This window comes from Taudactylus pleione, unplaced genomic scaffold, assembly GCF_031769625.1.
Source record: "Taudactylus pleione unplaced genomic scaffold, aTauple2 ptg000253l, whole genome shotgun sequence".
NCBI classification, from domain to species: Eukaryota; Metazoa; Chordata; class Amphibia; order Anura; family Myobatrachidae; genus Taudactylus; species Taudactylus pleione.
The window spans coordinates 5,885,672-6,010,509 of record NW_028284655.1 but is presented as its reverse complement, the minus strand read 5'-3'; the positions used below and the strand labels follow the sequence as shown (position 1 = coordinate 6,010,509).

At 45.9% G+C, this 124,838-nt stretch overlaps 14 protein-coding genes and 1 pseudogene across 14 annotated transcripts; 6 read left to right on the top strand and 9 right to left on the bottom strand.

The window, feature by feature from the left end:
- Positions 1–5,313: 5,313 nt before the first annotated feature.
- LOC148515153 (histone H2B 1.1-like) lies at positions 5,314–5,694 on the top strand. The gene has a single exon (XM_088480469.1). The coding sequence runs from the start codon at positions 5,314–5,316 to the stop codon at positions 5,692–5,694; it is 381 nt and encodes a 126-aa protein (XP_088336595.1).
- A 17,105-nt stretch (positions 5,695–22,799) lies between these two features.
- Positions 22,800–23,177, bottom strand: LOC148515152 (histone H2B 1.1-like). The gene is made up of 2 exons (XM_088480408.1): positions 23,034–23,177; positions 22,800–22,898 (listed from the first exon to the last, which is right to left on the bottom strand). The coding sequence occupies exons 1-2, from the start codon at positions 23,175–23,177 to the stop codon at positions 22,800–22,802; spliced, it is 243 nt and encodes an 80-aa protein (XP_088336534.1).
- Positions 23,178–23,465: 288 nt separating this feature from the next.
- Positions 23,466–23,986, top strand: LOC148515151 (histone H2A type 1-like). The gene has a single exon (XM_088480468.1). The coding sequence runs from the start codon at positions 23,523–23,525 to the stop codon at positions 23,913–23,915; it is 393 nt and encodes a 130-aa protein (XP_088336594.1). The 5' UTR covers positions 23,466–23,522; the 3' UTR covers positions 23,916–23,986.
- A 760-nt stretch (positions 23,987–24,746) lies between these two features.
- Positions 24,747–25,270, bottom strand: LOC148515150 (histone H3). The gene has a single exon (XM_088480467.1). It carries the CDS (start codon positions 25,211–25,213, stop codon positions 24,803–24,805), a length of 411 nt encoding a protein of 136 aa, XP_088336593.1. The 5' UTR covers positions 25,214–25,270; the 3' UTR covers positions 24,747–24,802.
- Positions 25,271–26,666: 1,396 nt separating this feature from the next.
- On the bottom strand, positions 26,667–26,978 carry LOC148515149 (histone H4). Its single transcript, XM_088480407.1, has one exon. It carries the CDS (start codon positions 26,976–26,978, stop codon positions 26,667–26,669), a length of 312 nt encoding a protein of 103 aa, XP_088336533.1.
- Positions 26,979–28,517: 1,539 nt separating this feature from the next.
- LOC148515148 (uncharacterized) lies at positions 28,518–29,225 on the bottom strand. Its single transcript, XM_088480466.1, has one exon. The coding sequence runs from the start codon at positions 29,218–29,220 to the stop codon at positions 28,582–28,584; it is 639 nt and encodes a 212-aa protein (XP_088336592.1). The 5' UTR covers positions 29,221–29,225; the 3' UTR covers positions 28,518–28,581.
- A 7,342-nt stretch (positions 29,226–36,567) lies between these two features.
- On the top strand, positions 36,568–36,948 carry LOC148515147 (histone H2B 1.1-like). Its single transcript, XM_088480465.1, has one exon. It carries the CDS (start codon positions 36,568–36,570, stop codon positions 36,946–36,948), a length of 381 nt encoding a protein of 126 aa, XP_088336591.1.
- A 17,133-nt stretch (positions 36,949–54,081) lies between these two features.
- On the bottom strand, positions 54,082–54,459 carry LOC148515146 (histone H2B 1.1-like). Its single transcript, XM_088480406.1, has 2 exons — positions 54,316–54,459; positions 54,082–54,180 (listed from the first exon to the last, which is right to left on the bottom strand). The coding sequence occupies exons 1-2, from the start codon at positions 54,457–54,459 to the stop codon at positions 54,082–54,084; spliced, it is 243 nt and encodes an 80-aa protein (XP_088336532.1).
- A 288-nt stretch (positions 54,460–54,747) lies between these two features.
- Positions 54,748–55,268, top strand: LOC148515145 (histone H2A type 1-like). Its single transcript, XM_088480464.1, has one exon. The coding sequence runs from the start codon at positions 54,805–54,807 to the stop codon at positions 55,195–55,197; it is 393 nt and encodes a 130-aa protein (XP_088336590.1). The 5' UTR covers positions 54,748–54,804; the 3' UTR covers positions 55,198–55,268.
- Positions 55,269–56,028: 760 nt separating this feature from the next.
- LOC148515144 (histone H3) lies at positions 56,029–56,538 on the bottom strand. Its single transcript, XM_088480463.1, has one exon. The coding sequence runs from the start codon at positions 56,493–56,495 to the stop codon at positions 56,085–56,087; it is 411 nt and encodes a 136-aa protein (XP_088336589.1). The 5' UTR covers positions 56,496–56,538; the 3' UTR covers positions 56,029–56,084.
- A 1,364-nt stretch (positions 56,539–57,902) lies between these two features.
- Positions 57,903–58,214, bottom strand: LOC148515143 (histone H4). Its single transcript, XM_088480405.1, has one exon. The coding sequence runs from the start codon at positions 58,212–58,214 to the stop codon at positions 57,903–57,905; it is 312 nt and encodes a 103-aa protein (XP_088336531.1).
- Positions 58,215–59,014: 800 nt separating this feature from the next.
- LOC148515142 (uncharacterized) lies at positions 59,015–60,463 on the bottom strand. The gene has a single exon (XM_088480462.1). The coding sequence runs from the start codon at positions 60,454–60,456 to the stop codon at positions 59,830–59,832; it is 627 nt and encodes a 208-aa protein (XP_088336588.1). The 5' UTR covers positions 60,457–60,463; the 3' UTR covers positions 59,015–59,829.
- Positions 60,464–67,211: 6,748 nt separating this feature from the next.
- On the top strand, positions 67,212–67,676 carry LOC148515141 (histone H3-like). Its single transcript, XM_088480461.1, has one exon. It carries the CDS (start codon positions 67,245–67,247, stop codon positions 67,653–67,655), a length of 411 nt encoding a protein of 136 aa, XP_088336587.1. The 5' UTR covers positions 67,212–67,244; the 3' UTR covers positions 67,656–67,676.
- A 754-nt stretch (positions 67,677–68,430) lies between these two features.
- On the bottom strand, positions 68,431–68,871 carry LOC148515140 (histone H2A type 1-like). The gene has a single exon (XM_088480460.1). The coding sequence runs from the start codon at positions 68,863–68,865 to the stop codon at positions 68,473–68,475; it is 393 nt and encodes a 130-aa protein (XP_088336586.1). The 5' UTR covers positions 68,866–68,871; the 3' UTR covers positions 68,431–68,472.
- A 294-nt stretch (positions 68,872–69,165) lies between these two features.
- Positions 69,166–69,612, top strand: LOC148515139 (histone H2B type 1-J-like; annotated as a pseudogene).
- The last annotated feature ends 55,226 nt before the right edge of the window (positions 69,613–124,838 follow it).

Sequence of the window (124,838 nt, the reverse complement as noted above, 5' to 3'; positions counted from 1 at the left end):
TCCAGAACCTGTGCTCTCTTGTGAGTATGCGTCATCTTTACCAATATCACCAGGAAGATGGCTTTTTACAAGAGAAGGGATCCACTTTGTTTGTCGGAGCAAGTTAAGATGAGGGGCTAGGGAACCCGCTGCACAGAGGGTGCCCGCTGCACACTGCCCTCTCGGGTGTTGATACATCCCTGGGACATCAAGTAGAGAGGGAAGCACAAACTGGACAACACCAGATGCCAACTGACACGAGGGCACGACTAGCAAAAAACATCTTGAGGACAAGACCTGAATCAGTTCCCCAACCCATGATGGCATGGTTGAATTGGGGTCCAGAGTGCAGGGAGTCTGCAGAGAAACTGCAGAGCAGGTAATGGGGAAAGGATAAAGGGATCACGAACTGGGATACGCCAAAGAAGTTTGGGGGCACCAATGCTGGTAAATAACAAACCTGCTCGGCAGTAAAGGTCACATCTGGATGCCTTTTCAAATGGAATTCATGTTTCAATTACATGCATTTGAAGATACAAGAATTACCAACATGTTGAATAGAACCAGGTTGACATTTTGCCCAAACATGTTGACTTGGCGACTACATATCCTTTGGAACAGTGTGACTAGGAATTACAGCTCCTCTTTAAAGTCTTGCAATGTGAAATTCTAAGGAGGTCAACGCCAACTCTGTCTGAGTGGCACTAGCCAGCTTGAGATTCAAGTCAGGAAATGGTATCTTATCACAGGGGAAAATGCTACAGAATACAGACTTGCCCAATTAATCCTCATGGCTCTCTGCATCTTTGCTGCTGTTGTAGAAATATGAGAAGTGACTGCATATAATTCTGAATGAAAGACGACCACGAACAATGGTGAATTGTATAGTCTGTGTGCAAAGGTTGCTAGACAGGTATACAGGAATAAGGTGACACACAGACCCTATGTAGCAATTATACAGCTAGCAGTGCAGAAAGACACTCTCAGGCCCATCGGTCTTATCCGCAGCACTGGGCCGCTCACCTCTGGCCCGAGTCAGTTATTTCAAGGGTTGTAATTGAGGTTAAGACAAACTCACTGTACCTTGTCTGTGTTGATCTCATCCGCGGGAACAAACTACATATGCATGACAGTCAGCAATCCCTTGTGTCCTTGACAGGGCCGTAACTAGGGTGGTGCTACCTGTGCCCATGGCATAGGCCACTGCAGGACAGGTAGCACTGTTTGGAACTGTCAATTTCTGTTTATTATCATTCTTACTTGTTGCTTCATCTTATTTTATCTCAGCATCTCCTGGCCCCCCCTATCTCTTCCCTGGCCCTTCCCCATGAGGCCATGCCCCTTTTTTTGGATACGTTATATCTCTATTTGAAAAATAGGGGGGACATCAATGATCTTTCTGGCACAGGGCACCAAACAGTCTAGTTACAGCTCTGGTCCTTGACCCCTGCCCTCTTGCTACAATAATGATGGCCAGACCTAGAAAATCATGCTAGGTGATTGTTCAAGTTAGCCTGTGACTAGTTGCTGAGCTTTGTGAACAGCTTTAATGGCTATATAAAGGATGAATCAGCCCACATGACTCTGCTTCCAATGCCTCAAACAGTTTATGGGCTGCTACATCGCTATAGAATCTCGTCTTACAGAATGCCAGAAACGAAGTGCAAGACACAGCATTCCGCTTCCTCCCCAACTTGTCCTGCCTTGTTTAAACCTTTTGCACCTTACCTTGAAGTTTAGAATTCTGAGCCCATACAAAATGGCAGAGTACACAGTCACATAACATCTTAGGAAAGACGATTTCATAGAGAACTTCATTTACACCTTTACTGTGCCAAAACTGTGCAATTCTTGTCTGAATGTCCTTTACAAAGAAGAAAGTCCCTTATTTAGCGTGGCAGATGGGTGGGGTGTTGGTCCTGACATTATTTTTGCTAAGTATTGTTTATATGGTTACTAGTGTTTCACTTTCTGTATTGAGTATTATTTATTTCACTTTGTGTATTATGTATTTCCCCCAATATGCATCACATCTCCACCTAGGAGCCATGCCTAACCCTTTCTCCTCTGACAATAAAGCAACCCAGCTCACTTTTGATGGCTTGCTTGTAACTGCAACTTTAAGCATTCTGGAAATCACTTATACCTCTTTTCCACCAAAAACCCAGGTCCGACCTGGGTTTTTGGACATGGTTCCAACCCTGGTCAGACCCAGGTCAGACCCATTTACACTGCACCTTTGATCTGGGTTACTCCCAGGTCAGCCCTGTTCACACTGAACTCAGGTCTGCCCTGCTAAACCTGTGAGGTCATAAAAAGTGGGAGGTGAATGCTCCACAACCACCAATCCGCTCATTTTAGGCATGATCCAGGTCAGATAACACGGGTTGCACCGTTTACACTGCACCATTACCTGGGTCCATCCTGGGTCCAACCCTGGTAGCTACCGGGGTTAGATTGCAGGGTCACTTGACCCGGGTTATTTTTCAGGGACCCTTTTACACTGAGCTGCAACCCGGGTAGACCCAGCAAAAACCCAGGTTTTTGCTCTGGTGTAAAAGGGGTATTATTGAGGTTACAACTCAGGCAGTGTAGAGGTTTTAGAACAGAGAAGCCTGTCTGATCACAATCAGGGCTAGATGAACAATTGGTGGATGGAGCCAGTGGCAAACGCAGGATTTCTAGACGGGGGTTTCCAAATGAATGATTTTAGAGTGAGTGTGGCCAGTCCATGAAGAGGGCATAATTACCACTTATCCAGCTCTAATATGTATCATACAAAGTGTATTGTGTGTCATAATTCCAGCATATACAGGACCAGCGATCACAGTAAGCCATTAGATGCGGCAGTAGGGCAATCTTGCCTGAGCTGAATGCTTTTATGTCATATGTGGGCACCATTCCACAGCATGGGAGCGAGACCGGGAGTCTGGGGGAGCAGCAGTATAACCTAGCACTGCCCTGGACATATTTGTACATATTGGGCTCTATAGCAGCTCATCCCTAACAGTGCATGTTTCCCAGATCTCCTAGTTGGTACACAGGTGTATTTACTACTGACTGACACATGTTAAAAGATCCCCAGGTGGTGCTAACTATTTCATTTGTGATACTGTGAAGAACATGCAGCACTAGTAAAATTCTATTACATTACTATTTCTATTGTGATTATGGTGTGGGCTGGGGAGGGGGGTTTCCAGGCAGACGGATACCCCCCCTGCGTTTGCCTATGGGAGCTACAGCTTCAAGCCTTCTCATTAAAATAGTCCCATCACCATGACAACATGATGATGATCAGCAGCCCAGCTAGTCCCATGGTCACCCAAAAATCTAAATTTGTTTACCGCTCCACCCCTCCGCACCCAGAAATTAATGCTCACCTCTGCTCAATGTCATCATCCAGTGATAGTAGCACATGTAAGGGGTCCTATGGGGAAGCAATTGGTCTCTAAATAACCCACCTGTCAGCATTCAGGAAGTAAGCACCAATTACCATCTGCACCAGTATGGATTATTACTTGTATGATAATCTCTTCTTGTTATTCATTATATCTCAGTAATAATACATCATGCTTGCCTACTTTTGAAAAACCATTTCAGGGAGATTGTGAAAATTACACCTATGAGCACATCATTAAAATGGACGTGTACTGTTTAACCTGAGAACCATGTCATAAAGCAAAATATAAAAACAATTAATGAATTTGCAGAAAGACAAATATAGGGATTAATGTAGATATAAGTGATTGCTTTTACACACTGTGACTTTAGTATTTTCTCTGAATTTTATTTCCACCCAGTACAGTGTATTATGAGCCTCTAAATTCTATCCAGATGATGCCCTGTATTTCTTCATGTAGTTTCTCCGATTTATGAGGTTTAGCTTGTGGACTTGGGCACAAATTGTATCCACTAATGTTTCATAGAATAGTAACAGGAGGCAATCGGGAAGCCGACTGCCTAAATACCGGCAGCTGGCTTCCCGACTGTCTTATCCCGGCAAGGGTGAAATGCCGGGCGTCTAGATGTAGACGCCCGCATTTCCCCGACGCCGGGAGACCGGCGCCCGGCATCACGATCGTAGTGATGCCGGGCGCCGCGAGCGGATAGCTGCGGGGGGGGGGAGGGTTAGGTTTAGGGCTCCCGGGGGGGACTTAGGGTTAGGCACCCCCCCGATGGAAGGTTAGGGTTAGGCTAGGGGGAGGGAGGGTTAGGATTAGGCACCCCCGGGGGGGACTTAGGGTTAGGCAACCCCCCGGGGGACTTAAGTTTAGGCAGCGGGGAAGGGGGTGGTTAGGGTTAGGCACTTAGAGGGGGGATTAGGGTTAGGCACTTGGGGGGTAAGTTAGGGTTAGGCACCCCTAAGGAGGGTTAGGGTTGTTAGGTTAGGTTAGTGGATACTTACCTATCCACGATCGGGATTTCCAGCGCTGTCGGGCTTCCGCTGCGTCGGACTCTGCTCCTGTCGGGCTGCCGCTGACGGGAATCGATCCCGCCGGCCATGCGGCCGGCAGTATTTCATACCAATTCCATAGTAACGATTGTATAATAACATTTACTATTTCCCATTAGTATCATATTGTGTCCAATGATGCAGCTGTTCTGATTATACTCAAATCTAATATTACTCACAATATGACAGCTGATGCCTTACATACAAATGTATTTGTAATGCTTTAATAATTAAATGATCATCATTTTATTGTCAATTTTGCATCGTTTGCTGATATATTGATCTATGTGGTTTTACTGCAATTATATGCTATGATCTCCCGGGCATTTGAGTAAAGATTGAATGTATCATATTGTTTAAATACAAAACTATCACCTCCCATGGTAGACAGACAGTGTACTGTTGGCGATTACGTTATCTCTTTCAAAAGTTTTTAGACCAGACAAGAGTCCTATTTTGTAGTGATGCAATATCACCGTCTGTACTGTATGTAGGTGGCGACTCTTTGCTGGGATACAAGTAAATAATTCCCGGTTAAATTGTCTCTTCCAGACATGCTTGTTCTACCAATGTGGCAAATTATTATAAAAATTTGCGCAACTACCCTCGGCTCCTCCTTATATGCACTTAGAAGGGATCCACTGCTTGCTCTGTGATTGGTCCACTTACACAGGAACCAATGAATTTTAGGTTCATGCACAGACCAATCAGCACATGTAAGATGGGGTTAACATGCCAATCAACTTCACCTGACAAGGCTACCCAATGGCGAAGCCAGTAAGCCTTATTTGCATGGGCTGCCTATAAATACTGTAGATCTGGGGACTGTAACATAGTAGTCACAGTTTTCCTTCTCTATAGCTAGAGGTTTGTCAGTGAAAATGCCTGAACCAGCCAAGTCTGCTCCTGCACCCAAGAAAGGCTCTAAGAAAGTGGTGACCAAGACCCAGAAGAAAGATGGGAAGAAGCGTAGGAAGACCAGGAAGGAGAGTTACGCCATTTACGTCTACAAGGTGCTGAAGCAGGTGCACCCTGATACCGGCATCTCCTCCAAGGCTATGGGCATCATGAATTCCTTTGTGAATGATATCTTTGAGCGCATTGCGGGGGAATCTTCCCGCCTGGCTCATTACAACAAGCGCTCCACCATCACATCCCGGGAGATCCAGACCGCTGTATGCCTGCTGCTGCCGGGAGAGCTGGCAAAGCACGCCGTGTCCGAGGGCACCAAGGCCGTCACCAAGTACACCAGCGCCAAGTGATTGTTTTCCTTTTCCGCCGGCCTCATTTGAACACAAAGGCTCTTCTAAGAGCCACCCACATCCGCTCTAATCGGGCTGTAATCATTGCTGTGACCTTATACTGTCTTATAGTAATCTGCTGTGTTCGCAACTCTAAAGTGTCCCCTCTTAACAACAGATTTGTATATGGCTTCCTGGACAGACTCCGGGCCTGATTCAGACCCACTCGTGAGAGGCTGTCCGCTCGCAAGTGGGTCGATGGTCTGCACTGCGCATGCGCACGACGGAGGGAGCTCCGTTGTGCGCATGTGCGAGACGCGACGAGCGAAGGACTTTCCTTCGCTCGTAGTGTCTGATCAAAGGGGGCGTGCTGTCGATGTTGATTGACAGCACGCCCCCTTTGGTGGGCGTGCCGGGGGGCGTGCCTGCCAGCCGGAGGCGTTCCCTAGGGAACGCCTACCGTCAGAAGCCGGCCCCACTGACATCACTAGTGATGTCAGTGGGAGTGATTTTGGCTCTGATAGAGCCAAAATCACTCCGGGCCTTGCGGTTGAGAAACTCAACCGCAGGCTTCTGCTCTCACTGGCGATGGTCGCGATGGTCAAGACCATCGCGACCATCATCCTGCACGCTCGTATAGGCTGTGGGTGGTGACCCACAGCTATACGAGCATCCAGGAGGACGCGCCATATTTATGGAGGTGGGCCCTGATTCAGAGCGAGCGCTCTGGTCAGAGCGTCCAGCTCTGAATCAGGGCCTCCGTGCGTTGTGCTAGAGGATTTAAGTTCTGCTTAAATTGGGGTTTCGTAGTTAATAACGGACCATGCTCTTAGTCTATATTTCCATATGAAATTATTTTAGCCTTTCGGTTTGATTTACAAATTAATTGACCAAAATGAGCTGTTTTTAATGGTAATGCTCCACGTGAGTTGCTCTATTTAATACAGCCTATGCAAAACATTAAAATGGCAATTCCATTCATCAGCATTTATAGGTCATGGCATTGTCTCCCGTAGGTTGGTGTTGGCGCTCAGTTAGAACATTCTTTGCTTTAAATCTGTAATAAAAGCGAGACGGATTTTGAACATTTCACTGATCTTTGCAACAATAGTGACCTCATGTGGCCACAGAGAGAATTGCTGTCTCTATGAATTACCTGTATTGCATGATGCATTATATTGCAGAGATGAGTTTTACACCATCTTTCACTGTGATAAGAGTAGTGTGTGCCATACATCCCCTGAAGCATTTCATCCGGTTCACTTCACCATTGCCAGCACCGGATGAAATGCTTCATCTGTAATATCTGTCCCCAGGATTATTCCTGCACAATTCTAAAATGCTGCCTGGTAAATTCCACAAAGCTTTAGTTTATTTCCATCATCTACCAGGGGTTTGGGTACACAATCCTGGTGCTCAGAATCCCGACGCATTATGGTAAGTATTTTAATTCTAACCCTTTCTCCAACCCACCTTTCTTGCAGCCTAACCGTGCTGTCACCCCTTCCCTCACAGTCTGACTCTAACCCTCACGCAGCATAACTCTAACCGTCCACCTTTTGGCTAGCCCTAATACTCACTGTTGGCATTCTGGAGCCAGGATACTGACTGCTGTTGGGATTCCGGCGCCAGGATTCTGACCGCCAGCATTGTGTACGCCAGGATGCAGACTACATCCCTTACCAGGAATTCCCGACTGTGAAATCCCGGCATGGGACTAATGATAGGCGTCAAAATCCTGACGCCTATCATTATCCACCCGCCGGAATCCCAACGCCCAGAATACCAAACCGGGCGTCATGAGCGGACAACAGCCAGGGGGGAGGGTTAGGTTTAGGGGCTCCCAGGAGGACCTCGGGTTAGACTAGGGGAAGGGGTGTTAGGTTTAGTGAGCGGGGCAGGGGGGATTAGGTTTAGGCACCCCTGGGGGGATGTTAGGTTTAGGCACAAGGGGGGAGGATAGGGTTAGGCACCCCTAAAGGAGGGTTAGAGGGGGGAGAGGGTTAGTTAAAATATTTACCTTGTCGGGATCTTCAGTCTTCTGCCTTCCGGCGTCGGGATTACATCTGCCTGGCTTATGTCTGGCAGTATGTCATACCGATTCCTGACTTGCTATAGAAAGGTTCCACAATATGCTGTCTGCAGTAACGCCTCTAGGGGTGTTCGACCTCTGCGGTCGCACATGGGCGCTCTCGTAGAGAGTGCACTCCTCTCCAGCATCCCGATTTTAGCGGGTCAGTAATGTCCTGCTGTTCCACCCGTGGGCTTAAGTGGTCCACGGGTGATCAATTCAGGAGGTTGGGGACCCCCTGCGGCGGTGCCGGACCCCCGGAGTGTGAATGTGTGAATGGATGCCGCACGCATGTGCGCGACATCCATTCACTGACAGGAGAGGGCTGGGGGAAGCCCAGCCAGTGACGGAGAGCTGGGCTTTACCCCCAGCCTGACATTATTTGGAGGCATCCCATGCGGGCACGCCTCCAAATAACGTCACGCATAGGGCGTGGCCTATGGTAATTAGGCCACGCCACCAATTTTGGTCGTGCGCTGCGAACCTGCGCACGATATAAAGGCGCCTTGTTATGGGCCGGCACAGGGTACTCCGACCCCTGGAGCCGGCCCTGGCTGTCTGATACAGATTACATAAACCATACAGTATGTGCCATTATACTCCAGAGCTTGATACACTTTTTAGAAGTACAATACAATGCATCAGGTCTGCTATGCCGATGATGGAGAAACCCTTATTTTTCCTTAAAAAGATATAAACATAATATGCATAAATTAAACACAAGACATTACATTCAAGTGTACTGTGTCACATACGAAAGGGGGTACTAGTAGAAAAGGTGTGCTGGGCGCCAAGATACTGAGATGCCCTTGCCACTCAGACTGGGCTCTGCAGTCACCAAAGTTCTGGCCGCTGCCACTACAGGGTATACTGCAGGCCATTGGCAAGAAGAGTAAGAATAGAGCAATAAAGGCTTTATTTTAATTTTGCAACAAAGTATGCAGTAGATCGCACAGCAGAAAGGCGCTTCAAGGAGGAGCATCAGAAGAAAGAAAAGATAAGCTTAAGTGATGAAAGAAACTGATGCCATAGAGACACATGGGTGGGGTGGAGAATGGGTTGCTGGAGCCAGGGAGACACTTAGTGGCTAGCTTTATGAGGGGAGTTGGAAGCGAAAAGATGGGAGTGGGGATGGAAGAGAGGGGTAAGAGGCTGGATCCTTCTGGAACCTTCTCTCGGAAATGCTTAAAGAGCATTACTGTGTGGCATAATGTGTATAAGGGGCTCTACTATGTAGTGTAATGTGTATAAGGGGCAATACTGTATGGCATGATGCATATCAGGAGCTCTACTGTGTGGCGTAACGTGAATAAGGGACACTACTGTGTGTAGTGGTGTAAGGTGAATAAGAGTTTGAAATAAGTAAGAGATAGAAGTAGCGGTGTACCTGGACAAACCATGTTGCAATGAAAGGGGTGCAAATACATTTATTTGATTTATTTTTGCATGTGGGCTAAATACTGGCTACTTTTACATGTAGCCCAGAAATGCTGGACAGCTTTATTTTTACACTGCAATTTAGATGTCAGTTTGGACACTCCCCTCCCAAATCTAACTCTCTGTAAACATTTTAAATCTGCCCCACCTGCAGTGCAGAATGGTTTTTAGCATGATCCACAGATACTTGCTCTTCCTTACATTGAATCAGGCCAAGTCTGAGGTGCTTGTTAATTATACTGGCCCCACTTGACATGGTGACAGGGCCCAACCTTTATATCTCTGCAGATTTGGAGGATTGAGTTTAAAAAGCCAACTCTCCATAAAGTGGATGGGAGCAGGTGGACTCTGCAGTAAGTACTGTAGCTGTAACATGAACACACACACATATTATATTTATATATAAATGTATATATATATATATACTATAGATTAGGGATGAGCGGGTTCGGATTTCTGAATCCGAATCCCCCCGAGCCCCCCCCGATCCGAGACGCATCCGAGTCAGGCTCGACTTTTCCCACCTGACTCGGAACTGAAATCGAGGCAAAACATCATCATCCCGCCTTCAGGATCTCGCGGGTTTTGGATTCTATAAAAGGTACCCGCGTCGGCGCCATTTCTCACTCTGGCTGTGGACAGTGAAGAGGGAGGGTGGGAGCTAGGGCTGGCTGGGCTGTGTTGTGCTGCTGTTGTCCATAGGGGCTGTGACCACTCAGTCCATAGAGGCTGACTGGGCTGAGTTGTGCTGCTGTTGTCCATAGGGGCCGGCTGGGCTGTTTTGTGCTGCCGTCATAGGGGCTGGCTGGGCTGTGTTGTGCAGTCAGTTGTCCATAGGGGCTGTGTCCACTCCAAAGTCTATAGGGGCTGGCTGGACTGTGTTGTGCAGTGTCCCATAAAGGCTGTAGTCCTAGAGGGGTGCTGTAGTGTTGTCCAGGGGGTGATCTGTGCATCAGGGGTGCTCCCACAAAGTGCACTCCAAAAAAAAAATTTTTTTTCTGTTTGTGAATTGTGTGCGCTGTAGCCGCACATGCATCAACAAAGTAACGCCAAGCGTGCGCCTGTGTCATAGGTAAAGGGCCAGCTGGCTTGACCGTTAAAGGGTGCTGTAACCCCCAAAGTGCACTCCAAACAAAATAAAAAAATTATTTTCTGTGTTTGTGAATTGTGTGCACTGTGGCTGCACGTGCATCAACAAAGGAGCAGCGACAAGCGTGCGCCTGTGTCCCATAAGGTGACGTAACCCCCAAAGTGCACTCCACAAAAAATAAACAATTCTTTTTTTTCTGTGTTTGTGTGCGAAATGTATGCGCAGTAGCCGCACGTGCATCAACACAGCAGCAGCGCCAAGCATGCGCCTGTGTCATAAGTCAAGGGCCGATTTGGACATCTGGTCCGGACTGAAGGACGTGCCAACAATGTCAATTTCTGACATGTCTACTGTCACTGCATATGATACTGTCACCACTGACAGAATGGTGGAGGAATTATTTTCTGTGTTTGTGAATTGTGTGCACTGTGGCTGCATGTGCATCAACAAAGGAGCAGCGCCAAGCGTGCGCCTGTGTCATAAGTAAAGGGCCAGCTGGCTTATCCGTTAAAGAGTGCTGTAACCCCCAAAGGGCACTCCAAAAAAAAAATTTCTGTCTTTGTGAATTGTGTGGGCTGTAGTCGCACCTGCATCCTCAAAGCAGCAGCGACAAGCGTGGGTCTGTCTGTTAAAGGGTGGTGTAACCCCCAAAGTGCACTCCAAACAAAATAAAAAAATTATTTTCTGTGTTTGTGAATTGTGTGCACTGTGGCTGCACATGCATCAACAAAGGAGCAGTGCCAAGCGTGCGCCTGTGTCCCATAAGGTGGTGTAACCCCCAAAGTGCACTCCACAAAAAAATAAACAATTCTTTTTTTTTTCTGTCTTTGCGAATTGTGTGGGCTCTAGCCGCACCTGCATCCTCAAAGCAGCAGCGACAAGCGTGCATCTGTCTGTTAAAGGGTGGTGTAACCCCCAAAGTGCGCTCCACAAAAAATAAAAAATTCTTCTTTTTTTTCTGTCTTTGTGAATTGTGTGCACTGTAGCTGCACGTGCATCAACAAAGGAGCAGCGCCAAGCGTGCGCCTGTGTCCCATAAGTAAAGAGCCGGCTTGCTCATTTCTTAAAGGGTGGTGTAACCCACAAAGTGCACTAGTCTCCAACAAAAATAAAAAATTATTTTCTGTGTTTGTGTGCGCCTTAGCCGCACGTATATATCAATATAACATAAATGGAGGACCAAACTCTCTCCGATAAAAATAAAATAGGGAAAGATCAAGAACCACTTCCTCCTAGTGCTGAAGCTGCTGCCACTAGTCATGACATAGACGATAACATGCCATCAACGTCGTCTGCCAAGGCCGATGCCCAATGTCATAGTAGAGGGCATATACAATCCCAATGACAAAAGTTCAGGAAAATTACCTTAAAAAAAACATTTAAATCATCTGAGGAGAAACGTAAACTTGCCAATATGCCATTTACGACATGGAGTGGCATGGAACGGCTAAGGTCTTTCCCTATGTTCATGACTAGTGGTTCAGCTTCACATGACAAAGGAAGCCCTCCTCCCGCTACAAAAATCAAACGAGTTAAGCTGGCAAAAGCACAGCGAAGAACTGTGCGTTCTAAGAAGATATCACAAATCCCCAAGGAGAGTCCAAGTGTGGTGGCGGTTGCGATGCCTGACCTTCCCAGCACTGGACGGGAAGAGGTGGCTCTTTCCACCATTTGCACGCCCTCTGCAAGTGCTGAAAGGAGCACCCACAGTCCGCTTGCTGATATGCAAATTGAAGATGTCACTGTTGAAGTACAACAGGATGAGGATACTGGTGTAGCTGGCGCTGAGGAGGAAGTTGGCGAGGAGGATTCTGATGGTGATGTTGTTTGTTTAAATCAGGCTCCAGGAGAGACAGTTGTTGTCCGTGGGATGAAAGAGCCCATCACGGTAATGCCTGGGCAGAAGACCAAACATTCCACCTCTTTGGTCTGGCAATATTTCTATCCAAATCCGGACAACAACTGTCTTGCCATATGTACCATATGTAAAGATGAAATAACTAGGGGTAGGCACGTTAACCACCTAGGAACATCCTCCCTTATACATCACCTGCAGCGCGTTCATAAAAAGTTACTGTCAAGTTCAGAAACTTTGGCTAAGACCGTAAGCAGTCCAGGGACACCTAAATCCATTTGTCCTGTTGTATCCAAGCGCCTGCAAACCACACCGTCAACTCCCTCCTCATCAATTTCCTCCTCAGTCAGGATCGGAAGTAGTCCTGCAGGCCATGTCACTGGCATGACTGACTCTCCTATCCGGGATTCCTCCGGAGGATCCTGCATTGCTACGCCTACTGCTGCCGCTGCTGCTATTGCTGCTGGGAGTCGTTCATCATCCCAGAGAGGAAGTAGGAATACCACTACTTTTACTAAACAATTGACCCTCCAACAGTCCTTAGCGAGGAGGATGAAGTACGACAGCAGTCATCCTCAAGCAAAACGTATAACTGAGGCCTTGACTGCTATGTTGGTGTTAGATGTGCGTCCGGTATCCGCCATTAGTGCAGTGGGATTTAGACAATTGATGGAGGTACTGTGTCCCCGGTTCCAAAACCCATCTAGATTCCACTTCACTAAGCAGTTAATACCGAGACTGTACAGAAACGTCAGAAAAAGTGTCCTCAGTGTCCTGAAAAATGCGGTTGTACCCAATGTCTACTTAACCATGGACATGTGGACAAGTGGAACAGGGCAGACTAAGGACTATATGACTGTGACAGCCCACTGGGTAGATGTATCACCTTACGCAGCAACAACAGCAGCGTCACCAGTAGCAGCATCTCAGAAACGCCAGCTCATTCCAAGGCAGGCTACGCTGTGTATCACCGGTTTCAGTAAGAGGCACACCGCTGACAACCTCTTAGAGAAACTGAGGGAAATTATCGCCCAGTGGCTTACCCCACTTAGTCTCTCCTCTGGATTTGTGATATCTGACAATGCCACCAATATTGTGCGAGCATTACATCTGGGCAAATTCCAGCACGTCCCATGTTTTGCTTACACAATAAATTTTGTGGTGCAGAATTTTCTGAAAAGCGACAGGGGCGTGCAGGAGACGCTTTGGGTGGCCCGAAAAATTTCGGGCCACTTTTGCCATTCAGCAACTGTGTGCCGAAGACTGGAGCACCAGCAAACACTCTTGAACCTGCCCCGCCATCACCTGAAGCAAGAGGTTGTGATGCGGTGGAACTCAACCCTCTATATGCTTCAGAGGATGGAGGAGCAGCAAAAGGCCATTCAAGCATATACATCCACCTATGACATAGGCAAAGGAGGGGGTATGCACCTGACTCAAGCACAGTGGAGAATGATTTCCATGTTGTGCAAGGTTCTCCAGCCCTTCGAACTTGCCACACGTGAAGTCAGTTCAGACACTGCCAGCTTGAGTCAGGTCATTCCCCTCATCAGGCTTTTGCAGAAGCAGCTGGAGAAAGTGAAGAGGAGCTGAGACGGAGCAATTCCGCTCGGCATGTGGGACTTGTGGATGAAGCCCTTCATTCGCTTTGCCAGGATTCCAGGGTGATCAATCTGTTGAAATCAGACCACTACATTTTGGCCACCGTGCTTGTTCCTAGGTTTAAAGCCTATGTGGTGTCTCTAATTCTGGCCAACACAAGCCTGCAGAGGTGCAAAGACCTGCTGGTGAAAACACTGTCAGCTGAAGCGGAACGTGACATGTCACAGCTCCTTCTTCACTTTCTCCCGCAAGTGGGGCTGCCAGGAAACAACTTAGGTATCCTAAGCAACCCGCTGGTGGTGATGCAGGGCAGGCAGGACCAAGTTTGGACATCTGGTCCGGACCGAAAGACCTGCCAACAATTGCTGACATGTCTACTGTCACTGCATATGATACAATCACCATTGACAGAATGGTGGAGGATTACATCGGTGACAGCATCCAAGTAGGCATGTCAGACAGTCCGTACCTGTACTGGCAGGAAAAAGAGGCAATTTGGAGGCCCCTGTACAAACTAGCTCTATTTTACCTGAGTTGCCCCCCCATCCAGTGTGTACTCTGAAAGAGTGTTTAATGCAGCCGGGAACCTTGCCAGCGAAAGGTGTAGGAGGTTGCTTCCACAAAATGCGGAGAAGATGATGTTCATAAAAATTAATTATCAACTCGTCCAGGGAGACCAGCCTCCAGAACGTACAGAGGGACCTGTGGTGGTGGATTCCAGCGGGGACGAATTAATATTCTGTGAGGATGAGGATGTACACAACACTGAAGAGGGTGAAGAATCGGTGGATGAGGACGACATCTTGCCTCCGTAGAGCCAGTTTGTGAAGGGACAGATTAATTGCCAGCTTGTTTTGTGGGGGCCCAAACGAACCAATCATTTCAGCCACAGTCGTGTGGCAGACCCTGGTGCTGAAATGATTGGTTTGTTAAAGTGTGCATGTCCTGTTTATGCAACATAAGGGTGGGTGGGAGGGCCCAAGGACAATTCCATCTTGCACCTCTTTTTTTTCTTTGCATTATGTACTGTTGGGGCCTAGTTTTTCAAACTGCCATCCTGTCTGCCACTGCAGTGTCACTCCTAGATGGGCCACGTGTTTGTGCTGCCCACTCATGTCGCTTAGCATAGTCATCCAGCTACCTCGGTGCAACCTTTTGGACTAAAACAATATTGTGACGTGTGAGGTGTTTAGAATAGACTGGAAATGAGTGGAAATGAATGCTATTGAGGTTAATAATAGCATAGGAGCAGAAAAACCCACAAATTCTGTGATTTTAGCTGTTTTTATGCTTTTTTTCAAAAAAATACAGATCCAAATCACAAAACCCAGAACCCAAAACACGGAAGGGTGGTTTTGGCAAAACCAATCCAGATCCAAAACACGAAGAGAGATCCAGATCCAAAACCAAAACACAAATCACGAAAAGTGGCCGCTGCACACCCCTACAATATATATATATAGTTATATACATATATATATATATACTCCAAAGCTGTAGCCGGCACTCCAAAGTAAAGGTGTATAGCCAGGGTGCACTTCCGGAAGCCCTCTGCAGAACCCTTCAATACATAAGTAATGGCAGCACTCCGTGGACTTTAAAATAAATACAGTACTCCGTCTGGTATGACCAACGTTTCAGATGTTTACTACATCTTTTTTCAAGGTCCTTGAAAAAAGATGTAGTAAACATCTGAAACGTTGGTGATACCAGATGGAGTACTGGTAATCTGCCTTCCTCTTTAAAAGGGCCCCACTATTCTTAATCTGGCCTCACAACAGTACCATTATGACACAATCGCGACACTTGCCCGCTACACGCCTCCCACAGTGCTGACCTGGCTTCCCCCTTCTAGGTCAGTAGTGAAAGGCATAAGTAAAAAAGGCAACCATGAGAAGACCAGGGTTATTAGAGGGCAGCCAAGTACAAGACAGCACCTGTCAAGGTGACAAGGCTCAGCAGTAGTGTGCAGGGGCGTTTTAAGAAAGGAGGGGGCCCGTGTGCAGACTCAATGTGGGCCCCCTCCTCTTTCTAGTGGTGGCGCAGCAGTGCCAGAATACACTACTCATGCGTGGGTCTCCAGGGAAATGGCACCCGCGCCACTTTCCCAGGGACAGCAGTACTGAGCATGCACCACCATTTTCCCAGTGACTTTTGCTGCTCTGCAGCCCTGGAAAGTAGCAGCACTACTGGAGATAATGGACAGATACATACAGTGTCAGACTGGGGCATGAAGGGCCCACCAAGAAAATGCAACAGAAGGGGCCCGCTGAACAGAGCCGGCCCTAGGCATAGGCATAATAAACAAATGCCTAGGGGCGACTGGAATGTCTAGGGGCATTACAGGGCTCTGCCACGTGTTCACCACCACCGGCGCTGCATGCCCCTCCTCCTTACCATGCTGCTGCCGTGATCTGAGCGTTGAGCCGCCCAGGTCAGAATGAGCTTCTGTTCAGAAGCTCATTCTGGCTACAGGAGGAAACAAGATGGCCACGGGAGGTCATGCTGCGCATGCCCAGCCGCGTCCATTCCTCCCATGGGCCTTTGCGGAGCAGAGCCGTGACTGACACGGCTCTGCCTCCACCTCCACAGGACCAGGCACACGGTGGTAGTGTGGACCGCACATAAGTGCAGTCCGCACTACACTGCCAGGGACAAACACACAGCCACCGGTGCCGGCAGCTGTGTGCATGTTTTAGCAGCCGATGAGAGTCAGACAGACTCTCATCGGCTGCTGTGCCCACTGCCGGAGCCGAGCTTCTGGCTCCCGCAGTGGCTGATGGGAGAGACGTAATGGAATTTTAATTTTTTTTCCGTGTGTGTGTGTCGGGCACTGCTGGGGAGGGACTACTACCATTTGCACTGTTAGGGGGGACTACTACCAGGGGCACTGCTGGAGGGGGGACTACTACCATTTGCACTGTTAGGGGGGACTACTACCAGGGGCACTGCTGGAGGGGGGACTACTACTATTTGCACTGTTAGGGGGGACTACTACCAGTGGCACTGCTGGATGGTGGGGACTACTACCATTTGCACTGTTAGGGGGGACTACTACCAGGGGCACTGCTGGAGGTGGGACTACTACCATTTGCACTGTTAGGGGGGACTACTACCAGTGGCACTGCTGGATGGTGGGGACTACTACCATTTGCACTGTTAGGGGGGACTACTACCAGGGGCACTGCTGGAGGGGGGACTACTACTAGGGTCACTGCTGGGGGGAACTATATATATATATATATACTGTATATACATATATAATATATATGTATATACACACACATTATATATATATGTGTGTGTGTGTATATATATATGTATATATATACACACTTACTGTATATACACACACACACACACACACACACATATATATATACACATACATTCAGCCCGACACTCTGGATATATTTACTGGTAATCTCGAGGGTGCCCTCCTAGCATAATAAACTAATTCCTATACCGAGCTGAACATCCCCTCAGGAAAAAAACATGCGGCACTCCTCAGTAGTTGTAACAAAGTGATATTTTGTCACAAATCACATAGGTTCTGTTGATGTTTCACGACCCATTGGTTTTTTCATCATGACATGTCCTGATGAAAAGACAGATGGGTCTTAAAACGTTGACAGCACCTACTGAGGAGGGCCACCTGTTTTTTTTCCTGAGGGGCCATCTGGCTTGCGACAAGACCCTAGTAGTAGGGTCTTGTTGCCGCAAGCCCCAGAGAGATTTCGACTCTAACAGAGCCGAAATCTCTCCCACTGACATCACTCGTTTGGGCAATCAATCTCTCCCCCTCCCTTTTGGGCAGCCACTCCCCCGGTCCGCCCACCAAAGGGGGCGAGGTGTCACTCAACATCGACAGCTCGCCCCCTTTGTTGCGAGACCCGGAGCGACGGAGTGCCCGTCGCTATCCGGGTCTCGCGCATGCGCACGATGGAGCCGGCTCCGTCATCCGCAAGCGCACTGGTCCACCATCGACCCGGTTGCGAGCGCACAGCACTTGCGACCGGGTTTGAATCAGGCCCAGTGTTACTGGAATCTCTACTCTAAATCTGCCAATATGTCCCCAAAATATAATACAAAAGGTGCATACACACGTAACGATTTTTTGAACGATTTAATGATAACGACGTCGCAGTTGTTCAAAAAATTGTTCACTTTCTGAGTTACAACGATGAACGATAATCGTTCAAGCGCGCTCCCGTTTGTACTGTAGTTTGTAGTTCATCGTCCATTTCAGACTGTCCAACATAACGATTTTCATTAAGGGAAGGAACATTTTTCGTTCATCATTCAAAAAATCGTTTTCAAGGGAAAAACTGAACGCAAATCGTTCATTAACAAAATCGTTACGTGTGTATGCACCAAAAGGGTTAACAAAACTGCCACAGACTGGTGCACACACAAGTACCACATGCCTGCACTGACAGGGACATAGGTAAGCCCATACCCTCACAGATAGTGGCATAGGTACGTCCATGCCCGTACAGACAAGGGCACAGACAGGTAAGCATATACCCACGCAGACAGGTGCACACACAGGTGACCACATGCCAGCATAGACAGGGACACAGGTAAGCCCATGTCCGTACAAAAAGGGGCACAAATACGCCCATGCCCATCCAATGGGCACAGGTAATCACATGCAGATAGGGACTCAGGTAACCCATGCCTGCACTTACACAAGTACAATGTACAGGTAAACACCACACAACACATTACTGTACAGAAATCTGATAACCCCTGAACGACACAGCCCCCTCCCCATTCAACAGTCTAAGAATCAAGGTAATAGGGGATAGGGTATATGAATGGTGATGGCTCTTCCTCTTTATAATAAAGTAAAACAGCAGAAAGTTTGTGTTATAATATATACAATTCTATAAATGGATGTATATGGGATATTTTTATTATTGTAACTTTTCCAATATCTATTATGCTGGGTTTGCTGTGTACATGGAATGACTGCTCCAGCCAGATGAGACAGTTTATGGACTGAGGGCCTGATTCAGACCCGGACGCTAACCGCAGTGCGCTCGCTATTCCCGATGGTTGCTAATCTGCGCATGCCTATGCATCGCAGTGCGCGTGCACAAACTACACAGTGCGTTCTCAGATTCCTCGTTCGCCCAGCACAGCCAGTCCAGCACAGCCAGCCCAGCAGAGTGAGTGACAGGAGAGGCCGTTTGTGGGTGGTGACGGGGGCAGTCCAGTAAAAACAGGGGGTTGGAGATGAGAACGCAGGCGTGCATAATAAACAGGCAGCGGCATAGTACACGTCACCAGCCATTTTTTTACTCTGTTTTCCTCGCAATGCTTGCGGTAGAAAAAAGCTGCCACAAGCACTGCGTTCACATCCGATAGTGGTCCATGTACCAATGTTTTCACAAACTTCCAGGAGATGACGTGGGGCAGTGGGCGTCTCTGCATTCGCTAAGGGGAGTCTGCATGCACAAAGCGAACGCTCGTACATGTAAGATGGGCGTGCTTATGCCTTGGCGAGCAGTCGCTCCCCGCCGCATCACTTTCAAATATTTGCATACACATCGAGCGAGCGTACGCTCATAGCGACCGGGTCTGTATCAGGCCCTGAGTGCTGTCACGGCACACACACACACACGTAGTCTCTGCAAGCACACAGCCTCAGCACATATGTATACACATATCTTGTAGTCCCAGCACACACCATGAGTTCTTAGAACACACCATGCAGTCTCAGCACACATGCACACACCATGCAGTCTCAGCACACATGCACACACCATGCAGTCTCAGCACGCATGCACACACCATGCAGTCTCAGCACGCATGCACACACCATGCAGTCTCAGCACGCATGCACACACCATGCAGTCTCAGCACGCATGCACACACCATGCAGTCTCAGCACGCATGCACACACCATGCAGTCTCAGCACACATGCACACACCATGCAGTCTCAGCACACATGCACACACCATGCAGTCTCAGCACACATGCACACACCATGCAGTCTCACTAGGGAACTACTGTAGCCAGAACTTACCTTTAGCCCTATAGCTAATGATAGGTGTTGGGATTTCAACACCTATCTTTAGTCCCATGTCGGGCTTTTAGTGTCGGGATTTCGGCATCCGGGATAGCGGCCGCCAGTAGGGTTAGGCACCACCTAACAGTACGTCACTGGTGCCCAGCTGCTAAGAGTGTTACGATCGCTTATACAGCAATGTGTATATAAACCCCATGTCCTTGTCCTGCAAGTCACTGATTTCTTGTTCACTTGTTTATGCACTTTAAAAGGTTCTGCGGAACACTTGTGGCGCCATATAAATATAATTACCTTTGCGGTAATCATTAATGATGAACAAACTGCACGATAGCTGAAAATCAACCGCAGTGGTGTAACTAGGGGGGTCGGGCAGGGTGCGTGCCCTGGGCGCCGTGGGCCCGGTGGCGCAGGGGGGCACCGCCGGCCACGGTCCGGCCCGCCCTAGTTAGCCACCAGTGTAGCGCCGACCGCAGTGAGTGCGGCCAGCGCTACACATTTAGACAGGACCGGTGCTAGGCTTCCAGCGCCGGTCCTGTGCTGCACAGCTGAGCCCGTTCCCTCCCCCTGAGTGCTTGCCCAATAGCGCTAGGAGGCGGGCTCAGGTTGTGCATAACACACGCATCGCCGCCAGCGCTGGCGGCGATGCATGTGTTAAACAGCAGCCAATGAGAGTCAGATAGACTCTCATTGACTGCTGCAGCACCCACTGCAAGAGCCGGGCTTCCATCCGGCTCCTGCAGTGGGTAATGGGACAGACGTCATGACATCATGACGTCTCTCCCATAATGCTGAGCGTGCCAGCCTGGGAGGACTGGCGGGCGGCGGCGGGAGCGGTGTCGCGGACCGGAGCAGCAGCAGTGTGGATTCAGGTAAGTATATTTTTATATATTTTTTTTTTTAAACCTGTCTGCACTACTGGGGGCACAAAGGGGGAGGGGGTGGCTACTACTGGGGGGACCTCTACTGGGGGTGGGGGCACAACGGGGAGGGGTAGCTACTACTGGGGGCACCATTATTGGGAGAACCTCTACTGGGGGGGGGCTACTACTGGGGGCACTTAATCGGGAGGGGGAACCTCTACTGGGGACTACTACTTGGGGGGGGTAACTACCACTGGGGGCATTATAAAAGGGGCCTACTACTAGAGGCACTGCACTGGGGGGACCACTACTGGGGGCAATAATAGGAAGGGGGGGGACTACTACTGGGGGCACTATATAAAGGGCACTGCATAAGGGTATACCGCTACATGGCGCACTGCATTGTGGGGACTGCTACTGGGGGCACTGCATAAGAGGGAACACAACATGGGGCACTGCATTTGGGGGGCCACTACTGAGGGTACTGACTAAGGGGAACTAACTGGGGGCTGTATAAGGGGGACCACTACTGGGGATACTGTATAAGGGGCACTACTATGGGCCTGCATAACAGGGACCACAACTGCATACTGGGGGTACTGTATAAGGGGTACTACTGGGGTTAAGGTGCATATGGATAGGAATGTTCAGCGTGAAAATAAAGGGGTGTTTCATGTTGACACGCCCATTTTTTCCTGCATGTGCACATCGGGGGTGGGGGGGGCTCCCTTTTCAAATTTGCCCTGGGCTCCAAATACCCTAGTTACGCCACTGATCAACCGTATTCTTATTTACAACAAAATAAATTTTAGGCTGTTCAGTATGACTCCAGCGTTGACAATGCATACAGTCTAAAAAAAAATTATTATTATTTATTAACAGTTTCTTATATAGCGCAGCATATTCCGTTGCGCTTTACAATTGTAAACATTAATAGAACAAAACTGGGTAATAACAGACAGATATATAGGTAGGGAGGACCTGCTCGCAAAAATGAAAATCTACATGTTAATCAAGCTCATTTGGATTATTGTAGGTGGCCCTTAAAATGGCTTTAGTAAGGGTTTTTGAAAACGAGATCATCTGGAGCTATTTAACCTCCAAAGCCTTACAGCGTGCGGCCCTGGCGCTTGAGAGCATAGACCACATCCATACCGGTCACAGTCTTCCCCTTGGCGTGCTCGGTGTAAGTGACGGCGTCCGCATCACATTCTCCAGAAATACTTTCAGCACCCCGCGGGTCTCCTCATAGATGAGGCCAGAACTGCGCTTCACGCCCCCTCTCCGGGCTAGACGTCGGATGGCGGGCTTTGTGATACCCTGGATGTTATCCCGCAGCACCTTCCTATGACGCTAGGCTCCACCTTTCCCGAGTCCCTTATCGCCTTTGCCTTTCCGTGACATCTTGCAAACTGCTACAGATCAGCACCAAGCTAGAATAAGCAGCACGTGTACCAGCTGCCATGTCTTAAGATGAATGCGGACCTGATGGAAGACATATTTGAGAGGAGGAGCCTTCTGCATTACTCCCTTTCTTTTCTAAAGACAGGACATAGTTCTCTGTGAGGCTACTTATTACCATTAAATTGCAGTCTCTGAAAATCAGCCGCAGCGTAACTTTAATTCTATCATCTCAGCTGCCTGAGACTGTTAGTAAAAAGAACTTGCAACAGTATCCATTACAATGAATACTATTTCAAATTCAGAAATATGTAACTTTTTCTAAGTCCTTGAAAATCAGCAGCAGGCCAACCACACCGATCCTAACAATTCCGCTGCCAGTGAAAACAGGATTCAAGATTAAATTATCATTATAAATCTATACCAATATAGTTATTTCCAGTATACAGTATGATGTGGATAATGTGCTGTTATTCTCTTATCCAGATTTTAATCAATCAAGGGTTGTAATTACATGTTTGTATTCTTTCAGAGATCAATTGTAATTATTTTTTTCAAACAAAGCGAGTGTTAATTTTCATGTACATTAAATTTAAAGCTGGAGGGTGTGTGTATACGGTCAGAAGAAAATCAGTCTATATAACCTCGGTTACTGCCATTCAGCCATGTGTAAGGGAGTAGAGACAGCACAAACTGCGATTGTTACAGCCCGTTTAGGGAGGAGATGGGTGGCTCTTAGAAAAGCCTTTGTGTTCATGTGGGATTGGTGTGTTCACTTGGCGCTGGTGTATTTGGTGACGGCCTTGGTGCCCTCGGACACTGCGTGCTTGGCCAGCTCACCCGGTAACAGCAGGCGTACAGCGGTCTGGATCTCCCGGGAGGTGATGGTGGAGCGCTTGTTGTAATGAGCCAGGCGGGAAGATTCCCCTGCAATGCGCTCAAAGATATCATTCACTAAGGAGTTCATGATGCCCATAGCCTTGGAGATGCCGGTATCAGGGTGCACCTGTTTTAGCACCTTGTAAACGTAAATAGCGTAACTCTCCTTCCTGGTCTTCCTACGCTTCTTCCCGTCTTTCTTCTGGATCTTGGTCACCGCTTTCTTAGAGCCTTTCTTGGCCGCCAGAGCAGACTTCGGGGGATCAGGCATTCTTAACCAACCAAACCAATATATCCAGGAACAAAAGAGAAAATGTGTTGCTAATCTAGCCCAGATCTACTCTATTTATAGGCACCCCATGCAAATGAGGCTTCAGTCTTCTGGCTGCACTATTGGGTATATGTTAATTTGCAGCGACATCATAACTCCACACTCTACATGCTGATTGGTTTGTGCATGAACTTGAGCTGCATTTCGCACTGTGAAAAGAGGACCAATCACAGAGCAAAACTTTGGATACATGTGTGTGTGTATATAAGGAGTAGGGCTGGATTATAATAGAAACACATTTATTGCGCAGTTTTAACGAGAGTTTATTTACGCTAGTACCTCATCATGTCTGGAAGAGGAAAACAAGGCGGCAAGACCCGGGCTAAAGCCAAGACTCGTTCATCTCGGGCCGGTCTCCAGTTCCCGGTTGGTCGCGTTCACCGTCTACTGAGAAAGGGAAACTATGCCGAGCGTGTTGGTGCCGGGGCCCCGGTGTATTTGGCTGCAGTACTCGAATACCTGACTGCTGAGATTCTAGAGCTTGCAGGGAACGCCGCCCGTGACAACAAGAAGACCCGCATCATCCCCCGCCACCTGCAGCTCGCCGTGCGCAACGATGAGGAGTTAAACAAGCTGCTGGGTGGGGTGACCATCGCCCAGGGAGGAGTCCTGCCCAACATCCAGGCCGTGCTGCTGCCCAAGAAAACTGAGAGCCACAAGGCAGCTAAGGGCAAGTAATGTGATGCGGGTAACTTCCACCACAGAACTGATGTCCCTAAAACACAACAAAGGCTCTTTTCAGAGCCAACCACGTCTTCCCAGGAGAGCTGAGAGAACTGCGCTTTAGTTGCTGCTTTGCTTTATTAGTACTACGGTTTATAACTTCCATACACAAGCAGCATTGAGACTGGATTAGAGTGGCAGTGTGTCTACAAAACGATCTGTGCACGGTACTGTGAGATGTTGCTCTATGCTTGCATAGAAGCCTTCACCTCCCAAGAAAGATTTTAGGGGAATTGCCAAACTACACAATCATTTTATATCAATTTGATTAGGGGAACTAGGGGACTGGTTGGGCAACACGCATAAGTAACTTACCAGTGTGAGACGCTTACACCTAGAATCCTGTTACTGTGTGAAACGTCAGGAGAGTGGAGCCCAGGTGTCTCTGGTCAGACACCGCCCGTATCAGTTCTTGGAGTTAGTAGGAGAGTAGTGCAGAGAGCCTACTATGTTCGTCGGGTAAAATTCTATATGTAGGATGAAAAAATGTGGTGGACAAAGGGACGATTTAGCCACAATCACTGATTTGGCTGAAATAGTGCAGTTTTCACTGTAGAAAAAGAATAGCTAGCCTTGGCGAGGGAAATAATCAGTTACATTGTAGTTTGACCGTATGTGTAAGTGGATGAAATTATTCACTGACGTGACCCAAAATATAATGACAGTACACAGTCAGATCCAATAAAGGGTCCTCGTCTCCTATCTGTCCCGCTGAGCTAAGGATTTATCAGCAGCCTATCGCACCAACCTTAACATGCAGTTTATGCTTCAGCTCGTTTCGAAAGATTTGGTGGCTCTGAAAAGAGCCTTTGTGTTGCGTGTTTACTAGTGCCGAGTATCATCTATGCCCTCTCCCCTCGAATCCTGCGGGCCAGCTGGATGTCTTTAGGCATGATGGTCACCCTCTTGGCATGGATGGCACACAGGTTAGTGTCCTCGAAGAGCCCCACCAGATAAGCCTCGCTGGCCTCTTGTAGGGCCATGACGGCAGAGCTCTGGAAGCGTAGGTCGGTCTTGAAGTCCTGGGCGATCTCCCTCACCAGACGCTGGAAGGGCAGCTTACGGATCAGCAGCTCGGTGGATTTCTGGTAGCGGCGGATCTCTCGGAGAGCAACAGTTCCGGGACGGTATCGGTGAGGCTTCTTCACGCCACCTGTAGCTGGAGCGCTCTTCCGGGCGGCTTTCGTTGCCAGCTGTTTGCGGGGAGCTTTCCCGCCAGTGGACTTCCGAGCTGTTTGCTTGGTCCTGGCCATGCTTCCAACAAAAAAACTACAAACTCAAAAAGAATGAGAAATCTGTCTACTAACAATCCTATTTATACGTAGTGATGATCGCTGATTGGAAGATGTAAGCAAGCCCACTCCACCGATTGGTGTTCAGTAATCGTATGATTTTAATTGTTTTTTTTTTAAATCCCGCCGTTAATATCGTTGCAGCCGCCTCTGTCAGTTTCAAGGAATAAATTATCTGGGCGGAAAGGTGTTGATTCCTTTTCATCAATCGTACAAGAGGTTGATATATTTATATGTAATTTAACCACATTAGCAAGCCATGCTCTAACAGACATGCTGCACCTTCATAGAACTGATGCAATGTCCAATGGTTTGACTTTGTACACAGACACAAAGGCTTTGTGCCGTCTCAGTAATAAGCCCATGGTCTAACGTAACCAAATAGACGCTGTCACTGATGACATAGCGTCAAGCTATGAATCAGGCCCATAATGTTGAATAACATTTTCTGATGCATTTATGAGGCGGCCATCATTGCAAGTACTGAGGTTTTCAGACGACTATTCCTTTGTGTAGTGTTTGGTGAAACTAGCCTACATTGTAGCTTTATCACATGTAACAAGCCGTCAGCGATTGCTACAATGTTGCTTAAACTTTAACCACGGGAATCACCTGCAGCCAGCATACACGACTTTGTCCATTTCATGTACAGCTTCCAAGTATGCAGCTATAAAAGATTCATGTTTTTCAGCAGATTTCTCTCGTGTATTGGTATAATGTCATGATGGTCACTTGCTATGATCATGGATTGCACGTTGACAATACTATTTTACTGGGGCAATATGCAGCTTTATTAGTCGTAGTCTCGGTGATCTAATGAACTATTCTTTTCCCAGATTAGAGCAGATACACTTCAGGCAGACAAAAGGGTTGCAGTGCCTTTAAACAGAACATGGAATTCTTACAGTTAACTCTTTATACATCTCCTTAGCCGTTTATCTTCGATTATAAAAAAAAAAAAAAAAAAAAGGATAATTACTTGTATCCATCAGACTCTACAGTACCAGTCACCAACACGAGGTTTGAGGCATTTTAGAAACAAAATGACTAAACTATTTCTAGTATTAGAACGTGAGAAGCTGCTCACCCAGCACTAAAGTGTATAAAACAAAACATTCACTAACCTCTATTAGCCAGCTGTACCGTTTAGATTTGGTAACTTTGTGTCAGATATCGATCTGTATAGAGATCAGACTAGAATGAGCAACCACTAGTACTTACGCGCATTATACAATGGAACAAAAACTTATGAAGTATATAAATTAGAACCACGTCAGTCCTCTCCCTAGAGTTATAGTCGGAAAGCTGTCAAGCACTGTAGTGAAATGCTAGTACGTTATTTTAACTCTCTAATAGAAGAGATGGGTGGCCCTTAAAAGGACCTTTGTGTGGGGGATAGGATGCGCATCAGTGTTCAACCCCCAAATCCATAGAGAGTGCGGCCCTGGCGCTTCAGAGCATAGACCACATCCATAGCGGTGACCGTTTTCCGCTTGGCGTGCTCGGTGTAAGTAACGGCATCCCGGATCACATTCTCCAGGAAAACCTTCAGCACCCCGCGGGTCTCCTCATAGATGAGGCCAGAAATGCGCTTCACACCTCCTCTCCGGGCCAAACGACGGATGGCGGGCTTAGTAATACCCTGGATGTTATCCCGCAGCACTTTCCTGTGCCGCTTGGCGCCTCCTTTTCCAAGTCCTTTTCCGCCTTTGCCTCTACCAGACATGTTTCTCCGGGACAATACTCTCACAAACCACAACGAAACAAAATGTTCGCACTCTCTGACTCTACTGTTGCGGCGAAGTCCTCCTCTTATACAGTGCAGGCGGACCTGATAGGAAACCTCAGAGCTATGGGGGAGGAGTCCTTGTAAGCGTCACATTCTGCTCCTTGTGACACCGATAATATTGGGACAATATCAGTTTTCGTCCTACTCCATCTGATGCAATTATTGATGTTTCTCGTCCTTCATACTGTACATGTATGGACTTAAGACTGTTTGGTGTCTTGTCTATATGTACCCCTTATTAGCTAATAAATATGTCATTCATTACTTTCATTATTCATTATTATTCATTATTATTGGTGTGTCCCTTTCTCATTTTGAAATATCACTTTTTACTATAGCACGAAAGACCAACAGAAACACTTTAATTCCCTCAGATTCACTGCTGGTATCTCAAATACAAATCCACATTATTTTTAGAACTGCAGTATTTGATGTACAGGCGGCTGTAGAAACAAATTATAAAGCACTACAACTACTTATATGTGGCTACATTGAACTGGTTTGGCAACACTGTTACATTTCAAATTCATTGCAAGACATAAAACTATTGGCACTTTCTCTAGTGAAAATCGGTGCAATACTGCCTGGATTAAGGAGACATATAAACAAGTATTTGGGTACATAGTGCTCTATTCATAAGGATCCAGTGAATATTATCTGATATTGGAGCTTTATACATTTTTTATTATGAATACTAGATATCAGGCACCTGATGCAATAAGATCCCTAGATAGACTATATATGGGAGGATTTTTATATTTATTATGTATGCGTGGCTAATGTAAATTTTCCAAAGTTTTATTTTTTACTTGTGGTATATTATATGTTTAATAAATAGACCAACGCTATTCGATACTTGCGATCTATTAATCAGCGAATCCTTTCATGTAACCCCGACTCCCCCTGATGCAATGTATTAATGTTTTCTACATGAACTCATCCTTAATACACTGTCTGGACTAAGACCGTTTATGTGAATACTGATGTGTGTGTCCCTATTACACAATAAATGTCATTACTTTCTTTATGTACTGGCGTGTCCTGCCCGAGACCCCAACGTTCTCTCCAGAACGCTTATATTTATAATATGACACAGTTCGAATTCGTTCTTGCCTCTGATCATCTGCAGTCTCTGCGGAGATTTCTAAACTGCCGGGTGACCATTTTAGATACACCTGGTTAGAGCCTGCCTTACTGTACATTTGCTGTACCAGCACCTGTAGTGGATGGGGAAGGTGTTGGTGATCCCAGAGTTTTTGCCAGGCATCCTCAGCAGGAAGAGGCTACAGAAATTGAGCGGGGCTCATGATTTACAGACGACATGGATCGGAACGGGCAGCATGATCACGTGTCGTATACCCCAAGTTTGAGAAAGTAAATGATTAAACCCTGGATGCTTACAGGTTTAGGGGTCTATAGTCTCTAGACACGGAACATGTGAAACAAAAAGGTGCCTTCAGCTCTGCCGAGACAGGGTGGGTGGCTCTGAAAAGAGCCTTTGTGGTGATAACAAGGAAGCGAGGCTGCCGCGGCTCATCCATTACTTCTTTGCCGCAGATTTCTTGGGCTTAGCCGCTTTCTTGGCTGGACTTTTAGCGGCTATGGGCTTCACGGCTTTCTTGGCTGGACTCTTGGCAGCTTTGGGCTTCGCTGCCTTCTTAGCCGCCTTCTTAGGCTTCACGGCTTTAGGCTTCTTTGGGCTTTTGGCAGCAGCCGCTTTTGTTGGTTTCTTGACCTTCTTCGGGCTCTTCGCTGCACTCGGAGCTTTCTTGGGCTTCTTCGGGGATTTAACCACTTTCTTTGCCGCAGGTTTCTTGGGCTTCTGGGCGGCCTTCTTGCTTTCCAACTGGTTCTTGTTGAGCTTGAAGGAGCCGGAAGCGCCGGTGCCCTTCACCTGGGTGAGGGTTCCTTTGGTCACCAAAGCTTTCACACCCAGTTTGACGCGGCTGTTATTCTTCTCCACATCATAGCCTCCGGCAGCCAGAGCCTTCTTCAGGGCGGCAAGAGAAACCCCACTGCGCTCTTGGGAGGCGGCCACGGCTTTTACGATCAGCTCGGAGACACTGGAACCAGAAGACTTGTTGCTTTTCTTGGCTCCTCCTGCAGCTTTCTTCGGCTGCCTTTTCTTTTTGGCTGCGGCCTCTGATGGAGGAACGACGGCTGGTGCAGTTTCTGCCATATTCAAGTACAAGAAGCACTAATACATTGTCCGCAGCTTCTGATGTCGCTTATATATACTGCCGGCTGTGTTGTGATTGGCTGCTCAACGTGGTGCTCCCATTGGTGGAATAAGCAGCCGTGCAAATCTTTCCATGTCTGAGAATAAGGGACAATCTACTCTTACCGTGTGTTTCCTAGGGCAGAAATAAAGTCTTTTATACGGCATAAGAAGAGCAGCCAGCTGGCTTTCTGCACCACAACCTTACTCCAAGGTCTGTCCTAACCTTTTATGGCCCTTGCTGGTTTAGGCGCTAAGAAGGAGGGCCGGAATACCCACTGGCAGCTCACCCACACCAGGCTGCATCTGCCCGGCATTTAACACATCTCTCATCTCTGTGAGGCTAATATGTCCCATCAGGGCTTTTTTGTCTCCTCTTGATCCTGGAGATAATGAAGGTGCTCTGCGCCACAATCTGTGCAAAGCAGGGCACATATTGAAACACTTACAAGTAGTGTGTGGGCTCTTGTACACCAGGGTGGATAGCACAGGCAGGCTGCCTCACAAGGTAATTGCACTCTTGTCTAGGAACTCTAGTTACAATGACAAGGTAAGTATACTTGCAAGACTTAATTACAGGTTAATCCTGCCTGGGACTTTTCTGATTGTGAAGAATGCGACTGGCATCTCCCTTAAATGTTCTTAGTGATTCATACTGTATGGCTAGTCGCTTCAGTGCATTTATGCAATATACAGTAGATGTGTCGGTAAGATAGCTATGCTTACCTGGTCCCATTACTTTGAGACTGCTACGAAACAAACCTCCAGCCAAGGAGTATCAGGTTACCTTGGGCCAGCCCAGAAGCTTAAATCTGGCTTGAGTGCTACAAATGGTGGAAAAGATACTCATAGGTAAATGTTAGGATGATTCCATCACAGTGGCAGGACCAGAGTGCCAAGCATCCACTACACAATGCTGCTACTGTTAGTCAAGCAGTTGCTCTCTAGAAATGAGGATAACCTTCCCCTCATCAGAACTCTTGGAGCCCCCACCCTACCCTCTGGATAAGACATGGATTTTTCATTTCCATATAATGGCAGTCCCCACACTGCCTGTAATATGCATCTTGTCCAGGTAGTGACATGTGTCCTATTTCCCCCATAATAAGGGAAAATGGGTGGGATGGAGAAATAGAAGGAAGAATAAGGATGATGGAGAGACAGAAGGAACAGGGGGAAGAATAGAGGAAGAAAAGATGAATAGGATTATAGAGATGGAAAGGGCTTGAAGAGAAAGGGGTAAAAAGAAAACCCTGCATAACAGCTAGTGAGTTGGTGAATGAGGGTCCAAAATACTAGTTTTATAATAGCTTTTAATTCCACCTAGCATCCCCACTTACCCAGTCAACCCTGGGTGGTGCAGGAGTTCACCTAATATGAGACAGGTGGTCCAGAGACCAAGGCAAGAGTTACAAATGGCCATACTTCAGGTGAGGCTGGCATCTTTTAGAGGAAAACATGAGCAGGTAGGCCCACCAGCTTGCAGGCCCAAGGAGTGGAGCAACGATGCAGAAAACTTACTTAGGTGCAGAGCTGTGCCACAAGCAAGTGTACTGAAGAATGAGCAAGTTTCTGGAGATGAAGGACTGGATGTCATGGATGAACAGCAGGAGAATGTCAAACTTGAACCTCAAGGCTGAATCCTTAGACTAGAGGCAGAGGACCGGAGTATCAGAACCACTGGAAGAAGCATTGGGCCAGCAGAGATCCATTGAGGATGCAGTGCTGTGAGGAGATTTCTATTCCAAATTACCATGCTTCAGCTCTGGCCTTAACCAATGACGGCAGGCCCAGATGTGGTCTGAGGCAGGCCTGAAGCCATGTTAAGAGGAGATGATCAGTGTTGAGAGGAGTGGGTCAGTATCCTGGAGTGGAGGGCACATAGGCATATTTATAATGGGTGCAGGGTGTGTACCCAAAGTATAGTTACCTTTCTCCGGCAAGTAGGACCGTGCCATTTTCAAAGTGACATCATTGGGAAAATGGTACTGCACAGTAGAAGCAAAGACTCTGGCATGCTTCCAGAACCTGTGCTCTCTTGTGAGTATGCGTCATCTTTACGAATATCACCAGGAAGATGGCTTTTTACAAGAGAAGGGATCCACTTTGTTTGTCGGAGCAAGTTAAGATGAGGGGCTAGGGAACCCGCTGCACAGAGGGTGCCCGCTGCACACTGCCCTCTCAGGTGTTTATACATCCCTGGGACATCAAGTAGAGAGGGAAGCACAAACTGGACAACACCAGATGCCAACTGACACGAGGGCACGACTAGCAAGAAACATCTTGAGGACAAGACCTGAATCAGTTCCCCAACCCATGATGGCATGGTTGAATTTGGGTCCAGAGTGCAGGGAGTCTGCAGAGAAACTGCAGAGCAGGTAATGGGGAAAGGATAAAGGGATCACGAACTGGGATACGCCAAAAGATTTTTGGGGCACCAATGCTGGTAAATAACAATCCTGCTCGGCAGTAAAGGTCACATCAGGATCCCTTTTTCAAATGGAATTCATGTTTCAATTACATGCATTTGAAGATACAAGAATTGCCAACATGTTGAATAGAACCAGGTTGACATTTTGCCCAAACATGTTGACTTGGCGATTACATATCCTTTGGAACAGTGTGACTAGGAATTACAGCTCCTCTTTAAAGTCTTGCAATGTGAAATTCTAAGGAGGTCAACGCCAACTCTGTCTGTGTGGCACTAGCCAGCTTGAGATTCAAGTCAGGAAATGGTATCTTATCACAGGGGAAAATGCTACAGAATACAGACTTGCCCAATTAATCCTAATGGCTCTCTGCATCTTTGCTGCTGTTGTAGAAATATGAGAAGTGACTGCATATAATTCTGAATGAAAGACGACCACGAACAATGGTGAATTGTATAGTCTGTGTGCAAAGGTTGCTAGACAGGTATACAGGAATAAGGTGACACACAGACCCTATGTAGCAATTATACAGCTAGCAGTGCAGAAAGACACTCTCAGGCCCATCGGTCTTATCCGCAGCACTGGGCTGCTCACCTCTGGCCCGAGTCAGTTATTTCAAGGGTTGTAATTGAGGTTAAGACAAACTCACTGTACCTTGTCTGTGTTGATCTCATCCGCGGGAACAAACTACATATGCATGACAGTCAGCAATCCCTTGTGTCCTTGACAGGGCCGTAACTAGGGTGGTGCTACCTGTGCCCATGGCATAGGCCACTGCAGGACAGGTAGCACTGTTTGGAACTGTCAATTTCTGTTTATTATCATTCTTACTTGTTGCTTCATCTTATTTTATCTCAGCATCTCCTGGCCCCCCCTATCTCTTCCCTGGCCCTTCCCCATGAGGCCGTGCCCCTTTTTTTGGATACGTTATATCTCTATTTGAAAAATAGGGGGGACATCAATGATCTTTCTGGCACAGGGCACCAAACAGTCTAGTTACAGCTCTGGTCCTTGACCCCTGCCCTCTTGCTACACTAATGATGGCCAGACCTAGAAAATCATGCTAGGTGATTGTTCAAGTTAGCCTGTGACTAGTTGCTGAGCTTTGTGAACAGCTTTAATGGCTATATAAAGGATGAATCAGCCCACATGACTCTGCTTCCAATGCCTCAAACAGTTTATGGGCTGCTACATCGCTATAGAATCTCGTCTTACAGAATGCCAGAAACGAAGTGCAAGACACAGCATTCCGCTTCCTCCCCAACTTGTCCTGCCTTGTTTAAACCTTTTGCACCTTACCTTGAAGTTTAGAATTCTGAGCCCATACAAAATGGCAGAGTACACAGTCACATAACATCTTAGGAAAGACGATTTCATAGAGAACTTCATTTACACCTTTACTGTGCCAAAACTGTGCAATTCTTGTCTGAATGTCCTTTACAAAGAAGAAAGTCCCTTATTTAGCGTGGCAGATGGGTGGGGTGTTGGTCCTGACATTATTTTTGCTAAGTATTGTTTATATGGTTACTAGTGTTTCACTTTCTGTATTGAGTATTATTTATTTCACTTTGTGTATTATGTATTTCCCCCAATATGCATCACATCTCCACCTAGGAGCCATGCCTAACCCTTTCTCCTCTGACAATAAAGCAACCCAGCTCACTTTTGATGGCTTGCTTGTAACTGCAACTTTAAGCATTCTGGAAATCACTTATACCTCTTTTCCACCAAAAACCCAGGTCCGACCTGGGTTTTTGGACATGGTTCCAACCCTGGTCAGACCCAGGTCAGACCCATTTACACTGCACCTTTGATCTGGGTTACTCCCAGGTCAACCCTGTTCACACTGAACTCAGGTCTGCCCTGCTAAACCTGTGAGGTCATAAAAAGTGGGAGGTGAATGCTCCACAACCACCAATCCGCTCATTTTAGGCATGATCCAGGTCAGATAACCCGGGTTGCACCGTTTACACTGCACCATTACCTGGGTCCATCCTGGGTCCAACCCTGGTAGCTACCGGGGTTAGATTGCAGGGTCACTTGACCCGGGTTATTTTTCAGGGACCCTTTTACACTGAGCTGCAACCCGGGTAGACCCAGCAAAAACCCAGGTTTTTGCTCTGGTGTAAAAGGGGTATTATTGAGGTTACAACTCAGGCAGTGTAGAGGTTTTAGAACAGAGAAGCCTGTCTGATCACAATCAGGGCTAGATGAACAATTGGTGGATGGAGCCAGTGGCAAACGCAGGATTTCTAGATGGGGGTTTCCAAATGAATGATTTTAGAGTGAGTGTGGCCAGTCCATGAAGAGGGCATAATTACCACTTATCCAGCTCTAATATGTATCATACAAAGTGTATTGTGTGTCATAATTCCAGCATATACAGGACCAGCGATCACAGTAAGCCATTAGATGCGGCAGTAGGGCAATCTTGCCTGAGCTGAATGCTTTTATGTCATATGTGGGCACCATTCCACAGCATGGGAGCGAGACCGGGAGTCTGGGGGAGCAGCAGTATAACCTAGCACTGCCCTGGACATATTTGTACATATTGGGCTCTATAGCAGCACATCCCTAACAGTGCATGTTTCCCAGATCTCCTAGTTGGTACACAGGTGTATTTACTACTGACTGACACATGTTAAAAGATCCCCAGGTGGTGCTAACTATTTCATTTGTGATACTGTGAAGAACATGCAGCACTAGTAAAATTCTATTACATTACTATTTCTATTGTGGTTATGGTGTGGGCTGGGGAGGGGGGTTTCCAGGCAGACGGATACCCCCCCTGCGTTTGCCAATGGGAGCTACAGCTTCAAGCCTTCACATTAAAATAGTCCCATCACCATGACAACATGATGATGATTAGCAGCCCAGCTAGTCCCATGGTCACCCAAAAATCTAAATTTGTTTACCGCTCCACCCCTCCGCACCCAGAAATTAATGCTCACCTCTGCTCAATGTCATCATCCAGTGATAGTAGCACATGTAAGGGGTCCTATGGGGAAGCAATTGGTCTCTAAATAACCCACAGCATTCAGGAAGTAAGCACCAATTACCATCTGCACCAGTATGGATTATTACTTGTATGATAATCTCTTCTTGTTATTCATTATATCTCAGTAATAATACATCATGCTTGCCTACTTTTGAAAAACCATTTCAGGGAGATTGTGAAAATTACACCTATGAGCACATCATTAAAATGGACGTGTACTGTTTAACCTGAGAACCATGTCATAAAGCAAAATATAAAAACAATTAATGAATTTGCAGAAAGACAAATATAGGGATTAATGTAGATATAAGTGATTGCTTTTACACACTGTGACTTTAGTATTTTCTCTGAATTTTATTTCCACCCAGTACAGTGTATTATGAGCCTCTAAATTCTATCCAGATGATGCCCTGTATTTCTTCATGTAGTTTCTCCGATTTATGAGGTTTAGCTTGTGGACTTGGGCACAAATTGTATCCACTAATGTTTCATAGAATAGTAACAGGAGGCAATCGGGAAGCCGACTGCCTAAATACCGGCAGCTGGCTTCCCGACTGTCTTATCCCGGCAAGGGTGAAATGCCGGGCATCTAGATGTAGACGCCCGCATTTCCCCGACTCCGGGAGACCGGCGCCCGGCATCACGATCGTAGTGAAGCCGGGCGCCGCGAGCGGATAGCTGCGGGGGGGGGAGGGTTAGGTTTAGGGCTCCCGGGGGAGACTTAGGGTTAGGCACCCCCCCGATGGAAGGTTAGGGTTAGGCTAGGGGGAGGGAGGGTTAGGGTTAGGCACCCCCGGGGGGGACTTAGGGTTAGGCAACCCCCCGGGGGACTTAAGTTTAGGCAGCGGGGAAGGGGGTGGTTAGGGTTAGGGACTTAGAGGGGGGATTAGGGTTAGGCACTTGGGGGGTAAGTTAGGGTTAGGCACCCCTAAGGAGGGTTAGGGTTGTTAGGTTAGTGGATACTTACCTATCCACGATCGGGATTTCCAGCGCTGTCGGGCTTCCGCTGCGTCGCACTCTGCTCCTGTCGGGCTGCCGCTGACGGGAATCGATCCCGCCGGCCGTGCGGCCGGCAGTATTTCATACCAATTCCATAGTAACGATTGTATAATAACATTTACTATTTCCCATTAGTATCATATTGTGTCCAATGATGCAGCTGTTCTGATTATATTCAAATCTAATATTACTCACAATATGACAGCTGATGCCTTACATACAAATGTATTTGTAAATGATCATCATTTTATTGTCAATTTTGCATCATTTGCTGATATATTGATCTATGTGGTTTTACTGCAATTATATGCTATGATCTCCCGGGCATTTGAGTAAAGATTGAATGTATCATATTGTTTAAATACAAAACTATCACCTCCCATGGTAGACAGACAGTGTACTGTTGGCGATTACGTTATCTCTTTCAAGAGTTTTTAGACCAGACAAGAGTCCTATTTTGTAGTGATGCAATATCACCGTCTGTACTGTATGTAGATGGCGACTCTTTGCTGGGATACAAGTAAATAATTCCCGGTTAAATTGTCTCTTCCAGACATGCTTGTTCTACCAATGTGGCAAATTATTATAAAAATTTGCGCAACTACCCTCGCCTCCTCCTTATATGCACTTAGAAGGGATCCACTGCTTGCTCTGTGATTGGTCCACTTACACAGGAACCAATGAATTTTAGGTTCATGCACTGACCAATCAGCACATGTAAGATGGGGTTAACATGCCAATCAACTTCACCTGACAAGGCTACCCAATGGCGAAACCAGTAAGCCTTATTTGCATGGGCTGCCTATAAATACTGTAGATCTGGGGACTGTAACATAGTAGTCACAGTTTTCCTTCTCTATAGATAGAGGTTTGTCAGTGAAAATGCCTGAACCAGCCAAGTCTGCTCCTGCACCCAAGAAAGGCTCTAAGAAAGTGGTGACCAAGACCCAGAAGAAAGATGGGAAGAAGCGTAGGAAGACCAAGAAGGAGAGTTACGCCATTTACGTCTACAAGGTGCTGAAGCAGGTGCACCCTGATACCGGCATCTCCTCCAAGGCTAAGGGCATCATGAATTCCTTTGTGAATGATATCTTTGAGCGCATTGCGGGGGAATCTTCCCGCCTGGCTCATTACAACAAGCGCTCCACCATCACATCCCAGGAGATCCAGACCGCTGTATGCCTGCTGCTGCCGGGAGAGCTGGCAAAGCACGCCGTGTCCGAGGGCACCAAGGCCGTCACCAAGTACACCAGCGCCAAGTGATTGTTTTCCTTCTCCGCCGGCCTCATTTGAACACAAAGGCTCTTCTAAGAGCCACCCACATCCCCTCTAATCGGGCTGTAATCATTGCTGTGACCTTATACTGTCTTATAGTAATCTGCTGTGTTCGCAACTCTAAAGTGTCCCCTCTTAACAACAGATTTGTATATGGCTTCCTGGACAGACTCCGGGCCTGATTCAGACCCACTCGCAAGCGGCTGTCCGCTCGCAAGTGGGTCGATGGTCTGCACTGCGCATGCGCACGACGGAGGGAGCTCCGTTGTGCGCATGTGCGAGACGCGACGAGCGAAGGACTTTCCTTCGCTCGTAGTGTCTGATCAAAGGGGGCGTGCTGTCGATGTTGATTGACAGCACGCCCCCTTTGGTGGGCGTGCCGGGGGGCGTGCCTGCCAGACGGAGGCGTTCCCTAGGGAACGCCTACCGTCTGAAGCCGGCCCCACTGACATCACTAGTGATGTCAGTGGGAGTGATTTTGGCTCTGATAGAGCCAAAATCACTCCGGGCCTTGCGGTTGAGAAACTCAACCGCAGGCTTCTGCTCTCACTGGCGATGGTCGTGATGGTCAAGACCATCGCGACCATCATCCTGCACGCTCGTATAGGCTGTGGGTGGTGACCCACAGCTATACGAGCATCCAGGAGGACGCGCCATATTTATGGAGGTGGGCCCTGATTCAGAGCGAGCGCTCTGGTCAGAGCGTCCAGCTCTGAATCAGGGCCTCCGTGCGTTGTGCTAGAGGATTTAAGTTCTGCTTAAATTGGGGTTTCGTAGTTAATAATGGACCATGCTCTTAGTCTATATTTCCATATGAAATTATTTTAGCCTTTCGGTTTGATTTACAAATTAATTGACCAAAATGAGCTGTTTTTAATGGTAATGCTCCACGTGAGTTGCTCTATTTAATACAGCCTATGCAAAACATTAAAATGGCAATTCCATTCATCAGCATTTATAGGTCATGGCATTGTCTCCCGTAGGTTGGTGTTGGCGCTCAGTTAGAACATTCTTTGCTTTAAATCTGTAATAAAAGCGAAACGGATTTTGAACATTTCACTGATCTTTGCAACAATAGTGACCTCATGTGGCCACAGAGAGAATTGCTGTCTCTATGAATTACTTGTATTGGTACAATCGTCATGCATGATGCATTATATTGCAGAGATGAGTTTTACACCATCTTTCACTGTGATAAGAGTAGTGTGTGCCATACATCCCCTGAAGCATTTCATCCGGTTCACTTCACCATTGCCAGCACCGGATGAAATGCTTCATCTGTAATATCTGTCCCCAGGATTATTCTTGCACAATTCTAAAATGCTGCCTGGTATATTCCACAAAGCTTTAGTTTATTTCCATCATCTACCAGGGGTTTGGGTACACAATCCTGGTGCTCAGAATCCCGACGCATTATGGTAAGTATTTTAATTCTAACCCTTTCTCCAACCCACCTTTCTTGCAGCCTAACCGTGCCGTCACCCCTTCCCTCACAGTCTGACTCTAACCCTCACGCAGCATAACTCTAACCGTCCACCTTTTGGCTAGCCCTAATACTCACTGTTGGCATTCTGGAGCCAGGATACTGACTGCTGTTGGGATTCCGGCGCCAGGATTCTGACCGCCAGCATTGTGTACGCCAGGATGCAGACTACATCCCTTACCAGGAATTCCCGACTGTGAAATCCCGGCATGGGACTAATGATAGGCGTCAAAATCCTGACGCCTATCATTATCCACCCGCCGGAATCCCAACGCCCAGAATACCAAACCGGGCGTCATGAGCGGACAACAGCCAGGGGGGAGGGTTAGGTTTAGGGGCTCCCAGGAGGACCTCGGGTTAGACTAGGGGAAGGGGTGTTAGGTTTAGTGAGCGGGGCAGGGGGGATTAGGTTTAGGCACCCCTGGGGGGATGTTAGGTTTAGGCACAAGGGGGGAGGATAGGGTTAGGCACCCCTAAAGGAGGGTTAGAGGGGGGAGAGGGTTAGTTAAAATATTTACCTTGTCGGGATCTTCAGTCTTCTGCCTTCCGGCGTCGGGATTACATCTGCCTGGCTTATGTCTGGCAGTATGTCATACCGATTCCTGACTTGCTATAGAAAGGTCCCACAATATGCTGTCTGCAGTAACGCCTCTAGGGGTGTTCGACCTCTGCGGTCGCACATGGGCGCTCTCGTAGAGAGTGCACTCCTCCCCAGCATCCCGATTTTAGCGGGTCAGTAATGTCCCGCTGTTCCACCCGTGGGCTTAAGTGGTCCACGGGTGATCAATTCAGGAGGTTGGGGACCCCCTGCGGCGGTGCCGGACCCCCGGAGTGTGAATGTGTGAATGGATGCCGCACGCATGTGCGCGACATCCATTCACTGACAGGAGAGGGCTGGGGGAAGCCCAGCCAGTGACGGAGAGCTGGGCTTTACCCCCAGCCTGACATTATTTGGAGGCGTCCCATGCGGGCACGCCTCCAAATAACGTCACGCATAGGGCGTGGCCTATGGTAATTAGGCCACGCCACCAATTTTGGTCGTGCGCTGCGAACCTGCGCACGATATAAAGGCGCCTTGTTATGGGCCGGCACAGGGTACTCCGACCCCTGGAGCCGGCCCTGGCTGTCTGATACAGATTACATAAACCATACAGTATGTGCCATTATACTCCAGAGCTTGATACACTTTTTAGAAGTACAATACAATGCATCAGGTCTGCTATGCCGATGATGGAGAAACCCTTATTTTTCCTTAAAAAGATATAAACATAATATGCATAAATTAAACACAAGACATTACATTCAAGTGTACTGTGTCACATACGAAAGGGGGTACTAGTAGAAAAGGTGTGCTGGGCGCCAAGATACTGAGATGCCCTTGCCACTCAGACTGGGCTCTGCAGTCACCAAAGTTCTGGCCGCTGCCACTACAGGGTATACTGCAGGCCATTGGCAAGAAGAGTAAGAATAGAGCAATAAAGGCTTTATTTTAATTTTGCAACAAAGTATGCAGTAGATCGCACAGCAGAAAGGCGCTTCAAGGAGGAGCATCAGAAGAAAGAAAAGATAAGCTTAAGTGATGAAAGAAACTGATGCCATAGAGACACATGGGTGGGGTGGAGAATGGGTTGCTGGAGCCAGGGAGACACTTAGTGGCTTGCTGGACTCAGAGCTTTATGAGGGGAGTTGGAAGCGAAAAGATGGGAGTGGGGATGGAAGAGAGGGGTAAGAGGCTGGATCCTTCTGGAACCTTCTCTCGGAAATGCTTAAAGAGCATTACTGTGTGGCATAATGTGTATAAGGGGCTCTACTATGTAGTGTAATGTGTATAAGGGGCAATACTGTATGGCATGATGCATATCAGGAGCTCTACTGTGTGGCGTAACGTGAATAAGGGACACTACTGTGTGTAGTGGTGTAAGGTGAATAAGAGTTTGAAATAAGTAAGAGATAGAAGTAGCGGTGTACCTGGACAAACCATGTTGCAATGAAAGGGGTGCAAATACATTTATTTGATTTATTTTTGCATGTGGGCTAAATACTGGCTACTTTTACATGTAGCCCAGAAATGCTGGACAGCTTTATTTTTACACTGCAATTTAGATGTCAGTTTGGACACTCCCCTCCCAAATCTAACTCTCTGTAAACATTTTAAATCTGCCCCACCTGCAGTGCAGAATGGTTTTTAGCATGATCCACAGATACTTGCTCTTCCTTACATTGAATCAGGCCAAGTCTGAGGTGCTTGTTCATTATACTGGCCCCACTTGACATGGTGACAGGGCCCAACCTTTATATCTCTGCAGATTTGGAGGATTGAGTTTAAAAAGCCAACTCTCCATAAAGTGGATGGGAGCAGGTGGACTCTGCAGTAAGTACTGTAGCTGTAACATGAACACACACACATATTATATTTATATATAAATGTATATATATATATATACTATAGATTAGGGATGAGCGGGTTCGGATTTCTGAATCCGAATCCCCCCGAGCCCCCCCCGATCCGAGACGCATCCGAGTCAGGCTCGACTTTTCCCACCTGACTCGGAACTGAAATCGAGGCAAAACATCATCATCCCGCCTTCAGGATCTCGCGGGTTTTGGATTCTATAAAAGGTACCCGCGTCGGCGCCATTTCTCACTCCGGCTGTGGACAGTGAAGAGGGAGGGTGGGAGCTAGGGCTGGCTGGGCTGTGTTGTGCTGCTGTTGTCCATAGGGGCTGTGACCACTCAGTCCATAGAGGCTGACTGGGCTGTGTTGTACTGCTGTTGTCCATAGGGGCCGGCTGGGCTGTTTTGTGCTGCTGTCATAGGGGCTGGCTGGGCTGTGTTGTGCAGTCAGTTGTCCATAGGGGCTGTGTCCACTCCAAAGTCTATAGGGGCTGGCTGGACTGTGTTGTGCAGTGTCCCATAAAGGCTGTAGTCCTAGAGGGGTGCTGTAGTGTTGTCCAGGGGGTGATCTGTGCATCAGGGGTGCTCCCACAAAGTGCACTCCAAAAAAAAAAATTTTTTTCTCTGTTTGTGAATTGTGTGCGCAGTAGCCGCACATGCATCAACAAAGTAACGCCAAGCGTGCGCCTGTGTCATAGGTAAAGGGCCAGCTGGCTTGACCGTTAAAGGGTGCTGTAACCCCCAAAGTGCACTCCAAACAAAATAAAAAAATTATTTTCTGTGTTTGTGAATTGTGTGCACTGTGGCTGCACGTGCATCAACAAAGGAGCAGCGACAAGCGTGCGCCTGTGTCCCATAAGGTGACGTAACCCCCAAAGTGCACTCCACAAAAAATAAACAATTCTTTTTTTTCTGTGTTTGTGTGCGAAATGTATGCGCAGTAGCCGCACGTGCATCAACACAGCAGCAGCGCCAAGCATGCGCCTGTGTCATAAGTCAAGGGCCGATTTGGACATCTGGTCCGGACTGAAGGACGTGCCAACAATGTCAATTTCTGACATGTCTACTGTCACTGCATATGATACTGTCACCACTGACAGAATGGTGGAGGAATTATTTTCTGTGTTTGTGAATTGTGTGCACTGTGGCTGCATGTGCATCAACAAAGGAGCAGCGCCAAGCGTGCGCCTGTGTCATAAGTAAAGGGCCAGCTGGCTTATCCGTTAAAGAGTGCTGTAACCCCCAAAGGGCACTCCCAAAAAAATTTTTCTGTCTTTGTAAATTGTGTGGGCTGTAGTCGCACCTGCATCCTCAAAGCAGCAGCGACAAGCGTGCGTCTGTCTGTTAAAGGGTGGTGTAACCCCCAAAGTGCACTCCAAACAAAATAAAAAAATTATTTTCTGTGTTTGTGAATTGTGTGCACTGTGGCTGCACATGCATCAACAAAGGAGCAGAGCCAAGCGTGCGCCTGTGTCCCATAAGGTGGTGTAACCCCCAAAGTGCACTCCACAAAAAAATAAACAATTCTTTTTTTTTCTGTCTTTGTGAATTGTGTGGGCTCTAGCCGCACCTGCATCCTCAAAGCAGCAGCGACAAGCGTGCATCTGTCTGTTAAAGGGTGGTGTAACCCCCAAAGTGCGCTCCACAAAAAATAAAAAATTCTTCTTTTTTTTCTGTCTTTGTGAATTGTGTGCACTGTAGCTGCACGTGCATCAACAAAGGAGCAGCGCCAAGCGTGCGCCTGTGTCCCATAAGTAAAGAGCCGGCTTGCTCATTTCTTAAAGGGTGGTGTAACCCACAAAGTGCATTAGTCTCCAACAAAAATAAAAAATTATTTTCTGTGTTTGTGTGCGCCTTAGCCGCACGTATATATCATTATAACATAAATGGAGGACCAAACTCTCTCCGATAAAAATAAAATAGGGAAAGATCAAGAACCACTTCCTCCTAGTGCTGAAGCTGCTGCCACTAGTCATGACATAGACGATAACATGCCATCAACGTCGTCTGCCAAGGCCGATGCCCAATGTCATAGTAGAGGGCATATACAATCCCAATGACAAAAGTTCAGGAAAATTACCTTAAAAAAAACATTTAAATCATCTGAGGAGAAACGTAAACTTGCCAATATGCCATTTACGACATGGAGTGGCAAGGAACGGCTAAGGTCTTTCCCTATGTTCATGACTAGTGGTTCAGCTTCACATGACAAAGGAAGCCCTCCTCCCGCTACAAAAATCAAACGAGTTAAGCTGGCAAAAGCACAGCGAAGAACTGTGCGTTCTAAGAAGATATCACAAATCCCCAAGGAGAGTCCAAGTGTGGTGGCGGTTGCGATGCCTGACCTTCCCAGCACTGGACGGGAAGAGGTGGCTCTTTCCACCATTTGCACACCCTCTGCAAGTGCTGAAAGGAGCACCCACAGTCCGCTTGCTGATATGCAAATTGAAGATGTCACTGTTGAAGTACAACAGGATGAGGATACTGGTGTAGCTGGCGCTGAGGAGGAAGTTGGCGAGGAGGATTCTGATGGTGATGTTGTTTGTTTAAATCAGGCTCCAGGAGAGACAGTTGTTGTCCGTGGGATGAAAGAGCCCATCACGGTAATGCCTGGGCAGAAGACCAAACATTCCACCTCTTTGGTCTGGCAATATTTCTATCCAAATCCGGACAACAACTGTCTTGCCATATGTACCATATGTAAAGATGAAATAACTAGGGGTAGGCACGTTAACCACCTAGGAACATCCTCCCTTATACATCACCTGCAGCGCGTTCATAAAATGTTACTGTCAAGTTCAGAAACTTTGGCTAAGACCGTAAGCAGTCCAGGGACACCTAAATCCATTTGTCCTGTTGTATCCAAGCGCCTGCAAACCACACCGTCAACTCCCTCCTCATCAATTTCCTCCTCAGTCAGGATCGGAAGTAGTCCTGCAGGCCATGTCACTGGCATGACTGACTCTCCTATCCGGGATTCCTCCGGAGGATCCTGCATTGCTACGCCTACTACTGCCGCTGCTGCTATTGCTGCTGGGAGTCGTTCATCATCCCAGAGAGGAAGTAGGAATACCACTACTTTTACTAAACAATTGACCCTCCAACAGTCCTTAGCGAGGAGGATGAAGTACGACAGCAGTCATCCTCAAGCAAAACGTATAACTGAGGCCTTGACTGCTATGTTGGTGTTAGACGTGCGTCCGGTATCCGCCATTAGTGCAGTGGGATTTAGACAATTGATGGAGGTACTGTGTCCCCGGTTCCAAAACCCATCTAGATTCCACTTCACTAAGCAGTTAATACCGAGACTGTACAGAAACGTCAGAAAAAGTGTCCTCAGTGTCCTGAAAAATGCGGTTGTACCCAATGTCTACTTAACCATGGACATGTGGACAAGTGGAACAGGGCAGACTAAAGACTATATGACTGTGACAGCCCACTGGGTAGATGTATCACCTTACGCAGCAACAACAGCAGCGTCACCAGTAGCAGCATCTCAGAAACGCCAGCTCATTCCAAGGCAGGCTACGCTGTGTATCACCGGTTTCAGTAAGAGGCACACCGCTGACAACCTCTTAGAGAAACTGAGGGAAATCATCGCCCAGTGGCTTACCCCACTTAGACTCTCCTCTGGATTTGTGATATCTGACAACGCCACCAATATTGTGCGAGCATTACATCTGGGCAAATTCCAGCACGTCCCATGTTTTGCTTACACAATAAATTTTGTGGTGCAGAATTTTCTGAAAAGCGACAGGGGCGTGCAGGAGACGCTTTGGGTGGCCCGAAAAATTTCGGGCCACTTTTGCCATTCAGCAACTGTGTGCCGAAGACTGGAGCGCCAGCAAACACTCTTGAACCTGCCCCGCCATCACCTGAAGCAAGAGGTTGTGATGCGGTAGAACTCAACCCTCTATATGCTTCAGAGGATGGAGGAGCAGCAAAAGGCCATTCAAGCATATACATCCACCTATGACATAGGCAAAGGAGGGGGTATGCACCTGACTCAAGCACAGTGGAGAATGATTTCCATGTTGTGCAAGGTTCTCCAGCCCTTCGAACTTGCCACACGTGAAGTCAGTTCAGACACAGCCAGCTTGAGTCAGGTCATTCCCCTCATCAGGCTTTTGCAGAAGCAGCTGGAGAAAGTGAAGAGGAGCTGAGACGGAGCAATTCCGCTCGGCATGTGGGACTTGTGGATGAAGCCCTTCATTCGCTTTGCCAGGATTCCAGGGTGATCAATCTGTTGAAATCAGACCACTACATTTTGGCCACCGTGCTTGTTCCTAGGTTTAAAGCCTATGTGGTGTCTCTAATTCTGGCCAACACAAGCCTGCAGAGGTGCAAAGACCTGCTGGTGAAAACACTGTCAGCTGAAGCGGAACGTGACATGTCACAGCTCCTTCTTCACTTTCTCCCGCAAGTGGGGCTGCCAGGAAACAACTTAGGTATCCTAAGCAACCCGCTGGTGGTGATGCAGGGCAGGCAGGACCAAGTTTGGACATCTGGTCCGGACCGAAAGACCTGCCAACAATTGCTGACATGTCTACTGTCACTGCATATGATACAATCACCATTGACAGAATGGTGGAGGATTACATCGGTGACAGCATCCAAGTAGGCATGTCAGACAGTCCGTACCTGTACTGGCAGGAAAAAGAGGCAATTTGGAGGCCCCTGTACAAACTGGCTCTATTTTACCTGAGTTGCCCCCCCATCCAGTGTGTACTCTGAAAGAGTGTTTAATGCAGCCGGGAACCTTGCCAGCGAAAGGTGTAGGAGGTTGCTTCCACAAAATGCGGAGAAGATGATGTTCATAAAAATTAATTATCAACTCGTCCAGGGAGACCAGCCTCCAGAACGTACAGAGGGACCTGTGGTGGTGGATTCCAGCGGGGACGAATTAATATTCTGTGAGGATGAGGATGTACACAACACTGAAGAGGGTGAAGAATCGGTGGATGAGGACGACATCTTGCCTCCGTAGAGCCAGTTTGTGAAGGGACAGATTAATTGCCAGCTTGTTTTGTGGGGGCCCAAACGAACCAATCATTTCAGCCACAGTCGTGTGGCAGACCCTGGTGCTGAAATGATTGGTTTGTTAAAGTGTGCATGTCCTGTTTATGCAACATAAGGGTGGGTGGGAGGGCCCAAGGACAATTCCATCTTGCACCTCTTTTTTTTCTTTGCATTATGTACTGTTGGGGCCTAGTTTTTCAAACTGCCATCCTGTCTGCCACTGCAGTGTCACTCCTAGATGGGCCACGTGTTTGTGCTGCCCACTCATGTCGCTTAGCATAGTCATCCAGCTACCTCGGTGCAACCTTTTGGACTAAAACAATATTGTGACGTGTGAGGTGTTTAGAATAGACTGGAAATGAGTGGAAATGAATGCTATTGAGGTTAATAATAGCATAGGAGCAGAAAAACCCACAAATTCTGTGATTTTAGCTGTTTTTATGCTTTTTTTCAAAAAAATACAGATCCAAATCACAAAACCCAGAACCCAAAACACGGAAGGGTGGTTTTGGCAAAACCAATCCAGATCCAAAACACGAAGAGAGATCCAGATCCAAAACCAAAACACAAATCACGAAAAGTGGCCGCTGCACACCCCTACAATATATATATATAGTTATATACATATATATATATATACTCCAAAGCTGTAGCCGGCACTCCAAAGTAAAGGTGTATAGCCAGGGTGCACTTCCGGAAGCCCTCTGCAGAACCCTTCAATACATAAGTAATGGCAGCACTCCGTGGACTTTAAAATAAATACAGTACTCCGTCTGGTATGACCAACGTTTCAGATGTTTACTACATCTTTTTTCAAGGTCCTTGAAAAAAGATGTAGTAAACATCTGAAACGTTGGTGATACCAGATGGAGTACTGGTAATCTGCCTTCCTCTTTAAAAGGGCCCCACTATTCTTAATCTGGCCTCACAACAGTACCATTATGACACAATCGCGACACTTGCCCGCTACACGCCTCCCACAGTGCTGACCTGGCTTCCCCCTTCTAGGTCAGTAGTGAAAGGCATAAGTAAAAAAGGCAACCATGAGAAGACCAGGGTTATTAGAGGGCAGCCAAGTACAAGACAGCACCTGTCAAGGTGACAAGGCTCAGCAGTAGTGTGCAGGGGCGTTTTAAGAAAGGAGGGGGCCCGTGTGCAGACTCAATGTGGGCCCCCTCCTCTTTCTAGTGGTGGCGCAGCAGTGCCAGAATACACTACTCATGCGTGGGTCTCCAGGGAAATGGCACCCGCGCCACTTTCCCAGGGACAGCAGTACTGAGCATGCACCACCATTTTCCCAGTGACTTTTGCTGCTCTGCAGCCCTGGAAAGTAGCAGCACTACTGGAGATAATGGACAGATACATACAGTGTCAGACTGGGGCATGAAGGGCCCACCAAGAAAATGCAACAGAAGGGGCCCGCTGAACAGAGCCGGCCCTAGGCATAGGCATAATAAACAAATGCCTAGGGGCGACTGGAATGTCTAGGGGCATTACAGGGCTCTGCCACGTGTTCACCACCACCGGCGCTGCATGCCCCTCCTCCTTACCATGCTGCTGCCGTGATCTGAGCGTTGAGCCGCCCAGGTCAGAATGAGCTTCTGTTCAGAAGCTCATTCTGGCTACAGGAGGAAACAAGATGGCCACGGGAGGTCATGCTGCGCATGCCCAGCCGCGTCCATTCCTCCCATGGGCCTTTGCGGAGCAGAGCCGTGACTGACACGGCTCTGCCTCCACCTCCACAGGACCAGGCACACGGTGGTAGTGTGGACCGCACATAAGTGCAGTCCGCACTACACTGCCAGGGACAAACACACAGCCACCGGTGCCGGCAGCTGTGTGCATGTTTTAGCAGCCGATGAGAGTCAGACAGACTCTCATCGGCTGCTGTGCCCACTGCCGGAGCCGAGCTTCTGGCTCCCGCAGTGGCTGATGGGAGAGACGTAATGGAATTTTAATTTTTTTTCCGTGTGTGTGTGTCGGGCACTGCTGGGGAGGGACTACTACCATTTGCACTGTTAGGGGGGACTACTACCAGGGGCACTGCTGGAGGGGGGACTACTACCATTTGCACTGTTAGGGGGGACTACTACCAGGGGCACTGCTGGAGGGGGGACTACTACTATTTGCACTGTTAGGGGGGACTACTACCAGTGGCACTGCTGGATGGTGGGGACTACTACCATTTGCACTGTTAGGGGGGACTACTACCAGGGGCACTGCTGGAGGTGGGACTACTACCATTTGCACTGTTAGGGGGGACTACTACCAGTGGCACTGCTGGATGGTGGGGACTACTACCATTTGCACTGTTAGGGGGGACTACTACCAGGGGCACTGCTGGAGGGGGGACTACTACTAGGGTCACTGCTGGGGGGAACTATATATATATATATATACTGTATATACATATATAATATATATGTATATACACACACATTATATATATATGTGTGTGTGTGTATATATATATGTATATATATACACACTTACTGTATATACACACACACACACACACACACACATATATATATACACATACATTCAGCCCGACACTCTGGATATATTTACTGGTAATCTCGAGGGTGCCCTCCTAGCATAATAAACTAATTCCTATACCGAGCTGAACATCCCCTCAGGAAAAAAACATGCGGCACTCCTCAGTAGTTGTAACAAAGTGATATTTTGTCACAAATCACATAGGTTCTGTTGATGTTTCACGACCCATTGGTTTTTTCATCATGACATGTCCTGATGAAAAGACAGATGGGTCTTAAAACGTTGACAGCACCTACTGAGGAGGGCCACCTGTTTTTTTTCCTGAGGGGCCATCTGGCTTGCGACAAGACCCTAGTAGTAGGGTCTTGTTGCCGCAAGCCCCAGAGAGATTTCGACTCTAACAGAGCCGAAATCTCTCCCACTGACATCACTCGTTTGGGCAATCAATCTCTCCCCCTCCCTTTTGGGCAGCCACTCCCCCGGTCCGCCCACCAAAGGGGGCGAGGTGTCACTCAACATCGACAGCTCGCCCCCTTTGTTGCGAGACCCGGAGCGACGGAGTGCCCGTCGCTATCCGGGTCTCGCGCATGCGCACGATGGAGCCGGCTCCGTCATCCGCAAGCGCACTGGTCCACCATCGACCCGGTTGCGAGCGCACAGCACTTGCGACCGGGTTTGAATCAGGCCCAGTGTTACTGGAATCTCTACTCTAAATCTGCCAATATGTCCCCAAAATATAATACAAAAGGTGCATACACACGTAACGATTTTTTGAACGATTTAATGATAACGACGTCGCAGTTGTTCAAAAAATTGTTCACTTTCTGAGTTACAACGATGAACGATAATCGTTCAAGCGCGCTCCCGTTTGTACTGTAGTTTGTAGTTCATCGTCCATTTCAGACTGTCCAACATAACGATTTTCATTAAGGGAAGGAACATTTTTCGTTCATCATTCAAAAAATCGTTTTCAAGGGAAAAACTGAACGAAAATCGTTCATTAACAAAATCGTTACGTGTGTATGCACCAAAAGGGTTAACAAAACTGCCACAGACTGGTGCACACACAAGTACCACATGCCTGCACTGACAGGGACATAGGTAAGCCCATACCCTCACAGATAGTGGCATAGGTACGTCCATGCCCGTACAGACAAGGGCACAGACAGGTAAGCATATACCCACGCAGACAGGTGCACACACAGGTGACCACATGCCAGCATAGACAGGGACACAGGTAAGCCCATGTCCGTACAAAAAGGGGCACAAATACGCCCATGCCCATCCAATGGGCACAGGTAATCACATGCAGATAGGGACTCAGGTAACCCATGCCTGCACTTACACAAGTACAATGTACAGGTAAACACCACACAACACATTACTGTACAGAAATCTGATAACCCCTGAACGACACAGCCCCCTCCCCATTCAACAGTCTAAGAATCAAGGTAATAGGGGATAGGGTATATGAATGGTGATGGCTCTTCCTCTTTATAATAAAGTAAAACAGCAGAAAGTTTGTGTTATAATATATACAATTCTATAAATGGATGTATATGGGATATTTTTATTATTGTAACTTTTCCAATATCTATTATGCTGGGTTTGCTGTGTACATGGAATGACTGCTCCAGCCAGATGAGACAGTTTATGGACTGAGGGCCTGATTCAGACCCGGACGCTAACCGCAGTGCGCTCGCTATTCCCGATGGTTGCTAATCTGCGCATGCCTATGCATCGCAGTGCGCGTGCACAAACTACACAGTGCGTTCTCAGATTCCTCGTTCGCCCAGCACAGCCAGTCCAGCACAGCCAGCCCAGCAGAGTGAGTGACAGGAGAGGCCGTTTGTGGGTGGTGACGGGGGCAGTCCAGTAAAAACAGGGGGTTGGAGATGAGAACGCAGGCGTGCATAATAAACAGGCAGCGGCATAGTACACGTCACCAGCCATTTTTTTACTCTGTTTTCCTCGCAATGCTTGCGGTAGAAAAAAGCTGCCACAAGCACTGCGTTCACATCCGATAGTGGTCCATGTACCAATGTTTTCACAAACTTCCAGGAGATGACGTGGGGCAGTGGGCGTCTCTGCATTCGCTAAGGGGAGTCTGCATGCACAAAGCGAACGCTCGTACATGTAAGATGGGCGTGCTTATGCCTTGGCGAGCAGTCGCTCCCCGCCGCATCACTTTCAAATATTTGCATACACATCGAGCGAGCGTACGCTCATAGCGACCGGGTCTGTATCAGGCCCTGAGTGCTGTCACGGCACACACACACACACGTAGTCTCTGCAAGCACACAGCCTCAGCACATATGTATACACATATCTTGTAGTCCCAGCACACACCATGAGTTCTTAGAACACACCATGCAGTCTCAGCACACATGCACACACCATGCAGTCTCAGCACACATGCACACACCATGCAGTCTCAGCACGCATGCACACACCATGCAGTCTCAGCACGCATGCACACACCATGCAGTCTCAGCACGCATGCACACACCATGCAGTCTCAGCACGCATGCACACACCATGCAGTCTCAGCACGCATGCACACACCATGCAGTCTCAGCACACATGCACACACCATGCAGTCTCAGCACACATGCACACACCATGCAGTCTCAGCACACATGCACACACCATGCAGTCTCACTAGGGAACTACTGTAGCCAGAACTTACCTTTAGCCCTATAGCTAATGATAGGTGTTGGGATTTCAACACCTATCTTTAGTCCCATGTCGGGCTTTTAGTGTCGGGATTTCGGCATCCGGGATAGCGGCCGCCAGTAGGGTTAGGCACCACCTAACAGTACGTCACTGGTGCCCAGCTGCTAAGAGTGTTACGATCGCTTATACAGCAATGTGTATATAAACCCCATGTCCTTGTCCTGCAAGTCACTGATTTCTTGTTCACTTGTTTATGCACTTTAAAAGGTTCTGCGGAACACTTGTGGCGCCATATAAATATAATTACCTTTGCGGTAATCATTAATGATGAACAAACTGCACGATAGCTGAAAATCAACCGCAGTGGTGTAACTAGGGGGGTCGGGCAGGGTGCGTGCCCTGGGCGCCGTGGGCCCGGTGGCGCAGGGGGGCACCGCCGGCCACGGTCCGGCCCGCCCTAGTTAGCCACCAGTGTAGCGCCGACCGCAGTGAGTGCGGCCAGCGCTACACATTTAGACAGGACCGGTGCTAGGCTTCCAGCGCCGGTCCTGTGCTGCACAGCTGAGCCCGTTCCCTCCCCCTGAGTGCTTGCCCAATAGCGCTAGGAGGCGGGCTCAGGTTGTGCATAACACACGCATCGCCGCCAGCGCTGGCGGCGATGCATGTGTTAAACAGCAGCCAATGAGAGTCAGATAGACTCTCATTGACTGCTGCAGCACCCACTGCAAGAGCCGGGCTTCCATCCGGCTCCTGCAGTGGGTAATGGGACAGACGTCATGACATCATGACGTCTCTCCCATAATGCTGAGCGTGCCAGCCTGGGAGGACTGGCGGGCGGCGGCGGGAGCGGTGTCGCGGACCGGAGCAGCAGCAGTGTGGATTCAGGTAAGTATATTTTTATATATTTTTTTTTTTAAACCTGTCTGCACTACTGGGGGCACAAAGGGGGAGGGGGTGGCTACTACTGGGGGGACCTCTACTGGGGGTGGGGGCACAACGGGGAGGGGTAGCTACTACTGGGGGCACCATTATTGGGAGAACCTCTACTGGGGGGGGGCTACTACTGGGGGCACTTAATCGGGAGGGGGAACCTCTACTGGGGACTACTACTTGGGGGGGGTAACTACCACTGGGGGCATTATAAAAGGGGCCTACTACTAGAGGCACTGCACTGGGGGGACCACTACTGGGGGCAATAATAGGAAGGGGGGGGACTACTACTGGGGGCACTATATAAAGGGCACTGCATAAGGGTATACCGCTACATGGCGCACTGCATTGTGGGGACTGCTACTGGGGGCACTGCATAAGAGGGAACACAACATGGGGCACTGCATTTGGGGGGCCACTACTGAGGGTACTGACTAAGGGGAACTAACTGGGGGCTGTATAAGGGGGACCACTACTGGGGATACTGTATAAGGGGCACTACTATGGGCCTGCATAACAGGGACCACAACTGCATACTGGGGGTACTGTATAAGGGGTACTACTGGGGTTAAGGTGCATATGGATAGGAATGTTCAGCGTGAAAATAAAGGGGTGTTTCATGTTGACACGCCCATTTTTTCCTGCATGTGCACATCGGGGGTGGGGGGGGGCTCCCTTTTCAAATTTGCCCTGGGCTCCAAATACCCTAGTTACGCCACTGATCAACCGTATTCTTATTTACAACAAAATAAATTTTAGGCTGTTCAGTATGACTCCAGCGTTGACAATGCATACAGTCTAAAAAAAAATTATTATTATTTATTAACAGTTTCTTATATAGCGCAGCATATTCCGTTGCGCTTTACAATTGTAAACATTAATAGAACAAAACTGGGTAATAACAGACAGATATATAGGTAGGGAGGACCTGCTCGCAAAAATGAAAATCTACATGTTAATCAAGCTCATTTGGATTATTGTAGGTGGCCCTTAAAATGGCTTTAGTAAGGGTTTTTGAAAACGAGATCATCTGGAGCTATTTAACCTCCAAAGCCTTACAGCGTGCGGCCCTGGCGCTTGAGAGCATAGACCACATCCATACCGGTCACAGTCTTCCCCTTGGCGTGCTCGGTGTAAGTGACGGCGTCCGCATCACATTCTCCAGAAATACTTTCAGCACCCCGCGGGTCTCCTCATAGATGAGGCCAGAACTGCGCTTCACGCCCCCTCTCCGGGCTAGACGTCGGATGGCGGGCTTTGTGATACCCTGGATGTTATCCCGCAGCACCTTCCTATGACGCTAGGCTCCACCTTTCCCGAGTCCCTTATCGCCTTTGCCTTTCCGTGACATCTTGCAAACTGCTACAGATCAGCACCAAGCTAGAATAAGCAGCACGTGTACCAGCTGCCATGTCTTAAGATGAATGCGGACCTGATGGAAGACATATTTGAGAGGAGGAGCCTTCTGCATTACTCCCTTTCTTTTCTAAAGACAGGACATAGTTCTCTGTGAGGCTACTTATTACCATTAAATTGCAGTCTCTGAAAATCAGCCGCAGCGTAACTTTAATTCTATCATCTCAGCTGCCTGAGACTGTTAGTAAAAAGAACTTGCAACAGTATCCATTACAATGAATACTATTTCAAATTCAGAAATATGTAACTTTTTCTAAGTCCTTGAAAATCAGCAGCAGGCCAACCACACCGATCCTAACAATTCCGCTGCCAGTGAAAACAGGATTCAAGATTAAATTATCATTATAAATCTATACCAATATAGTTATTTCCAGTATACAGTATGATGTGGATAATGTGCTGTTATTCTCTTATCCAGATTTTAATCAATCAAGGGTTGTAATTACATGTTTGTATTCTTTCAGAGATCAATTGTAATTATTTTTTTCAAACAAAGCGAGTGTTAATTTTCATGTACATTAAATTTAAAGCTGGAGGGTGTGTGTATACGGTCAGAAGAAAATCAGTCTATATAACCTCGGTTACTGCCATTCAGCCATGTGTAAGGGAGTAGAGACAGCACAAACTGCGATTGTTACAGCCCGTTTAGGGAGGAGATGGGTGGCTCTTAGAAAAGCCTTTGTGTTCATGTGGGATTGGTGTGTTCACTTGGCGCTGGTGTATTTGGTGACGGCCTTGGTGCCCTCGGACACTGCGTGCTTGGCCAGCTCACCCGGTAACAGCAGGCGTACAGCGGTCTGGATCTCCCGGGAGGTGATGGTGGAGCGCTTGTTGTAATGAGCCAGGCGGGAAGATTCCCCTGCAATGCGCTCAAAGATATCATTCACTAAGGAGTTCATGATGCCCATAGCCTTGGAGATGCCGGTATCAGGGTGCACCTGTTTTAGCACCTTGTAAACGTAAATAGCGTAACTCTCCTTCCTGGTCTTCCTACGCTTCTTCCCGTCTTTCTTCTGGATCTTGGTCACCGCTTTCTTAGAGCCTTTCTTGGCCGCCAGAGCAGACTTCGGGGGATCAGGCATTCTTAACCAACCAAACCAATATATCCAGGAACAAAAGAGAAAATGTGTTGCTAATCTAGCCCAGATCTACTCTATTTATAGGCACCCCATGCAAATGAGGCTTCAGTCTTCTGGCTGCACTATTGGGTATATGTTAATTTGCAGCGACATCATAACTCCACACTCTACATGCTGATTGGTTTGTGCATGAACTTGAGCTGCATTTCGCACTGTGAAAAGAGGACCAATCACAGAGCAAAACTTTGGATACATGTGTGTGTGTATATAAGGAGTAGGGCTGGATTATAATAGAAACACATTTATTGCGCAGTTTTAACGAGAGTTTATTTACGCTAGTACCTCATCATGTCTGGAAGAGGAAAACAAGGCGGCAAGACCCGGGCTAAAGCCAAGACTCGTTCATCTCGGGCCGGTCTCCAGTTCCCGGTTGGTCGCGTTCACCGTCTACTGAGAAAGGGAAACTATGCCGAGCGTGTTGGTGCCGGGGCCCCGGTGTATTTGGCTGCAGTACTCGAATACCTGACTGCTGAGATTCTAGAGCTTGCAGGGAACGCCGCCCGTGACAACAAGAAGACCCGCATCATCCCCCGCCACCTGCAGCTCGCCGTGCGCAACGATGAGGAGTTAAACAAGCTGCTGGGTGGGGTGACCATCGCCCAGGGAGGAGTCCTGCCCAACATCCAGGCCGTGCTGCTGCCCAAGAAAACTGAGAGCCACAAGGCAGCTAAGGGCAAGTAATGTGATGCGGGTAACTTCCACCACAGAACTGATGTCCCTAAAACACAACAAAGGCTCTTTTCAGAGCCAACCACGTCTTCCCAGGAGAGCTGAGAGAACTGCGCTTTAGTTGCTGCTTTGCTTTATTAGTACTACGGTTTATAACTTCCATACACAAGCAGCATTGAGACTGGATTAGAGTGGCAGTGTGTCTACAAAACGATCTGTGCACGGTACTGTGAGATGTTGCTCTATGCTTGCATAGAAGCCTTCACCTCCCAAGAAAGATTTTAGGGGAATTGCCAAACTACACAATCATTTTATATCAATTTGATTAGGTGAACTAGGGGACTGGTTGGGCAACACGCATAAGTAACTTACCAGTGTGAGACGCTTACACCTAGAATCCTGTTACTGTGTGAAACGTCAGGAGAGTGGAGCCCAGGTGTCTCTGGTCAGACACCGCCCGTATCAGTTCTTGGAGTTAGTAGGAGAGTAGTGCAGAGAGCCTACTATGTTCGTCGGGTAAAATTCTATATGTAGGATGAAAAGATGTGGTGGACAAAGGGACGATTTAGCCACAATCACTGATTTGGCTGAAATAGTGCAGTTTTCACTGTAGAAAAAGAATAGCTAGCCTTGGCGAGGGAAATAATCAGTTACATTGTAGTTTGACCGTATGTGTAAGTGGATGAAATTATTCACTGACGTGACCCAAAATATAATGACAGTACACAGTCAGATCCAATAAAGGGTCCTCGTCTCCTATCTGTCCCGCTGAGCTAAGGATTTATCAGCAGCCTATCGCACCAACCTTAACATGCAGTTTATGCTTCAGCTCGTTTCGAAAGATTTGGTGGCTCTGAAAAGAGCCTTTGTGTTGCGTGTTTACTAGTGCCGAGTATCATCTATGCCCTCTCCCCTCGAATCCTGCGGGCCAGCTGGATGTCTTTAGGCATGATGGTCACCCTCTTGGCATGGATGGCACACAGGTTAGTGTCCTCGAAGAGCCCCACCAGATAAGCCTCGCTGGCCTCTTGTAGGGCCATGACGGCAGAGCTCTGGAAGCGTAGGTCGGTCTTGAAGTCCTGGGCGATCTCCCTCACCAGACGCTGGAAGGGCAGCTTACGGATCAGCAGCTCGGTGGATTTCTGGTAGCGGCGGATCTCTCGGAGAGCAACAGTTCCGGGACGGTATCGGTGAGGCTTCTTCACGCCACCTGTAGCTGGAGCGCTCTTCCGGGCGGCTTTCGTTGCCAGCTGTTTGCGGGGAGCTTTCCCGCCGGTGGACTTCCGAGCTGTTTGCTTGGTCCTGGCCATGCTTCCAACAAAAAAACTACAAACTCAAAAAGAATGAGAAATCTGTCTACTAACAATCCTATTTATACGTAGTGATGATCGCTGATTGGAAGATGTAAGCAAGCCCACTCCACCGATTGGTGTTCAGTAATCGTATGATTTTAATTGTTTTTTTTTTAAATCCCGCCGTTAATATCGTTGCAGCCGCCTCTGTCAGTTTCAAGGAATAAATTATCTGGGCGGAAAGGTGTTGATTCCTTTTCATCAATCGTACAAGAGGTTGATATATTTATATGTAATTTAACCACATTAGCAAGCCATGCTCTAACAGACATGCTGCACCTTCATAGAACTGATGCAATGTCCAATGGTTTGACTTTGTACACAGACACAAAGGCTTTGTGCCGTCTCAGTAATAAGCCCATGGTCTAACGTAACCAAATAGACGCTGTCACTGATGACATAGCGTCAAGCTATGAATCAGGCCCATAATGTTGAATAACATTTTCTGATGCATTTATGAGGCGGCCATCATTGCAAGTACTGAGGTTTTCAGACGACTATTCCTTTGTGTAGTGTTTGGTGAAACTAGCCTACATTGTAGCTTTATCACATGTAACAAGCCGTCAGCGATTGCTACAATGTTGCTTAAACTTTAACCACGGGAATCACCTGCAGCCAGCATACACGACTTTGTCCATTTCATGTACAGCTTCCAAGTATGCAGCTATAAAAGATTCATGTTTTTCAGCAGATTTCTCTCGTGTATTGGTATAATGTCATGATGGTCACTTGCTATGATCATGGATTGCACGTTGACAATACTATTTTACTGGGGCAATATGCAGCTTTATTAGTCGTAGTCTCGGTGATCTAATGAACTATTCTTTTCCCAGATTAGAGCAGATACACTTCAGGCAGACAAAAGGGTTGCAGTGCCTTTAAACAGAACATGGAATTCTTACAGTTAACTCTTTATACATCTCCTTAGCCGTTTATCTACGATTAAAAAAAAAAATGATTACTTGTATCCATCAGACTCTACAGTACCAAACAAATGACTAAACTATTTCTAGCATTAGAACGTGAGAAGCTGCTCACCCAGCACTAACGTGTATAAAACAAAACATTCACTAACCTCTATTAGCCAGCTGTACCGTTTAGATTTGGTAACTTTGTGTCAGATATCTACCTGTATAGAGATCAGACTAGAATGAGCAACCACTAGTACTTACGCGCTTTATACAATGGAACAAAATCTTATGAAGTATATAAATTAGAACCACGTCAGTCCTCTCCCTAGAGTTATAGTCGGAAAGCTGTCAAGCACTGTAGTGAAATGCTAGCAAGTTATTTTAGCTCTCTAATAGAAGAGATGGGTGGCCCTGAAAAGGACCTTTGTGTGGGGGATGGGATGCGCATCAGTGTTTAACCCCCAAATCCATAGAGAGTGCGGCCCTGGCGCTTCAGAGCATACACCACATCCATTGCAGTGACCGTTTTCCTCTTGGCGTGCTCGGTGTAAGTGACGGCATCCCGGATCACATTCTCCAGGAAAACCTTCAGCACCCCGCGGGTCTCCTCATAGATGAGGCCAGAAATGCGCTTCACACCTCCTCTCCGGGCCAAACGACGGATGGCGGGCTTAGTAATACCCTGGATGTTATCCCGCAGCACCTTCCTGTGCCGCTTGGCGCCTCCTTTTCCGAGTCCTTTTCCGCCTTTGCCTCTACCAGACATGTTTCTCCAGGACAATACTCTCACAAACCACAACGAAACAAAATGTTCTCACTCTCTGATTCTACTGTTGCGGCGAAGTCCTCCTCTTATACAGTGCAGGCGGACCTCATAGGAAACCTCAGAGCTATGGGGGAGGAGTCCTTGTAAGCGTCATATTCTGCTCCTTGTTACACCGATAATATTGGGACAATATCAGTTTTCGTCCTACTCCATCTGATGCAATTATTGATGTTTCTCGTCCTTCATACTGTACATGTATGGACTTAAGACTGTTTGGTGTCTTGTCTATATGTACCCCTTATTAGCTAATAAATATGTCATTCATTACTTTCATTATGCACTGGTGTGTCCCTTTCTCATTTTGAAATATCACTTTTTACTATAGCACGAAAGACCAACAGAAACACTTTAATTCCCTCAGATTCACTGCTGGTATCTCAAATACAAATCCACATTATTTTTAGAACTGCAGTATTTGATGTACAGGCGGCTGTAGAAACAAATTATAAAGCACTACAACTACTTATATGTGGCTACATTGAACTGGTTTGGCAACACTGTTACATTTCAAATTCATTGCAAGACATAAAACTATTGGCACTTTCTCTAGTGAAAATCGGTGCAATACTGCCTGGATTAAGGAGACATATAAACAAGTATTTGGGTACATAGTGCTCTATTCATAAGGATCCAGTGAATATTATCTGATATTGGAGCTTTATACATTTTTTATTATGAATACTAGATATCAGGCACCTGATGCAATAAGATCCCTAGATAGACTATATATGGGAGGATTTTTATATTTATTATGTATGCGTGGCTAATGTAAATTTTCCAAAGTTTTATTTTTTACTTGTGGTATATTATATGTTTAATAAATAGACCAACGCTATTCGATACTTGCGATCTATTAATCAGCGAATCATTTCATGTAACCCCGACTCCACCTGATGCAATGTATTAATGTTTTCTACATGAACTCATCCTTCATACACTGTCTGGACTAAGACCGTTTATGTGAATACTGATGTGTGTGTCCCTATTACACAATAAATGTCATTACTTTCTTTATGTACTGGCGTGTCCTGCCCGTGACCCCAACGTTCTCTCCAGAACGCTTATATTTATAATATGACACAGTTCGAATTCGTTCTTTGCTCTGATCATCTGCAGTCTCTGCGGAGATTTCTAAACTGCCGGGTGACCATTTTAGATACACCTGGTTAGAGCCTGCCTTACTGTACATATGCTGTACCAGCACCTGTAGTGGATGGGGAAGGTGTTGGTGATCCCAGAGTTTTTGCCAGGCATCCTCAGCAGGAAGAGGCTACAGAAATTGAGCGGGGCTCATGATTTACAGACGACATGGATCGGAACGGGCAGCATGATCACGGGCAGCATGAACGGGCAGCATGGTCACGTGTCGTATACCCCAAGTTTGAGAAAGTAAATGATTAAACCCTGGATGCTTACAGGTTTAGGGGTCTATAGTCTCTAGACACGGAACATGTGAAACAAAAAGGTGCCTTCAGCTCTGCCGAGACAGGGTGGGTGGCTCTGAAAAGAGCCTTTGTGGTGATAACAAGGAAGCCAGGCTGCCGCGGCTCATCCATTACTTCTTTGCCGCAGATTTCTTGGGCTTAGCCGCTTTCTTGGCTGGACTTTTAGCGGCTTTGGGCTTCACGGCTTTCTTGGCTGAACTCTTGGCAGCTTTGGGCTTCGCTGCCTTCTTAGGCTTCACGGCTTTAGGCTTCTTTGGGCTTTTGGCAGCAGCCGCTTTTGTTGGTTTCTTGACCTTCTTCTTGCTCTTCGCTGCACTCGGAGCTTTCTTGGGCTTCTTCGGGGATTTACCCACTTTCTTTGCCGCAGGTTTCTTGGGCTTCTGGGCGGCCTTCTTGCTTTCCAACTGGTTCTTGTTGAGCTTGAAGGAGCCGGAAGCGCCGGTGCCCTTCACCTGGGTGAGGGTTCCTTTGGTCACCAAAGCTTTCACACCCAGTTTGACGCGGCTGTTATTCTTCTCCACATCATAGCCTCCGGCAGCCAGAGCCTTCTTCAGGGCGGTAAGAGAAACCCCACTACGCTCTTGGGAGACGGCCACGGCTTTTACGATCAGCTCGGAGACACTGGAACCAGAAGACTTGTTGCTTTTCTTGGCTCCTCCTGCAGCTTTCTTCGGCTGCCTTTTCTTTTTGGCTGCGGCCTCTGATGGAGGAACGACGGCTGGTGCAGTTTCTGCCATGTTCAAGTACAAGAAGGACTAATACATTGTCCGCAGCTTCTGATGTCGCTTATATATACTGCCGGCTGTGTTGTGATTGGCTGCTCAACGTGGTGCTCCCATTGGCGGAATAAGCAGCCGTGCAAATCCTTCCATGTCTGAGAATAAGAGACAATCTACTCTTACCGTGTGTTTCCTAGGGCAGAAATAAAGTCTTTTATATTGCATAAGAAGAGCAGCCAGCTGGCTTTCTGCACCACATCCTTACTCCAAGGTCTGTCCTAACCTTTTATGGCCCTTGCTGGTTTAGGCGCTAAGAAGGAGGGCCGGAATACCCACTGGCAGCTCACCCACACCAGGCTGCATCTGCCCGGCATGTAACACATCTCTCATCTCTGTGAGGCTAATATGTCCCATCAGGGCTTTTTTGTCTCCTCTTGATCCTGGAGATAATGAAGGTGCTCTGCGTCACAATCTGTGCAGAGCAGGGTACATATTGAAACACTTACAAGTAGTATGTGGGCTCTTGTACACCAGGGTGGATAGCACAGGCAGGCTGCCTCACAAGGTAATTGCACTCTTGTCTAGGAACTCTAGTTACAATGACAAGGTAAGTATACTTGCAAGACTTAATTACAGGTTAATCCTGCCTGGGACTTTTCTGATTGTGAAGAATGCGACTGGCATCTCCCTTAAATGTTCTTAGTGATTCATACTGTATGGCTAGTCACTTCAGTGCATTTATGCAATATACAGTAGATGTGTCGGTAAGATAGCTATGCTTACCTGGTCCCATTACTTTGAGACTGCTACGAAACAAACCTCCAGCCAAGGAGTATCAGGTTACATTGTGCCAGCCCAGAAGCTTAAATCTGGCTTGAGTGCTATAAATGGTGGAAAAGATACTCATAGGTAAATGTTAGGATGATTCCATCATAGTGGCAGGACCAGAGTGCCAAGCATCCACTACACAATGCTGCTACTGTTAGTCAAGCAGTTGCTCTCTAGAAATCAGAACTCTTGGAGCCCCCACCCCACCCTCTGGATAAGACATGGATTTTTCATTTCCATATAATGGCAATCCCCACACTGCCTGTAATGTGCATCTTGTCCAGGTAGTGACATGTGTCCTATTTCCCACATAATAAGGGAAAATGGGTGGGATGGAGAAATAGAAGGAAAAATAAGGATGATGGAGAGACAGAAGGAACAGGGGGAAGAATAGAGGAAGAAAAGATGAATAGGATTATAGAGATGGAAAGGGCTTGAAGAGAAAGGGGTAAAAAGAAAACCCTGCATAACAGCTAGTGAGATGGCGAATGAGGGTCCAAAATACTAGTTTTATAATAGCTTTTAATTCCACCTAGCATCCCCACTTACCCAGTCAACCCTGGGTGGTGCAGGAGTTCACCTAATATGAGACAGGTGGTCCAGAGACCAAGGCAAGAGTTACAAATGGCCATACTTCAGGTGAGGCTGGCATCTTTTAGAGGAAAACATGAGCAGGTAGGCCCACCAGCTTGCAGGCCCAAGGAGTGGAGCAACGATGCAGAAAACTTACTTAGGTGCAGAGCTGTGCCACAAGCAAATGTACTGAAGAAGGAGCAAATTTCTGGAGATGAAGGACTGGATGTCATGGATGAACAGCAGGAGAATGTCAAACCAGAACCTCAAGGCTGAATCCTTAGACTAGAGGCAGAGGACTGGAGCATCAGAACCACTGGAAGAAGCATTGGGCCAGCAGAGATCCATTGAGGATGCAGTGCTGTGAGGAGATTTCTATTCCAAATTACCATGCTTCAGCTCTGGCCTTAACCAATGACGGCAGGCCCAGATGTGGTCTGAGGCAGGCCTGAAGCCATGTTAAGAGGAGATGATCAGTGTTGAGAGGAGTGGGTCAGTATCCTGGAGTGGAGGGCACATTGGCATATTTATAATGGGTGCAGGGTGTGTACCCAAAGTATAGTTACCTTTCTCCGGCAAGTAGGACCGTGCCATTTTCAAAGTGACATCATTGGGAAAATGGTACTGCACAGTAGAAGCAAAGACTCTGGCATGCTTCCAGAACCTGTGCTCTCTTGTGAGTATGCGTCATCTTTACCAATATCACCAGGAAGATGGCTTTTTACAAGAGAAGGGATCCACTTTGTTTGTCGGAGCAAGTTAAGATGTGGGGCTAGGGAACCCGCTGCACAGAGGGTGCCCGCTGCACACTGCCCTCTCGGGTGTTGATACATCCCTGGGACATCAAGTAGAGAGGGAAGCACAAACTGGACAACACCAGATGCCAACTGACACGAGGGCACGACTAGCAAGAAACATCTTGAGGACAAGACCTGAATCAGTTCCCCAACCCATGATGGCATGGTTGAATTGGGGTCCAGAGTGCAGGGAGTCTGCAGAGAAACTGCAGAGCAGGTAATGGGGAAAGGATAAAGGGATCACGAACTGGGACACGCCAAAGGATTTTTGGGGCACCAATGCTGGTAAATAACAAACCTGCTCGGCAGTAAAGGTCACATCTGGATCCCTTTTTCAAATGGAATTCATGTTTCAATTACATGCATTTGAAGATACAAGAATTGCCAACATGTTGAATAGAACCAGGTTGACATTTTGCCCAAACATGTTGACTTGGCGACTACATATCCTTTGGAACAGTGTGACTAGGAATTGCAGCTCCTCTTTAAAGTCTTGCAATGTGAAATTCTAAGGAGGTCAACGCCAACTGTCTGTGTGGCACTAGCCAGCTTGAGATTCAAGTCAGGAAATGGTATCTTATCACAGGGGAAAATGCTACAGAATACAGACTTGCCCAATTAATCCTAATGGCTCTCTGCATCTTTGCTGCTGTTGTAGAAATATGAAAAGTGACTGCATATAATTCTGAATGAAAGACGACCACGAACAATGGTGAATTGTATAGTCTTTGTGCAAAGGTTGCTAGACAGGTATACAGGAATAAGGTAGCACACAGACCCTATGTAGCAATTATACAGCTAGCAGTGCAGAAAGACACTCTCAGGCCCATCGGTCTTATCCGCAGCACTGGGCCGCTCACCTCTGGCCCGAGTCAGTTATTTCAAGGGTTGTAATTGAGGTTAAGACAAACTCACTGTACCTTGTCTGTGTTGATCTCATCCGCGGGAACAAACTACATATGCATGACAGTCAGCAATCCCTTGTGTCCTTGACAGGGCCGTAACTAGGGTGGTGCTACCTGTGCCCATGGCATAGGCCACTGCAGGACAGGTAGCACTGTTTGGAACTGTCAATTTCTGTTTATTATCATTCTTACTTGTTGCTTCATCTTATTTTATCTCAGCATCTCCTGCCCCCCCCCCCCCCCCCCATCTCTTCCCTGGCCCTTCCCCATGAGGCCGTGCCCCTTTTTTTGGATACGTTATATCTCTATTTGAAAAATAGGGGGGACATCAATGATCTTTCTGGCACAGGGCACCAAAAAGTCTAGTTACAGCTCTGGTCCTTGACCCCTGCCCTCTTGCTACAATAATGATGGCCAGACCTAGAAAATCATGCTAGGTGATTGTTCAAGTTAGCCTGTGACTAGTTGCTGAACTTTGTGAACAGCTTTAATGGCTATATAAAGGATGAATCAGCCCACATGACTTTTCTTCCAATGCCTCAAACAGTTTATGGGCTGCTACATCGCTATAGAATCTCGTCTTACAGAATGCCAGAAACGAAGTGCAAGACACAGCATTCCGCTTCCTCCCCAACTTGTCCTGCCTTGTTTAAACCTTTTGCACCTTACCTTGAAGTTTAGAATTCTGAGCCCATGCAAAATGGCAGAGTACACAGTCACATAACATCTTAGGAAAGACGATTTCATAGAGAACTTCATTTACACCTTTACTGTGCCAAAACTGTGCAATTCTTGTCTGAATGTCCTTTACAAAGAAGAAAGTCCCTTGTTTAGCGTGGCAGATGGGTGGGGTGTTGGTCATGACATTATTTTTGCTAAGTATTGTTTATATGGTTACTAGTGTTTCACTTTCTGTATTGAGTATTATGTATTTCCCCCAATATGCATCACATCACCACCTAGGAGCCATGCCTAACCCTTTCTCCTCTGACAATAAAGCAACCCAGCTCACTTTTGATGGCTTGCTTGTAACTGCAACTTTAAGCATTCTGGAATTCGCTTATTGAGGTTACAACTCAGGCAGTGTAGAGGTTTTAGAACAGAGGAGCCTGTCTGACCACAGTCAAAGCTAGATGAACAATTGGTGGATGGAGCCAGTGGCAAATGCAGGATTTCTAGAGGGAGGTTTCCAAATGAATGATTTTAGAGTGAGTGTGGCCAGTCCATGAAGAGGGCATAATTACCACTTATCCAGCTTTCATATGCGTCATACAAAGTGTATTGTGTGTCATAATTCCAGCATATACAGGACCAGCGATCACAGTAAGCCATTAGATGCGGCAGTAGGGCAATCTTGCCTGAGCTGCATGTTTTTATGTCATATGTGGGCACCATTCCAGAGCATGGGAGCGAGACCGGGAGTCTGGGAGAGCAGGAGTATAACCTAGCACTGCCCTGGACATATTTGTACGGTACGCAATTGGGAAGCCGACTGCCTAAATACCGGCAGCCGGCTTCCCGACTGTCATATCCCGGCAAGGGTGAAATGCCGGGCGTCTAGATGTGGACGCCCGGAATTTCCCTGATGCCGGGAGACTGGCGCCCGGCATCCCGATCGTAGTGATGCCGGGCGCCACGAGCGGACAGCCACGGGGGGGAGGGTTAGCTTTAGGGCTCCTGCGGGGGACTTAGGGTTAGGCACCCCCCGGGAGGGTTAGGGTTAGGCTAGGGGGAGGGACTTAGGCTTAAGCACCCCCCCGGGGGACTTAGGTTTAGGCAGCGGGGAAAGGTGTGGTTAGGGTTAGGCACTTAGAGGGGGGATTAGGGTTAGGCACTTGGGGGGGAGGTTAGGGTTAGGCACCCCTAAGGAGGGTTAGGGGGGTTAGGTTAGGTTAAACAATACTTACCTATCCACGATCGGTATTTCCAGTGCTGTCGGGCTTCCACTGCCCGGATCTCTGCTGATGTAGGGCAGCCGCTGCCGGGAATCGTATTTCATACCAATTCCATTTGTACATATTGGGCTCTATAGCAGCATATCTCTAACAGTGCATGTTTCCCAGATCTCCTAGTTGGTACACAGGTGTATTTACTACTGACTGACACATGTTAAAAGATCCCCAGGTGGTGCTAATTATTTCATTTGTGATACTGTGAAGAACATGCAGCACTAGTAAAATTCTATTACATTACTATTTCTATTGTGGTTATGGTGTGGGCTGGGGTGGGGGGTTTCCATGCAGACGGAACACCCCCCCCCCCTGCGTTTGCCTATGGGAGCTGCAGCTTCAAGCCTTCACATTAAAATAGTCCCATCACCATGACAACATGATGATGATCAGCAGCCCAGCTAGTCCCATGGTCACCCAAAAATCTAAATTTGTTTACCGCTCCACCCCTCCGCACCCAGAAATTAATGCTCACCTCTGCTCAATGTCATCATCCAGTGATAGTAGCACATGTAAGGGGTCCTATGGGGAAGCAATTGGTCTCTAAATAACCCACCTGTCAGCATTCAGGAAGTAAGCACCAATTACCATCTGCACCAGTATGGATTATTACTTGTATGATAATCTCTTCTTGTTATTCATTATATCTCAGTAATAATACATCATGTTTGCCTACTTTTGAAAAACCATTTCAGGGAGATTGTGAAAATTACACCTATGAGCACATCATTAAAATAGACGTGTACTGTTTAACCTGAGAACCATGTCATAAAGCAAAATATAAAAACAATTAATGAATTTACAGAAAGACAAATATAGGGATTAATGTAGATATAAGTGATTGCTTTTATACACTGTGACTTTAGTATTTTCTCTGAATTTTATTTCCACCCAGTACAGTGTATTATGAGCCTCTAAATTCTATCCAGATGTAGCCCTGTATTTCTTCATGTAGTTTCTCCTATTTATGAGGTTTAGCTTGTGGACTTGGGCACAAATTGTATCCACTGTTTCATAGAATAGTAACGATTGTATAATAAAATTTACTATTTCCCATTAGTATCATATTGTGTCCAATGATGCAGCTGTTCTGATTATACTAGAATCTAATTTTACTCACAATATGACAGCTGATGCCTTACATACAAATGTATTCTTAATGCTTTAATAATCAAATGATCATCATTTTATTGTAAATTTTGCATCATTTGCTGATATATTGATCTATGTGGTTTTACTGCAATTATATACTATGATCTCCCGGGCATTTGAGTGTAGATTGAATGTATCATGTTGTTTAAATACAAAACTATCCCCTCCCATGGTAGACAGACAGTGTACTGTTGGCGATTACGTTATCTCTTTCAAGAGTTTTTAGACCAGACAAGAGTCCTCTTTTGTAGTGATGCAATATCACCGTCTGTACTGTATGTAGGTGGCGACTCTTTTCTGGGATACAAGTAAATAATTCCCGGTTAAATTACACCGACTGGACTTTGATAAAGGTTACTGTAACTCGTTTTATTCACGCGCTGGCTCTTATATTACATACTTTATATAACTAATAATAGAGGAAGAAAAAATACTTGACTGACTTTTTGAAAGTTACAACTTTGCCTCAGCCAATCAGGATAAAGGGCGCCATTAATTCATCAAATCAGATCGCAGCACTGTATGTAGAGTTGTTGGCGGCGGTTTGCCTAGCTGTCTAATCATTTAATTCTGCTTTATACATTGCTGTACTATATAAAGCAATGGCCAGGACCAAGCAGACCGCCCGCAAATCTACCGGAGGGAAAGCTCCCCGCAAGCAGCTGGCAACTAAGGCTGCCCGGAAGAGCGCCCCAGCTACAGGCGGCGTGAAAAAGCCTCACCGCTACCGACCAAGGACTGTTGCTCTCCGAGAGATCCGCCGCTATCAGAAATCCACCGAGCTGCTGATCCGCAAGCTGCCCTTCCAGCGCCTGGTGAGGGAGATCGCCCAGGACTTCAAGACCGATCTGCGCTTCCAGAACTCTGCCGTCATGGCCCTACAAGAGGCCAGCGAGGCTTATCTGGTCGGGCTCTTCGAGGACACTAACCTTTGCGCCATCCACGCCAAAAGGGTGACCATCATGCCTAAAGACATCCAGCTGGCCCGCAGGATCCGAGGGGAGAGGGCATAGATGATACTCGGCTCTCCTATACACGCAACACAAAGGCTCTTTTCAGAGCCACCAAACCTTTCTAAACGAGCTGACATTAATGTCGGCGCAACAGGGTGATAGTCAGCTCAGAGGGACAGATGGGAGCCGAGCTCTCTATCAGATCTGACTGTGGTCATTAGATTTGGAACACGTCACTGAATAAATACTTTGTAATGTAGACTGACCACATGTCTAAGTGATTATTCCCCTCACATAGGCTAGCAATTTTATACAAATAAATGATCCTGCTCAAGCCAAATCAGTGCTTGTGGCTAAATCGTCCCTTTGACCACCACATCTTTTCACCCTGCATGTAGAAGCGGGGTTTTACCAGACGAACATAACGGGCCTTCTGCACGGCTCTCCTGATAACTGCAAGAACTGAATCTGGGGCGACTGCCGAGAGACTTGGAGGACCAGGGCTCAGTTCTGAGGTTTCACAGTAAGAGGACTCTAGGCGTAAGCTTCTCACACCATGCCGTTCGGTAGTATGAAGGGACGCACATACACTGATAAGTTAATATATGCGTGTTATATACAAGTCCACTTTGGAGTCTCTCTAGGGAAGTGAAGGCTTGTATGCAAGTATAGAGCAACATATCACGGTACCCAGCAGCACAGATAGTTTTGTAGACCCCGACACTAATCCAAGTAATAGTGAAACAAAATGCTGCTAACTACCCAGATACCTAAAACAGTGTCCTTAGCTCTCCTGGGAAGATGTGGGTGGCTCTGAAAAGAGCCTTTGTGGTGTTACAGGGACATCGGTTCTGTGGTGGAAGTTGGCAGCATCACATTACCTGCTCTTGGCTGACTTGTGACTTTCAGTCTTCTTGGGCAGCAGCACGGCCTGGATGTTGGGCAGGACTCCCCCCTGGGCGATGGTCACTCCACCCAGCAGTTTATTCAGCTCCTCATCGTTGCGCACGGCGAGCTGCAGGTGGCGGGGGATGATGCGGGTCTTCTTGTTGTCGCGGGCGGCGTTCCCTGCAAGCTCCAGAATCTCAGCCGTCAGGTATTCGAGTACTGCGGCCAAATACACTGGGGCACCGGCACCAACACGCTGCGCATAGTTTCCCTTCCTCAAAAGGCGGTGAACTCGGCCAACAGGAAACTGGAGACCGGCCCGAGATGAACGAGTCTTGGCCTTAGCCCGGGTCTTTCCGCCTTGTTTGCCCCTTCCAGACATACTTGCTTTCCCAATGTGGCAAATTATTATAAAAATTTGTGCAACTACCCTCGCCTCCTCCTTATATACACTCAGAAGGGATCCACTGCTTGCTCTGTGATTGGTCCACTTACACAGGAACCAATGAATTTCAGGTTCATGCACAGACCATCAGCACATGTAAGGTGGGGTTAACATGCCAATCAACTTCACCTGACAAGGCTACCCAATGGAGAAGCCAGTAAGGGTAAAGCCTTATTTGCATGGGCTGCCTATAAATACTGTGGATCTGGGGACTGTAACATAGTAGTCACAGTTTTCCTTCTGTATAGCTGGAGATTTGTCAGTGAAAATGCCTGAACCAGCAAAGTCTGCTCCTGCGCCCAAGAAAGGCTCTAAGAAAGTGGTGACCAAGATCCAGAAGAAAGACCAGGAAGGAGAGTTACACCATTTACGTGTACAAGGTGCTGAAGCAGGTGCACCCTGATACCGGCATCTCCTCCAAGGCTATGGGCATCATGAACTCCTTTGTGAATGATATCTTTGAGCGCATTGCGGGGGAATCTTCCCGCCTGGCTCATTACAACAAGCGCTCCACCATCACATCCCGGGAGATCCAGACCGCTGTACGCCTGCTGCTGCCGGGTGAGCTGGCCAAACATGCTGTGTCCGAGGGCACCAAGGTCGTCACTAAGTACACCAACGCCAAGTGATCGTTTTCCTTCTCCGCCGGCCTCATTTGAACACAAATGCTCTTCTAAGAGCCACCCACATCCTCTCTAATCGGGCTGTAATCATTGCTGTGACCTTATACTGTCTTATAGTAATCTGTGTTCGCAACTCTAAAGTGTCCCCTCTTAAATACAGATTTGTATATGGCTTCCTGGACAGACTCCGTTCGTTGTGCTAGAAGATTTCAGTTCTGCTTAAATTAGGGTTTCGTAGTTAATAACGGACCATGCTCTTAGTCTATATTTCCATATGAAATTATTTTAGCCTTTCAGTTTGATTTAAAAATTTAATTGACCAAAATGAGCTGTTTTTAATGGTAATGCTCCACGTGAGTTGCTCTATTTAATACAGCCTATGCAAAACATTAAAATGGCAATTCCATTCATCAGCATTTATAGGTCATGGCATTGTCTCCCGTAGGTTGGTGTTGGCGCTCAGTTAGAACATTCTTTGCTTTAAATCTGTAATAAAAGCGAGACGGATTTTGAACATTTCACTGATCTTTGCAACAATAGTGACCTCATGTGGCCACAGAGAGAATTGCTGTCTCTACGATTTACTTGTATTGGTACAATCGTCATGCATGATGCATTATATTGCAGAGATGAGATTTACACCATCTTTCACTGTGATAAGAGTAGTGTGTGCCATACATCCCCTGAAGCATTTCATCCGGTTCACTTCACCATTGCCAGCACCGGATGAAATGCTTCATCTGTAATATCTGTCCCCAGGATTATTCCTGCGCAATTCTAAAATGCTGCCTGGTAAATTCCATAAAGCTTTAGTTTATTTCCATCATCTACCAGGGGGTTGGGTACACAATCCCGGCGCATGCAGGTAAGTATTTTAATCCTAACCCTTTCTCCAACCCACCTTTCTTGCAGCCTTACCGTGCCGTCTCCCCTTCCCTTGCAGTCTGACTCTAACCCTCCACCTTTTGGCTAGCCCTAATACTTACTGTTGGCATTCTGGAGCCAGGAAACTGACTGCTGTTGGGATTCCGGAGCCAGGATTCTGACCGCCAACATTGTGTACGCCGGGATGCCGACTACATCCCTTACCAGGAATTCCCGACTGTGAAATCCCTGCATGGGACTAATGATAGGCGTCAAAATCCTGACGCCTATCATTATCCACCCGCCGTATCCCAAACCGGGCGTCATGCGCGGACAACAGCCGGGGGGGAGGGTTAGGGGCTCCCAGGAGGACTTAGGGTTAGGGTGCGCGGAGGGGGGATTAGGTTTAGGCACCCTTGGGGGGAGGTTAGAGTTACGCACAAGGGGGGCAGGGATAGGGTTAGATACCCCTAAAGGAGGGTTAGATGGGGAGAGGGTTAGGCGCAGTTAAAGTATTTACCTTGTCGGGATCTTCAGTCATCTGCCTTCCGGCGTCGGTATTACATCCGCCGGGTTTATGTCCGGCAGTATGTCATACAGATTCCTGACCTGGTATAGAAAGGTCCCACAATATGCTGTTTGACACAGATTACATAAACCAGATGTGCCATTATGCTCCAGGCCAATTGCTAGTGGGTCATATGTAAGGGACCCCCTCTGTGGATTCCAAGTATCAAATTTATTGCCCAAGACTATTTAACCCTTGCACAACTACAGCTACTTATTCTAATGTATTAATTGGTGCCTGTGCCCACTTTAATGCCCTATGTCATGCCCAAAACTTTGTTGGGCAAAGCAAATTGTGTGAATTCCAAGTGTCATATTTGTTGCCCAAGGCTATTTAACCCCTCTAAAAACTACAGCTACTTATTCAAATGTATAAAATCTGGTGTTTGTGCCCAGTTTACCACCCTCTTTCATGCCCAAAACCTTGTTGGGCAAGGCCAATTGAATCCACAGAGGGGGTTTACTTACATATAACCCACACGCAAAGTGTAACATTTGTTGCCCAAGGCTATTTAACCTTTGCACAACTACAGCTACTTATTCAAATATAGAAAACGTGGTCTTTGTGCCCACTTTACCACCCTATTTCATGCCTAAAGCCTTGTTGGGCAAGGCCAATTGCATGTGTGTTAAGGTGCCCACACACATACCGATGTGCTCACGATACGATTTTATGGCCAATTTCCTCATGAACTTTCACGGGAGCTCTCTTGCCGTCGTGATCACGATTTTGGAAAAAAGACACCCAATCTGTTTTACGATCTCATGATCTATCGGATCGTACGTATCGTGAGATTGGCCATAACAAATCGTGAGTTTAAAAAAAAAAATAAAACAGGCTCTTGACTATTGGTAGGAAATTTAAATAGCCATAACAATGGGAGGGGCTATCTAGGGAGTATAAAAAGCAGGCACCCTTTAAACTCTGTGTACATTCTGCTCTGCTACTAGATGAGGCTAGGTGTATTCCTGCTGAATCCTGTACATTGCTACTGTGCTTTTTGTATTTGGCTTGCCTTTTACAAAGCTTATTCTACCTGCAAGTGTGTGCCACCTACCTGCATTCTATCCTGTTCCTGAATTCTGTACTGATGCGTCCCTATCAGTATAGAGTGTTGGTCGCTGAAGCTGGGGTCCGGGAGATTAGGAAGAGGGCCCAGCGAAGAAGGACGAGAGCATGCTGGACCAAGGAGTGGCTGCTACAAAGGGATACCCGCTCTCACATGTCCCTGCTGATGGAGATCAAGGAGAACAACCCAGACGACTATCGGAACTACCTGCGCATGGATGACGCCAGCTTCCAAGAATTGCTGCATCTGGTGACCCCCCACATCCAGAGACAGGACACAAGGTGGCGGAGGGCAATCCCTGCTGAAGACAGACTGGTGGCAACCTAAGGTACCTGGCTACAGGAAGGTCACTGGAAGACCTGAAGTTTGGGACACTCATCTCACCTCAGTCCTTGGGCGTCATCATTCCGGAGACCTGCAAAGCCATCGTAAAAGTGCTACAGTACCACTATTGCAAGGTAAGTTAAAAGAAAAGACCACACATTGGTTTCTTGTGCAAAGAAAATTTTTTATTTTTATTTTTTACTCAACATAAAGCAAAAAATTGCCTTCTTTTAGTACAATGTGCACTGACCTGCAGGCAACTGAAATTTTGCACTAAACTGTGTGCAATATCCTTTTTTCATAACAATTTTACAAAAGAACATTATCACCAAATTTTATGAATCCCAATAGGTAGCCGGCTGTATGTGATAGGGTGGGTCAGACGCCAGTTTGAACAGGCCAATACACACATGGCACAAGTACACATTGTAGCCCCGGCTTCCAGCAATGTGTTCTTGTGCCATGTGCGTAGTGACCTTGTCCAAATGGCGTCGTCACCACCCTATCCCATGCAGCAAGCACCTATTAGAATTCATAAAATTTGGTGACATTAAAAGCAAGACAAAATTTACATCTCTGTATATTGGGGCGACTCATCTGCTGCATCCAGAAGAGCATTATACAAGGTGGTGCTGGTGCTTGGTGGGGGAGTAATATCTAACTGGGCAGGGGAGGGACGGACATACCTATTTGGGGCAGGGGAAAATAGCATTGGATCTGCAATGTATGTAGAATTTGAGATATTTTTGCTCATACAGCGACTCAACAGGTCGTAGTTTAACCTTAAAAAATTTCTTTGGATATCTGTATCCAGATTTCTCAATGTGCTGTTCACATGAGCTGTGAAATCATCTATTGCATCTGGGGGTTTCCGCAGCAGCCGTTCTGCGTTTTGTAAAAAATGGTCCTCACGTTCAGTAAGATTCTCCTTTCTCCCTTGTTTTTTTTTCTTTTTTGGGGGTTGTTGAGAAGATGAGGGTCCAGGTGGAAGTTGAGTTTCTACTAGTGTGCTATTCTCCGGATCACTGTCACCACCGAGCAGACTGAGGTCCGGTGTGGATGCTAAATCAGGGTCTTGGGTGGGAGTCTATATAGGGAAAAAAGATATAAAAAATATTAGTCATGTTTTAACCCCTTTTTTACTATTTTTACAGTTTCCTAACACCGTGGAGGAGTGGACCAGCATTGCGGAAGATTTTGAACAACGTTGGAATCTCCCTAAATGCGGAGGAGCCATCGATGGGAAACACATCCGCATTACCGCACCTGCAAACACCGGATCATACTACTACAACTACAAAGGATTCTTCAGCATCGTTCTCATGGCAGTGGTGAATGCCAACTACGAATTTCTGTTTGTGGATGTCGGCAAGAATGGGCGTGGTTCGGATGGTGGGTCCTTCAAAAAGACGGCTTTCTACCAGAGACTCGCCAACAAAACCCTCAACTTGCCCTCACTGGACCAGACAAAGCATGGCCTAAATTACATTTTCGTTGCAGACGAGGCTTTTGCATTACATGAACATGTGATGAAGCCATTTGCACACAGGGGCCTGACCAGAGAGAAAAGGATATACAACTACCGTCTATCCTGGGCACGGCGCATTGTGGAAAATGCGTTTGGAATAATGAGCAACCGCTTCCGCATTTTCCACACCACCATCAATCTACATGTGGAGAAGATTTGACATCTGTGTCTGCACCACCAACTACAACAACATCCACCGCACGTGCGAAAGAAGTGAGGGAGGAGTACATGACCTATTTCAATGGACCAGGTGCTGTACCATGGCAGGAGGACTGTCTGTGAACTACTGACTAAATTGGACATTTGGGATTTAACAACAAAAACATTAAGGATTTTGGTTTAAACTGTGTCACTACTTACCAAGACTTCTGCAACCTCCTCATCTTCCTCACGCTCAGACATCAAGATGATTGATTCCCTTTGAGGCTCTTGTTCACTGATGAATGACAACATTTGGTAGTACCACAGCGCAGGAGTATATATTTCATCTGTAGCCGCTCCTGATTTTTTGGAGTCATCCACCTTCTTTTTTTCTTTGATGTACACTGTCCTGAGATTTTGAATCTTTTGCCGTACAGTTTTCAAGTCTGCATCAGATATGTATTTTTTCGTATATACCAAAAGTTCCTCTAGTACGGCCAACTTGTGCGACTTATTGTGGTACTTCCGAGAACTGATCTTCCACAGACAATCTTTCGAGTGCAGGATTTCAATGAATTCTGTAACGAATTCACGTTCAGAATCCATGGACATTATCTATGAATAAGAAAAAAAAGGACATTTAAATATTTGTGTATATAGTTTTGTTAAATGTAATGTTGTTATAGTTCACATTTTTAATGTTTTAATATTTTCTTTTTTACAGGTTTTTAAAGGTTTGTTATGGTATTCTAATCATGTTTTCTTTTACAGGAATGTTATGTGTTTATTGCTTGGTAATATAATGTTTTTCTTTGTTTGACAGTATGGGTTTTCCACCTTTGGGCCTGTCGTTGTGGTAGAACTACAGATCCCAGGAAGCCCTAAAAACAGTTTCAGAGGTGGGTGGCAGGTCATCCTGGGATCTGTAGTTCCACAACAGCTGGAGACCGAAAGGTAGAAGACCCCCAGCTTTAAATAATGTGTGTTTTTAAATGTAATGTATGGTGATTTTTTTGTAAAATCCGTGTTTATTTATTTATTTTTTTGATGTATTACACACATTGGTGGGCAGTGGGGGACCTTAATGCTTGACCCAGCCACCGTCCGCCTCAATACGGCGGGCGGTGGCTGGGTCATGCATTTATTATCGGGGGCACACATTGGTGGGCAGTGGGAGCTTAATGCATGACCCAGCCACTGTCCGCCTCAATACGGCGGGCGGTGGCTGGGTCATGCATTTATTACCTGGGGGCACACATTGGTGGGCAGTGGGAGCTTAATGCATGACCCAGCCACCGTCCGCCTCAATACGGCAGGCGGTGGCTGGGTCATACATTTATTACCTGGGGGCACACATTGGTGGGCAGTGGGAGCTTAATGCATGACCCAGCCACCGCCCGCCTCAATACGGCGGGCGGTGGCTGGGTCATGCATTTATTACCTGGGGCACACATTGGTGGGCAGTGGGAGCTTAATGCATGACCAAGCCACCGTCCACCTCAATACGGCGGGCGGTGGCTGGGTCATGCATTTATTACCTGGGGGCACACATTGGTGGGAAGTGGGGAGCACATATTGGTGGTCAGTGTGGTTACATTTAAACTGTACAAATACTCGCCAAAAAATTTCCAAAACAAGAATCCAGTGTGCAGGCTCCTCAATGTGCGACTGTCTTGCTCCATACACGATGCTGCACAAGATGGCGATGGGGCGTGTCCAGGCTTCTGTCAGTCAAATTCCGCATTGTAATGAATCGTACGATTCATCGAGAGGGAAAAAACCCTCACGATCGGCTTCCATCGTGTTCATGGTTGGCTAATCTGCCCTACAGCACGGCAGATCAGAAGATGCGATATACGACGAGCGGGGACGCGCATCGGCATCGTGCTCGTGAGTATAAACTCATGATTTGTACTTTTTTTACCCGATTCGTCGTCACGATTCGTCGAAATCGGCCAAATCGTGTAAAATGTCGCTATGTGTGTGGGCACCTTTATATGTATGTGACCCCGCTTTGTGGATGTCAGGTGTCAACATTGTTGCCCAAAGCTATTAAACCCTTGTAAAACTACAGCTACTTATTCAAATTTATAAATTGGTGATTGTGCCCACTTTACCACCCTATTTCATGCCCAAAACCTTGCTGGGCAAGGCCAAGTGCAAGTGGGTCATATGTAAGTGACCCCCATCTGTGGATTCCAAGTGTCAAATCTGTTGTCCAAGTCTAGTTAACCCTTGCACAACTACAGCTACTTATTCAAATATAGAATATCTGGTCCCTGTGCCCACTTTACCACCCTATTTCATACCCAAAAGCTTTATAGGTGTCGAAGCTGGATTATTGGCTGAGACATAATCAGTTTAAAATTGAATCGCAGCGACGCCATCTTGCGACTGGCCGCAAGACGCCATCTTGGAAATGAAATCGCAAGACACCATTTTGCGAATGGCCGTCCAAGCGCCATTTTAGATAAACTCACACTTAAGTACATGTGGCGATATTACTATTAGCATTATGCGACTGCAGCTTTCACCATTTCTCATACGCACATTAATACGCACATTCGCTTTGTTAACTAGTCGCATATTAGCTTCATGCACACGCATCTGCCCTAAGTTAACTAGCATCATTATATCAAACCTCGCATATTCACACATTACATATTCACATACAAGGTTCCATAAGCTTTAAGGTATAAGATTCAAGTATGCTCATTTATTATAATTGCTGTGAAATAAAGATTATTTGGTAACTAAGGTTTTATACGTGATAAGTAAGCCATGTTTGGTATTGTACTGATGCGTACTCTCTCAACAGTATTCCGGTAACATCGATGTAGAGATCGCAACATGCATTCTCAACTTATGGACCGCAGAGACTTCAAGCAACAAAATGTACATTATATGACCAACTGTTAGGATTTGCATGAGGTGGGAAACCAGAGACCCCCAGTTGTTAGAGGCTGGACTGTGTCTATTTGAACCAACCTGTTAGATGCCTTGTAACATATGCCCTCTCCTTTAGGACCAATGGTATTAGCAACAAACTTCTCTATTGTGTTGTCTATATCTGGGGGGGTATAAATATGTGTGCTCTGACCCTGGGTTTCTAGTCTTCGTGCTGAATGCTGATTGACGGGGGTTTCTTGCTGATGCCTACATCTGGTCCAGAGCGCTGCGTATGTATAACTGTACTTGGGTCTGTATAATTCCTTTGCGCTAAATTGTACTTAGATCATAGCGTGTAACTGACTGTACTTTTACTGGAATAATACTTTGTGCTTTGGAACCACAAGTTCTAGGTCTGGAGTCTTTATTTACTGTATGACTGCGTACGCAAAATAGCGTCATCCTTAGAGATTTATAGGCAGGATATCAGAAGGTATAAACAGGAGTGTATAGAGGATCTAAAGCAGTATCGTTATAGGCTAAGCAAAATACAATTGACATTTCTGTAAGAGATACCATATTTTGTTTATTCAATGTAAGCTTATTGATTCTATTTGATAAAACATTTTTAATAAAACATGTTCTGAAAAAGAAGCTGGAAAATGAATTAGAAGCTGCAGCCTTATATCCACCCGCCGGAATCCCAGCGGCCAGCATACCGAACGAATGTAAGCCGGGGTTGCGAGCGCACAGCCGCGCGGGGGGGTTGTTAGGTTTAGGAGCTCCCCTGGGAGGGCTAGGGTTCAGGAAGGGGGGTTAGGTTTAGGCACTAAAGGGGAGGTTAGGCACCCCTAAAGGAGGGTTAGGGATAGTTACAATATTTACCTTGTTAGGACCTTCAGTCTTCTGCCTTCCGACATATGTATTACATCCGCCGGGCTTATGTCCAGTAGTATGTCATACCGATTCTTGACTTGCTATAGAAAGGTGGTGATGAGAGGCTGAATTTGAGGAAGATGACATATGAATACCTGCTCGCCGATCAGCAAGTGTAGTGCGGTCCGCTCTACACAGTAACAAGCATACCACCGCTGGCACCAGGTAGTACACTCGTACTACCCGGCAGCAATGTGTTTGTTTTAGCAACCAATGAAAGTCAGACAGACTCTCAGTGGCTGCTGCCTCCACGGAGGGAGCCGGGCTGGAGCTCACTCATGAGTCCCGCCTTCCGGCTCCCGCAGTGGGTGAAGGGAGAGATGCCATGACGTCTCTCCCATAGTGTAGAGTGGGCCAGGAGGACGGAGAAGTGAACATCGGCAGTTGCGGGGATTCAGGTAAGTTTTTTGTTTGTTTGTTTCTTTGTCCTATATATGTAATGTGCACTGTTTAGGGGTGGGGGCACTGCATAAGGGGAACTTCTACTTGGGGCACTATATAAGGGGTACTGCATAGGGGGGACTACTACTTAGGGCACTACTGGGGGTACTGCATAGGGGGGCACTGTATAAAGGGCAGGGCCGGCAACAGAAATCATAGGCCCGGTACACACATGTTTGGGGGGCCCCTTATCCCCATTTCTCTGCAGCCAGCCCCCTGTCAGTGCCCCGCTGGTGGCCAACCCCCTCTCAGTGCCCCTCCGATGGCCAGCCCCCTGTAAGTGCCCCTCAGGTAGTCAGCCCCCTGTAAGTGCCCCTCAGTTGGCCAACCCCCTGTAGGTGCCCCTCAGTTGGCCAGCCCTCTGTAGGTGCCCTTCCGATGGCCAGCCCCCTGTAAGTGCCCCCCAGGTAGCCAGCCCCCTGTAAGTGCCCCCCAGGTAGCCAGCCCCCTGTAAGTGCCCCTCCGATGGCCAGCCCCTGTAGGTGCCCTTCCGATGGCCAGCCCCCTGTAAGTGCCCCTCCGGTGGCCAGCCCCCTGTAAGTGCCCCTCAGGTAGCCAGCCCCCTGTAAGTGCCCCTCAGTTGGCCAGCCCCCTGTAGGTGCCTCTCCGATGGCCAGCCCCCTGTAGGTGCCCTTCCGATGGCCAACCCCCTGTAAGTATCCCTCCGGTGGCCAGCCCCCTGTAAGTGCCCCCCAGGTAGCCAGCCCCCTGTAAGTGCCCCCCAGGTAGCCAACCCCCTGTAAGTGCCCCTCAGGTGGCCAGCCCCCTGTAAGTGCCCATCCGATGGGCAGCCCCCTGTAAGTGCCTCTCAGGTAGCCAGCCCCCTGTGAGTGCCCCTCCGATGGCCAGTTACCTCCCACAGTGTATTTCCGGCCCCCAACACTTACCATGCCCATGCCGAGGTTCCTCTGTTTGATGGCACTGCTACTGGAAGCAGCTAGATCCCCTTCCGTAGACTGCTATTGCGGCCCTGGCTGACATCGTGACGTCGTGCGCAGTGCCACAATAAACTAAAAAAAACTTCATTGTGCTGGCGGTGGCCACAGCAATAAAGTTTTTTCGTTTATTGCGGCACTGCACGTGACGTCAGCCAGTGCCATCAAGCAGAGGAGCCTCGGCATGGGCATGGTAAGTGTTGGGGGCCAGGGTACATTAGTAACTAAGCAATAAAGTTTTTATAGTTTATTGCGGCACTACGCATGACATCACAACGTCAGCCAGTGCCACACTAGCAGTCTACGGAAGGAAATCTAGCTGCTTCCAGTAGCAGTGCCATCAAACAGAGGAGACTCGGCATGGGCATGGTAAGTGTTGAGGGCGGGGGTACATTAGTACACAGACTACTCAGCCTGTGTGTGCCAGTTGCACCCTGCTGATCATGCAGCAGCGCTGGTGCATGATCAAGTATTGTCAAGGTAAGTATTATCCCTCTGGGGCCCCCTACAACCTTGGGCCCCGGCCCAGCTGTCCCCCCGTGTCGCCGGACCTGATAAGGGGAACTGCATAAGGGGACCACTACTGGGGCACTAAGGGCCACTGCATAAGGGGCACTGGCCAGAATGTACTAACAGTGGTGCTACTTACCGCCAGTCACCGCATCCCTACTGATCGCATATGTACTGTACTAACATATGAGATCAGTACCGCAAAGAACAGCTCTTCTCCGTGGACTTCCGTGTTTATGCTCCGGTAGTCCATCTGCGCATGCGCAGACTGATGCGGCGGCCGCTGGGCATGCTGGGAGGGATCCGATCAGATCCCTCCCAGCATCAAAAGATCAAAAGCTGGCGTTACCCTCCACATCGGAGAGCCGGCGGCCAGGTGATGGTACATACGGAAAATGCGGTAAAACCCCGAAAATGGGGGTTTTACCGAATTTTCCGTTTAGTACATCCCGGCCACTGGCACTACTGGGGACACTGAATAAGGGGCACTGTATAAGAGGCACTACTGGGGGCACTGTATAAAGGGGTACTGTATAAAGGGCAATACTGGGGCACTGCGTATGGGGACTACTACTGGGTACTAAATATGGGGACTACATAAGCGGGCACTGAATATGGGGCACTACTGGGGGCACTGCATAGGGGGGCCACTAATGGGGGCACTGTATAAGGGGCACTACTGGGGGAAGGGGAGTCTTTAATAAATTGTGCTGGCAGGTATATGGCTGCAATGCGTTTCTGATAAAGGGGAGAGAGCTCCCGGAAATACGTTGAAGCCATGAACTCCATCTAAGGACTATAAGGACCACACATTTGGGTACTTACTGTTCAGGCTGATTTTTGCCCATGTCCCTGCTACAGTATGTCTGAAAGACTGGAGCAGAGACGGTGTGGATCTGTTTGTAAGCCCTGCTTGGAATATATACTGTTGTGTCCTATTTTTATTCTGTTTTTCAAAGCTTTGGATATTATTAGTATGTTTTAGTAAATTGCTTCCTGCTTCTACTGGGTATCTGCGTGTCATACATGAGATAGACGCATCCTCCGGAGCTACAGATTAAAGAAACTGTTACGGGCTCTCAAGACAGAATACTAATGTAAGTGTCTCCTTTTTAAGATTTATAACTGTTGTATCATCTAGCCTGTGAGTGTGAAAATAAAAGAAAGGAAAGATACCTTTATGGACATTCGGGTGAGAATTTTGTAAGTCTTGGTCATGTACCCCTCAGAACTAAAAGATATATGCAAGATTGGATTCAACACATTTTGTGCAGCATACTCATATTTCTATGAGCTAGCGCTGGTTGACCTGTTTTTTTCCTTTATACATATTATCTCCAGGCTATCAGGATGTGCCTGTTTTCTAAGGTTGTACTAGCGGTATGCAGTCAGGAAGCCGACGGTCTAAATGCCGACTGCCGGCTTCCCGACTGTCTAATCCCGGCAGGGGTCTAATGACAGGCGGCGAGATCCCGACACCTGTCATTTTACCTACGCCGGGAGCCCGACGCCCAGCATACCGATCGAAGGTAAGCCGGGCGTGGACAAACGCGGGGGGTGGGTAGGGTTAGGTTAGGGGCTCCCGGGGGGGACTTAGGGCTAGGCACCCCCCCCCGGGACGGTTAGGGTTAGGCTGCGGGGAAGGGGGGGGGGTTAGGTTTAGGCACTTGGGGGGGAGGTTGGTAAATATAAACAATACTTACCTGTTGGGATCTTCACTGCCGGTGTTCCAGCATCGGGATTTCATACCGATCCCGTACTAGCTGCTGAATTCATAGAAGCGCAGGTTTGAATTACTGCTTTTAATTTAACTGTACATAGGACTGTATTTAACAATGAGTGGTAACTTCAATGTCTCCTGTATTCCACGGATGAAAATGTTATCATATGCTAGTGAAATGTTACAAGGTGGCAGGGCCGTAGCTAGGGTAGTGTGGCCGGTGCCATCGAACAGGGCACCACATGTCAGGGGGCGCTGTTTGGGCCTGTCACATTTCTGTTTATTATCATTCTTGCTTGTAGCTTCCTCTCATTTCATCCCCAGCATCTCCTGGACTCCTCTATCTCTTCCCTGGCACTTCCTCATGAGGCCATGGCCCTTTTTTGGGTGCATTATGTCCCTTTGAAAAATGAGGGGGGCGCCAATGCTCTTTCTGGCACAGGGCACCAAAAAGTCTAGTTACGGCTCTGCAAGGTGGACCCCTACTTACCCCTCATTCACAGGTAAGGGGAATGCAATGCTGTGATTATTTATCAAATTGCAGTACTGTATGCCACCTATAGATAGTATTTGGTGAAAATGTCCCCATTGACGGCAATAGTCCCAATGAAGCAAAGCCTTTATGGTTACAGCACACATGTAGCTGACCCAGCTATGCTGAATCCACGTTTGGTTGAAACACTACGCACATGGAACGCTTGCCACGCATGTGCATTTGCCAATAATTAATTGGCAGCTGCATTAGGCTGTTGGCAATCCAGGAAAGGGCACCACAGAGGAGGGAGACACTGCAGGACCTGACCGGACAGGTAAGAAATGGTGAATATTGGCTGTATAATAGTAAATATAACTGGCAGCATCTATTTTTTAATGACAAATTGATACCATAGTCATTACATTTCCAATGGCGATAAAGGTAGTAGATGGTTCTTCTCAATATGCAAAGCATGTAAATGCATGGTTTACAACAGATATGGCACAACCAATAGAATACAGGGCTTTATCAATTGCAATACCCTAGAGGGGATATACTGCTGATACTGTTCCTGCTGCAAGATGTATGTGGGCACAATGAGTGCATACAGTACCTGAAACAGGATTTAGTTAGTATCCCAAAGGTGGGGATGCCGGGACTCAGAATACCAGTGCCGGAATCCCGACGGTACGTATTAGGGTTAGGTTGCAGGAAAGGAGGGTTAAGGGATTTACTTTCGGGCGTCGGTGTTCTGACCTCCGGCATTCCGACCTCCGGGATCCCGTACCCAACCCCCTGAAACAAAGGATTTTGCAACACACAGGCAACATGGGAAATGCATTATCAGATCAGAATGAATGCAAACTTCTGACAAATGTAGCCGGCCACTACATCACACCAGAGCACCAGTGCTCTGTGAGCCATCCTGTTTTTGTTGGTGATATACTGTTTTGGACCGAAGTCGACAGACATTATAAGTACTCTGATGCTTACATGAACTGCCTATAGTCATTGTTGATGGCTGGACATTTTTTGCAGTGATGGTGTTTCTTACTGGGTGATGAATATTAAAAGAACAATACAATAGAAAATCAAATTAAGGAGTAGTGCCTTCATTATATTGGGACAAGTGGATAGGAATACCATGAATGGGCACTTAAATTGAAGAACACCCCTGGGATGACAAACAAAAGAGTGTGCATAAGCCCAAGTTTGTATATATCTACTATATCAAATTTAAATTTGTCCTTATATCATTCTGTCCTTCTGTCTTTCTATACAAATCCACAGTTTACAAGCCAAGATCGTGAAAGTTTACATACGAGCTTACTAAAACACGGCGGAGGCAACTAAAAAAATTTGAAAGCAAATTAATTACTGGTCATTTTTAATTAATTAAAAAACTCAATTTTTGCATAGCATTCGCCCTCTACAGGTCAGGTACGGAATTAGAAAACGATTTAGCTTTCTTTTCTATCTCTACTATCTACTATATAAAAGCGAAATGTTTTGCTTCTGTCTTTCTATACAAATCCAGTTTATAAGCCACAGTTTACAAGCCAAGATCTCTCATGATTCTACACCTTAAACACAAAAGAAGAATAAAAGCATTGTCCTGTTTGGTTTATTGTTAGATGTAGATTTGGACACCATTCTTCTTGGGCCATCTGCAATAATTAGATTTTTATAACATGCATTTTGCTACATACTAAGGAATTATGGAATTTTATTCGGTAGCATATAATTTAAGTCGCTGAACATCATTTACTATGGCTCTCGCGTGGAGTTCACAGTACCTTTTAAATGATGTATGAATTTATAATCACTATTAATTAGGGATGAGCGGATTCGGTTTTCAGAGAACTGAACCCACTAGAATTTCGGGGATCCGGGGCGATCCCAGCCAAGCTCGGATCTCCCTGCCTGCAATCCCTAACCCGAGGAAAAACCTCGCAATCCCGATGACGGGTCACCAGGTTTTGTATTGAGCGGGCTTAACGCTGATTGGTTGAGAGAGCCGTCTGTCACGGCTCTCAGCCAATCAGCGTTAATATAATCCTTATATGCCCGGAGATGACGTGCAATGCGTACGAGAAGGGGGCGTATTTTTTTTAATTCCGACCGCTTCCTCCCCTTGGTCGGCCAGCTACCGATCCGAACTTAGGGACGCAACTTGCGAGGGAATCATTTGAATATCCGGCCCCTTTTCCCATACGACCGTGCGGCCGCTTCCACCGACTCTGAATGAGGTCCTAAATCTCCTAGGTCCCTATTAAAGCACCAGAGTCCAATGAGTATACGGCTCACAGCTCCCCTCCAGAGACGAACCCGCAATCCCACGGGTATAAATCACTAAAAGAAAAGAGAAAAGAGGAGGAGCACCATAGTGCATAAATGTTTTAATAACATTAAAAAGGACACCTGGGGCAGTATTCAATTAGGTGCGAAAAGCCATGTTTGGCGATAAAGTATCGCCGATTATGGCTTTTTGCCAGGCAGAAATATTCGCCATATTCAATTACAAAGACTTTTCGCGTACGCGGATAGTCAATGCAATGTAATAGGCGAAAACGTTTCACCTATGAATAACCGGCGGAAAAAAGTGCAGAATTGCAGTTTTGGGGTGCAGAGGTGTGGAAACCACTCTACACCCTTCGGACAGCCCCCCCATTGGATAACGGCGCTAAACAAAAACTAAAAAAAAAGCTCTTTGAAAATGGGTGCGAAAAAGTAGAAAGTGGGGGTACAAATGCAAAACTAGCTAAATAGACTTTTGGGGGTCTGCAAGTAAGGGGGGGTGTTTTTTTATTGCAGGTGTTTGCTGAAGGTGTGTTTTTTGCAGCACTTAAAACTTCACTGTAGTGATTTTTAACTATGCTTGTACCCATTTTCATGTACCCCAAATTTGACATGACTACTTATTTTCACCAAAAAAACAGCTTAATGCTATTCTTCACGACTTGTGCAAAGCTGCTATTTTGGAGCAATTGACAGCACTTCAGTACCCCAAATAGCTTCAGTAGAGCTAATCGGGGACATGTAGATTGATTCCCAATGTTCGGTGCATCTTTTGGGGGGTGTCAGGCTGATTTCCCCATTTCTGTCAACACTTTTTGCCTGTTAGAGTTTTGCCGGGAAGCGTTTTCGCGTCCTTTGGAATTGAATATGGCGAATAGCGGGAGCATGCGCATGCAAAACTGGCGATGATGGCGAAAAGTTCAGCATGTGAAAAAGTTTCACTGGTGCGAAAAGAATTGAATATGGGCCTTGGTTACAGTTGTACTCGCACCAGGTATAAAACGGTGTGATTATATAAATATACACACACACACAATTACACCGCATCTTCATCCAATCAGAATTCATCTGTGGGGTGCTCCCTTATAGACTTGTAAGTCCAATATACACAGAAACAATTCCCAAAGGAAAGGGCACTCGCCGAGTCTTCAAAGTTTAAAGCCAGCAAGGTACAATACAAAAGCCACAATGTTATGTGTCATGTCATAAGTGCCCTTTCCTTTGGGAATTTTTTCTATATATACACATACATATAAATATATATGATCACATTGACAGCTCCTATAATATGTACTTATGTTTAAATTGGTATTTAACTTGATGATTATGTTTATGACAACTTATAAGTAACATGTTCTCATATTTAATGTACTGATGATTGTGTATATTTGCCTATGCTCTTTGTGTTTGTTTTTAGTTTCACTCTGTTGCCGAGGCAACCGGTCGTGCCGGTTATGTCATTGGTGGGCACCACCGAGCTGTACCTGGAAGCCACGGCTGTGCACATGATGGTGGAGACAGTATTTAAGTAAGTACTGACTGTTAGCTTATTTGTATCCTGAAGATGATGGAATAAACATTGAAGCATTGAAATATCTGCCTGCTGCATTAAAGCTTATTACAGAGTGCCGCCGACCTGTATTTTGTATTGAAGCCATGATGTGGTGCTTCTACGGAGGGCACCTGGAGAATTTATATTACATGCGAGTGCCACCTGAACTGTTCTTCTATGTACACATGTATACAGGGGCGGATTGGGAACTTAAAGTGGCCCTGGAAACATTTCCTGAGAGTGGCCTCATTCCAATTTAAACTGTAGGTGCCCCAACACAAACATACTAGCAAACGGTCAACTTGACAGCCATACAACACAGAGAGCCTCTTGGTCCCCGAACCTTTCCCTGTACAGAGTTACACTGCCATCTCCTGAGCCCCGGATTTCCATTCTCAGTGCTGCTGCAGGGCATCTGGGCCCAGAGCTGATCTAAGCTACAGCTATCTCTAGCTGCTGCCTGCATGCATTGTGATGTCACAGTGTAGGTCACAGCCCTATATAAAGAATGCCCAGCTACTGGCAGCCATTTTGTGGTCCTACTGTACATCTTCAAAAAAAGAATCTGAATAACATCTCCAGGTAAGGACTTTATAATACATTTTGGCCTGTCACCCTTATCCCTTCAGACACCTCCCTCCATTTTATCTGCAGTTTTTAATTTGGAAACAATGGATAAAGCTAATTATTCATCTGATATGACATTGCATGACTTAAGATGGATACACACTTGTCCATTCCTCCGGGGATCCAACCTCAGACTAGACTGTTGACAGAATCCTACTGGAGACCTGGACGCAGATTCAACAACCAGTATATGCCTACGCACCTGTCCAATATACGGCAGATCTCAGACAGTAGATGCAGAGAATGGAGCTGCTATGGGGCCCAGACCGCCTCTGAGTGTTGCTGTCACTGACCCAGCCATCTCTGCCTCCATCTATCCTCACTAACTGATTTTTTAGTGAATCATAGGGACATATTCAATTGGGCGTGAGGTTTAGCGAGGTAATAAACCTTGCGCCCAATTTTGGATTACCGCGGGTACGCGTGCTCCCGATACCCGTGATATCCAATTTTAAAAAAGTGGTTGCAGGGTTTTCATCTCTGAAAACCCCGCGCCATGTTAATTAAAAAAAAATTCTGCACTTACCTGCCCGAGGGTCTCCCCTCCCTCTTCTCACTGGAGATGGGGCTGCTGAGAGGCTCCAGGGGCTGGTGGGAGGGGCAAAGGCTGCTGGGAGATGTAGTTCTCCTAGTGCCCATTCCGGGGGGGCATACAGACACTGGGGGGGCCACACAAACTGGGGGTCACGCACAAACAATCATGCACAGACAAATTCACTCATACACACCTACAAACACTCACACACACTGACATACTCACACTGCTGCAGAAGACTCGGGGTATCGCCGGGGTGCCAGAGCACGTCCCATTGATTTTTTTTCCTAAAATTAACGATTTTAGGAAAAATCACACTTGCTCTGGAGGTGCGTGAATAAAAATCTCCCGGCACGTAAAGAAAAAGATTAAAAATCTGCACCTATTTGAATAGCAAAAAACCCGCACCTGCAGGAAAAACCTTGCAGGTGCGGGTTTTTTGCTATTCTCGCACCCAATTCGATATGCCCCATAGTCTTCTTACATAGCAGGTTCTATCATAAACAATTAGGATTAAGGAGACTATATAATTTTTACAAATACATATTTTTTCATTTATAATGCTTACTATATGCTAATCACCATTCATTTAATCCTGTATGTCAGCTAAGTTGGCAGATACTAGATGATTTACAATCAAAATGGATAAACTGCAAATTTGCAAGTGGGGGTGTTTGGAAATTTTGCTATTGGGCCCCCATACCCATGGGTCTTGCTATCCTCCTGATCCCAGTGCTCATCATACAGTACAGAGAGCATCTCAGTCACCGCCACAAGTTTAGAGATAGCTTGGTTACCACCATAAAGTACAAAGGTCATTCCAGGGACTGCCCGACATTACATTGAGCATCCTAGTAACAATACAGCACAAACAGGATCCTAGTTACCACCATACAGCAAAGACTGTACCCCATGATCACCATACAGCACTGACAGCATCCCAGTGACTGCCATAATGTACAGACAGCATCCCAGTGACTGCCATAATGTACAGACAGCATTGCATTGAATGTCATACTATACATCATAATGTACAGCAGCACCCAGACTTGTAGCTTGACCACTTCTGGATGACAAGCTCATGGAACAGCACTCTGGCTATAGCCTGTGTCCAACAGACTGTGGAGACTAGCATGGGAGATCACCATACTTGAGTGTCTGTGCACTTGGACCCTTGTTTTCCAATTTCTGTTACATGTTGGACAAAACAAATTACATACATCTACCAGTGAAGCCTACAACCAATCCGTCCTGCTGTTTAGGTGCTCATAGTTATTCTAGTCTACATCAGTATTTTAAGTAATTGTTTCCTATAGATTAGTAAAATTAGCCAGAATTTTGGTGTAAGTTATTATATAGAGCAGGGATGGGGAACCTCCTGCTTTGGTGCCTTATAAGGCCCCTGGAATCATTTGGTCTGGCCCTCTGATCTTTTTTCTGCTAGCCTCATCTGGCTAGCAGGGTGCTTAGAATGGTACTCTGCAGCCAGAATGTATGCAGCAGTGCCACCTAGAGCGTCCTTAGGATGCTTCAGATGGTCACACCGCTGCCCTTACAGCTCTGCTCCAGGCACTGCTGTAATCACCGGTGATTGTGGCCCCGCCATCGTGTGACGTCACGCGGAGGGGGCATTGCCTGAACCAGGCCCGCAAGTAATGTTATATAGATCAAAATGGCCCTCAGCAGCAAAAAGGTTCCCCACCCCTGATATAGAGGTATGTGTTCTCATAACCTGACACTATTTAAAGTTACTATTCTGCAGACTAGAGTACGAGAATGCCACATTATGTATTCCTGAGTTAGTTTAATCACAATTGTATTTTGATTGCTGGCAGTGTAAATAATGTGTTTCTGTTAGCACGATAAAGGGATCTTCATATGTGCACTGTGTGTTTGTAATATTTCCCTCACCCCATTTATGAGAGAGGAGGAGTCAATTAAATGTTGAGGGGGGGAGGTCTGGTGGCTGGGATCCACTCTGTTAATCCCAAGAGATAAATCATACTTACCTACTCTCCCGGGAGTGTCGAGAGGCTCACAAAATTTTGGGGAGCCCCCCGCACCCCCGGAACAGTATCCACATCTCCCAAAAAGCAGTCCCCAGGTGCATTCACACCCAGGAATTCCACAGAGGCATTCATCCAGCGGCTGGGAATGCTTGGTGTCCACTGCTGGCTAATTCATGCCTTGTCATGAATGAGAATATGGTCTCTAGGGGTCTGGAGCCGGGGGAGGGGAAGAGACAGGTGACCTCTGCTGCAGCGACTATGAGGGGCAGCAGCCACCTCCAATCCCATCATCCACAGAATAGATGCACAGGCAGACAGGCAGTCAGTGTGTGTGTGTGTGACCCTGGCCTTGAGACGCTGCCTGTGCTGCTCACCTCACATCCCTACTTTCCAGCAGAGTGGATGGGCTGATCTGCAAAGCACAGTCATTGGTGGCTGGTCCCTGGGGAGGGTCAACTACCATGAGCAAATCACGTCGGCTTTAGCCATTAATATGCCAAGGCCGACTCCCGTTGGGTGGGTTAGGTCACATATTTAAAAAAGAAAAAAACATAAAAATTGAATTCAGTGGCCCCATAACAGTCTGGCCCACCGGGAAAACTCCCTGTGAGGTCTACGGCCAATCCGCCCATGTGTGTGTGTACATATATATATATATAATATATATATATAATATATATATATATACACACACACACATACATACATACTGTATATCTGCATCTGCTAGGGGCACCAGCCACAATCTTGCCTAGGGCACCAAATTGGCTAGGGCTGGCTCTGCTTGCAGGTCACCAGCAGGTGATTGTATGTGGGTAGCGATACAGGATGCGAGCAGTATCAGATTATTTAGGTGTAGTAGTAGTAAGGTCAGCTGCCATCTTGATTAGGGAATTAAATACTTGTATTTAATTGTATGGAGTATAAGCAGTAGTGTTCTAAAGCTTCAACATAGAGCACATGGGATGTTTCCGCCCAAGGACGATGTTTTTATTATCACTTACAGTATTGCAGCAACAAATAAAATTTCTTACCACCACAATTTATTAATAAAATACTACTTTGGCAGGGGTTCCATTTAAAAGAAAAAAAAAATGGATGAAAATATCTAACAGAAAATTACATTATTAAAATATAACAGTATAAAAAATTTTTATCTGATCAATAAATGTTTTAATAATTATTATCATCCAGAGATGTAGTAGAAATAGTATTAGGGACATATGACAGGGAATAGTCGTAGGGACACGACAGATGGGTAGGATTGGAGTACAAACAAATGATAGGTGGGTTGCAGTAACAATAGTAGGAACACGTGGATGGATGTAGTAGTAGAAAAGACACAGATGACAGCTGGGGAATAGTATTAGTAATAGAGATGAGCGGTTCGGATTCTGTGGAATCCGAACCGCTCCGAACATTGGGGTTTCGAGTCCACCCGAACCCTGTTCGGGTGTTCACCGCCTGACTCGGATCCCCGTTCGGGGCCGAACGGCGGCCGCCTGATGTCGGATTCTCACTAGAGAATCCGACATCAGGGCTCCTATTGTGTAGGGCAGAGCGCTGTGATAGCGCTCTGCCCTACACAGACACAAACACACAGCCGCCAGCAGCAGCTGTGTGTTTGTCACAGCAGCCAATGAGAGTCACACAGACTCTCATTGGCTGCTGTACGGAGGGAGCCGGCTGGAGCTCACACATGAGCTCCGTCTTCCGGCTCCCTCCGCAGCGTGTGACAGCAGAGCGGACGGCGCGGGAGCGGGGAATCAGGTAAGTTTTATTTTTTAATTTTTTTTACTTGTCAAAGGTCCGGGGGGGGTCTGCTACTGGGGGGGTCTGCTACTGGGGGGGCTATACTACTGTGGGGGTCTGCTACTGGGGGTCCATACTATTGAGGGGCCTGCTACTGGGGGGGGCTATACTACTGGGGGGGGGTCTGCTACTGGGGGGGTCTGCTACTGGGCCTCCATACTACTGAGGGGCCTGCTACTGGGGGGGGGGCTGCTACTGGGGGGGCCATACTACTGAGGGGCCATACTACTAGGGGGGGGCTTACTACTACTGGGGGGGCCATACTACAGGGGGGGCCATACTACAGGGGGCCTACTACTGGGGCAGCCTACTACTGAGGGGGGCCTGCTACTGGGGGCAGCCTACTACTGGGGGGGGCATACTACTGGGGGGGCCATGCTACTGGGGGGCCATACTACTGGGGGGGCTGCTAATGGGGGGCATACTACTGGGGGGGCCTGCTAAAGGGGGGCATACTACTGGGGGGGCCTGCTAAAGGGGGGCATACTACTGGGTGGCATGCTAATGGGGGGAATACTACTGGGGGGGCCTGCTAATGGGGGGCATACTACTGGGGGGCATTCTACTGGGGGCACTGCATAGGGGACCCTACTACTAAGGGGACTGCATAGGGGGCACCACTGCTGGGGGCATTGTGTAAAGAACACCGCTACTGTGGGCATTGTGTAAAAGGGGCACTACTGTGGGCATTGTGTAAAAGGGGCACTACTGTGTGTCGTAACATAAATAAGAGACACTACTTTATGGTGTAATGTGAATCAGGCCCTACGTGCGGTGTAATGTGAATAAGATTGTGCACTGTGACTCCTTGGGCCGTAGCCCACTATGTAAACAAGTACTGTGACTCTGCTGGCCGTACCCCACTGGGTGGGTGCACTACTTTTCATTTCTGCCACTGCTGTGTGGCAATGTGTCATAGATGTACTTTATACTGTGGTGTCTGTGTCGTTGTGCCGCTGCTCTGTCGCTTAGGAACCAGTCAGCTCACTGCAACCTTTGGCCAATAATGTTGAAAACAATATTATGAGCTGTTATATGGTCTAAATTGACTGGAAATTAATGTTATTGAGGTTAATAATACTCTAGGAAGAAAAAAAAGACCAATTTATGTGATTTTAGCTTTTTTTGTCAATTTTTGTAAAAAAATCCAAATCCAAAGCCAGTCACCGCAGTTTGGCAAATCCAAATCCAAATCCAAAGCCGGACGACGAATTAGAACCAAATCCAAATCCGGCAAAAATGGTCCGGCGCACATCCCTAATTAGTAATAGCATCTGGGGTGGTGGAAGTAATAGTAGAGACTAGGGGGTATATTTACTAAAGTGCGGGTTTACAAAAGTGGTGATGTTGCCCAAAGCAACCAAACAGATTCTAGCTATCATTTATCTAGTACCTTCTAGAAAATTATAGCTAGAATCTGATTGGTTGCTATGGGCAACATCTGACACATGACAAGTGGGGGTGGGGGAAGTATGAGTGGGGACTGGGTGTGGCAGTAGGGACACAAATGACAGCTTAGTAAAGGCAGTAGGGATACACAGGGTGACAGGGGAGTTTATGTGGGCAGTCAGTACTTGTAGCTCTCCTGGAAGCCGGGATATGCTGTCAGGCTACATGAGCTCAGTGCAGACAGCTGTGTGGGCAACTGCAGGGGGTAATCCAGCTTCTCGCTTAGTTTATCAGAACTTCTTTGCAGCTTATCTCTTCTTGAATGCACTGCTGGGCTCTATCGTGGCCCAGTGCGGGCGGTCCCATTCCTGTGTCACCCCATCCCCATGCAATGGGGAAGATGTATCAAATTTTGGGGAGAGATAAACTACCAACCAATTAGTTCCTAACTGTCATTTTTCAAACACAGCCAGCAACGTGACAGGAGCAGATTGGTTGGGACTTTATCTCTCTCCGCTTTGTTACTCTCCACTGTCTAGAGCCCACTGCAATGCATACTAGAAGTGGTGCGCCTAGCTCCTTCACTGCAGTGCGCATCGCTATTAATATACATTGGAGTGTGCAGTGATTGTCACGTCTATCCAGCAGAAGAGCCACAGACCGGTAGGCGGATAGCCAGAGGAAAGTAAGTGTTGGGGGCTGGAAGAGATACTGACACTGGGCTGGGGCTGGTAGTGCCATTGGGGACTGGGGCTGGAATGAATGAAATCATGATTTACTAATAGAAGCATAGGAAGGATATTGGCGGGGGTGATAATATGCAGCATAAAGTTTAAAGGACATTACTGGGTGGCATAATGTGTAAAGGACATTACTGTAGGGCATAATGTATATAAGGGTGTTACTAATCTGTCATAATGTGTCAGGGAATATGTTTAAGGGGTAATACTGTGTGGTATAATATGTAAGGGGCACTACTGTGTATAAGGGGCTCTACTGTGTGGTGTAATGTGCAAGGGGCAATACTGTGTGGCATAATTTGTAAGGGGCATTATTCTGTGGCATAATAATTATGGGGCATTACTGCGTGGCATAATGTGTAAAGTGCATTACTGTGTGGTACAATGTGCATAGGGGCATTATGGTGTGGCACAATGTGTATAGGGGCATTACAGTGTGGCACAATGTGTAAGGGACATTACTGTGTGGCATAAGGTGCAAGGGGCATTACTGTGTGGCATAATGTGTGAGGGACATTACTGTGTGGCATAATGTGTAAGGGCATTCTGTGTGGCATAATGTGTAAGGGGCATTACTGTGTTGCACAATGTGTAAGGGACATTACTGTGTGGCATAATGTGTAAAGAGCATTACTGTGTGGCATAATGTGTAAGGGGCACTACTGTGTAGCACAATGTAAATAGGGGCTCTACTGTGTGGTGTAATGTGTAAGAGGCAATACTCTATAGCATAATGTATATAAGGAGCTCTACTGTGTGGCATAACATGAATAAGGGACACTACTGTACAGAATAAGGCTGCACTGCTGTATGGTGCAATTTGAATAGGGGGTACTATTGCGGGGCCATTCCCCTTCCCTCAAGACCATGCCTCCCTTTTGGGGCATGTGCTGTAATGTGCAGATATATATATATATATATATATATATATATACACAGTCAGGTGCATTAATATTGGAATGTTGGGACATTGACAGAATTTTCATATTTTGGCCTCTATTCACCACCACAGTGGCTTTAAAATGAAGAAAAACAAGATGTGCTTTAACTACAGACTTTCAGATTCAATTTGAGGGTAATTACATCCAAATCAGGTGAACGGTGTAGGAATTACAACGGTTTCTATATGTGCCTCACACTTTTTAAGGGGCCAAAAGTAATGGGGCTATCAACTCAAAAGCTATTTCATGGACAGGTGTGGGCTATTCCCTCGTTATTTCATTATCAATTAAGCAGGTAAAAGGTGTGGAGTTGATTCTAGGTGTGACATTTGCATTTGGAAACAGTTGCTGTCGACTCTCAATATGAGATCCAAAAAGCTGTCACTATCAGTAAAGCAAGCCATCTTTAGGCTGAAAAATCAAAACAAACCCATCAGAGAGATAGCAAAAACATTAGGTGGCCAAATCAACTGTTTGGAACATTCTTAAAAAGAAAGAACGCACCGGAGAGCTCAGCAACACCAAAAGACCCGGAAGACCACGGAAAACAACTGTAGTGGATGACAGAAGAATTATTTCCCTGGTGAAGAAAAACCCCTTCGCAACAGTTGGCCAAATCAAGAACACTCTCCAGGAGGTAGGTGTATATGTGTCAAAGTCAACAATCAAGAGAAGACTTCACAAGAGTGAATATAGAGGGTTCACCACAAGATGTAAACCATTGGTGAGCCACAAAAACAGGAAGACCAGATTAGAGTTTGCCAAACAACATCTAAAAAAGCTATTACAGTTCTGGAACAACATCCTATGGACAGATGAGACAAAGATCAACTTGTACCAGAGTGATGGGAAGAGAAGAGTATGGAGAAGGAAAGGAACTGCTCATGATCCAAAACATACCACCTCATCAGTGAAGCATGGTGGTGGTAGTGTCATGACGTGGGCATGTATGGCTGCCAATGAAACTGATTCCCTTGTATTTATTGATGATGTGACTGCTGACAAAAGCAGCAGAATGAATTCTGAAGTGTTTCGGGCAATATTATATGCTCATATTCAGTCAAATGCTTCAGAACTCATTGGACAGTGCTTCACAGTGCAGATGGACAATGACCAGAAGCATACTGCAAAAGCAACCAAAGAGTTTTTTAAGGCTAAAAAGTGGAATGTTATGCAATGGCCAAGTCAATCCCCTGACCTGAATCCGATTAAGCATGCATTCCACTTGATGAAGACAAAACTGAAGGGAAAATGCCCCAAGAACAAGCAGGAACTGAAGACATTTGCAATAGAGGCCTGGCAGAGCATCACCAGGGATGAAACCCAGCGTCTGGTGATGTCTATGCATTCCAGACTTCAGGCTGTAATTGCCTGCAAAGGATTTGCAACAAAGTATTAAAAAGTGAAAGTTAGATTTAGGATTGTTTAGTTTGTCCCATTACTTTTGGCCCCTTAAAAAGTGGGAGGCACATATAGAAACCGTTGTAATTCCTACACCGTTCACCTAATTTGGATGTAATTACCCTCAAATGAAATCTGAAAGTCTGCAGTTAAAGCACATCTTGTTTGTTTCAATTCAAAGTCATTGTGGTGGTGAATAGAGGCCAAAATATGAAAATTCTGTCAATGTCCCAATATTTATGCAGCTGACTGTAATATATATATATATATATATATATATATATATATATATATATTCAATTCACAAAAAACCTTATGGTTTCACATGTCCCATTAAGGCTTCTTAGATATGATCTGAAATTTCACAAAACCTACTGAATTTCTGACACTCAAACTTAAAACAGCAATGAAATTCTGATCATTACGACTGACGCCTTAATGGACGTGTTCCTTGCACAATACATATATGGTATGCCATCACACCCTGTGGTTAACTGCAGTTTCAGCACTCGTAGAGTGAGATTGCTGTCATTCACAAAATGGTGGAGCTGTTAATTCACAGAATTGTGAGCTCATTGGAATACACACATGCAGATGGAGCTGCGCAAAATAAAAAATCAATAAGACACAGATGCATGAACGAATCAGGGAGATCCGTCCATGCATGTGTGTTAAAAAATGAAAACAAGTGAAAACATTTATTTTAAAATATGGCGTGTCCCCACCCCCCTAAAGCACAACCAGCAGTGGGCTTTTCACAGCCAGTCTGGGTTGTGAAAATACAAGGGACAAAAGACGTAGGGGTCCCCTGTATTTAGCACAACCAGCACTGGGCTATTCTTAGTACTTAGAATGTACATCAGCTTCCCCTCTTTTTTCTGCAATAGAACTACAGGTCTCAGCATGGTAGCACCTCGTATAATGTTGTAATTAGGTTGTGCAGGCCACCCCCCCTTTTACCTATAGTACTGTAAAAGAAATATTAAAATAAAATCATAACTCAAAATGTTTTAATCATTTATTTGGCTGCACCCTCACCTGGGGGGTGGCTGCCTTTAAACTCTTTTATATGGCTTCCGCCTCCACCAGGACTTTCACGACATCTTCACCTGGGGAGGGCGCTGCCACCCCAGGGCTTCCAGTGTCTTCGCCTGGTGGGCACCAACCCACCAGGGCTTCCGACATCTTCACCTGGTGGGCCCCAACCCACCAGGGCTTCTGGCGTCTTTGCCTGACTGGTGCCAACCCACCAGGGCTTCCAGCATCTTCACCTGGTGGGCACCATCCCACGAGGGCTTCCGGTGCCTTCACCTGGGGGCTGGCAGCCAATTAGCTCTTTTTCATGGCTGCCAACTCCTCAGGGCTTCTGTGTCCTCTTCACCTAGTGGCCGGCAGCCTTTGAGCTCTTTTGCATGGCCGCCACCCTCTAGTACTTCGGCCGTATTCTTTCTTCAGGAGCTCTACCACGCTCCTTCCCCACCATCGGATTGCCATGCTGCTGTCTCATGCTGGCTTATATAAACCAGCCGAGGGGCAGGCCGATGACGTTGCGAGCTGTGATTGGGTCACGGTGGCCTTCTTGAATTTAAAAAAATGCTGCTGTGGCTCCATTTTTGAAATTGGCACTGCAGCCGAACTCTGCAGAATGGCTGGCAGGGATTGGATACTCTCAGATCCAGGCTGCCACCATGGCAGCTACCTCCGCCGAATCCTGCCCCCGCTAATGCCTGCATTGTTGGCAGGTACTGCCACCGCTAACTCCCACACTGCTACTGGGTCCAGCTGCCGAGACCCTGCCGCCGCTAGCGCCCGCACCGCCACCGGGTCCCTGCCGCTGCTAACGGCCGCTACCTCCGTCGGGTCCCGCCACCGCTAATGCCAGCCATGTTTGTGCTCCCAGGTGAAGCCACTGTACACCCTCTGCAGGAGACACCTACTGAGCATGTGCAAGAAGTTGACATTCCCTATTTATATAATGTGGCATTTGTGAGCTAATAGTTTAAAAACTGTAACATTCTCAATTACCTGAACCCCAAAAGCACCTACATTGGAACGAGAGCTACAGTACATAATAAAACAAACCCCAAGTCCTAATTCAACCTCTGCCCTGAGTTATTCCTTCCCAAAAATCTCCCATTACAAAAATACCCCATAAAATATTACCTCACAAATGCCTTTTTATATAGATAGGGAGCCTCAGTAGGTGCCTTCAGCAGAGAGGTGTACGTGGCTTCACCTGGGTGCACTGAGATGGCTGTCCTTTGTGGGCGGTAGCATTGGTGGGACTCAGAGGAAGGAAGCGGGCATTAGCTGCAGCCGGGACCGGGTGGGTTGGGGAGTGGGCGTAAGCATCTCTGGGGACCCGGCTTAGGTGCTTGGGTTTTCGGCGGTGTGTACGGCAAGAGACAGATGCAGGATATGATCAGGGAGATCCATCATGCCTGCATCTGTGTGTTATAAAAATAAATGGCTCAGTCAGCTGCTGCGTTTCAGCAAATATTGCAGGCAAACAGACCGGTAGCCATTAAAGCGCCTAAGCGGACGATATCATTTTGTCAGTCCGCCCAGCATGTAGATTCAAACACATCATCAGAAGGGTCAGATGATGCACTGGGTTCTTATGCAGGGTCTATCTCAGGAGAGGAGGACCGTCCTTCTACAGTGGATGTCCTTTCTTTGGTGAGGTCGGTCAAATCAATCTTAAATATAGAGTATGATGAGCCAGCTCCTAGACCTAAGGCTCCAGTGTTTAAACACCAGAAGGAGATAAAATCTGAGTTTCCTAAGTCTGAGCAGCTCACTGAACTCATGGAAGAAGCATGGAGTAACCCAGATAAATGGTTCCATGTTACTAAAAGGTTAGCATCTTTGTGTCCTTTCCCACCTACTGAATGTACTAAGTGGGAAGTCCCTCCTTCTGAGGATGCTCGTGTGACACATTTAGTCTGGAGTGCTACGTTGCCTATACCATCAACATCTTCACTCAAAGGTCCTACAGATAGAAAACTTGGAACATGACTTAAAATCAGTGTTTTCATTGTCTGGAGCTGTTACTCTGCCAGCTATGGCTGCGGCCTAGGTATCCAAGGCTGTTGAAGAATGGACAGGGGCATTGGAAGATACTCTATCAAATGCTACCAGAGAACAGTTGATATATCTCCCACATACGGGAAGCGGCCTTGTATTTGAGAGAAGCTGTAAAGGATGCTGGGCTCCTGGATTCTAAAGCACCGGCAGCTTCAGTTGTTGCTCGTAGAGCCCTTTGGTTGAGATCCTGGAAAGCAGATACCGGATCCAAGAAGGCTCTGGAATCTTTACCTTTTTATGGAAACTTTTTGGAGCAGAATTGAATAAGATAGTGGCTACTCTGACAGCCTCAAAATCTGCAGGTCTGTCATCAACAGCTACATCAAAGTCTAGGCAGTTTTCTTTTCAGTCCTTTCACCCTCAGGGAGAGCAAAAGGACAGCCTTCCTCCAGACCGTCTAGTTCACGCAGGACCACCAAGCAGCAAACTAAGAGGTCTTGGCCAGTCAGACATCCAGCTTCTAAGCCGGACGACAAACCCTCTGCCTGATGGGGTGGGCCTCCTCCTGGGGAATCCCAGGGTAGGAGGCTGACTTTTCATTTTGTGGACTATTCCGAGAAGTGGTCTCTCAGGGGTATGCCCTCACCTTCCAGAGGTATCCTCCCCAGAATTTTTTGTATAACTCCACCATCAGATTCTGTCAATGGTGGTTATGACAGCTTACCTCAGGCGTCAGGGAGTCAGAATACTGCCATACATGGATGATCTTCTGATATTGGCACAGTCTCCAGCTGTTCTACAACACCATCTCCAACTGACCATTGCCTGCCTACAGAAACACGGCTGGATCAAATCCTCTCTTTCTCCAATACAGCAGATGGTACATCTAGGGGGAATTCTGGATTCTCAGTCACAAAGGGTGTTTCTGCCAGAGGACAAGATTGGGGCCCTATTGTTGTGAGTACTCAAATTGCTCCACAAGTGAAGGGTATCCATTCTATCAGCGACACAGGTCCTGGGGTGAATTGTATCCACCTTCGACATGATGGAATATGCTCAGTCCAACACCAGGCCTCAGCAATAAATTATTGTCTCCCGGTGGAACGGGCAGTATCATCTAATACGGTCCCAGAGGATCCTTCTCACTCCGGAGGTTCGTCTCTCTCTTTCTCTCACTCTCTCGTAGTGGCTACAAAAGGCTCATCTGGACAAGGGTCGCCCATTCTGAAATCTAAATTGGGTGCTCTTCACCACAGATGCCAGTGTTTACAGATGGGGGCGGTGACAGGTCATCACACCTTTCAGGGAAGATGGACAAATCAGGAAAGTCACCTGCCCATAAACATCCTGGAACTTCGTGCAGTATACAAAGTGCTTATCATGGCACAGGACCTACTCCAAGGCAGGCCGCTCCAGATCCAGTCCACTCCAAGGCAGACCACGGTAGACTATCTCAATCATCAGGGAGGCACGCGAAATCAGGCAGCCATGAGAGAAGTGACAAACATTCTCATCTGGGCAGAATGTCATCTTCCAGCTATCTCGGCAATATTCATCCCAGGAGACCTCAACTGGGAAGCGGACTTCCTAAGTCATAAGGACATACACGCTCTCTCCACCCGGGGATTTTTCAACTCCTGGTGAACATATGGTGCCTACCAGAAGTAGACCTCCTGGCCCCATGTCTCAACTACAAGGCCCCCAGTTACGGGTCCAGGACCAGAGATCCCTCAGCTGCCTTTGTGGATGCGCTGGCAGTCTTGGGACTTCAAGCTGGCATACCTCTTTCCTCCGATATTCCTCCTACCAAGGATCCCCAGGGAATTCAAGCAGGAAGGCGGCACAGTAATACTAGTAGCTCCGGCTTGGCCCAGGCACCATTGGTTCACCAACATATGGAATCTATCCATAGACACTCCGTTTCCTCTTCCTCTATGGCCAGATCTATTAACACAGGACCCTGCCTGCATCCAGACTTACTTCATCTGTCTTTGACGGTGTGGCTCTTGAGTCTTCCATCTTAAGAGCCAAAGGTTTCTCCAGCTCTGTGATTCAGACAATGCTTAGGGCATGAAAGCCTTCCTCTGCCTGCATCTATTACAGAGTTTGGCACTCTTTTGGTCAATGGTGTTCCCAAAGAAAGTATGACACTAAAGTTTTTAGGGTTTCCCAGGTACTTGCTTTTCTCCAGGCTGGTTTAGACATCGGTCTCCGCTTGGCCACCCTGAGTGTACAGGTTTCTGCGCGGTCAGTTTGGTTCCATCAAAGGATCGCTTCTCTGCCGTATGTTAGAATTTTTTTTCAGGGTGTTCCTCGAGTTGAACCACCCTTTGTCCCATCGGTGGCCCCATGGGATTTGTCTTTAGTTCTCAAGGGGCTACAGGCTCCCCCATTTGAACCTCTAGATTTGAAGTGGTTGACAGCGAAGACACTTTTTCTCCTCGCTATCTCTTCTGCATGCAGAGTGTCTGATTTGGCAGCCCTCTCTTGTCGCTCCTCCTTTTTGATTTTTCACCAGGATAGAGCTGTCCTCCATACAGGGGCGGGTTACCTTTCTAAGGTAGTGTCCCGTTTTCATGTGAATAAAGAGATTGTGGTTCCAGCTTTCCAGTCTTCAGACCTTTCTGTAGGTGAAGCCTCCCTGGATGTGGTTCGTGCTCTCTGTATTTATGTCGATTGTACAAATGCTTTTAGAAAATTAGCCACTCTTTTTGTGTTATATGGTTTTCACAAACAAGACTGGCCAGCTAACAAACAAACTCTGGCTCAATGGTTGCGTATGATTATCTCTTATATGCAGGCTTATCTCCCTATTCCAAACACGATGACAGCACATTCTACCCGGGCTGTGGGACCATTGTGAGCATTTCGTCATGGTGCCTTTGCTGAACAATTGTGCAAGGCAGCCACGTGGTCTTCTTTCGGTCACGGATGTCCTCATCTAGTATAAGAGTGTTTCTGGTGTACATTAGCACAAAAGTATGTACAAAATTACATAGCAGCATTAATACAAAAATCACACATAACATATTAAGGGAAACAAAAGAAGTGAGAGAACCACACATAGGGCCTCATTCAGACCCGCTCATGAGTGCATAGCGCTCGCAAGCGGGTCGATGGTCGGGCAGTGCGCACTGTGCGTACTCAAGCCCTGGAGCGAGTGAGAACTTCACTCGCTCGGGGCTCGCAGCAAAACGGGGCGGCTGTTGACGTTGATCGACAGCTCGCCCCATTTTGTAGGCGGGTCGGGGGGGGTGGCTGCACAAACGGAGGCCTTTCCCGAAGGAACGCCTGCCATTTGTGAGTGGCCCTACTGACATCGCACGTGATGTCAGTAGTGAACTTCCTGCTCTATTAGAGCAGGAAGTTCACTGGGGCTTGCGGTGGATGAGACTCTACCACAAAGGTTTTGTCGCAAGCCCGATTGTAGCGATAATCATGACCATCGCCAGGCTGCCCGCACAAGCATCTGGGTGGTCACCTACAGCTATGCGAGCGCCTGGAGGCGGATTTTTTTTTTTCTTAAATCCGCCCTGATTCAGAGCGAGCGCTCGCAAATAGCGAGTGCCTCTGAATCAGGACCATAGTCCACTGAACATATAGTAACAGAGGTAGGTGCTCTAAAATGGTGGACTTCCTATTGAGATAACTTCTAAGTTGTACCAGGAGGTTAACACCACCGCACTGTGGAGGGTGTCCATTACCGGGGAGGGTAGAGTACAGGCATACGGTAACCATCTCTAGCCAATCCATATGAAACAGGTAAGAAATATGTGGCATTAGCAGAGATAGCGTTAAGGGATCTGAAGAGACCCATTGGGATAAAATGGTTTCCTTCCCCGCAGCAGTGATTTTAGCTAAAAAAAATACATTGTCCCAAAGGAGGCTTAGTTTGATTGGGAGTTAGGTATATCTACCAAAGGGCCCATTCTGGGTAAATATTAATGGATATACCCAAAGCATCTTTAATATATGTATGAATAATAGACCTAAATGTTCTAACCTCTGGGAAGCTCCAGATACAGTGGTAAAGAACCGCCTCAGGTGCATGACACTTAAAACAGTTAGAGTCTGTGGAAACCCCAATCGAGAGGCGTAATTTAGGAGTATAATAAGCATGGTGTAGGAGCTTATAATGCATTTCAGTGTAAGAGGCAGAAATAAAGGTTTTTTTAAGGTGAGTGAAAGCAGTGAGAATAGTTTTGAGAGGAGTAGTTGGAAAATCTATTGTCCATTTGGCAATGCCAGACTGCACCTTGTCCAAATCAATAGAACGTTTAATATGAGTATATAGTAGTGAAGAAGAGCAGCCACTTCTAGGGCAGCGGCGCAGCACACCATCTAGCACAGGTGTACTATCAGCTTCCGTTAACTTAGAGAGTAATTTAGCCACATAGCTACGAACTTGGTAATATACAAGTAGAGGAATAGTGAGATGGGGAAACGTCTCAATCATAGGGAAGTATTTTAAACGTCTGTTCATCTAAAATTTTAAAAACTAATGGTGGACCCCTTAGTCTCCAGGAATGTAATAAAGTAGAGTTAGAGATAGAAAGCCCTTGAGACCTTGTATTACAGGGATGGGGAACCTCAGGCCCGGGGGCCATATAAGGCCCCTGGAATCATTTGGTCAGGCCCTCGGAGCTTTAGTCTGCTAGCCATAACTGGCTAGCAGGGTGCCTCGAATGGCACCCTGCAGCCAGAATCTATGCCACCTGGAGCATCCTTAGGAAGTTTCAGATGGTCACACCGCTGCCCTTACAGCTCCCTCGAGCATCCTGAGGATACTCCGGGCTTTGCTGTTATCATCGGCGATTGTAGCCCCACCCCGTGTGACATCACATGGAGGGGTCATGGCCTGCACCGGCCCCGCAAATAATATTTTATGAATCAAAATGGCCCTCAGCAGAAAAAAGGTTCCCCACCCCTGGAAAATAGTGTTATGAGCCAAAATGCCCATCTTATAATGGGATAAACGCCAAGCTGCGCAGGTGGTAGTTAGTAACAAATTGGATGGAAAAGTCGTGGGTCTCATATGTAAAAGACTAGGGAGTGAAATATCAGGGCAAAAGGCTTGTTCCACACTGCTATTAGCAAATTCATCAGATTCCGCAGCCAACCAACTGCATAACGATAGTTTGCAGCCAGAACATAACTTTTAATACCTTCCAAATCTGGAAACTGACTCAGTTTAAATAAAGACATTCTAGGCTTTTTGTCTGCCCAGATGAATATACTAATGGCCTTAGCTAGTTATTTGAAATCAGTCTTTTAACAATAGAGGTAACATTTGAATAGGGTACAATAATCTAGGAAATTAAATCATCTTTATCAAATGGCATCTACCTATATAAGAACGTGGTAAATGTTTCCAAGCTTAAAAATCAGCTATGATGCGGGCAATAACTGCAGGAAAATTAGCCACATAAAGGTCAGAGGGATTAACAGGTATATGTAGTCCTAAATAAGTCAACGAGGTACCTGCCCACCTAAAAGGAAAGGATCCATTCTAATCTTCACCAGCACCTGCATGCAAGGCTAAAACTTCTCTCTTAGATTTATTAATCACGAACCCTGATATAAGTTCAAAATCATGGAGGAGCTTTAGAAAACCAAGGAAAGCTACATGAGGATTAGTAAAATACAATAGTAAGTCGTCAGTATAAGCTGATACTGTTAATACATGAGGACCAGTCTTGATCCCGCATCATTCCATTTGCAAATAAAAAATCTTGAAAAATAGGGTCTAGAGCTAAATTGAAAAGGAGAGGGGAGACGGGGCAGCCCTGTCTAGCGCCTCGATGTAAACAAAAGCTCTCTGTATTCAGTCCATTAATGGTGAGGAAGGCAATAGGTCTATTATAAAATCATTTTAGAATGTAAAACACGAAGTATATGTGGCCATGATACCCAGTCAAATGCTTTATCAGCATCACAGCTAACCAAAAGACATGTATCCGATGAACTGTTTAGTGACTGGGTTAATGCTGCTATCATTTGGCGAATATTATGTACCGTCGATCTGCCTTTCACAAAGCCAGTCTGTGATGGATGAAGTAATTTAGGGAGCAGACTCTGAAGTCGTGCCATAATGGAGGACAATATTTTTAAATCCTGATTTAGCAGAGATATTGGATGATATGATTGTATTAATGTGGGATCTTTGCCCGGTTTAGGTAACATTATTAGCCAAGCTTCGTTAAAAGCAGGGGGAGTAGCTTCACCCGATAAAATAGAATTAAACAAAGTTAGCAAATGAGGAACCAGATGTGGGGATAGTCATTTATAATATTCCGCACTAAGCCCATCTGGGACCGGAGTCTTACCGGCAGCTGAACGCCCAATAGTGGCCAGGATTTCCTGCTCAGAAGTCGGGTCAATCAAGGAGTCGCGTTCTTCCTCCATCAACACAGGAGAACCAGCTGACTGGAGAAATTCCATACCCATATCAGAGGTAGAGGTCAGAACACGAGTATCTGAGATAATTTTTAAAACATTAACAGAGCGGAGCTGATTCCTGACCACAGTCGCCAACAGTCTACCCGCTTTGTTGCCTCACCTGAAATAACAATGTTTTTCATCATCTAGGGAGCACTGAGCTTTTCCTGTGCATAGGGTGTCATATAGATTTTTGGTATCAGTATAAATCTGACGAGCATCGGGAGTATTAGACCACAATAGGTTTGTGTAATATTTACAAGTGCCAGGCTTAGATCCTGGAGCCTCTGGTCTAGTTTCTTGCATTTCCCAGCAATATAAGCTATAATTTAACCACATAACACTGGTTTCGATGCCGCCCAAAATAAATTAATGTCTACAATATGCTGAATATTATCATTAACATAATTCACAAAGTGTTGTTACAAATATTGTTTGATATCAGGGGAATCATATAGATAGGAGGGAAATTGCCAATTAAAAGACGAGAGCTTTTCCCTAATTTGCAGGCTGAATTAAATGCTTATGGTGATTGCTCGGGGCATAAAGTAAATAGCACCAAATCAGAGGCTTTGGCGTTCAACCTCCCTCCTCCATCACAAAAGCTTCTAGAGACTAACTTTGAATACATTTGGCAACCTAAATCCCTCAAATATCTAGGGATCACTATTAATAAGAAGTATGAACACTTATTTCAGGTGAACTACATCTCTCTACTGCAATTAATGAAACAAGATCTGTCCAGATGGGCTCCACTTTGCGTCTCATGGGCAGGTCGTGTTAATGCAGTTAAGATGACCATTCTTCCTAGGTTACTGTACCTATTTCAAACAATCCCAATTGTGGTACGGACCTCTAATCTTTGCGAGGTTCAATCAGTATGTGGCTCCTTTGCATGGTCAGGTAAAAAACTGAGACTCCGTAGAACCTGCTTGTCCAAATCAACGATTAATGGTGGTTTGGGCCTTCCCATCTTTGATAGATACTTTTCAGCAGCACAACTGAGCCATATTACATCATGGCATTTGGAGGAGGGGAGTAGGAAATGGGTACTACTTGAAAATGAACTGGTGGGCACCCATCCGGCTAGTTTCTTTCATTGGCTACCCCCTAACTTGAGACCAGCCTCGGTTTGAGAAGTTCCTTGTGTAAGAGCTGTCCTACAAGTTTGTAACAAACTAAATAAATGCACCATATTCATCCCCCCTGACTCCTCTATGGCGCCATCCTCACTTTTCATTAGGGTGCGTGTACATTTATATGCATCCTTGGATATCGGCTGGGTTAACTAGACTTATGCACATTCTAGGTGATTTTACCCCCCAAAATTTTGCAGATCTGAGAAAAAAATATGGTTTCTCTCCAAATTTTCAATTTGCATACTTACAAATTTGTAGTTTTATTCGCTCATTCAGTAAACCTCACAAATTATGACAACCTACCACATTCGAACACAAATGCATTTACAACCCTGGTTGCAAGGGATCAATATCTACTTTGTATTCGATGTTAGCCCCCTCATCCCTTGAATTTAGGGAACCATTTGAACAGACCTGGCAACGAGACCTAGGGATTAGTTTGGAGGACGGCGACTTGGCAGATATCAGGCAATGGGTGGCTAAGTCCTCCATTAACACTAATGTTAAGGAAAATTCTTTCAAAGTTTATTCTCGCTCGTACATGGTTCCTGCAAAACTATATCTATACTATAACGGACCTATGTTGGAGACAGTGTGGCCAAATAGGTTCCTATTTACATGTGTGGTGGGACTGCCCTGCGATATTCAAATATTGGGATGAAGTCACATCTTTGGTGTCCAAGGTGCTCAGTGTTTCTCCCCTTAGAGACCCTCTATACATGCTTCTATGCAAACCCACTGGCTCCCTCTCTAAACCCCAGAACAAACTTTGTGGCCATAGCTATAATGCTGCTAAACTGTTGATCGCCACAAACTGGAAGCAAATTGAAGCCCCGGCAATAGCCTCATTGTTGAATTAAATATATGGTACTTGGCTTCTATGGAATACATCACTGAACTCCTTCATGATTCAGTGAGTAAGTTTTATGCTACCTGGGGCACTTGGTATTCTGCATTTCACAGACAGATGCCCGGTATGGAGTGATTCTGGCTTTTTGTGAGTGGTTCACAATACCATAGTTTGCCTTTCTTTAACCCCCTCCCACCCTTTTTTCTTTTCTATTCTTTTTCTGTATATTTTATCTTATTGTTTTACGTATTTCTGTTACAAATCAGATTTCAACTGATGTGTATTTTTTGTGTAGTTTTATTTTCTGGATATAATATTTGATATTGTTGAGTTGTATATTATTCAAATAATTATTATGCGTGTTAATACTCGAGTTGCATTTTCTATCAAAATTATAAATAAAGAGATTATTAAAAAAAAGAGGGCTTGGGAGAAGGGAGGGACAGGGAGAACCATGTTGAGGCATGATCGGAGATAGCAATATTTTCTATCTTAGACTGATGAACTCTAGGGAGATTCATGGGAAGTAGCCAATAATCAATCCTAGTAGATGTGTGATGTAAATGCGAATAAAACGTATAGTCTCGCTCTACAGGGTGTTGATTCCTCCAGGGATTGGAGATTTGAAGGGAAGATATAAGAAAACCTACAGCCGATAGTGTCCTTCCCCGCCCCCAGTCACCTGACCTATCCAACAGTGGATTGAGAATAGCATTGAAATCTCCACCTAGTATGATTGCCCTTTCAGACCATTCCTGTAAACGAAAATATAAATTAGTAAAAAAGATATTACTAGGGCCAGTTGGTGCATACACAGTAGCAATTGTGTACAATACCCCTTCCAATTGTATTTTAACAAATAAAAAGCGACCTTCAGGATTACACAAATTATCAAGGATGGTGTAACTAAAGGACTTATGGAGAAGAAGAAGCAACCCTCTTTGTTTGGATGAAAACTAAGCTGCCATATATTCATTCAACCAAGTGCTCCGAAGTGTATTGGGATCTCCATCCCTCGAATGAGTTTCTTGAAGCACAGCCACGTCTGGTTTAAGCCTCTAAATGTAAAACCTTCCACCATTTGTGCAGTGTGTTCAGCCCCTCTACAGTCCACGTGAGGAATTTAATATGTTCCTTATAGCTAACAAATGTAGAGGAGGGGTCTAGATTATCAGTCAATACCTTGCTTCACGAAAAAGCTTAATAGCTGAATTACACACAAAGAAGCCCCCCATATCCCAGCGAGTAAGGGAGCTACAACAAGAACAAGAACAAAAGTGCAGTTTCTCAACTCCAATAACATAACAATAAACAAAAATAGTATATACCAAAATAAGGCAGTTCTATCATTTTGTAATATTTTAAAAACCCAAACAAAAGACCTATGAGGCCAATAACAACCAGCATACCAGTTCCGAAATCGAAAAAGTGAGGGGAGGGAAAGAACAAAAAGGAAAGGGTTAAAATAAGAAAAGGAAAGGAACGGGACCGGGAAAAGGATCCATACCCTGAGAACAGTAGAAAAAAAACGAAATCGAAGAACAATACACTGAATATGTAAAGGCACATGAAAAGTAATATCACAGTGACAGATAACAATGACATAACGTATGTATGATACTTGCAGGCCAAATGATGGATCAGTCCACATCATCAGACTGGGTGGCAATCGGCCCTAGAAGACAAGTAATAGATGTCTTTGCCGGAGTTACAGATCAAAGAAATATTGCTTGCCTTCATGGTGCACTCGGAGTTTAGCAGGATAAAGGAGAGCAAACCGGATTCCAGCAATAAAGAGTAGCTTGCATACCGGAGAGAGCTCTCTTCGCTTCATTGCCACTTGGTAAGAGAAATCTTGAAACAAAAGTAGTTTGTCCCCTTTATAAGATAAACCTTGAGATTTGTGATAGGCTTCCATCACTCTGACTTTATCCATGTAATTAAGAAACTTAAAAATGATGGGCCTGGGTCTGCAACAGTCAGCCTGATGACCCGGGCCAATTCGATGTACTTGCTCTATCAACATAGAGCCTGTTACAGGGTTACAGCCAATTCTCAAGGTAGCCAATTGTAGACCAAGTCCATAAGTTCCCTTTGTTTAACAGATTCGGGCAGGCCAATCAGACGTAAATTGTTACGACGATTGCAATTCTCGAGATCTTCCAGCCTTTCTAGCATGGCAGCAATGGAAGCTTCCTGAGTATCAATTAGCGACTGGGCTGTAGTGAGGTCATATTTGAAGTGTGTTGCTCCTCCTCATCAAACCATGCACTATGTTCTTTAAGCTGAACCACGGCAGAATCAATTGCTTCCTTCAGTCCGGCTATTTTTTTATTAAGCAGCAGTGAAAGAAGATCAGAGACTTCCTGTGCTTTGGACACAGATGCAGCGCTGTATTTAGAGGCGTCAGTCACACCTTCCAGTATATCATCCCCAGCCAGAGAAGAAGGGGGTCTAGAGGTGATGAAGGTTGTAGCCCTGATCTCCCTATTTTTATATTTGAACCACCCCTACCCCCTTTCTGGGATTTGCCCATGTACCTACTGTATCCATGTGTAGACCTCAAACAACAAGCTGAGTGCAAGGTAGCTTAATATGACAGGCACTGTGCAGTCCTGACCAGCAGGGGGAGTACACAACAGGAAGCAACAGCACAGAGAGTGGAGGAATCCATGTGACAGATGTACCTTCAATAGCCCCACTCATACACACCAAGGTCAGTCCAGGAGGGTCAGGGACCAGGCCAGGTAAGTCACAGGGCAGGGGAGAATTGCAGGAGAGGTGTCCAGCCAATTAAAAGATGGGCGGCCGCAGGCGATGATGCAGCAGCGTGCAGCTGAATTCCGATCAGATTCTGAGTGGTGGGGAGCCAGGGAAAATTCTGTCTTGTCCACCAGTATCTCCGGTGACCGGGGGTAGTGATGCGGATCACGGCTCCCAATGCTAGCAGTGGTATGAAGCACTGTTTGCAGGAGGGAGCAGAGAGCTCATCAAAACGCGGCCATCAGCGAGGTCCGCCCACCGGATCTTGAGGACCAAGTGTGAGAGAGACGGACAGTACTCTACAGTGAAAACTGTACAGCAAAATTTCCCAAACTCCACCATTACAGTCCAGGTTTAGTGATATTCATGCTTGAGCACAGGTGACATAACTGTAATTAGTAGCTGAGTCAATTTGGTTTAACCATCTGGTCTCATGCATGATATTATGAAAACCTGTACTGTAATGGTGGAGTTTGGGAAACTCAGTCTAATGTGTACATTTTGGAGACAGAAAAGATAAATCTGATAGTGTCAAAGGAAATGCTGGGATCAGTAGTGCACATGTAACTAAATTAATATTGTATATTTCCTTTCCCCCACCAGCACTGCATTCGTTGAACAACTGTCCTGAGTATTATAAACACATTACTACTGGTTGGGCCAGAGGAAGAACTACTGTTAGTGCTTATTGCTGTATTCAAATAACATACTGTACAGTAATTTGTAAAGGCATAGGTGTAAGTATCGCTGCCTGTGCTACACTGCCTTATACTGCCACTCACTGAAATTAATTTCTGCCACTCAGTGTCCATTATTACATTCTCCCCTCCTCCTCTAGTTCCATTATTGTGCCCCTATGTCCATTATTATGACACCCCTTCTCCATTACTATGTTCTTTTCACCCTCCATTTCTATTGTGTTCTCTCCACCCTCCTAGATGTTCCTCACCTCTTCTTACTGTGGGCCTGATTCAGCAGTGGTATGTTAGTGCACCGTTGAATGCAGATTCCCGATGTTCGGGGATATCGCCACAGGCGCATAACCCTTTCTGCGCATGTGCAGATTGGGTCTCCGATCCCGCTCACAGACTGTCAGCGATTGACAGTCTGCTGCCCTATGTGGGAGGGGGTGGCGGTGCCCTCCATTCCCAGAAACGGTGGCATGTTGCCGCCGTTGGGGGGGGGGAGGGAAGGAAGAAGCCAGGATCTCCATCGGCGGATGGAGATTTCCTGGCATCTTCATCTCAACTGCGCTGGGTTACCCCATGGGTCACCTTAGCCGGCCGATGTCCCGCAAAGTATCCGATGCTGCGTTGGACAACACAGCTCGGATACGTAATGCAGCAGAAGGCGTGATGCCTCCTGCTGCATTGCCATATCAGCACAGAAGGAATTGCAAAGCTGCTTGCAAGGAACTTTGCAATTCCATCTGAAGCTGAATCAGGCCCTGTATGTTCCGTGTTCTGCTCTCTCTACCCCTGTAGTTCACTTTCAGTACCTTCTCTCCTATTGTCTGTTCCTTTGTGCAATGTATTGATGTCAGCCTGTACAGTAGCATGTAAGTGGCTGGGATTTGCAGTAAACATGTAAAAACAAATATAGTACTGTAGTCTGACCTCCAGTAATTATATTTTTATTTTGTTTTCAGTCACCATCCTGCACTGAGCACTGGCTATTGTACCCTGATCCACATACAGTATGGCACTCTGCACCATAAAGCTTCTGTACAGTATACCCTCTTCCAGTGCTCAAAGTGTATTGGTATACAACGGTATGGTATACTGGCACTTCAAGCACTGAGCCTCCCACTGGAAGATCAGATACTGGCACTCAGCGGTGCTGGAGAGGTGCCGCCGCTGCCTTTTCCATATGCTGGGTGCCTTGCTGAGATTTTGTTACCAGAGGGTGTCCGGCGGTTCCCTCGCTGCAGCTGCAGGTTGGAGCTCACTACTGAGCTCCGTCTTCCAGCTCCCGCAGTGGGTGTTGGGAAAGATGTCATGACTTCTTTCCCACAGTGCCGAGCACGAGGAGCTGTCGGACGGCGGCGGGCGCAGGAGCAGGGCTTCAGGTAAGCACTGTTTGTGTACTGTGGGCCTGATTCAGACCCGCTCGCGAGCACAGGACGCTCGCAAGCGGGTCGATGGTGCCCTACTGCGCATGCGCACGATGGAGGGAGCTCCGTCGTGCGCATGCGCGAGACCCGGCTAGCGACGGGGTAGCCGTCGCTCCGGGTCTCGCACCAATGGGGGCGTGCTGTCGATGTTGATTGACAGCACGCCCCCTTTGGTGGGCGTGCCGGGGGCGTTGCTGCCAGACGGAGGCGTTCCCATGGGAACGCCTACCGTCTGAAGCCGGCCCCACTGACATCAGTAGTGATGTCAGTGGGAGTGATTTGGGCTCTGATAGAGCCAAAATCACTCCAGGGCTTGCGGCAGCGAGACCCTACCGCAGGGTCTCCGTCGCAAGCCCGATGGTCGCGATGGTCTTGACCATCGCGACCATCATCATGGACGTTCGCTATAGCTGTGGGTGGTCACCCACAGCTATGCGAGCGTCCAAGAGGCCACTCCATTTTCATGTAGGAGGGCCCTGATTCAGAGCGAGCGCTCTGGTCAGAGCGTCCGGCTCTGAATCAGGCTCTGTATGTGTGTGTCTGTATGTCATTATGTATAAGGGGTACTACTGTTGTGGGCATTGTCTAGGGGCACTACTACTGTGGGCATTGTATAAGGGACACTACTACAAGGGGCACTACTACTGTGGGTATTGTATAGGGGGCACTACTACTGTTGGCATTGCATAGGGGGCACTACTACTGTGGGCATTGTATAGAGGCACTACTACTATGGTCATTGCATAGGGTACACTACTACTGTAGACATTGTATAAGGGGCACTACTCCTGTGGGCATTGCATAGGGGGCACGTGGGCATTGCATAAGGGGCACTAGTACTGTGGGCATTGCATAGGGGGTATTACTACTGTGGGCATTGCATAAGGGACACTATTACTGTGGGAATTGCATAGGGATCATTATTACTGTGGGCATTGCATAGGGGGCACTACTACTGTAGACATTGTATAAGGGGCACTACTGTGGGCATTACATAGATGGCACTACTACTGTGGGCATTTCATAAGGGGCACTAGTACTGTGGACATTGTATAGGAGGCACTACTGTGGGCATTAAATAGCGGGAACTACTACTGTGAGCATTGTATAAGGGGCGCTACTACTGTGGGCATTGTATAGGGGGCACTACTACAAGGGGAACTGCTACTTTGGGCACTGCATAGGGGGCATGTGGGCATTGCATAAGGGGCGTACTTACCAACTCTCCCTCATTATCAGGGAGACTCCCTGAAATAGCAGCAATCTCTCTGTCTCCCTGAAGAGTCTACCAATCTCCCTGATTCTACCTTACCCCCATTATGACACTATTATATAAAAGAAAAAACAGAGATATATACATTCAAATGGACACTACTACTGTGGGAATTGCATAGGGGTCACTATCACTATGGGCATTGCATAGGGGGCACTACTACTGTAGACATTGTATATGGGGCACTACTCCAGTGGGCATTGCATAGATGGCACTACTACTGTGGGCATTGCGTAAGGGGCAATACTACTGTGGGCATTGTATAGGAGGCACTACTACTGTGGGCATTCAATAGCGGGCACTACTACTGTGGGCATTGCATAAGGGGCACTACTCCTGTGGGCATTGCATAGATGGCACTACTACTGTGGGCATTGCATAAGGGGCACTAGTACTGTGGGCAATGCATAAGGGGCACTACTACTGTGGCCATTATATAGGAGGCACTACTACTGTGGGCATTGCATAAGGAGCACTACTACATATGGGCATTGCATAGGGGCACTACTACTGTGGGCATTGTATAGGGGGCACTACTACTGAGGGTATTGCATTAGAGGCACTACTACTGTGGGCATTGTATAAGGGACACTACTATTGTGTGGCATAATGTGTATACGAGGTACTATGTTGCATTACACTACACTGATGAAAAAAGGGCATGTTTTAAGGGCATGTCCCTTTTGAGTGACCATGCCCCCTTTAAGTACAACCTTAGATTTTCCATACTCCCACTTCAAAATTTTTATTTCGACCACTGTCCTCTTCAGGACCACCCTCTGAAGACCTAGCATTGTTCAGCTCCCAAGAGTACACATTTTTTTAACCACCAGCTCTGTGTACCTTGAAGCATATTTCTTAGAGATGAGCGGTTCGGATTCTGTGGAATCCGAACCGCTCCGAACATTGGGGATCCGAGTCCACCCGAACCCTGTTCGGGTGTTCACCGCCTGACTCGGATCCCCGTTCGGGGCCGAACGGCGGCCGCCTGATGTCGGATTCTCACTAGAGAATCCGACATCAGGTCTCCTCGCGTGTAGGGCAGAGCGCAGTGATAGCGCTCTGCCCTACACAGACACAGACACACAGCCGCCAGCGGCAGCTGTGTGTTTGTTACAGCAGCCAATGAGAGTCACACAGACTCTCATTGGCTGCTGCACGGAGGGAGCCGGCTGGAGCTCACACATGAGCTCCGTCTTCCGGCTCCCTCCTCAGCGTGTGACAGAGCGGACGGCGCGGGAGCGGGGATACAGGTAAGTTTTATTTTTTTTATTTTTTTACTTGTCAAAGGTCCGGGGGCGCTACTGGGGGGGGGGGGTCTGCACTACTGGGGGGGTCTGCTACTGGGGGGGGGGCTATACTACTGGGGGGGCCATACTACAGAGGGGCCTGCTACTGGGGGGGCTATACTACTGGGGGGGGGGTCTGCACTACTGGGGGGGGGTCTGCTACTGGGGGAGGCAATACTACTGGGGGGGCCATACTACAGAGGGGCCTGCTACTGGGGGGGGCTATACTACTGGGGGGGGGTCTGCTACTGGGGGGGCCATACTACTGGGGGGGCCTACTACAGGGGGGGCCATACTACAGGGGGGGCCCATACTACAGGGGGGGCTACTACTGGAGCAGCCTACTACTGGGGGGGCCTGCTACTGGGGCAGCCTACTACTGGGGGAGCCATACTACTGGGGGGGCATACTACTGGGTGGCATGCTAATGGGGGGCATACTACTGGGGGGGCCTGCTAATGGGGGACATACTACTGGGGGGGCCTGCTAATGGGGGGCATACTACTGGGGAGCATTCAACTGGGGGCACTGCATAGTGGACCGTACTACTAAGGGGACTGCATAGGGGGCACCACTGCTGGGGGACATTGTGTAAGGGACACCGCTACTGTGGGCATTGTGTAAAAGGGTCACTACTGTGGGCATTGTGTAAAAGGGGCACTACTGTGTGTCGTAACATAAATAAGAGACACTACTTTATGGTGTAATGTGAATCAGGCCCTATGTGCGGTGTAATGCTAATAAGATTGTGCACTGTGACTCCTAGGGCCGTAGCCCACTTTGTAAACAAGTACTGTGACTCTGCTGGCCGTACCCCACTGGGTGGGTGCACTACTTTTCATTTCTGCCACTGCTGTGTGGCAATGTGTCATAGATGTGCTTTATACTGTGGTGTCTGTGTCGTTGTGCCGCTGCTTTGTCGCTTAGTAACCAGTCAGCTCACTGCAACCTTTGGCCAATAATGTTGAAAACAATATTATAAGCTGTGATATGGTCTAAATTGACTGGAAATTAATGTTATTGAGGTTAATAATACTCTAGGAAGAAAAAAAAGACCAATTTATGTGATTTTAGCTTTTTTTGTCAATTTTTGTAAAAAAATCCAAATCCAAATCCAAATCCAAATCCAAAGCCAGTCACCGCAGTTTGGCAAATCCAAATCCAAATCCAAAGCCGGACGACGAATTAGAACCAAATCCAAATCCAAATCCGGCAAAAATGGTCCGGCGCACATCCCTAATATTTCTTTTTAGAAATTTAGTAAAAAAGTTTACTGTACAGCATTTTAATCTACTGTCATTTGTGACTAGTAATTTGCTTAATTCTAAAGGACCTATGCCTGCAAATACAGTCAGAATGCTACTGTACAGATTAATGTAAAACTAAAGCTGGGTACACACTTAACAATTGTGTACCCAGCGATGCGATCCACGATCCCAGCGCCGACAGGCCGACATATCAGGCGGTCCGTACACACTGGGCAACCAGGTGCCCAACCGCCCGATATGCCGCCCCCCTCCCGCCCTCCCGCTGCATAGTCCTGCATGGGATCGTCAGCTGCATTGCCTGATCTTCCTGCATGTACAAAAGATCAGGCGATGCAGCTGACGACCCCAAGGGAGCGCGCACTACACGATGTAGTGCTTACACACTGCATGATATTGACTATTTGTCGTTCCGATGTGTCGGAATCAGCCAAATCATTGGCAATATCATGTAGTGTGTAGGGATCGTCAATGCATTTTCTCTTGCACCACATTTCTACTCTAGAGGAGGGCAATTGCACTGGTATTAATTGATACACTCTCCAAAAACAGTTGTACTGTAATATGCGGTATAATTAAGTAGAGGTGCTACTCACTACCAAAACATACAGTGTACAATACAGTACAACACTCAATTGAAAGAGATAAGGAATTGGTGCACTGGTCAGCAAAGTACAATACACAACACATACAGTATACAGTAATTGTTCGTAATAGTGAAAATAAAACACCAATAAATAGCTAGGCTGGAGGACACTGACGGCGGGTGCAGTCGCGCACCCGGCAGCCCCCCCCCCCCTAGTTGTGGCCCTGGTGCCCCCTTACCATTATGACATCCACTACACACACTTCTTAATGACAATGTAATGTCACACAATTCAGGCTGGGCAATGGATCAGACCCAATTGCTTAGCAGGTAAATGTGGGAAATTGGTACTGTATGCAACTGTATATCCTGGGTCCAGGCACCCCTAAGCCTCTGGGCCTCTTAGCAATGGTCCTCCAAGCACCCACTATAGCTACGCCCAGGTGCTTGGGATAGACATAAGTATATAATCAGAAACTTTTAGTAGATAAATCCCGCACCAGTGTCCAAAGGACCAGGTATGTAAATTGTTATATTACCATTGGTTCAATTCTCATAAACTCCATTCATCATTATAAGGATAGGTATTTTATTACCTCAAATATACAGTTTTAGATTTTTAATGAGGGTGCTACCATGATGCTATAAGTCATAGACAATTAATTTCAAGAAGAAAAAAGAAGAAAGAAAGCATCCTATTCAGTGCATTCTAAACCAACTAATTCTAAAACAAATACTTTTATTGTAAAATAACATTGGAGATTCGGTGAAATATTAAAAATAAGTTATGTATAAAGAAAGGGAAAATATGTGTTTAAAATATTGCTACTGCTATTTTAAACTATGTGAGACTGCTTTATCTCTTAATCCTGGGCTCAATTGCTCTGTTAGCTGCATTAATGATTAAAATGTTTATATTTCTGGTATTGACAGTGAGATCCTGTATATCAATAACAATATATTTCAAAATAAAGTGATACAGTGCTTGCTACACTTTATTGTATCCTTAGTTATTGGTCTCCACTGAAAACATGCAATTATTTATTATATTGCTCATTCCTTGTGTCCTTCAGTAACTGTCCATCTAAAACCGCATAATTAATCCAGACACTTCAGGAATCTCTATCCTGCTGCATTTATGATATTGTAAATATTACATATGCCGTTATTATATGCAGCTATAGAATCCTGAGTGTCCAATTAGATATGTCACAAAATAAGTTTATTCTGTACACATCCTGGATTTGAAAAACAGTAATCCCTACTAGTGTTCTAATCTAAAGTGCATAAATTAAATTAAATAATACACCTTGCTCGTGACTGATGTTCATTAATATGTAGAGCCACTTATTAGCGGCTAATATCCTGTGACCCGTAATTTCATATATTTATTGTCATGGCCAAGGAGATTCTTTTCATGTGTCTCACAAGCTATATGATAAATCCACTATTTAAACTTTGCAGAGTGTACGTATGTGTAGCACAGTATAACCTCTATCTCAGTTTCTACCTATATTCTAATCAGGGAGACAATTTATACATTCCGTTTAAAGTCATTAAGTGGTATACGGAGCAATTTGACAGTGGCTGTTCCTTTATTGTAATAAATATTGTGGGACACAGCGACTTGTATAGTAATATTTAGTTTTCATTATTAAACAAATAGTAGTCTCTGCCCATATTAAATGAAGGGAGACAGATTTAATGTCCCACTTGCAGACTTTGGTTCAGTGTTATACGGAACAGCTAATCAGCAGCTGTTCCCTTGTTTCAACTATTGCCCGTCACAGTGGTAAACACTTGGCCATTACTTATATTGGGACACAACACTCTTGAACATTGGGTACATATATAGGGAAACAGAATTAGTGTCCCGCTTGCAGCCTCTGGTTCAATAATATATGGTGCCGCTTTTCAGCGGTTGTTCCCCTGCTTTAACTGTTGCCCGTCATGGCAATGAACACTATATTGTTACATATAATAGGGAAACAGAATTAGTGTCCCACTTGCAGCCCCTGGTTCAATAATATACGGTGATGCTCCTCAGTGGTTGTTCCCCTGTTATAACTGTTGCCCATCACGGCGGTGAACACTGGGTTGTTACATTTAATAGGACACAACAAGTTTCAGCATTTCAACATTAGGTGCAGTATAGTGCAGTGCAGAATCACATTGTATAGCAGCCATAAAGACGCCGACGGCTATTTCACCATAGGCTTTATCAAGGCTCTAACCCGAACCATTACTTCCGTTACCTTATAATCCCTGCAGTCTATTCCTCTTGGATAGGATTTCTGTCAATCATGTTTATTGACAGTTATATCTTAAAACAAGACTTTTATTATTAAACGGAATAGTAGTTAAATTTTTATTCATCCCTATTAATTAATATTGTTATTAATATCATTTTTATTATTTTACAATTCTCATTAAATATTCAATTAATTACTAAATAGATTTATTTATGGAGCCTATAGACCCCATCTATTTGCCTTGTTTTGCCATTTATTTATATATACATTAGATATATATATATATCATCTTCCATATTATTAATTATTAAGTGTCTATGTTCAAATTCTGTAGAACGTACGTACCACATATATAAATTATAACATATAAAATGTATATTATATATATATATATATATATAAAGTATCAAATAATAATAATATATATATTTTACTAATTATATATATATATATATATATATATATCATAGTGTATCAATAATCCATAATACTACATGCATATTGTGAACAGTGTGACTAAATAACATTATTTGGACTTTGTGTGAAGTTTAACAATTATATTGTTACTTAACATTTAATACTGTGTCTCTGTGCAATCAATAATATTGTAAATCTGTGTAACATATTCAAATGTATTATTGTGTGATTTAAACTAATCATTTTAAATAATTTAATGTAAAATGTATGCTGTGTAAAAATTAATATCATAAAAAAGAGAATATTATAATAAAGAAAATAATGTGCCAATTCTAATAGTGTTAACATAAAAACTACATAACATGAGAAGTGATGATAATATTACTGCCTTATAGTGTATCATAAATAGTATTATGTCTTGATAAACTAAAAAAAGGGGGGGTAATAAAATAAAAAAATATATAAAAATAAATATAAATAATGATAATTTAAATATATATATAGAAATAAATATAAATAAAGCCAATGTTATTATTGTTATTAGTACTAGATCATATTCCTAAATTATGGTATATGGAGTATATGAAATAAATAATATGATCTCATAGAGAATCATAATCATGATCTTATTTATAATATATATATATATATATATTATCAACAATTATATAAATGGAATAAGGTATATGAGTTCAGTATCCTAATTTTATAACATGTAATATTACTAAATTTGAAAAAACATGCTACTGGTGGGTTTAGATGTTTCGTAACCACTATATATTGATCTTATATCTGGTACTGATATCATGTATAATAGATGTTCTAGCTTTAGACAAAGTATGTTCTTACTTTATTCCATTATTTATATGGGAAAGGTAACCTTTTAAATTATAGTCTAATTATATAGGATGATAATAAAACTTGTCCTGATTTCAGACAGGTATCTTATGAATGTTTTAGTCTATTTGAATATTTCTATAGGAAAGCTGAAAATTTATTCGATTCATTCATCCCTTGAGGATCAACACTATCCAAGAGGAATATCCATTTGGTTTGCTTTTTCAGAAGTTCCTTCGTGATGTGTCTCCTCCTGATTCCTAAATGAATAGACCAAAAGCCTTCAATTTCTTTGGATTTCCATGATGGTTTTGTAGGAAGTGACGTGCCACACTAGTTTGTTTTTAAAATTTAGATACATCAGAATGATGCATTTTTGAAATTCCTCATGTGTTCCATGATTCTCATTCTTAGTTGTCTACTTGTCATGCCCACATATTTCTTCCCACATGGACAGATAAGGCAATATATTACACCTATCGTTTTGCAGTTTATGTAGTCATATATCTTCCTATTTTGAATATAACAATCTTTGATTTCTTTTGTCTGTTCAATATATTGACATGTACTGCATGTTCCACATGGGTAGCATCCCTTGATTTTTGATTTGTTATTTTTATTTAGTCTTTCAGGTAGAAAATGGCTGTGTACTAATGTGTCCCGTATATTGGGAGACTTCCTCCAACTGGTAAATATTATATCACCCAAAGATTGCTTTAGATCTATATCTGTTGTTATCATTTTCCAATGCTTTTGTAAGATGTCTTGAATTTGTTCGTATTCCTCACAGAATGTTCCTATAAATCTGATCTTGTTATCCTCTTTATTGCATTTCTTGTTTGGATGGATAAGGGATTTTCTGTCACTTTTCTTAGCAGTTCTATACCCTTTTTGATGATCCTTTCACTGTATCCCCTTATTTTCAACCTGTCAGTTCTTTTGCTCTCTTATCAAATTTCTTATCAGTAGAGCAATTGTGACATATTCTAAGGAATTCTCCTTTTGGTATTCCACGTAGAGTAGCTGGATGGTGTGAGCTCTTATAATGGAGAATACTGTTAGTCGCCATCAATTTTCTATAAAGATCTGATGTAATTCCATCTTCATCATCTACTTAAATTTTTAGATCCAAGAATGTTCTGGAGTTCTTACTCATTTCAGAAGTCAGTCTTAAATTCAAATAGTTTTGATTCAAGGCATCAATAAAAGCCTCTAAGAGTTCTTTTTCACCTTCCCAAATGATCAGGATGTCATCTATATAGCGAAACCATCCTATCACATGATCCGTATATTTGTCATTCAAATCCGCGAAGACAAATTGTTTCTCCCACCACCCGAGGTACAGATTAGCATATGTTGGTGCACAAGTGCTGCCCATTGCTGTACGTCAGGTTTGTAGGTAGTACCGCTCATTAAAAACAAAATAATTTTTCATTAATACGAATTCCAATAATTTCAAGGTGAATTCATCAAACTAATTTTTTCCTTTTATGTTTAGAAAGTAATCTACAGCTTCAAGTCCCTTATCATGGTCTATACTTGTATAGAGTGACTCCACGTCACAAGTGCAGAGCCATGTATTAGATGTTACAATCATATTTTCTATTTTGCCCAAGACATCCAAAGTGTCCCTAATATATGATGGTAATGCTGTAACAAAACCTCTGACTTGTCTATCAACAAAGGTACTTGCCCTTTCTGTCAGAACTCCAATGCCTGACACTATGGGCCTTCCAGGCAGTTTATTGGGGTCTTTACGTATTTTAGGTATGGCATAAAATGTTGGTATTTTAGAACTCTCTACCCATAGATAATCTTTTTCCCTTTTTGTGATAATTCCATCACAGTAATTCTCTTCAATTAAACGTTTTTAGGTATTCAAAAAGTTTGCTGTGGGGTTAAATATCATTCTTTGGTAACATAATTGGTAATTTAATTGTCTCATGACTTCTTCACAATAAAGATCTTTTTCCAGATAACGATGTTTCCACCCTTATCGGATGATTTTATTTCAACATCGTTCCATTCTTCAATTTCATGGAGAGCTTTTATTTTGTCTTTCGTTAGATTGGAATGGCAGATCTTTATTTTTATTCATACTAAGTTTATCTAGATCCTTAGATTCCAGATCCAGATACATTTTTGCTTGAGGACAGATTTGGTAATTGGGAAAAAAGGTTGATTTTTTCTTTCATTTTGTATCTCGATGTTCCTTGATTTCCGCTGCTTGTGTAATTTGATTTTCTTCCATTAGATCTTCAATATCATTGATGGCCTCAATTTCTTGTTTCTCAATATCTGAAATTTTACTATTCCTATTATTATAGAACTTGTGTAATAATATTTTCCTTATGAATAAATTGAGATCTTTCTCTACTATGAATCTATCCATTGTTTTCACTGGAGAGAAGGATATTCCCTTTGATAGGACATTGCGATGATGTTCATTTAATATACTGTCACTAAGATTTATTACTTTCATTGTATCTTCTGGGATCATCTCCTGAATGAGTTGTACTTCCTCTTGGGATTCGTCCCCCAGTCCCCTCTTTCTCTCTTTCCTTTGTTTTTAGTTGTTAAGTCCTCTTCTAGTTCGCTTAGGGATCCTGGTTCTGGGGGCACGCTGGGGCCTGGTCCTAAAAAAGTAAATTGTCTTCTTGTATTTCCTGAAGAATGATCTGAGATATCACTCTCTGATGTTTCCAATTCTGATGTTGAGTGTTTGTTATCTCTTCCCTTATTTCTGTTATATATTCTTTTTGTATTCCATCTGAAGACTGTTCCATTTAAATAATCACTATTAGAATTGGCACATTATTTTCCTTATAATAATATTCTCTTTTTTTATGATAATATAAATTTTTACACATCATACATATTAAATTAAATTATTTAAAATGATTAGTTTAAATCACACAATAATACATTTGAATATGTTACACAGATTTACATTATTATTGATTGCACAGAGACAGTATTAAATATTAAGTAACATTATAATTGTTAAACTTCACACAAAGTACAAATAATGTTATTTATTCACACTGTTCACAATATGCACGTAGTATTATGGATTATTGATACACTATGATATATATATATATATATATATATATATTAGTAATATATATAATTATTAATTTTTTTACTATATATATATATATATATATATATTATATACATTTTTATATGTTATAATTTATATATGTGTGTGAAAGAGCTCCAATATTAACTTATCTCAGTGCCATCATGCAAGGGCCAGAAGACTTAGATTTTAAATAGCTCAAAGCTTAACCAAAGGGACAGACATGCTTGTAATAGGAGCTAAAACAGGATATACCACCTAGCAGAGTCTCTTGTTACAGACAATGTGGATGTGTGGGGGTTTGAGCTGGTGCAATGCATGATGGGAGGAGGTATATAAATTGAAGCAGCCAAAACAAAACTCTCTCTCTGCCATTCACATCCAAGACACAGACACACACCTGGCTCACTGGACCTCTGACTGTACAAGGTACTCTGTCCTCTATAATAACTTGTCTTCTATAATAACTCTATTGCCTAAACTTTCCTTTCCTGCCTATCTATAAGAGCTAACACTCACACTAGATAAGACAATGAATCTTAAATCCTCTCTCTCTCTCTCTTTGTCTCAGCTACAGCTCACAGGCTATCAGGCCTTGCCATGAGGTTTCACTCCACATACATAGCAACACAAAGACACAAGGATGACCTCATGGCTACCATGCCATGCGGCTCTAACACATAGCACACTCTCTCTCTATACTCACACATGTATTTTCACATAATCACATCCATACACACATAATTGTTTTCTCTGATAGATTGCCCTCCACAATTTATCTATAGACTAGTAGTCTCGCCGGATGTGCAGGGGCAACAATTTACCCTTAATTATAGTATTTCTTATAACACCCCTACACACACACATGTACACTTCTCACATACTTCCAGCCATGTGCTTTCTTATAACACCCCTACACACACGCATGTACACTTCTCACATACTTCCAGCCATGTGCTTTCTTATAACACCCCTACACACACGCATGTACACTTCTCACATACTTCCAGCCATGTGCTTTCTTATAACACTTCTCACACTACTTCCAGCCATGTGCTTTCTTATAACACATTCTTATACACACGTACACAGAGGATAGCAAAATATATATAACACATGCATACAGTTTCCTTACATACACACATACATATAACCATATATACATATATTTGCATGAACAAGGTTATATACTAGTGAAATATTAAATCGAATCTGCATTGAAGTTTATTTAGCAACTGCATTGGGTTAATTCATTACTGGGATTAAAGTTAGAAAATCACTTCTGAGGTTATGTACTGTACTGCATACTATATTATCATTTGTATTATTCATATGTAAATCATCTATTATCTTGCAATTCTCATTTATGGAGTAAAATACTTTTTATATCATGTATATGGTGTATAGATAACTGAGTATGATTTCAAGGTTTCATTAATATGCAATGATACATTATGGGTAAGATATGCAGGGGACTTGATAGATTTGTCAAGGGATATTTGGGTGGCATTGGCCCGGTAATAGCTTGCATGTTTAGCTCACATGGAGCTTTGGTTGTTATGCATAACATAACAATGGCAACTCTCTGTCTGGGTGTTTTATGGTAAAGGACGGAAAAAGTAAAAAGACTGTATGGAAGATTAATAAAGTAATCTAGGGGGTCACAGATGTAGCAATATCAGACAGAGAAAATAGATTAAAGAGGAGAATATTGTGTCATACTCCTATAATTAATTATAACCATCACTATGGATGAAGAGGAGATTTTGTGTAACTATGAGACCCTCAGAGAGGAGTGCAGATGGCGCGGACACCGGAAAAACACACTCTAACAATGTGGTATGTACATTCTACAGAATTTGAACATAGAGACACTTAATAATTAATAATATGGAAGATTTTTATATATATATATATATATATATAATATATATGGCAAAACAAGGCAAATAGATGGGGTCTATAGGCTCCATAAATAAATTATTTAGTAATGAATTGAATATTTAATGAGAATTGTAATACAATAAAAATTATATTAATAACAATATTAATTAATAGGGATGAATAAAAATGTAACTACTATTCCGTTTAATAATAAAAGTCTTGTTTTAAGATATAACTGTCAATAAACATGATTGACAGAAATCCTATCCAATAGGAATAGACTGCAGGGATTATAAGGTAACGGAAGTAATGGTTCAGGTTAGAGCCTTGAGAAAGCCTATGGTGAAACGGCCGTCGGCGTCTTT

Coding starts and splice junctions, on each gene's coding strand:
- LOC148515150 (XM_088480467.1), bottom strand. CDS start 25,213: ATGGCCAGGACCAAGCAAACAGCTCGGAAGTCCACTGGCGGGAAAGCT.
- LOC148515149 (XM_088480407.1), bottom strand. CDS start 26,978: ATGTCTGGTAGAGGCAAAGGCGGAAAAGGACTTGGAAAAGGAGGCGCC.
- LOC148515147 (XM_088480465.1), top strand. CDS start 36,568: ATGCCTGAACCAGCCAAGTCTGCTCCTGCACCCAAGAAAGGCTCTAAG.
- LOC148515140 (XM_088480460.1), bottom strand. CDS start 68,865: ATGTCTGGAAGGGGCAAACAAGGCGGAAAGACCCGGGCTAAGGCCAAG.
- LOC148515143 (XM_088480405.1), bottom strand. CDS start 58,214: ATGTCTGGTAGAGGCAAAGGCGGAAAAGGACTCGGAAAAGGAGGCGCC.
- LOC148515152 (XM_088480408.1), bottom strand. CDS start 23,177: ATGCCTGATCCCCCGAAGTCTGCTCTGGCGGCCAAGAAAGGCTCTAAG. Junction 22,899..23,033: donor TTTACAAGGTGCTAAAACAG/GTGCACCCTGAT, acceptor ACCTCCCGGGAG/ATCCAGACCGCTGTACGCCT.
- LOC148515141 (XM_088480461.1), top strand. CDS start 67,245: ATGGCCAGGACCAAGCAGACCGCCCGCAAATCTACCGGAGGGAAAGCT.
- LOC148515153 (XM_088480469.1), top strand. CDS start 5,314: ATGCCTGAACCAGCCAAGTCTGCTCCTGCACCCAAGAAAGGCTCTAAG.
- LOC148515144 (XM_088480463.1), bottom strand. CDS start 56,495: ATGGCCAGGACCAAGCAAACAGCTCGGAAGTCCACCGGCGGGAAAGCT.
- LOC148515146 (XM_088480406.1), bottom strand. CDS start 54,459: ATGCCTGATCCCCCGAAGTCTGCTCTGGCGGCCAAGAAAGGCTCTAAG. Junction 54,181..54,315: donor TTTACAAGGTGCTAAAACAG/GTGCACCCTGAT, acceptor ACCTCCCGGGAG/ATCCAGACCGCTGTACGCCT.
- LOC148515151 (XM_088480468.1), top strand. CDS start 23,523: ATGTCTGGAAGAGGAAAACAAGGCGGCAAGACCCGGGCTAAAGCCAAG.
- LOC148515148 (XM_088480466.1), bottom strand. CDS start 29,220: ATGGCAGAAACTGCACCAGCCGTCGTTCCTCCATCAGAGGCCGCAGCC.
- LOC148515142 (XM_088480462.1), bottom strand. CDS start 60,456: ATGGCAGAAACTGCACCAGCCGTCGTTCCTCCATCAGAGGCCGCAGCC.
- LOC148515145 (XM_088480464.1), top strand. CDS start 54,805: ATGTCTGGAAGAGGAAAACAAGGCGGCAAGACCCGGGCTAAAGCCAAG.